The sequence below is a fragment of the Cinclus cinclus genome, chromosome 7 (genome assembly GCF_963662255.1).
Source record: "Cinclus cinclus chromosome 7, bCinCin1.1, whole genome shotgun sequence".
In the NCBI taxonomy this organism is placed as follows: domain Eukaryota; kingdom Metazoa; phylum Chordata; class Aves; order Passeriformes; family Cinclidae; genus Cinclus; species Cinclus cinclus.
Genome location: NC_085052.1, coordinates 33078049 through 33215850, shown reverse-complemented (window position 1 = coordinate 33215850; position 137802 = coordinate 33078049). Strand labels below are relative to the sequence as shown.

Here is a 137802-nt window from a genome sequence, read left to right as displayed (position 1 = left end):
AAGAGGTTGGATTGTTTAATATGGCTAAAAGCACAGGTAAAATGGAATATCTTGCTGTGTATATCTGGTGGAGAGGAAAAGCTGCACTGGGGAGGGAGAGGAGCCATTTGAGTGAGGGGACAGTGGTGGCACAAGAGCAAATGGGTGCAGGTTGGCCCTGAACCAATTTCCATTTTTCTTTGGTCTATCACACAGCCCAGATTAAAAGTGGTTTTCCCACTAATCAAATGAAATTTAAAAATATCAGAATAGCTTGGCTTCTCCTCACAGGTGGCAGGATTAATGTTGAGGCCGTGCCAAAGTGACTGCTTTCCCAGAGAAGGGACTTTTGCCTTTCCCAGGAAAGACCAAGCATCACCTGGCCAACATTGCCCATGCTAAAACAGAGCTCTCATTCCTCATTTAAGGAAGGCTTGGAAGGGGGTTGGAGAGAGAAAAATCCAAACAATTCATGGTTTTGCAGTGCTCCAAGATCCTGTGGGGAGTAGGCGTTACCCTGTGCACTTGGTATTACAGATTACATATTTATGAGTGAAAAACTGTCACAGAGACCAATCCAGCAGGACCAATGGTTTCATGTTCTGGTGCAAAAATTGAGTCTGAAAGCAGTCAGGTTTGAAAAAAATGAGGGTTTTTACCTCTTTCCACAAAGAAAAGGAAGGGAGAATTATAGCTGCTTTCTGAATGGAACAAACCCCATTTTTTCCTTGGCCTTGCTTCTGCTGAGTCCCACTTTGAGCCAGGGGTGTCTGTCTATGAAGGATGGCTCTTTTCCAGAGGGTGGGAAGGGTGTCATTCAAAATGCCTGAGGTGGCCTACAGGAGGCCAAGGCCAGCCAGAGCTGTCACTCTTTTTGTCTGGGAGCAATCCTCCAACATTCCTGGGCTCCCTGAGAGAGTCCTGGGAGGTTCTAAGGCATCCCAGGATGTCCTGGAGGGGTCCGGGGACGGCAGCACCATGAGGGTCCCAGGGGTGTCAGAGGTCCTGAGAGGTCCAAAGTGGGTCCTGGCTGGTCCTGGAATTTCCTGGGGGTTTCCAGAGAGGGTTCCATGGGGACCTTCCAGGACCCAGCCCCAGAACCCCCCATGGAACCCACCCAGAGACTGCCCCGGGACACCCTGGGACCATCTGGGAGTGCCCAGGGAGGGGAGCCATGTTCAGAAGGAGGTGACTTTGGGATGGAGGTAGGTGACTTTGGGATGAAGGGGGGGTAATGTTACTATTACTATTACTATTACTGTTACTGTTACTGTTACTATTACTATTACTTACATGAAGTAAGTCCATCCGAGGAGAGGGATTCCCCCCAGTCACTGGGTCGGTTTCAGGACATCTCCCCTTCTCTCCCCTGGCTTATCAGCAGCAAAAGCGCCAGCGACTTTCTCCTTCCGTGCCTGGATTCCCGCATTCACCGCCCCAACCTGTGTTCCGTCCCCCTCGGCGGGTGCGTGTGCACAGGAATCACCCCTGGCTGGGTTCCAAGAGGTGCCAAGCACCTGCATTCCATGCGGGAAGCAGGTGCAGTTGTAGCCTTCCCGACCCGTTGTAACTCCTGTGGAAGTGCCCATACAACTCCTCGGTTCCTGTCCTTCAGGGTGCCCAGCCATGTCCCCATCGTCCCAGTGACCTCTGGGATCCTTCTGGGACCCCCCGAGCCGCACAGAGACACCCCCGAGTTCTTCCAGGACCCCCACTCATCTCAGGCCATGCCTGCACCCACACGACCCCCTGTCCCCTCGCCCTGCCGGGGTGGTGAGCTCCCCGCAGACCCCGCTCGCCCCATCGGGCTAAGACCGTCCTTGTCCTCCGTGTGCACAGGCTGGGGACACGGGGATGGTGACACTGGGCTAGGGACACCGGGGAAGGGACAGGAAGCCAAAGAATCGCTGCCCGCTGGCGCTGGCCCGGTGTGGTGCGAGGTGGCGGGGGCAGAGGAGTTTCCTGTCCCCACCACAGCCCGACAGCTGCTGGGGGGACCCTCCTGACACCCCGGGGAGGGGACCGAGGGGCTGGGGGCAGTGGGGCGTTGTCTCCAGATGAAGGAAAACCTGCTTCCCACGGGGGAAAGGACAAGGAGCTACCGCGAGAGAAAAAACCCCACCACCACCTCAGCCCCCTAAAATGGTAAAAAACAAAAATATCAAAACGTTCGTCCTGATCTCTGAGAGATGGGAGTCAATAAATTGCCACTGAAAGAGGCATAAAAACGTCAGGGATCGATCCATGAAATGCCAGATGCGTCTGAAAATCGGACCCATCGTTTTGCAGAGCTCACGGCCCGGCTTTCCCAGCCCTGTGCGTGCAGCGGCACAGCCTCGGCGGGAAGCCCGGGAGCCTCGCTTCTCCTACCCGCTAATTAGAAGCCGTTTATTAAGCTAATTAATCGCTGCTTCATTGTCCTTGAGCTGCCCTGGTCCTCTGCCATAGGCCAGCACGGGCTCAGAGGCTGCCGAAGGTGGGTGAATTCCGCCTCCTGAAACTGCGAATATCCGAGGATTGCTCCCAGACAAAAGCTGCCAGGACCGGAGGCTGTGGCCGGCCTTGGATTCCCGGGAGCCGTCTCTAGACCGGGGGACACGAGACGGACGCGGGGAGAGGTGGGGGGACACGGCGGGGAGCACAGGGGACATGGGCAGGGACACTGGGGGCCATCAGTCTCAAGTGCAATTCCCCGAGTTAGCTGTAGGTTTTATTCGGTTTTTTAGATCGATTTTTCTGCTACATGGTCCGCCTCGGGGAGACTTTCACCGGCTGCGGCTCTGCCCATTCCCGCGGGAGCTGCTGGATCCGTGGAAATTGGCGTATTTTTTTTTTCCTGCATTAACCTGGGGTGCAATGGAGGCTCAGATCTCGGCAGGTTCTCTCTGGCAGGTCCACTGCAACCTCGTGTCGCGGTTCTGAGAGACGATCCCATTTCACTTGTGCGCTCCACAGGCTCCAGGTCGCTCCCCGCGGTCCAGCTGGAACCTGCGAGTGGAAGCAGCTCGTGTCCTCCCCGGGGGTCCCTAGGGAAAAAAGGGGTGCCCTCCCCACCCCCAGCGCTCCCCAAGGCGCTCACCGCTCCTGGTCGAGGTCGGAGCCGTTTTCCCACGTCCCGCCCGTCCCGGCCACAGGTACCGATAGGCCGATCTAGAAGTGCCGTGTGGGTTTCTGCAGGCTTTCATCTAGGAATTCCTGGCCCGGGAAAGGAGAAGGGATGACACTGTTTCTGTCACCCCAAAACAAGTTCCGTCCTCATCCCGGAGCTGAGCCCCACCCCTGTCCCCCGCACTCTGTCACAGGCACCCGAGGGGCTTGGAAGCAGCAGGTGGGGCTGAACCCAGGATTTTGGGAACCCTCTCACCCTTCCATGGGTGCCTCCAGACCCCCGGGCGCCGCCCAGATCCATCCCACATCCCCAGCGCCATCATTTCCTTCACCAGCTCATCCCGGTCCCACGGCACCAGCAGCGCGGACCCCCGATTCCCGCAGTTCTCCCGGCTCTTGGTCCAAGGGTTCATCCCGTCGAAAATCCAGTAACACTTGGTCCCGATCAGCCTCCAGCCCATGGCGAAGAGCCGGTATCCATCTCTCTTTGCGGGCACACGGGCAGACCCCGGCGCGCTGAGGCACCGCTGCGGGACCGGAGGGAATCTCCGGCCTCCCTTTGCTGGGGGGAGGCTTTAAGGACCCCCCCCCCCCGAGGGTGCATTACCTCGGGTCGAGCGCAGGATCCTCGGCAGCTCCCTGAGGATGCCATCGCAGCCCGAAGAGCCTATTCCCAACGAGGCGTTCCCGTGACCTGCTGTCCCCTTGTGCTGCCACCGCTGTGCCGCCCACCAGGAGACTGGGAGAGGGAGATTCCGAGCCCGGTCAGGGCGATCGGGGGTGGGGTGGGAAGGGGTGCCCGGAGCCCTCTGCCCCCCCCCCCCAAACTCAAGGCAGAGCACAAGGGACAGCGCCAGGGTGGCCGTCAGGGTCCCGAGGAGGCGGCGGGGACAGCGGAGGAATGCTGCGCGGACCCTCTGGGATCCTTGAAAGACAGATCCTGCTGCTGGGGAAGGGATATGGCAAAAAGAGCGGGCTCAGGAGCACCCGTCGCCTCCCTGAACCCCCAGAACACAGGACAGGAAGTCCTGGGGCAAAGCAACTCAGTGACACCCCTCTGCACAGGAGCACGAGGAGCTGGGTGTCCCCAAAAACCCCCTCTGCTCCATCTTTTGGGGTCACGGCTCGGGAGGATGGAACAGCAGACAAGCCCGGCATCAAGAAAAGCCTCCCAGACCCGCATTGCTCCAGCCGTGCCTCAGTTTCCCTACCCTGGGCAGGTCTTGGCGACTCCTGGGGGGGTTCAGCCCGCACCCGCCCCCCTCCATTCTCTCCCCCGAGGAACGGGGGGCCAGCAGACACGACCCCCCGGTAGCTGCGCCCTGCTGGCGTGGGCACCTCCCCGCGGACCCACGCTTGCCCCATCGGTCTAAGACCACGTAGCCGTCCTCGTTCTCCATGTGACCAGAGACACGGGGATGGTGACACTGGCCTGGGGAAGGGACAGGAAACCAAAGAATCGCTGCCGGCTGGCGCTGGCCCGGTGTGGTGCGAGGTGGCGGGGGCAGAGGAGTTTCCTGTCCCCACCACAGCCCGACAGCTGCTGGGGGGACCCTCCTGACACCCCGGGGAGGGGACCGAGAGGCTGGGGGCAGTGGGGCGTTGTCTGCAGATGAAGGAAAACCTGCTTCCCACGGGGGAAAGGACAAAGAGCTACCGCGAGAGAAAAAAAGCCCTCCTTACACCCGGCAGGGGCAGGAGGAGGACAATGTGGTGCGAAGCACAGCGGAAAGAACCAGCGACAAGGCTGGAGCGGTGGGAAGCGGCGGGGATGGGCAAGGGGCAGGAGGGCATTTTGCTTTCCAGCTCTGTGGGAGGAAACGGCAAACTGTCAAATCCATGCAGGACAAGAGAGGAGAAAGAGCAGGCGCTGGCTACGGCCCACAGCCGGGATTGTAAATGTGAATTGCCCGAGCTGCCAAGGCCGGCACACTCCGAGCACCGCCGCACGCCCGCCCCGCCAGCGCTGCGCTGGGTCTTGCCCTGCCCCTGCCCTGGCTGCAGCCCGCCTGTCGAGACGTGCCCTTGGCACTGAAAGAGCTGCACCGAGGGACAGCTGGGGAGCTGCTGCGGTGACATCCAGAGCATAAAATAAACAGAACAAAAAGCTGCGCTGCCGGCTCTCCTCTGCCCGCTAACACTGAAAGAGCAGGGCCGAGCCACCGTCGGAGCGGCGGTGCTGGTTAAAGAGAGTCACGGCAAAGGCTGGGAAATGGGAAGGGAATAAAGCTCAGACAGTGGTATAAAATACTCTAAAAATACTGCACCAGCAGTGGCCGCTGCCCAAGTGTCACCAAAAAGATCTGCAGCAAGGCAGCGTCAGGACGGTGGAGGTGCTGAAAGAGCAGCGGGAAAGGCTGGCAGGAGTGACGGGAATAGAATAGAGAGGGACTGGTGTAAAATGTTCTAAAAGTGCTGCACCAGCTGTGGTCGCTGCCCCACGACTGCAAGAGCTGCAACGAGACACCGTGGGGTGGCAGTGCTGGTTAAAAGAGAGGCACGGCAAAGGCTGCGAAGGATGAAGGGAATAAAATAGAGAGAACAGTATGAGTACAAATAATAAAAGAACCGCCCCGGGAATGGCCACTGACCGCTGTCACTGAAAGAGCTGCACCGAGGGGACAGCTGGGTGCCCAAGCTGGAAATGGTGTGACCTGACTTTTCCTTTCTTAATAACCACCAGTGGTATTTTCAAGGCCTCTGGTTATACTCAGAGATGTCCAGAATCACCATTACAGTGGGATAACTGGGGTTGGAATCAGCTGTGACTAACATGAGAAAGATCACAGGAGCAGAAATACAGATTTCCCAGCTCCCGCCCAGGTAGAGCAGTATTGGCACAGGGACAGAAAATGCTGATATAACATCCTTTCCCACTGGTCCCCGTGCTCAGCCTTAGGTACTGTTCTTCAGTGGTTTTATCCATGGAAAATATTGCAGAGGGACACAGAAGATTTACTAGCATATCAAAAAGAGGCTGAAAAACCATGAAGGATGAGGTTTGGGAGAGGGACAGAAGCAAATTCTCACATCATATGATAGTTAGATATGGCTGCTGTGAGTATGCAGCATGGAGGACAGCTAGATTAAACTAGAATATATTCCAAAAGTGGAACTCTTTGGCCTTATAACTGCAGGTGAGGTTAATAACCCTCACCAATTAGAAAAAGGGAAATGTAGAACTAATGTAGATTACCATCCCTGCAGCCATTGGGTGTCAGTACTGCTTTTCCCCACCAAACTACAGAGACTTTTCTGGAAATCTCTCCTTTTCTGCTTCCTACCTGGACCAGTGTTCCAGTGACCCAGGGGATTTCTCTGAGTGAACGGAGCTTTACCTTCACAACAGCTTTGCTCTTCCCTTCCCAGCCTCGTAGCCTTGGGAATTCCCATCTGGGAGCGTTGGCCTGCTGAAGGAGAGGCTCCATTCCCAACAGAGATCCACACTTGACAGGAGGAACAGCCCATGGGATGTTCTCGTGCCTGGACTCATCCCTTTGCTCCTGAGCTACAGCTGGAGCCCAGAAACCTGGCAGCTGTTCAGGACACACTTTGCCATGGCATGGCCCAGACAGGCTGATTCCTAGGCTGGAAGCACAGCGGGCACACATTCCTACACCTGCCCCTTGTTTCCAGCCCCTTTCAAGAAGCTGTTCCCGTGGGTTACTGTAAGAATCCAGGCCCAGGTGTCTGTGGGATTTGTGGGGCTCTCTTGGGGGGTTATGTGGGGGTGATCTGTGGGATTTGGGTGGGGGGGTCTGAGGAGTATGTGGATGACTTTGGGACTCCTGTCCTTTTCCACTCATATTTCCTATTCTTTTTCTGCTTATGTTTCACAACCTTTTGTCCTCACCTTTCTAGTGCTTTCCTGCTTCTTAAATGCCACATTTTCACCATTATGCCATCTCCCTTTCTTCACTCTTCCCTGTCTTTTTTCTTTGCCTTTTCCCCATTTTTTACCCCCTTTTTCCTCTCCCTATTTTCCCTCTGCACTTTTTTTGCTGCCTTTTTTCTGCTCTTTTTTTTTCCCCGTTGTCTTTTTTTCCCCCTGTCCTTTTTTTGCTCCTCAGTGGAAATCCCTCAGATGATGGAATTAGTGGGCGTTTCTACCAACTTAAACCCTAAGAAATAAGGCACAACAGAGATTCCCCGTCAATTTAAAGATGATGAAAGTGGAGGGTTTGCTCCTGTTGCAAACTGATAAAATTGCAGCATACAGGGTTTTCCCTCTTCTATTTAAACAAGAAAATGGGGATTCCAATCAATAGTTACCCCTGAAAAAATGGCCAAGGCAGGTTTCTTTCAGTGTATGCCCTGAATATTGCAGGGTGTGAATGGGGACTGCCCCAGTTTAAACACAGACAGTAAAGGAAAATTAACCAGTTTACTTCTGAATAGACTTCAGTAGAAATCTGTTGAAAGGAAACCAAAGCACCCTTGTTTGCCCTAATTAATTCCATCAGGTTTGCTTCACTAGAAATGCTCTCAAAATTAAAAGCAGAGATGCCTCGTGTGTTACTTCAAAGCAGCTGGCTTGGTTTGAAAGACAGGTGCCTGCTAAGAAAGGCAGGAGCCTCCCTTGAAATGGAAAATGCAAACCCCTCCCTCCAAATTATTTTAATTTTGAAATTAAGGGGCTCTCAGGCAAAGATATGGGAATAGGAATAAGAGTTCTTCACTAGGAAAAATTAAACTAGAAATACAGCAGGTGCCCAGTGCCAGCAAAACAGCTCTGTCCCTCTGCTCCTCACCCTGGGGAGGCAACAGAGCACATCAGGAAAGGCTCGAGGTGTTGGGATTTTTGTGGGTTTAAGTCTTCAAAAGAGCTCAGCAGTTGTTAGTTGCTATAAAGTTGTTTCTTCTAAAGGCACTGCAGCCTCAAAAGGCAAAGAGCCCCAAGTGTTCAAGTCCCTGCTAAGAGCTTTCAGCGTGGAGTCCCAAATAGAAGCAAAGTCCCAATTAGAAGCAGAAGCAGTTCTGCAGTGCATGGCCCCGAGAGGGCCAAAGTTGTAGCCACAGCCCCTGTCTTCTTCTGGGCAGTGATGATGGCAGTGAGGAGAAAGAGCAGAGAGAGAGAGAGAGCGAGAAAGAGAGAGGGGAAATCTGCCCCCACTGCACGGATTCCTATTTACAAATTACACAGAGAGCTAAAAACACCAATCTGAAACATTTCTGGGAAACCCATTAGAATATCAGTTTTTCATACAAAGTTTTACAAATAATGTGCACATATTAGCTATCCGTTCTATCTGAAAAATGTAAGCAATATGCTTATTATATATTTATTCTGTCTAAAGTTGTTTTTTGACTTCTCACTGAGACTTGTCTTTGAGCTCTCAATAAAACTTGTCATTCACACTAAATTCTAAGACTTTTCCTCCTTAAGGCATTTCAAAATTAGTCTTACTTACTTAAAGTTTCTTAGTTAAAACTTAACCTTATATCTTTATTTCACATATGAGTGGTGTAATATACTTTAATCCATCCAAATCAATCCATTCAACCCCTGCATTCTGATGTCTCTCTGAAGAATTCAGAGAGGCCTCTGTTTCACACACTCCAACACAGAGGGATGGGAGTTACAGACACGTCAAGTCACTGCTTCTCCCTCAGGGAGAGAAATCCTTGTCCTGCTCCAGCCTCCCACAGCAGGACAGTCAGATCCTCTGGAACAGACAGACAGACAGATAGAGAGACAGAGAGACCATTCTGCACACTCAGATGCCTTATGCCAAAAGTAGGATTCCTCCTCAGCACATCTCAGCTGTTCTTCTTCCTCTTCCAAGGACAGTCCACAATTCTGACCCTCAGACCACTTAGTGATGATTTCCAAGAGCCCAGGGTGATTTGGATTTCCCATGAGAGCTTGTTGTGCAATGAGAGCAATCCCCTCACTCCAGCTAGCATGGCTGGCAGGATGGATTGCAGAGGGTTTTCCTTTGAACAGCCAGCCCAGCGCTGGCAGTGGGGATGAACAGGCACTGAGGTGACCCTGAGAGCAAGTGCAAGGCACAGGGAGCAGCTGAGGAAGGACAGCCCTGGGCTGGGCTAAGAGCTGAAGCTGGGACTGCCCAGTGTGGAGAAGGTCCTTTCTCCAGCCCCTGTTACAGGGGAGCTTGGGCCTTGCTGCAAAGATAGGGCCGAGGATTTGAGCAGCTCTCACTCCTGAATTTCTCCTCAGCCAGGCACACGCACTCTTCACTGCCAAGGACAGGAACCCTGCAAGGAGGAGCAGGGAGAGCGCTGGTTCCCAGGGGAACACGTTGTGCCCCTGTCCCCCCATGCCCTGCCCGGCTCCCCGGCACTCACGAGGAGCTGAAGCTGCTGCCGTCCCCCCACCGCAGGCGCTCGCCCCGTCTGCGCAGCCCGAGCCAGTAATCGACGTTCCCGCGGAGGCGCAAGAGCCAATGCTGCCAAGGAGAGAGCAGTGGGAGCTGCCCCGGCCCCTCGGGGGGACACGGCCCCGGGGCTCCTTCCCTGCAAGGCTCCGGGACAGGGCCGCAGCCCCGGCCCCACGAGCACCGAGCCCGGCCCAGGAGCACCCCCGGGCTGCCCTCAGACACCCCACAGCGCCCGCAGCCCCTCACTCACCATTGCCTCATCCTGGACAATGGCCAGGGAGGCCCCGAGCTCGGAGCACCGCTCTTGGCTCTGCTCCCAGGTTCTGCTGTCCCTTGAGAAGTAGTAGCAAACTCCATTGTATCCAAACCAGCCAGAGGGACAGCCCAGAACCAACGTCGGAGCCGCAGGTGGAGCTGGAACCTGTTGTGCTGCAGGGGGAAGAGGAGAAGGTGTGAGGATCGCCCTCCCCTCTGCAGGGAGCAGGGACCCCGCTCTGCCCCGAGGGGCTGGGCCCAGGCTGCTGCCCCTCCCTTACCTGACCGCACAGCCAAGGCCGCCACCACGGCCAGCAGCAGGAACAGGAGCAGGAGCAGCAGCGAGGTGAGCACGGGATGGCGGCTGGAGCGCTGGCCTGGAGCAGGAAAGAGCTGCTGGCTGCCAGGACCACAGCCGGCCCTCGGATGTGCTGGAACGATGGATGGCCGGGGAGCACAGGAGGGACCTCTCAGCGTGTTTGCTCCTCCCTCAGCTGGCAGCCAGAGAGCCCAGAGCCTGGGCACAGGCAGGGACACAGGTGTGGGGACAGCCAGGGACCCCGGGCTGGGGACAGGCTGCAGCAGGAGAGCTGCACAGGCTCGGGGGCAGCTGCGGCTGCCGCTTCCAGCCACTGCTGGGGCCCAGCGGAGCACGAGGCCTCTTCCAGACATCGGGAAACAGCCACACAGCCGCCAGCCCTGTCCCTGCCGGGTGACACTGTCCCCTCCCGAGAGGGGCCACAGCCGCGGCCCTGCACTCACCCAGGAATCTTCTGAGCAGGTTTTTGAGTACATGGCCGGTGGCCGATGTGCCCTGGGGATCCAGGGGCTCCCTCACTGTGCCCTCGCTGCTGCAGGTTCCATTCTCCACATCTTCTTCCCTCACTGCACGCTCACAAGTGGCGTCCCCCTGCTTCTGACAAGCGGCTTCTTGCGCCCCAGGCAAGTGTGTAAGCCCGGCTGCTGGTCCGTCCCGGAGATGGAGGAGCTCCTGCACGGGCCCGTGAATGGGGCAGAATTCACTCTGCTCCAGCTCACAGCCGGTATCTCTGTGCTGGGAACAGAGCAGAGCCCCTTGCTCCGGACTCTTCAGGAGTGCTGAAAAAGCCTTTCGGAGATGGGCCTCGGGAACAGCTGTGCAGCCACGGGGATGGCCCATTGAAAGGGACACGATGACAGGTCACGGCTGGTCCCGGTCCTGCGGGACACCGAGGCTCAGGGAGGGAACCGGGATTCGCCATGGCTGCTGCGGCACCGGCTCGTCCCCAGGGACCCGAGCGGAGGAGCAGACCGCGGGCAGCCGCTCCCTCCGCCATCTCAGGGCACGGGGGACACGGGGGAAGCCGGCACAAGGAACACGCCAGAACCGCCCCCTTCCCCTCACCGCGGCCCCCTCCGGGCTGGGGCACAACCGAGCGCGGCTCGTACCTGTGCTGGAGCCGCTCCCAGCTCCGGGGGCCGCCCGACACCAAGGCTTCGATCCGGGTCAGACCAAACCGGACCCGTCAGCGGCCGCTGCACTTTCTATCCGAGGTGCGGGCAGAGCGGCTCTTGTCCCTTCTGATTATTCTGCGTGCTGCCAGGAGGCAAGGCAGTCTAAACTAATGTTTCACTGGGGCAAAACAAAGTCCTTGAAATTTCACGTTGCGCAACACTGGAAATTGTTTTTGCAATCCCGGAAACCGGAGCGACCGTAATATCTCTCATCGGGAAATTTGCTTCTGCTCGCTCTCGACAGGCGCGTCCGGCGTTCTGCTGCACTCTGCTCGCATTGGACCCTTAAGAGCAGTAAAATGGAGAGCTTTCCCTCAATCCAAACCCATGAAACAACACCATGAAGGTGTCCTTCTTCTGTTTAAACAAGAAATAAATGGAACACTGTGATTTCCCGCCTAGCGAGACAGCAAAGATCATGACAAAGGTGTGTTTTCCGTCAATTGCGACCCTTCAAATCAGAGGTGAAGGGGGGTTCTTCCCAGTTCTAACGTAATTCCTGAAAATAAGTTTTTATTCTTCATTTTAAAACTCTATTCTTCTCCTTCTTGTAACCCCCCTTGGTTGTTGGTGTTGTTTTGGGTTTTTTTGTTATTTTGGTTGGTTTTGTCTCTTTGTGTTTTTGTGTGGGGTTTTTTTTTGTTTGTTTCTTGATTTCTTGTTTTGTTTTGTTTCGTTTGTTACTTTGGGTTTGTTTTTTTATTATTTAGGGGCATAAGGATGTCCCTGTGGAGTGACTGGGGCACTTCTCGCTCCTCACTGCTCTCACCCGGAGCTGCTGCTCCTTGGAGTGCTGGGCAGTTTCCTCCCAGTTCCCTCGCAGGATCCCTCTTCATGGCAAGCACCGGCAGCGATGGTGAGAGCACTGGGAAGGAACTGGGAGCACTGGGAAGGAACTGGGAGCACTGGACCTTCCCAGTGCTCCTAATCCCCCTCCCACTGCTCCTTCTCGCTCCCTCACGGTGCTTCCACCAGCCCTCCCAGTTCCCTCATAGTATTCCCTGTGCTCCCAGTCTTCCCAGTATTATCTCTTCCAGCGCTCTGCCGCAGGTAAAACACTGTGGGGTGCTGTGGGAAATAGAAAAGGAGGAGAACTCTGAGAAAGCTGTGTGAAAGCAAATTTCAAGATGGAGAAATGCAAGAACGCTGAAGATGCAAGGACGAGAAACAATCGGGCTGTGAGCTGTGGAGAGATAGGCCTCAGGAAAATGTGTTAAGCAAGACAGGAGAAATATGTTAGTTTAATAATGAAGGTTTATCCGTTGTTTCAAGGTATTACAGGCAAGCACTGTTCAAAGCAAGATGTAAGTGAGGCTTTATTAAGTGGCCTGAGCAAACACTTGTCAGCTTTTAATATAATGCTATTGGCCAGAAAGTTGTTGAAAGAATTTGTCACAAAGTGAACTTCCTCTGCTGTGCTAGCAGCTGGAGCTGTTCCGTGTCCCTTGCTTGGTTCTGTGAAATGAGGCTGATGATTGTGATGGAATAAAGCTTCGGGACAGCTGCTCCAGCATTCCCATCCTGTTGTTTGTGAACACAGACATAGGTAAAAAGAAGGTAAGAGAAAATATAGATCCCAGAGAAAGCCAAGAGTGACGGTGCCCCGTGGGGTGCCCTGTTTCATTTCATGGAAGAGCTGTTGGAATGGCCAGAAAGTTGACAGGGACATCTGTGGAATAATCCTTTGGGATTATAAATGGATACTATTCTCGTCTCCTCCTGGCTGCTGGACACCCGAGGATCCAGCCGAGGAAGAAGCCTTGTGGAGCATCAAGCTGAGCTCTGGGGGAAAGAAATCAAGGGACAAGGTTGGTCTGTTGAGAAATGGGACCTTTGTCACTGGCTAAAGACAATTATTACTACTGGACCTCATATTAATATTCAGGATGATGAACTGAAAGACCTTTTATCGTGGCTCAATATGAATAACTTGAGCGCAGACCTTAACTCTGTCTTCACATTCTCTCTTTGGGAGGTTTTCCACTGGAAACTTTATAATCTATTCATTTTTGAATGGGATCAGAGTATGGTTAACATTAATGCTGCTTGTGGAATGATCATCAACAATTATAATTATATTCAACTACCAAACAATCATTATATTTGACAGTTGTATCATTTATTATATAATGATGACGCAGGTGCAGTTTCACCTGATCTAATTCATTCCCAGGGCCTGGTTCCCTTCCCCAGGGCATACCAGACCCAACCTTTCTTACCACCCCCTGAATCTATTGTACACAATTCCCACGATTTTAGAAACCTTTTAACCCTACGCTATCACTTTTCAGGGCACAGGGGGTGATGTCTGCGGCCGCTCTCCAGGATCAGCAGTGCCAGGTTCAAGCGGGCTGGGAGAGGCAGAACGGGGCAGGGGGCCGGCAGCATCCACAGAGAATACAGCCCGAGACTGCTCCTGCTTTTTCGGTGTTTCAAAAATCGCCCTGCAGGCCGGGAGCACACCCATTGCCTGCTCGTGTCCCGTAGTAGCCAGATCAGAGAGCTTAATGCCCACCTTGTCCCTGTAGCTCCTTATGCTTATGTACCATTTTGGGAAGGCTAGTAATTATTTACTACATTCATTGTGTTGAACATCACACAGACGAACTTACACATTTTGCAACATCTCTCCTTGATTCCATGTTCTTCCCTGTCCCCAGTCTCGATGCAATCTTCTTGTTCTGTTTGTTCTTGCCAAGACAGCTTGGTTATCAAACTGCTCATGCTCATTATGTCCACATCCTCTCTGTCTGAGCTCTCACAAAGGGGAATGAGCAGTTCCCACATCATTGTACTGGTGGCACTCAAAATTCTCCAAAATCCCCCAACAGAGAGATTTCCTGGGGCAGTGCTGGCCCAGAGGCCCCAGGTGTGTCCTGAGGAGCACCTGAGGGCCCTAATGAACTTCAATGACCCTAATGAGCCTCACCTGTGCTCTCCACCCACGCCCACGGGCTCGGGAGCTTGTTGAAGCTCAGCCTTGAGTTTGGGTGGACTTTTTCAGGTTCTGTTACAGGCTTGGTTTGTGTTCTGTTTCTGCTGGGTCTGGATGGACCTGAGGCTTCCCAGTGCCCTTGGTGCCCTGGACAGCGTTGATGGAGATTTTTGTGAGGACTCAGCCTCACATCCTTTTAGAGAGTCCCTCTTGCAGAGGGCTGCACTGCCAGTACTGGGCCACCCCAGATCCTCTCCCCACGCCGTGTGCCATTGGGGATCATCCAAGGAGCTGTTCCTATTCCAAAACATCTCCCTCTTCTTCCTGCTTCCCCTTGGCACATGGCTCTGAGGTGGGCAGGATGTGTTCTGTGACTCCTCACTCTGCAATAGTTTTTGTTGAGGAGGTATTTTGAGCACTTGAGGTCTGCCCTTAGAACTCATCACATAAATGTTGTGAGAGAAGGGGAGCAATGCTGTATGGATATCCTGGTTTTCCTACAAGACAAACACCTTAGAAGATGATTTCTATTCCTGCAAAGCAGCCACTCACCTGCTGTGTGAGCAAGGAATGTGTATGACTGAGGCTTGTGTTTAGTGGTTCAAAACCAGATATTTTATGAAGAAAAGACAAATAGCAATTCTGCTTAGTTAATTTTGTGGTTGGAAAGATTTGCAGCTGTATAAACATTTAGTGGTCTGGTTTTGGATCGGACATATGAATGTGTGTGTGTATGTGCATACACATATTTATATATATATGTGTGTGTGTGTATGTATATCTGTATTTTTAAGCCAGCTCATCTAAGCTGGGTCTGTCAGGCAGAAATGCCCCTTCCCCACCTGTTCATTTAGCAGTTGCTTGGGAATTTCCTATGCAAGCCCGTGCCAATGGATTTTTTGGAGGAAAGCAGTCCACACCATTGATGAGACTGTTGTGAGATGCATAAAAAGAGCTATTCCCCACCAGCCCCGTGGTGAGGCTTGTGAGCCCCCCTTGCAAGTTCCTGTGTTAATGCACAATTATACTTCAGAGCTATTTCTGGGAAATAGGGCTGGGATCAACTTGGCAAGGTTGTCTGGCCCAGTTCTCTGACCCCGGCAGGACCATGGGGAGTGCTTGCAGAGAATGCCTGAGCAATGTTGGCAGAGCTGCTACTGATAGGGATCTCTCTATTTCTAGAATGAATTTATCCCAGTACTTTGCTGCTATAAACAAGTCTCCTCTTTTTGCTATTTCCCCCATAACTTTTAAAGCCAGCTGAGTTAGAATTTTGTCCCAGCCTTTTCTTTCCTCCTCTCTCTTCCTCACTTCTTTTCTCTTTTCTTTCCTCTTTTCAGATTTGAAGAGGCCTCAGCTGCCTCCCTATTTCCTTCCTCTCTCACCTTCCAGGTCCTGTTTATCAGACTTGGTTCTTTCCATATAAAACCCCTTACAACCCATTCCCCACTTAAGGCTTTGCTGTCTCCTTGTTTTTCTACCTTCTGGGTGCTGTGGATGAAGGGGTGGCTTTGGGGAGCTCCCTTTGCTCAAGAAACCAGCATTGCCGTTATCCTAATCTCCTGCTGATGAGGGCTTTCTCAGCGTCTTGCTGAAATGAAAACTATCCAGGAGGCTTTTCCTTTCTTGAGATTAGAATGGTTTCTACAAGTCCTTGAGATGTGACCATGATGGTTAAAAACCCACAATGCAAATGAAGATTTCCCCCGTCTTTCCCCCACTCCATGCTCCATCCTCTCCCTTACTTTATCATCTGAGAAACTGCTAAGGAAACCTTTCTCATCTTGTAAATTGGCAATGCAACTGCTTTTAAATTCAGTTTTCGAATAGGTTTTAAACTCAGGCTCAGCCCCTGCAATGGATTGGAAGTTTTAATTAAGTTGTTGGTGCTTTACAAGCTCTGTGCTGCTTTAAAATCTTTCTCCAAGAGTCAAAGAATAACCCTGGCAGGGAGTGAAGGAGCATTGTCCACGAGGTGTTTAGAAACGGAGGGTATTAAACCAGGTTTTGCTGAAAGCCGTTTTGAGTAAGTGAAATGAAGGCAGTTGAATGACTTTGGGAAAGTTTGGGTCCATTTAGGATAGATGCACACTGACAGAAGCTGCTTATGTGATGCTCAGTACATGCTCTGATCAGTGCAGGGCCATCCACTCAAGAAATGCAGGAGCCAAACCCAGCAACTGGAGGAAAAGCTGAGCTAAGAGAGCTGTAAAGATGAAATCGCAGGGATATGCCTGGAGCATGGCCCTCCCCAGCAGCTCTTCATACAGTTCAACTGAAAAAAAGCTAAAAGCTGCTACTCAGTACTTTGGAATCTGGCTCAGAACTGCGGAGGGGGTGAGCTCCCTTACTATAACTCAGGCAGTGCAGTGCCACAAGCATGCAGCCAGATTGCTCATCGTTCAGCTTAATGTGTTTTGGGGGGGTTTTCCTTAAGTATTCTTCAAGATGCTGCAAGTGAAAGTAGACTGGAACAGCAGTGGCACAGTAATGGACATTTTACTGTTCCACTTTTCCTTTTAAAAATATATGTAGATAACAGGAGCGTTTGAAGCGCTCCATTTCACAGCTCTTAAGAATCAAATGCGGGCGGAGTGCAGCAGAGCGCGGACGCGCCTGTGGAGAACGCGCAGAAGCAACTTCGCAGGGGAGAGACGCTCCATAACCTTCGGCTTCTCTCATTGCAACAATAACTTAAGAGTGTTGCGCAACGTGAAGTTTCAAGGACTTTGTTTTGCCCGAGGGAAACACTACTTTAGACTCTCCCGCACCATGAATGCTCCAAAGGGCCGAAAGCCGCTCCTCCCCCGCCTGGGGTATAAAGTGCAGAGGAAGCGGATACGCCGCCGGTGGAACCGAAAATTCATCCGAAACGAAATATCGAGCATCCGGCGGCCCCCGGAGCTGGGAGCGGCTCCAGCACAGGTACGAGCCGCGCTCGGTTGTGCCCCAGCCCGGAGGGGGCCGCGGTGAGGGGAAGGGGGCGGTTCTGGCGAGTTCCTTGTGCCGGCTTCCCCCGTGTCCCCCGTGCCCTGAGACGGCGGAGGGAGCGGCTGCCCGCGGTCTGCTCCTCCGCTCGGGTCCCTGGGGACGAGCCGGTGCCGCAGCAGCCATGGCGAATCCCGGTTCCCTCCCTGAGCCTCGATGTCCCGCAGGACCGGGACCAGCCGTGACCTGTCATCGTGTCCCTTTCAATGGGCCATCCCCGTGGCTGCACAGCTGTTCCCGAGGCCCATCTCCGAAAGGCTTTTTCAGCACTCCTGAAGCGTCCGGAGCAAGGGGCTCTGCTCTGTTCCCAGCACAGAGATGCCGGCTGTGAGCTGGAGCAGAGTGAATTCTGCTCCATTCACGGGCCCGTGCAGGAGCTCCTCCATCTCCGGGACGGACCAGCAGCCGGGCTTACACACTTGCCTGGGGCGCAAGAAGCCGCTTGTCAGAAGCAGGGGGACGCCACTTGTGAGCGTGCAGTGAGGGAAGAAGATGTGGAGAATGGAACCTGCAGCAGCGAGGGCACAGTGAGGGAGCCCCTGGATCCCCAGGGCACATCGGCCACCGGCCATGTGCTCAGAAGGCTGCTCAGAGGATTCCCGGGTGAGTGCAGGGCCGCGGCTGTGGCCCCTCTCAGGAGGGGACAGTGTCACCCGGCAGGGACAGGGCTGGCGGCTGTGTGGCTGTTTCCTGATGTCTGGAAGAGGCCTCGTGCTCCGCTGGGCCCCAGCAGTGGCTGGAAGCGGCAGCCGCAGCTGCCCCCGAGCCTGTGCAGCTCTCCTGCTGCAGCCTGTCCCCAGCCCGGGGTCCCTGGCTGTCCCCACACCTGTGTCCCTGCCTGTGCCCAGGCTCTGGGCTCTCTGGCTGCCAGCTGAGGGAGGAGCAAACACGCTGAGAGGTCCCTCCTGTGCTCCCCGGCCATCCATCGTTCCAGCACATCCGAGGGCCGGCTGTGGTCCTGGCAGCCAGCAGCTCTTTCCTGCTCCAGGCCAGCGCTCCAGCCGCCATCCCGTGCTCACCTTGGTGCTGTTCCTGTTCCTGCTGCTGGCCGTGGTGGCGGCCTTGGCTGTGCGGTCAGGTAAGGGAGGGGCAGCAGCCTGGGCCCAGCCCCTCGGGGCAGAGCGGGGTCCCTGCTCCCTGCAGAGGGGAGGGCGATCCTCACACCTTCTCCTCTTCCCCCTGCAGCTCCACAGGTTCAGGCTCCACCTGCGGCTCCGACGTTGGTTCCGGGCTGTCCCTCTGACTGGGTTGGACACAATGGAGTCTGCTACTACTTCTCAAGGGACAGCAGGAGCTGGCAGCAGAGCCAAGAGCGGTGCTGCGAACTCGGGGCCTCCCTGGCCATTGTCCAGGATGAGGCAATGGTGAGTGAGGGGCTGCGGGCGCTGTGGGGTGTCTGAGGGCAGCCCGGGGGTGCTCCTGGGCCGGGCTCGGTGCTCGTGGGGCCGGGGCTGCGGCCCTGTCCCGGAGCCTTGCAGGGAAGGAGCCCCGGGGCCGTGTCCCCCGAGGGGCCGGGGCAGCTCCCACTGCTCTCTCCTTGGCAGCATTGGCTCTTGCGCCTCCGCGGGAACGTCGATTACTGGCTCGGGCTGCGCAGACGGGGCGAGCGCCTGCGGTGGGGGGACGGCAGCAGCTTCAGCTCCTCGTGAGTGCCGGGGAGCCGGGCAGGGCATGGGGGGACAGGGGCACAACGTGTTCCCCTGGGAACCAGCGCTCTCTCTGCTCCTCCTTGCAGGGTTCCTGTCCTTGGCAGTGAAGAGTGCGTGTGCCTGGCTGAGGAGAAATTCAGGAGTGAGAATTGCTCAAATCCTCAGCCCTATCTCTGCAGCAAGGCCCAAGCTCCCCTGTAACAGGGGCTGGAGAAAGGACCTTCTCCACACTGGGCAGTCCCAGCTTCAGCTCTTAGCCCAGCCCAGGGCTGTCCTTCCTCAGCTGCTCCCTGTGCCTTGCTCTTGCTCTCAGGGTCACCTCAGTGCCTGTTCATCCCCACTGCCAGCGCTGGGCTGGCTGTTCAAAGGAAAACCCTCTGCAATCCATCCTGCCAGCCATGCTAGCTGGAGTGAGGGGATTGCTCTCATTGCACAACAAGCTCTCATGGGAAATCCAAATCACCCTGGGCTCTTGGAAATCATCACCACGTGGTTTGAGGGTGAGACTTTTGGAGTGGCCTTGGAAGAGGAAGAAGAACAGCTGAGACATGATGAGGAGGGATCTGAGTTTTGTCATCAGGCACCTGAGTGTGCAGAATTCTCTCTCTGTCTGTCTCTCTGTCTGTCTCCCTTCTGCAAAGAGTCTCACTGCTCTGCTGTGGGAGGAAAACCAGGCTGCAGCAGGACATGGATTTGTCTTCCTGAAGGAGAAGCAGCCACGTGATGTGTTTTTTACTCCCATCCCTCTGTGCCGCTGGGAGCAGAGGGGGGAGGGAGGGAATCAGGGGTCATGTGAAGCCCAGCAAAGCGATAACAGGGTGGGGAAGTTTCATTTCTAGGCTTTGGCATATTTCTCATTCCCTTGTGCTGATTTGTTTGATAATAAATTCAGTTGATTTCCCCTGTTCTGGCCTGTTCTGCCCATGATGGATGAGAGATCTCTCGCTGCCTTTATTGAGACCCTGGAGCCTTTCCCCACGTGCTCTGTTGCCTGCCCAGGGTGAGGAGGAGAGGGACAGAGCAGTTTTGCTCTGGGTGCCAGGCCCAGCCCACCCCAAGCATCCCTGTGAGAATTGACTCCATCATTTCCCAGTGCCACGGCTGGTCCGGCTTCCCGGGCAGGTGCCCGGAGTGAGAGGAGGCAGCCGGTGCCAGTGGGTGAAATGTCTTTGCTGTGAGCTGGCAGGGAGAGGACGAGGAGAAAGTGGTGCAAGGTGCAGGGGAGAGAAAGAGGGACAAGGCTGGAGCGGTGGGAAGCGGCGGGGATGGGCAAGGGGCAGGAGGGCATTTTGCTTTCCAGCTCTGTGGGAGGAAACGGCAAACTGTCAAATCCATGCCGGACAAGAGGGAAGAAATTCGAGGTGCTGCATATCGCCGAGAATCGGCATTCATTTCTCTTCCGGAAACTGAAAATTTCAGGAAGTCTCCGAGCACCGCCGCACGCCCGCCCCGCCAGCGCTGCGCTGGGTCTTGCCCTGCCCCTGCCCTTGCTGCAGCCCCCCTGTCCGGAACGCCCAGAAGCAGCTTCCCCTTGGGCTGAGGTTTCCTCAAGCCTTTGGATGGTTTCTTATCCGGCTTTGCATCCCGTTTTTTAACGGCTTTTCGGAGGCCATGATCGTCATCACCCGCCCCCAACCTCGCTGGCTGCTCACAACTCCCAAAAGCTGCTCCAGCCCCCACCTTGTTTGTTCGCGCTGTCGGTCAGGGCTGGGCAGCAGCGCTTCTCTCTCGCGGTGTCCCCGGGCTCCGAGCCGCCGGGGCAGGGAATGCGGGGACAATGCTGAGCCCCCCGGGGCCGCTGGTTCTTTCTCCCGGGCGGGCGGACTCCGAGCCGCAGCCGCGCTGTCCCCGCATGCGGCAGCTCCCAGGCGTTGTCACCGCCTGTCCCGGCTCGGAGCTGGGCTGCAGCGGCTGCAGAGCCAGAGGGGCCGGGGCTGCGGGCACCGGAGAGCTCCCGGAGACTGCGCTTGTCTCCGCAGGTGCTGCCGCAGCGTCCGGGCAGCGGGGACATGAATCCCGATTGTAGAGATTTATGATTGGAGCTAAGGGTTAGAGGCAATTCATATTGATCAGGGGGTGAGCTTTGATGGGTTACCGATGATTAGACGCTTTAGCTAGAGACAACAGCTGTGTTGTTGGCCATTATGAGGTGCTTTCAGTTTTGTTTATAGAAGGAGGTGGAGGAAGTGAGTCTTTGTAAGAACAGAGTGAAACCAGTAGAACTATGGCTAAACCCGGGACTTTTTACCAAACATTCACGAAGTAGGGCACCTCGGATTGTGCCAGAGGGTCAGGGAGACCTGATGAAGACTTTCCTTACTTCATCTTTCAAGACCACTGACCCAATTCGAGACCACTGACCCAATTCAAGAGAGGAATCGCGCACACCAAATGGAGTACCGGCCTCCTTTTAATAAAGGGCGGGCGGGGGAGGTGCTGGTGTTCTTCACGGGTAAGGAATAGAAGAGTTCGGGAAATAAATAGAGGGCAAGGAGCCTTGTACGGGCCTGCCAAGTCTCTCTAGGCTTACCCCCGTGCAGCCCTCCGGCTGTTTTAATAAACACAGCACTTAGTAACTTGAACTATCCAGAGAGTCTTTGTCCGTGAACAAATCGCTTTTAGCGCTTCCATTCGCCGACCGCGGCAGGTCGAGGTTCTGCTCGGCTGCGAGAGCAGCTCGGGCGGTTCCCCCTCGAGGCACCGCCGGGATATTCCTGGAAGAGAGGGCTCCGCCGCCCGGACTGCTCATGCAGCAGCAGACAAGGGCTCCTGAGTGCTGAAAGTGCGGCCAAAGCGGAGTGTTGAGAACGGGAACAGTTTGGAACAGTGCCCGGGCACGGAGCAGCCACCTCCGGGCTACCGAGGGCAACCGGGATTCGCCATGGCTGCTGCGGCACCGGCTCGTCCCCAGGGACCCGAGCGGAGGAGCAGACCGCGGGCAGCCGCTCCCTCCGCCATCTCAGGGCACGGGGGACACGGGGGAAGCCGGCACAAGGAACACGCCAGAACCGCCCCCTTCCCCTCACCGCGGCCCCCTCCGGGCTGGGGCACAACCGAGCGCGGCTCGTACCTGTGCTGGAGCCGCTCCCAGCTCCGGGGGCCGCTGGATGCGCTCTGTGGCCCCAGGGCAGCGGCCACCACCGAGGGTTCGGTGCCAACGCTCCCACCGGGGCGCTCTTCTATACCCGAGGTGCGGGCGGAGCGGCTTTCGGCCCTTTGACCATGCGGCGTGCGGGGCTGCAGACGGGGAGGTGCAGTCTAAACTCGTGTTTCACTCTTAAAAACCGAAGTCCTTGAATCGCTACCTGGCGGAACTCTGTAAATTGTTCTTGTATTCCAACAAACCGCAGCGACAGCAGTGTCGCTCATCGGGAAATTTGATTCTGCACGTTTACAACAGGCGCGCGTCCGGCGCTCCGCCGCAGTCTGCCCTCCTTTTTCCCTTTAGATCTGTGAAACGGAGCGCTTTCCCGCAATTGAAACCCACAGAACAGCACCATAAGGGTACTTTCTTTCCCTTTAAACATGAAATTAATGGAAAACCGTGATTTCCCACCTAGTGCGTCACCAAAGGTCATGACAAAGATGTGTTTTCTTTTCAATTGGGACCCTTCAAGTAGTAGGTGAAGGGGGATCCTCCCTAGTTTAAACACAATTGCAGAATAGAAGTTTTTCTTCTTCATTTTAAATCCCTTTTTCTTCTCCTAAACTCCCTGTGGTTTCTTTTTTGTTTGCTTCCTTGTTTGTTTGGGGAGGTTGTTTTTTGTTTCTTTTTCTCGGGTTGGTCACTGCGGAGTCACTGGGGCACTTCTCCCTCCTCACTGCTCTCACCCGGAGCTGCTGCTCCTTGGAGTGCTGGGCAGTTTCCTCCCAGTTCCCTCGCAGGATCCCTCTTCATGGCAAGCACCGGCAGCGATGGTGAGAGCACTGGGAAGGAACTGGGAGCACTGGACCTTCCCAGTGCTCCTAATCCCCCTCCCACTGCTCCTTCTCGCTCCCTCACGGTGCTTCCACCAGCCCTCCCAGTTCCCTCATAGTATTCCCTGTGCTCCCAGTTCCCTCCCAGTCTTCCCAGTATTATCTCTTCCAGCTCTCCGCCGCAGGTAAAACACTGTGGGGTGCTGTGGGAAATAGAAAAGGAGGAGAACTCTGAGAAAGCTGTGTGAAAGCAAATTTCAAGATGGAGAAATGCAAGAACGCTGAAGATGCAAGGACGAGAAACAATCGGGCTGTGAGCTGTGGAGAGATAGGCCTCAGGAAAATGTGTTAAGCAAGACAGGAGAAATATGTTAGTTTAATAATGAAGGTTTATCCGTTGTTTCAAGGTATTACAGGCAAGCACTGTTCAAAGCAAGATGTAAGTGAGGCTTTATTAAGTGGCCTGAGCAAACACTTGTCAGCTTTTAATATAATGCTATTGGCCAGAAAGTTGTTGAAAGAATTTGTCACAAAGTGAACTTCTTCTGCTGTGCTAGCAGCTGGAGCTGTTCCGTGTCCCTTGCTTGGTTCTGTGAAATGAGGCTGATGATTGTGATGGAATAAAGCTTCGGGACAGCTGCTCCAGCATTCCCGTCCTGTTGTTTGTGAACACAGACATAGGTAAAAAGAAGGTAAGAGAAAATATAGATCCCAGAGAAAGCTAAGAGTGACGGTGCCCCGTGGGGTGCCCTGTTTCATTTCATGGAAGAGCTGTTGGAATGGCCAGAAAGTTGACAGGGACATCTGTGGAATAATCCTTTGGGATTATAAATGGATACTATTCTCGTCTCCTCCTGGCTGCTGGACACCCGAGGATCCAGCCGAGGAAGAAGCCTTGTGGAGCATCAAGCTGAGCTCTGGGGGAAAGAAATCAAGGGACAAGGTTGGTCTGTTGAGAAATGGGACCTTTGTCACTGGCTAAAGACAATTATTACTACTGGACCTCATATTAATATTCAGGATGATGAACTGAAAGACCTTTTATCGTGGCTCAATATGAATAACTTGGGCGCAGACCTTAACTCTGTGTTAATTCTCTCTTTGGGAGGTTTTCCACTGGAAATTTTATTCATTTTTGAATGGGATCAGAGCGTGGCTAACATTATTGCTGCTTGTGGAATGATCATGAACATTTTTCAACAGCTGAGCCCACCTTTGCTTTCTCTGTGCACCCCAAAATGAATCCCCAAAACCCTCCACATCCCAGAATGATTGCTTAATTCAAATCGAGCACCTCGCTCCTTTTCTCCCTCGGCGCCACATCTCTCCTCCTGCAGTACTTCCTCGGAATGTTTCAGCCTGTATTCGTGTTTCGGTTATAGTTCCGAACTGGGTAGAAATACTAATTAGTGTAGTGGTTTTGGGGCACCGTGTGCCGCGGGCGGGGGCAGCGGAGCCGCCGGGGCGAGCGGGGCCGAGGCGATTCCCGGGGACGGGAACTGCGCTGGGGCTGGGGCGGGGCAGAGCCGGAGAAAGCGCTCCGGGACCAGGGGAACAGAGGAGTTTGGAGCGGCCTGAGGAAGGCTTTGAGAGGCGGGGGAGGCCAGAGCTGACACGGCGAGAACAGAGGGGTCCCCAGGGGTCCCGGAGTGCCCACCTGGGGTACAGACAGAGAGCTAAGGGGAGGGAGACCCGGCACGGAGCGTGGGAACACGGAGTCGTGGTGGTTTGGAAAGGTGTCCTGGAAGAAAACCTTCTGACACCCGGGCAGCGTCCCTTGTATCTGACAAGGAGCAGTCAGCGCTGGATGTTTAAAACCGACGCATTGCTGTACCGGGAAGAAAGTTTATTCATCTCTGTGAAACACACACGTGAAAACAAAAATCCCCGGAAAAGCTCTCTCATTTCCAGCCTCTCAAAACGTAACGAGCCTGGCTGGGCTCGTGCCAGGGTGACCTGGCCAGCACCGCCTGCCTTGGCCCCTGGGCCGGGGAGGGGGAGGCTGAGCCGACCTTTCCTCCCGAGCCGAATGCAGCCAGGAAATTCATCTCCGCTTTCCTGCCGAACCCTTACAGCCCCAGCCCAGCTGCAGCCTGGCGTTAAACAACTTTGTGTCTTAAAATACCTCCCAGCCTCGGCCCGGAAGAGATCCAAAAGAGAAAATCCCACTGCCTCGGCCATGTATTCATTCTTTCCAAGTCCCGAAGAGAACTTTGCAGATACTTTGCTCTCTCTCCTCAGTAGAAACAAAGAATACGAAGATAATGAGACCCACAAAAACAGTATAAACACACCAAGGCCAAACAAACAAACAAAAAACGTCAAGTCCCAAATTAACAAAAGAGGAAAGTCATAAATCGAAATTGCTCTTTTTCAATGCTGTAGAAAAAAACCGCATAAAATATTATGTAGTGAATATAATTTTCTAACTGTGTATATGAGCAAAGGCATCAGTGTTAAAGTGAGCAGATGTTTAAATTGATGTAAACCCCTAAGTTTAAACAGTAAGAAAACCCCTACTGTTTCCCAGGGAAGAAGAAGAAAGAAAAAAACCCTCTATTTTCAAAAATAGAGCAACCTTTTGTTTAAACTGTTATAATCCTTAAAGTGTGTCTCAGAAGTTAATACAGTCCTCAACAACAATCATGGAAAAAGCTGTTAATCTGAAAAAAGGTTTTTACATAGTGATCAGATTTCCAGTCTCCCGAGCAGCTGATCACTGTGACATCAAAGCCACAAGAAAATTCTTTCTTGTAAAAGAATCTCCATAAACTAAAAAAACCCCAAACATTATCTTTCAAATGAATTAGTAAAAAAACCCCAATTTTAAAGATATTGAACTGAGTTGTTTTTTGTAGCTATTCAGCATGAAAAAAAAGAAGTGTATAAGAAGAAGAAGAAGAAGATTGGTCTAAAATTTTATTCTGAGTTTTTCCTTATAGTTTCTAGTAATAAAGTTTATAGCATTGAGAGCTGAGCCTGTTTCTGCCTTCCCCTAGTCCTATCTCACAACAAGAAAATTTCAAATTAGGAAACGAGAATGACTACATATAATCAGTATTTCTGCCCAGTTTCAAACTGAAACCAAAACAGGAATAGATTCTGTGGAAGGACGGCAGGTGAAGTGAAACTGTGCTGGTGTTCAATATGAATTAGGGGGTCATTCAGGGCTGCAGAAGTTTTGGGGTTTCATTTTGGGGTGCACAGAGAAAGCAAAGGTGGGCTCAGCTGTTGAAAAATGTTCATGATCATTCCACAAGCAGCAATAATGTTAGCCACGCTCTGATCCCATTCAAAAATGAATAAAATTTCCAGTGGAAAACCTCCCAAAGAGAGAATGTGAAGACAGAGTTAAGGTCTGCGCTCAAGTTATTCATATTGAGCCACGATAAAAGGTCTTTCAGTTCATCATCCTGAATATTAATATGAGGTCCAGTAGTAATAATTGTCTTTAGCCAGTGACAAAGGTCCCATTTCTCAACAGACCAACCTTGTCCCTTGATTTCTTTCCCCCAGAGCTCAGCTTGATGCTCCACAAGGCTTCTTCCTCGGCTGGATCCTCGGGTGTCCAGCAGCCAGGAGGAGACGAGAATAGTATCCATTTATAATCCCAAAGGATTATTCCACAGATGTCCCTGTCAACTTTCTGGCCATTCCAACAGCTCTTCCATGAAATGAAACAGGGCACCCCACGGGGCACCGTCACTCTTGGCTTTCTCTGGGATCTATATTTTCTCTTACCTTCTTTTTACCTATGTCTGTGTTCACAAACAACAGGACGGGAATGCTGGAGCAGCTGTCCCGAAGCTTTATTCCATCACAATCATCAGCCTCATTTCACAGAACCAAGCAAGGGACACGGAACAGCTCCAGCTGCTAGCACAGCAGAAGAAGTTCACTTTGTGACAAATTCTTTCAACAACTTTCTGGCCAATAGCATTATATTAAAAGCTGACAAGTGTTTGCTCAGGCCACTTAATAAAGCCTCACTTACATCTTGCTTTGAACAGTGCTTGCCTGTAATACCTTGAAACAACGGATAAACCTTCATTATTAAACTAACATATTTCTCCTGTCTTGCTTAACACATTTTCCTGAGGCCTATCTCTCCACAGCTCACAGCCCGATTGTTTCTCGTCCTTGCATCTTCAGCGTTCTTGCATTTCTCCATCTTGAAATTTGCTTTCACACAGCTTTCTCAGAGTTCTCCTCCTTTTCTATTTCCCACAGCACCCCACAGTGTTTTACCTGCGGCGGAGAGCTGGAAGAGATAATACTGGGAAGACTGGGAGGGAACTGGGAGCACAGGGAATACTATGAGGGAACTGGGAGGGCTGGTGGAAGCACCGTGAGGGAGCGAGAAGGAGCAGTGGGAGGGGGATTAGGAGCACTAGGAAGGTCCAGTGCTCCCAGTTCCTTCCCAGTGCTCTCACCATCGCTGCCGGTGCTTGCCATGAAGAGGGATCCTGCGAGGGAACTGGGAGGAAACTGCCCAGCACTCCAAGGAGCAGCAGCTCCGGGTGAGAGCAGTGAGGAGGGAGAAGTGCCCCAGTGACTCCACAGTGACCAACCCCAGAATAAGAATCAAAAAACAACCTCCCCAAACAAACAAAGAAGCAATCAAAAAAACCACAGGGAGTTTAGGAGACGAAAGGCGATTTAAAATGAAGAAGAAAAACTTCTATTCTGCAATTGTGTTTAAACTAGGGAGGATCCCCCTTCACCTACTACTTGAAGGGTCCCAATTGAAAAGAAAACACATCTTTGTCGTGACCTTTGGTGACGCACTAGGTGGGAAATCACGGATTTCCATTAATTTCATGTCTAAAGGGAAAGGAAGTACCCTTATGGTGCTGTTCAGTGGGTTTGAATTGCGGGAAAGCGCTCCGTTTCACAGATCTTAAGGGACAAAGGAGGGCAGAATGCGGCAGAGCGGCGGACGCCTCCCACCCTGTGTTCCGCTTTCTCCATGCCCTCCCCTCTCCTGACTGCAGCCCCAAGCCGGGGAAACGTCCAGCAGCAGATTCCGGGCGGACGAAATTCCTCGATAACTTCTCCGGCACTGGGCGCTCTTCCTAAGGTGAATCTTTCTGCCAGGAGCGACATCCCCGGCCCTGCCTCGATCCGCTTTGAGCCGTCTCGCTGGTAAAAAGTACCAAAAGTCGGTGCAGCCCCCACCTTGTGCAACCTCCCCGGTGCCGGAGCCGTCCACGATCTTAGCCCCGAGTGGGCTGGAGCGGCTCCCGCTCCCAGATCCTCCGGCCTAGTCCGGAGCTGGGAGCGGCTCCAGCACAGGTACGAGCCGCGCTCGGTTGTGCCCCAGCCCGGAGGGGGCCGCGGTGAGGGGAAGGGGGCGGTTCTGGCGAGTTCCTTGTGCCGGCTTCCCCCGTGTCCCCCGTGCCCTGAGATGGCGGAGGGAGCGGCTGCCCGCGGTCTGCTCCTCCGCTCGGGTCCCTGGGGACGAGCCGGTGCCGCAGCAGCCATGGCGAATCCCGGTTCCCTCCCTGAGCCTCGGTGTCCCGCAGGACCGGGACCAGCCGTGACCTGTGATCGTGTCCCTTTCAATGGGCCATCCCCGTGGGTGCACAGCTGTTCCCGAGGCCCATCTCCGAAAGGCTTTTTCAGCACTCCTGAAGCGTCCGGAGCAAGGGGCTCTGCTCTGTTCCCAGCACAGAGATACCGGCTGTGAGCTGGAGCAGAGTGAATTCTGCTCCATTCACGGGCCCGTGCAGGAGCTCCTCCATCTCCGGGACGGACCAGCAGCCGGGCTTACACACTTGCCTGGGGCGCAAGAAGCCGCTTGTCAGAAGCAGGGGGACGCCACTTGTGAGCGTGCAGTGAGGGAAGAAGATGTGGAGAATGGAACCTGCAGCAGCGAGGGCACAGTGAGGGAGCCCCTGGATCCCCAGGGCACATCGGCCACCGGCCATGTGCTCAGAAGGCTGCTCAGAGGATTCCCGGGTGAGTGCAGGGCCGCGGCTGTGGCCCCTCTCGGGAGGGGACAGTGTCACCCGGCAGGGACAGGGCTGGCGGCTGTGTGGCTGTTTCCCGATGTCTGGAAGAGGCCTCGTGCTCCGCTGGGCCCCAGCAGTGGCTGGAAGCGGCAGCCGCAGCTGCCCCCGAGCCTGTGCAGCTCTCCTGCTGCAGCCTGTCCCCAGCCCGGGGTCCCTGGCTGTCCCCACACCTGTGTCCCTGCCTGTGCCCAGGCTCTGGGCTCTCTGGCTGCCAGCTGAGGGAGGAGCAAACAGGCTGAGAGGTCCCTCCTGTGCTCCCCGGCCATCCATCGTTCCAGCACATCCGAGGGCTGGCTCTGGTCCTGGCAGCCAGCAGCTCTTTCCTGCTCCAGGCCAGCGCTCCAGCCGCCATCCCGTGCTCACCTTGGTGCTGTTCCTGCTCCTGTTCCTGCTGCTGGCCGTGGTGGCGGCCTTGGCTGTGCGGTCAGGTAAGGGAGGGGCAGCAGCCTGGGCCCAGCCCCTCGGGGCAGAGCGGGGTCCCTGCTCCCTGCAGAGGGGAGGGCGATCCTCACACCTTCTCCTCTTCCCCCTGCAGCACAACAGGTTCCAGCTCCACCTGCGGCTCCGACGTTGGTTCTGTGCTGTCCCCCTGGCTGGGTTGGATACAATGGAGTCTGCTACTACTTCTCAAGGGACAGCAGAACCTGGGAGCAGAGCCAAGAGCGGTGCTCCGAGCTCGGGGCCTCCCTGGCCATTGTCCAGGATGAGGCAATGGTGAGTGAGGGGCTGCGGGCGCTGTGGGGTGTCTGAGGGCAGCCCGGGGGGGCTCCTGGGCCGGGCTCGGTGCTCGTGGGGCCGGGGCTGCGGCCCTGTCCCGGAGCCTTGCAGGGAAGGAGCCCCGGGGCCGTGTCCCCCCGAGGGGCCGGGGCAGCTCCCACTGCTCTCTCCTTGGCAGCATTGGCTCTTGCGCCTCCGCGGGAACGTCGATTACTGGCTCGGGCTGCGCAGACGGGGCGAGCGCCTGCGGTGGGGGGACGGCAGCAGCTTCAGCTCCTCGTGAGTGCCGGGGAGCCGGGCAGGGCATGGGGGGACAGGGGCACAACGTGTTCCCCTGGGAACCAGCGCTCTCCCTGCTCCTCCTTGCAGGGTTCCTGTCCTTGGCAGTGAAGAGTGCGTGTGCCTGGCTGAGGAGAAATTCAGGAGTGAGAATTGCTCAAATCCTCGGCCCTACCTCTGCAGCAAGGCCCAAGCTCCCCTGTAACAGGGGCTGGAGAAAGGACCTTCTCCACACTGGGCAGTCCCAGCTTCAGCTCTTAGCCCAGCCCAGGGCTGTCCTTCCTCAGCTGCTCCCTGTGCCTTGCTCTTGCTCTCAGGGTCACCTCAGTGCCTGTTCATCCCCACTGCCAGCGCTGGGCTGGCTGTTCAAAGGAAAACCCTCTGCAATCCATCCTGCCAGCCATGCTAGCTGGAGTGAGGGGATTGCTCTCATTGCACAACAAGCTCTCATGGGAAATCCAAATCGCCCTGGGCTCTTGGAAATCATCACCACGTGGTTTGAGGGTGAGACTTTTGGAGTGGCCTTGGAAGAGGAAGAAGAACAGCTGAGACATGATAAGGAGGGATCTGAGTTTTGTCATCAGGCACCTGAGTGTGCAGAATTCTCTCTCTGTCTGTCTCCCTTCTGCAAAGAGTCTCACTGCTCTGCTGTGGGAGGAAAACCAGGCTGCAGCAGGACATGGATTTGTCTTCCTGAAGGAGAAGCAGCCACGTGATGTGCTTTTTACTCCCATCCCTCTGTGCCGCTGGGAGCAGAGGGGGGAGGGAGGGAATCAGGGGTCATGTGAAGCCCAGCAAAGCGATAACAGGGTGGGGAAGTTTCATTTCTAGGCTTTGGCATATTTCTCATTCCCTTGTGCTGATTTGTTTGATAATAAATTCAGTTGATTTCCCCTGTTCTGGCCTGTTCTGCCCATGATGGATGAGAGATCTCTCGCTGCCTTTATTGAGACCCTGGAGCCTTTCCCCACGTGCTCTGTTGCCTGCCCAGGGTGAGGAGGAGAGGGACAGAGCAGTTTTGCTCCGGGTGCCAGGCCCAGCCCACCCCAAGCATCCCTGTGAGAATTGACTCCATCATTTCCCAGTGCCACGGCTGGTCCGGCTTCCCGGGCAGGTGCCTGGAGTGAGAGGAGGCAGCCGGTGCCAGTGGGTGAAATGTCTTTGCTGTGAGCTGGCAGGGAGAGGACGAGGAGAAAGTGGTGCAAGGTGCAGGGGAGAGAAAGAGGGACAAGGCTGGAGCGGTGGGAAGCGGCGGGGATGGGCAAGGGGCAGGAGGGCATTTTGCTTTCCAGCTTTGTGGGAGGAAACGGCAAACTGACAAATCCATGCAGGACAAGAGGGAAGAAATTCGAGGTGCTGCATATCGCCGAGAATCGGCATTCATTTCTCTTCCGGAAACTGAAAATTTCAGGAAGTCTCCGAGCACCGCCGCACGCCCGCCCCGCCAGCGCTGCGCTGGGTCTTGCCCTGCCCCTGCCCCGGCTGCAGCCCCCCTGTCCGGAACGCCCAGAAGCAGCTTCCCCTTGGGCTGAGGTTTCCTCAAGCCTTTGGATGGTTTCTTATCCGGCTTTGCATCCCGTTTTTTAACGGCTTTTCGGAGGCCATGATCGTCATCACCCGCCCCCAACCTCGCTGGCTGCTCACAACTCCCAAAAGCTGCTCCAGCCCCCACCTTGTTTGTTCGCGCTGTCGGTCAGGGCTGGGCAGCAGCGCTTCTCTCTCGCGGTGTCCTCGGGCTCCGAGCCGCCGGGGCAGGGAATGCGGGGACAATGCTGAGCCCCCCGGGGCCGCTGGTTCTTTCTCCCGGGCGGGCGGACTCCGAGCCGCAGCCGCGCTGTCCCCGCATGCGGCAGCTCCCAGGCGTTGTCACCGCCTGTCCCGGCTCGGAGCTGGGCTGCAGCGGCTGCAGAGCCAGAGGGGCCGGGGCTGCGGGCACCGGAGAGCTCCCGGAGACTGCGCTTGTCTCCGCAGGTGCTGCCGCAGCGTCCGGGCAGCGGGGACATGAATCCCGATTGTAGAGATTTATGATTGGAGCTAAGGGTTAGAGGCAATTCATATTGATCAGGGGGTGAGCTTTGATGGGTTACCGATGATTAGACGCTTTAGCTAGAGACAACAGCTGTGTTGTTGGCCATTATGAGGTGCTTTCAGTTTTGTTTATAGAAGGAGGTGGAGGAAATGAGTCTTTGTAAGAACAGAGTGAAACCAGTAGAACTATGGCTAAACCCGGGACTTTTTACCAAACATTCACGAAGTAGGGCACCTCGGATTGTGCCAGAGGGTCAGGGAGACCTGATGAAGACTTTCCTTACTTCATCTTTCAAGACCACTGACCCAATTCAAGAGAGGAATCGCGCACACCAAATGGAGTACCGGCCTCCTTTTAATAAAGGGCGGGCGGGGGAGGTGCTGGTGTTCTTCACGGGTAAGGAATAGAAGAGTTCGGGAAATAAATAGAGGGCAAGGAGCCTTGTACGGGGCTGCCAAGTCTCTCGAGGCTTACCCCCGTGCAGCCCTCCGGCGTTTTAATAAACACAGCACTTAGTAACTTGAACTATCCAGAGAGTCTTTGTCCGTGAACAAATCGCTTTTAGCGCTTCCATTCGCCGACCGCGGCAGGTCGAGGTTCTGCTCGGCTGCGAGAGCAGCTCGGGCGGTTCCCCCTCGAGGCACCGCCGGGATATTCCTGGAAGAGAGGGCTCCGCCGCCCGGAATGCTCATGCAGCAGCAGACAAGGGCTCCTGAGTGCTGAAAGTGCGGCCAAAGCGGAGTGTTGAGAACGGGAACAGTTTGGAACAGTGACCTGTAAGGCGGACGCGCGCTCGGGAAAGGCCATCGGAAGCCGTGGGACACGTCCCAGCCCCAGCTGTGCCTGTGCCGTGTGCTCGCAGGCTGTCCCTGCTGCCGGCTGTCCGGCACAGAGCTCTGGAGCTGCTGTGCCCGGCCGGGCCGGGCTCGCCCTCCGGTTGCCGGCGGAGGGGATTTGTCCATTTGTTGTGCCGTCAAGGGCTCCGTTTGCCCGCAATTTGGGGCCGGCGGGTTTATGGGCGAACCCTTGTCTGTGGTTATTATGCTGTTGGGAATGTGTCGTGACCGAGAGAGTGGTTGTGAGGAAAAAATAACAAATATCCCCCTCCGTGCTGTGACCGTGGTGTGTGTGTGCGTGTACTTGAGCTGATGTGGAGTACGAAGGGTGAATGCTTTAGTGCAGTGTTTGTGAGGGTTTCCCGCAGGAATAACAAGGCTGTGATGCTGGTGTGCGTGGAAGAGATGTTAGTTTGCGTGTCAGGGAGTGACTGAGACTCGTGTTTCAGAGCTGTAGTGTATTTTTAAAGTAACAATGCCATCTTCTTTCAATAGTTGGTGGGGAGTTTTTGTTTCTTTGTTTGTTTGTTTTTCTGGGTGCTGAGACGTGGACATTTTTGAAGAAAATAAGTAGAGACAAAGGACAGGGCCGGTTTAGCAGAGAAGAGTGAAAGTGTTTAATAAGGGCTTAGCTGTGATTCTGGACACGGAGGTTCTGTTTGTAGATAACGAGGGTAACTTCTGTCTGATAATCCAACCTAGCAGACGGATAGAGAGAGTTTCCTTACCTCAGTGGTTCGGGCTGGACTCGTGCGAGTTTGAGAATTCAGTAAATTGATGGATAGACAGGGAAATGCAGGAATATATTTAGAAGGTTTATATCTAACATCAGCTGGAAAACTGGCGGCTTTAGATTGGGAACAACAGGCTGTAGAGAATTTAGAAGGTCGAGAAGAGGTGAATGGAATAGCTTGTGTTTGTGGGAAGTCTCCTGCAGTTTTTGGTGCATCTAGAGGCTGGCATCGTGCGTGGGTGCTGTTGCAGTGCAAGATTTTGCAGGGACGCTGTCATTGTTCTTCTGCTAAGAGGCACAGGCAGTGTGCTCAGCGCTGACAGCTCCCTGATCGAGCTGGTTTAGAACCAAAGGTTTTAAAGCTGCTGTGCGGAAAGTCACACTTAGTACCTGAGCTGTGGGCTGTGCGAGAAGAAGGTTGGGAAAGGACTCTAAGGCCCTGTGAGCTAGGTTTGGGTGGAAGCGAGACAGGAAGCAAAGGAGGAGATAATAAGAATTAGAGTGCTGGTTTTGTTGAGGGGAGGAGGAGTGGTGGGAACTACCCAAAGTAGAGAGATCCCTAAAACTAGTCCTTGAGGATGTGTTTTGGCACAGTGGAAGGAAGTAGCAGGGTACGGTAGTACAGAGAACAAAAAGGCTCTTGTCCAGTTTTGTACACAGTGGTGGCCACTTTACAGCCTTGGAAAAGGGGTCAGGTGGCCTCCAGCTGGAGCTTTAGATTATGACACTTTGTCACAGCTTACACTTTTCTTGAGATGGGAACAGAAGTGGGAAGAAGTGATGTGTGCTGAAGTGTTTTTCTCCCTCCGGAACCAGCCTGAGTGGCAGAGGGATTGTGGAATTGGAGCCCCCTCTGACCCCTTGGTATTGGCCCTGCAAAAGACAATGAGGCCAGGAGAGGAAGGGTAAAACCATGCTGTAGTTCATGCTCCATAAATCATTGCTGCACACACCCTGACAAGGTGTATCCAGCTAAATCACTGCAGCAAAAGTTGGGGAATTTGTTTAAACCACCCCCTAGGAGGCAAGGAAGGCTGAAAGGAGAAGCAAATTTGAGACAGTTATTAAGCCCAACTCCCACTTTACCCTCTCCTTCTGTACAAAAGCCAACTCCAATCTCTATCTCAACTCCAACTCATGTTCCATCACCCACTCCAATTAAAGCCATTTCTATTTCAACTGCAGCTCCAGTTTCTATTCTATCCCCCACTTCAACAACCCCACTTACTCCTGAATTTCTCCTACTGCCCAACAGTGACAGTGAGGAAGAGGAGCCCTCTCCAAAGGGAGCATCCCATATCCAGAAATAAATTAATAAAGTTCTTCAAACACCTTTGAGAGAGGCAGGAAGTCCTGAAGGGAAAACAATATTAGTTAAAATTCCCTTTTCTACAACTGACTTAGAGGCTTGGGAAGAGATTACAAAACATTATAGAAGTGACCCAATAGTAGTGACAAAGAAGTTAAAATTTCTGATTAAACAATACTGACCTGACTGCTCAGACCTCCAGCTGGTTTTGGATGCCTTAACAGAGACAGAAAAGCAATTGGATTTGAAAGTAGCTGAGAGTTTAGCAGAAAATATTTGTAAAATAGCACAGAGGAAAAGGAGAGATCTCTTTCATCTTCAAAATCCACATTAGCATAATGATAATAATAATGAAAACCTGGAAAAACTAAAGGATGATCAAGACTTTATAGTGAAGGGGTTAGAAAGAGCAATTCCTAAACTATAAACTGGTCGACCCTATATGCAGTCAAGCAAGGTCCCTCTGAAACACCTTCTGAATTTTTAAAACTTTTGCCAGGTGCAATGCATCACCGTACACCTTTGAATCCTGAGTCTGAGGAAGGGGTACAACAACTGGTGGATTTATTTCTAGGGCAATCTACAGGAGACATTGAATGCAAACTTCAGAAGATACGGGGCCTGACAGCACGGGATTCAGAGACTTTGCTTGAGGAGGCACAGGAAGTTTTCAGCAACTGGAAAAAAGGGTGCAAGGAAAGGATGAGAAAATTGGGAGCAGGAGTAAGGGAAGAAGGAAAAAAAGGGAGGCGTGGAGAAGGGTCACCAAGGCAGGCACCACCCTGGGTAGGGAAAGGCCAATGTGCATTCTGCAAGAGAATTGGACACTGGAAGAAGAAGTGCCCAAAAGGAAGAAAAGGTGATGATCAAAGTAGAGAAGATCAAAAAGGGGAGGCAGTGGTTGCTTGTGTTAAGGAAGACTGAGGTAGACGGGAAGATCTTTCTCCAGAAGACTCTCTGGATATAATAAGATGTGCTGGTTTTACCTTGAAGCACCTGAGTTGAGGGGCATACTAGGAAGTTTTCCTCCATGAGAACTTGCTCTGTGAATTACTGGGACAAATTGAAGTCTGGTTTAGTTATTGACAGCCTGAGAAACCAATTGGACAAGTTAGTTTGCTCACTGAATCACATTTGAAGCAAGTAAACCCACGGAGCCAGAGCCTTGGCACCCATTTCTCCCCAGTTTTTGTCCAGCCCTTCCCAGCATGGCCTGAGATCCTGACACAGCCCCAGCATGGCCTGGCCCAGCCCCTGCAACTTCTGTGTGAGATTTTAACTCTTCTGATTGCTCAGATGAGACTTACAGACTTTCCATCCTTCCTTGGGTGAGAGGGAGAAGAACAGAAAGGATACACCAAAGTCAAAGGCTAAGTTTCTAGGTGGAAGGAGAATGAGGAGACACCGTGAAGGTTGGCTGAAAAATCTCTTTGTGAGTTATAGGGGTGGACTGTACTACACTAAAAAATTCCTTTAAACCACAGAAAAAAGACATGGGGGGTTGAGGTGTAAAGTGTTTGGAAAATCCTTTACCCTGAGGGACAAAGGGGGATCTCTGCTCCTGGGAATGAAGTGTGAGCAGAGAGAAGTGAGCTAAAGAGAACTTGTGCCTTTGAGCAGCTCATCCTTAACAGTAATACCCCATGAGTTTGACATGGCCCACAAGCACAGCTCTGGGAAGGCTGTGAGGGTGGGAAGAGTTTCATGATTGCAGATTCTGGGGCGACTGCTACTCATGAAAAAAAGTGAAGTCAGGAGAGAACTGGTTATTTCCTCTCTTGAAAAAAAAAAAAAAATCCCTGTAGCTGGAAAGAAGAGACTCCTCTCCCTAAAGTGAACTGAAAAAGATTATTTAAGCAAGGAACTGACTGAAATGTTTCTGTATGTTGTTAAGATATGGAAAAGGGAGGGAGTGGTCTGAAGATCTGTTCTGAATTTATTACTAAACCTGCTGTGTTTTTACTCTTAATTCTATTTCACAACGAAAGATAAATATATCAAAAATTGGCAAACTCAAACTATATCATGAAACTAAGGAACAAAAAAAATATTTGTAATTGATACAGGGGTAACATAATCAGTGTTAAATAAAGCTTTAATTCCAATCAATAACAGATAATTATGTCATGGTAAAAGGGGTAACTGGCCAGTCTGAAAGAACTCATTTTTTTTTAGGCCACTGAAGTAGAAGCTTTGGAAACTGGGGAATTCACAAGTTTTTATATATGCCCAGTGCTCCCTCAACACTTTTGGGTAGGGATTTGTTGGAACAACTAGAGGCAAAAATAATATTTAAAAATGGGGAGATTATTTTGGAGGGTAAGGACCAACAATATGTAGAATTGTTACACCTGATGTTAATACCCCATGAGATTGAAGTTGAAGGTGAATATGAAATGCAGAGGACAAGAATGGATCAGGTATTTCCTGGGGTGTGGGCTTCTAATATACCAGGGAGAGCAAAAAATGCACCCCCAGTGCAAGTTAAGCTTCAAGAAAGAAAACTGCCAGTTCAAGTTAAACAATACCCCTAAAAAGGGAAGCTAGAGAATAGAATAGCCTAGTAATTGAAATTTTTTTTGCAGATAGGGCTATGAAAAGAATGTCGGTCTGAGTTCAATACTCCTATTTCACCTGTTTAAAAGTCTGATGGATCATACAGAATAGTACAAGATTTAAGAGCTGTCAATAAGACAACTGAGGATTTATTCCCAGTGTTATACCTTTGTTAACACATTTAACACCTGAACTAACATGGTTTCCTGCTCAAGATTTAAAAGATGCATTCTTATGCCTTCCTCTCCATGAGGTTAGCCAGAAAATGTTTGCATTTGAATGGGCAAAGCTCAAAACTGGACACAAACCTCATCTCACATGGTCGGTTCTACCCCAAGGATTTAAGAGCTCACCCACGATATTTGGAGAGCATCTTGCAAAGATCTGGAATCTTGGGAAGCTCCATCAGGAGAAGGACAGTTGTTGCAATATGTGGACGACCTCCTAATAGCTACCAAAACTCAAGGGACGTGTAGAGTGGATGGTAAGCCTCCTAAACATTTTGGGTCCACAGGGGTATCGAGTAACCCAGAAGAAAGCCCAGATGGTGAGGCAAACAGTTCTCTACTTGGGCTACGAGGTGATACGTGGAAAAGACTTTATAACTTGTGAGGAACGAGAGTTATAAAGTAGGTGTGCATTTATTAAGTGTTGAGGTGCATGGGGACAGCTCCTCTTAGAGCACGCACACTGGAACTTCAAACTACTGTTGTATTTATTTTTGACAAGCTTACAACTACACAATGCGCCTAATACATGTTAGTGATATTAAAAACATCACTGTCCCTTTCACATTTCTGAGTCGTGTTTATGTCCTAGCTTGTTTGGGTCTCGATTCCATTACCTTTTGGTGGGTGGGAAGTGCACACTTAGCACGTCGCTTTGCAGTGATGGCAGAGATGCTTCTGTTAGCGACCTGGGTTTGGGTGGCTGGAGTAGGTGGCTCTGATGGTTTTTAGGTAGTTGTGGTGTACTGGTTTCTTCTGGTTTTCACTGAGGAAAGCAGCCGGGTTGACCCTGTTAGTTACTACTATTTCTACATCGCCTTGTTCTGCTCGGATGGATTGGCATTTGGGGGATTTTTGTGGGGAAAGCCAGCGGTCACTTTTGACTTTTAGCGCTGCGGATATTGTGTCAGACACTAGCACAGTCATTTTCTGGCTCAAGGCTTTGTGGAGAAGGAGGCAGAAGAAGGCATCTTGCAAATTTAAAATGGTAAACTAGGTTAGCTCGGGGGTTAAGCACGTTAATAGAGTGTATGGGTTGGCCACTACAGGGTAAAGACCTTTAATTATTTTACTGACAGCTCGTAGATTTTGTACTACTTGACATGAGCCATTAGGTTTTTGAACAGGTAGAATGGGAGTGTTGAAATTAGATTGACACTCATTTTACAATTCTAATTGCAGAAAGTTCTTAATTATTGGGCTAATTCCTTCTCTATTTTCCTTTTTTTGGAGGAAAAATTGGCTTAATATTTTTTCAATATTTTCTCCTTTAGCTTTAATCATTGCTACTATTAAACTTAATACTTCTACGTATTTTTCATCATTTCCTTTCAGAGTAATTTCCCCATGTTTTTTAACATAATGGTTCCTTGTAATTGTGCCCATAAATTTTTCCCTGGGAGTGGATCTGGGGAGTTGGGCATATACGGAAACTTATGAATGCTCCATTGCTCTTCATATTTGTACTTGAAAGGTTTACAGAAATATGCTTTTTTTAGTTTGGCCAGTTGCCTTTTTTGCTACTACATACTTGTTTTTAATAGCTATTAATACTTTATTTAAGACTGAATATGTGTCATTTAAAATTCTACTTCTTTCTCTTTTTTTTCCTAGCTTCCTTTTTATATCTAGTGGATCTGCTGGGGAAAGATTCACTGGTTTTCTTCAGGATCTGTTATTTTTTTATGTGTGCGACCACTACTCCCTTCTTGTTTTGGTTTGCTTTCCCTTGGCACTTTTGTTTTGGGCACTGCTTTTTCTAGTGATTAATTTTTTGCAAATTTTACACTGCTTTTTGCCTAGTTGGGGCGGTCCCTGCTTGCATGGTCTTTGTTTGCTTCTCTCTTTCTTCTCTTTCACAACTGCTACTCGCTTTCTCATTCCTTGCTTATATTCTTCTTTTTGGTTACTAAAACCTCTCCATGCCTTATCTAACAGGGCTTCTAAATTCCTCCCATCCGGTCCTTGGAGCTTTTGAAGTTTCCATGTTGTAGACTGTCCTAAAAACAAATTTACTAGTTGTTATATTCTTACCTCAGACCTGGGGTCTAATGATGCACGGCGACACATCGCGTCCCTTCAGCGATCCGGGAATTTGGATGGAGACTTGGAAGGACCTTGTTTGATTGCATAGAAAGTTGAGTAATTTATTGTTTTAGGAATGGCTCTCTCTGTTCTTCTTACTATCTACTTTTGATAGCTTTTTAGCTTTTTTATTTTTGCCGTTCTATTTGGGTCCTAGTTTGGACCTTGGAGTGGGAAGTGCTCTTTTACCTGTTTGTGTTGAGCCCTGTAGAACTCCTTTGCCAATTTTCTAGCTTTTTAAAAAATTAGCTGTTTCTTTGTTTTAGTTGGAGCATCTAGCAGTAGCTGCATATCACTCCAGTCAGGGTTATGATGTTTCATCACGTATCATGAACGGTTGGCAGTGTTTACTGGACTACTGCAATAATTTTTAACAACTTCTCCCATGCCTTTAGGTCGATAGCTGAGAAGGGTACTTCAACTAACATTTTTCTCCTTTCTGGCCCTCCTGCCTGTCACAGAGGTGCTTGTACTGTTTATTTTCTAGTTCTGGATGAGATTGGGTTATTAGGGAGTGTTTCAGGAGATGTTTTTTTTGCGTTCCCATCCTCGTTTTGTTGCCTAGAGGGAGGTTTGAATAGATCTGTTAGTTCTTGTTCTTTTACTGCTGTGTGATAGACTTGGTTGGATTTTATGCATCTTTGGTCGATGTTGCAGGTGGAGCAGCATTGCTTAAGTTTACCTTTATTAGATGCCTTATCATTCTTCTTTAGGGCTAATACTAGGGCATCAGAGAGGGTTCTAATCCCACAGTCTCTCTGCCATTTAGGGCGATCTCCAAGGGGAAAGAACATTTGCATAGGAAACTTTGTCGTGTTTCCTTTTCCTTCTCAAAAAACAACATTAACTATAACAAGGTGTTATAATCTAAAGCTCTGGTAGGTGGCCATTTTATTTTATTAGTTAATTTATATAGCAGCCACCACTGGCTACTTTAGAAGTGTTTTCTTGTTCTCCATACTTCTTACAGCAGCTACCTCTTCCCAGTGGGTTAAATCACACCCTGTGAACTAGCCTTAGGTATCTTTTACTGTGTCTTGTGCCTGTATCGGGATTCTCAATATTTTCTCAATGTTTTCTTTTTTGAAACCGCTTTTCTGCTCTTATCTAAAGATGGCTCAGGATTTGAATCGATAGGGCACACTCAAACTTGATTATTTTGGAAGGTTTTTCTAAATTATCATTAATCTTGTCTTTTAATATTGCATGTAACCTTTTGCTCCCCTCTTCCAGTTTTTGCTAATGTTTTTATAGCTTTCTTTGTTGTTTTCACCTCTATATCAAAAAACCTTGAACACAGTGAATGTGAGGATAGCCTGTTCTGAAACACGGCACTCTAAGTTCACAGATTTTTAGGAGTCGGGCCCAAACTACTCAAGGAGAGGATTCTTTTTGTTTGCCAAGGCAAAATACAAACACCCACTCAGCGTCCCTCACTCACGCAGCATCTTTCACACCCCAGCCAATTGGCAATCACTTACTCTAGTCATTCTAGTTGTTCAGGAAATGGACAAAATGAGGTGAAGTGATCTAGTGAACTCTCTCTTTCCCTTGACTTTGCACTAGTAATTGCACTGATAATTAATTGATAATTAATACCTTAGGCTCAGTTAGTGAGAACATTTCTTTGGCACATGGGCGTACACAGGCACATTCAGGGAAGCAATCAGTGGTTGCCTCAGGCATTAGGGACAGGGGAAAAGGCATATTCCCTACTGAAATCCATAAAGTTGTGTGGGATAATGCCTGGGATCTAGAGAAGGAGCTCCAGTCCTGGTGGGTGTTAGTTATTTTTACTTATAATCCCACAACAAGTATGGTAACAGCTTTTGTTTTAACTATACACGATACATCTGTGAGTTTGATACACCCAATTGTTGCTTTAGGGCTAAGTCATGAGGGGACCATACTATAGCCTTCTGAACACAGAATGTGGGCAGGGAAAGTTGAAGGAAACTGGCCACCCATTAACTTAGAGCCCTGCTCAGGGAGGGAACAATTGGGGTTTATATGTGAAGGTAATGTAGGTGATGATAAAGATACTTGTTAGGGTACAGAGCAAAGCATTTGTCACTTGGAAATGCATCCCATTAATCAAAGAACCGTGGCTGTGTATACAGGACAAGGTTGTGTCTGCCTCAGGACACGGTGCCCCACTGTAATGGGGGATGAGACTATTGTGAATGGAACTCAATTGAACTTGTGCATTTGGAACTTGGTTAAACTTGAAGGATGTGTTTGTTCCTATCAGGCACCTGTTGAATCACACCAACATATCAAGACAAACTTGACTACTGTTCAAAAAATATCACCTGTGCCTGTAGGGATGAACTGGACTTTGGTTGCACAATTAATGAAACACAGTGAATTAAAAGAAATTCTCCAAGAAATTAGAGATGAAGGAAAGAGAACTTCAATTATAATACATCACGACACAGGGAGGATACGGAGAGTATTTAAAAGGTTATTAGAGGGCCTATCCCATCATTGGTGGGATTTGCTTTTTGGGTGGTCATCAAACGCAACCGGTTTCCTCAATACCTTGGTTCATCCGAATGCTGTGTTGCTTATTTTGGTTGGCACAAGTTTGATTTTGTCTGTTATAATGCTTGTTTGGAATTGGAGAATGCTGAAACAACACTTTATAATTTTAATTATCTAGAGGATCTTTGTCCATGATCATTACGGTTCTTAACGATTCACCTGGGTCTGGATTCTTACAGTAACCCACGGGAACAGCTTCTTGAAAGGGGCTGGAAACAAGGGGCAGGTGTAGGAATGTGTGCCCGCTGTGCTTCCAGCCTAGGAATCAGCCTGTCTGGGCCATGCCATGGCAAAGTGTGTCCTGAACAGCTGCCAGGTTTCTGGGCTCCAGCTGTAGCTCAGGAGCAAAGGGATGAGTCCAGGCACGAGAACATCCCATGGGCTGTTCCTCCTGTCAAGTGTGGATCTCTGTTGGGAATGGAGCCTCTCCTTCAGCAGGCCAACGCTCCCAGATGGGAATTCCCAAGGCTACGAGGCTGGGAAGGGAAGAGCAAAGCTGTTGTGAAGGTAAAGCTCCGTTCACTCAGAGAAATCCCCTGGGTCACTGGAACACTGGTCCAGGTAGGAAGCAGAAAAGGAGAGATTTCCAGAAAAGTCTCTGTAGTTTGGTGGGGAAAAGCAGTACTGACACCCAATGGCTGCAGGGATGGTAATCTACATTAGTTCTACATTTCCCTTTTTCTAATTGGTGAGGGTTATTAACCTCACCTGCAGTTATAAGGCCAAACAGTCCCACTTTTGGAATATATTCTAGTTTAATCTAGCTGTCCTCCATGCTGCATACTCACAGCAGCCATATCTAACTATCATATGATGTGAGAATTTGCTTCTGTCCCTCTCCCAAACCTCATCCTTCATGGTTTTTCAGCCTCTTTTTGATATGCTAGTAAATCTTCTGTGTCCCTCTGCAATATTTTCCATGGATAAAACCACTGAAGAACAGTACCTAAGGCTGAGCACGGGGACCAGTGGGAAAGGATGTTATATCAGCATTTTCTGTCCCTGTGCCAATACTGCTCTACCTGGGCGGGAGCTGGGAAATCTGTATTTCTGCTCCTGTGATCTTTCTCATGTTAGTCACAGCTGATTCCAACCCCAGTTATCCCACTGTAATGGTGATTCTGGACATCTCTGAGTATAACCAGAGGCCTTGAAAATACCACTGGTGGTTATTAAGAAAGGAAAAGCCAGGTCACACCATTTCCAGCTTGGGCACCCAGCTGTCCCCTCGGTGCAGCTCTTTCAGTGACAGCGGTCAGTGGCCATTCCCGGGGCGGTTCTTTTATTATTTGTACTCATACTGTTCCCTCTATTTTATTCCCTTCATCCTTCGCAGCCTTTCCCGTGCCTCTCTTTTAACCAGCACTGCCACCCCACGGTGTCTCGTTGCAGCTCTTGCAGTCGTGGGGCAGCGACCACTGCTGGTGCAGTATTTTTAGAGTATTTTATACCACTGTCTGAGCTTTATTCCCTTCCCATTTCCCAGCCTTTGCCGTGACTCTCTTTAACCAGCACCGCCGCTCCGACGGTGGCTCGGCCCTGCTCTTTCAGTGTTAGCGGGCAGAGGAGAACCGGCAGCGCAGCTTTTTGTTCTGTTTATTTTATGCTCTGGATGTCACCGCAGCAGCTCCCCAGGTGTCCCTCGGTGCAGCTCTTTCAGTGCCAAGGGCACGTCTCGACAGGCGGGCTGCAGCCAGGGCAGGGGCAGGGCAAGACCCAGCGCAGCGCTGGCGGGGCGGGCGTGCGGCGGTGCTCGGAGTGTGCCGGCCTTGGCAGCTCGGGCAATTCACATTTACAATCCCGGCTGTGGGCCGTAGCCAGCGCCTCGTATTTCTCCTCTCTTGTCCGGCATGGATTTGTCAGTTTGCCGTTTCCTCCCACAGAGCTGGAAAGCAAAATGCCCTCCTGCCCCTTGCCCATCCCCGCCGCTTCCCACCGCTCCAGCCTTGTCCCTCTTTCTCTCCCCTTCACCTTGCACCACTTTCTCCTCGTCCTCTCCCTGCCAGCTCACAGCAAAGACATTTCACCCACTGGCACCGGCTGCCTCCTCTCACTCCAGGCACCTGCCCGGGAAGCCGGACCAGCCGTGGCACTGGGAAATGATGGAGTCAATTCTCACAGGGATGCTTGGGGTGGGCTGGGCCTGGCACCCGGAGCAAAACTGCTCTGTCCCTCTCCTCCTCACCCTGGGCAGGCAACAGAGCACGTGGGGAAAGGCTCCAGGGTCTCAATAAAGGCAGCGAGAGATCTCTCATCCATCATGGGCAGAACAGGCCAGAACAGGGGAAATCAATTGACTTCATTTTTGTTATAAATGAGAAACAAAATCTCGATATTAACAAAATTCAGATTGCTTCAGCCTTGAGTTTGGGTGGGCTTTTCAGGCTCTGTTACAGGCTTGTTTTGTGTTCTGTTTCTGCTGGGTCTGGATGGACCTGAGGCTTCCCTGTGCCCTTGGTGCCCTGGAGAGTGTTGATGGAGATTTTTGTGAGGACTCAGCCTCAAATCCTTTTAGAGAGACCCTCTTGCAGAGGGCTGCACTGCCAGTACTCTTAAGTATTCTTAGAGGTGCTGCAAGTGAAAGTAGAGAACAGAAGTAGACTGGAGCACCACTGGTACAGTAATTGATATTTCGCTGCTCCACTTTTCCTTTTAAAGATATGTGTAGGTAACATGAACTTTTTTACTCTGTGATTTGGTGGAAACGCTCTTTGTTCCTTTCTTCCTAAGACGTTTGCAGACCCTGAGGCACTGGGCCAATGCCCAATCGCTGCATTTTATTGACATTTTTACAACAGAACAAGGGGCTGATGAGACTGACAAGGAAGATGCAACTCAGGAGCTCATCAGGCAGCAGCCTCCAAACTCTTGGGGTGATGCAAAGAGCAGTAGGGTATGGAGACTGTTTTCCAGTGCAAGGTTAATCCATAATAACATGCTCACTGACAGCAAAGTCACTTCTTGTAAGCTACTGGTTATTTCCCGAAGTGCAGCAGCTGGAGTGGTTGACAAAGCCTGGGCACAACCATGAAGAATATTCCTGTCCAGATTTCTCCTTCTCTTCCTGTGCCAGCAAGAGCAGCCCATCCTCGCTGAGGGTTTTGTTCTTCTGTGGGTGTGTGTCTTTTGGAGAGAAAACAGTAGCCAGGAGCATTAATTACTGAATCTGCACTGCCCCCTCACACGTGTGAGGTCTGAGTCTTGTGCTAGGAGTGGGGCCAATAACATTTCTGGCATTCTGCCTTGGAGCTTGAACGTTTTGGAGTTCAGGCTGGAGACTCAGCTCTCTCTAGGGTCAGAAGAGGGGCAGACACACCTTCCTCCAGGAGGACCCTCCAGGGAATGCTTTTCCCAAGTCAGGTTTTCTCTCGTAACAGCTCAAGCCTTGCCTCTTCTAGACCAGACCACGCAGTGCCCTGCAGTGTTTGTGCCCTGGAAGAGATACTGGGAACACTGGGAGGGAACAGGAAGGAGCAGTGGGAGGGGGATTAGGAGCACTGGCAAGGTCCAGTGCTCCCAGTTCCTTCCCAGTGCTCCCAGTTCCTTCCCAGTGCTCTCAGTTCCTTCCCAGTGCTCTCACCATCGCTGCCGGTGCTTGCCATGAAGAGGGATCCTGCGAGGGAACTGGGAGGAAACTCCCCAGCACTCCGGGTGAGAGCAGTGAGGAGGGAGAAGTGCCCCAGTGACTCTCCAGTTCACCTCCCTCCCCCCAAAAATGAAAGAAAATAAAGGGGGTTACTAGAAGAAAAGAGATTCAAAAGGAAGGAAAAAAAATAACCTTATTTTCGGGAATTGCGTTTGAACTCGGGAGGACCCCCCTTCAGCTATGATTTGAAGAGTCTCTGTTGAAGGAAAACAGATATTTTTTTCATGATATTTGGTGTCTCCTAAGGTCGGAAATCGCGATGTTTCATTAATTTCATTTTGAGATGGTAAGAAAATGCCTTTATGGTGCTGTTCTCTGGGTTTGAATTGCGCGAAAGCGCTCCATTTTATTGATCTTAAGGGTTAAATCCCATCCGACTCCACCAGACGGCTGGACGGCCCCCGCCCCCCAGAATCAGATTTCCTTCCCCTGGCTGCAGCCCGGCTGGAGAAACGCACAGAAGCGAGGACACATTTCACACAACCCCGGCCATGTCTCAGCGAGGGCGGAGCGTTCCACCCCTTCTGCCGGGAACACGGCCTGTCACATGTACACCTGGCTCCTGCCATTCCCACGTGGCGGTTCTTTCAAATCTCTCTGCCCGGAGCGCGGGCTCGGAGCGAGCCCTCGGAGGTCCCCGCTGCCCCGGTACCGGATCGTTCCTGCACCCCGGAGCTGGGAGCGGCTCCAGCACAGGTACGAGCCGCGCTCGGTTGTGCCCCAGCCCGGAGGGGGCCGCGGTGAGGGGAAGGAGGCGGTTCTGGCGTGTTCCTTGTGCCGGCTTCCCCCGTGTCCCCCGTGCCCTGAGATGGCGGAGGGAGCGGCTGCCCGCGGTCTGCTCCTCCGCTCGGGTCCCTGGGGACGAGCCGGTGCCGCAGCAGCCATGGCGAATCCCGGTTGCCCTCGGTAGCCCGGAGGTGGCTGCTCCGTGCCCGGCAGAGTTCGCCGCCGTGGCGCCCCGGGCTCGGCGCCGCTGCTCAGGCGGGAGGTGTCCCTGTCCGGCTCAGGGCTGGCACGGCATGAACTTGACCGTGCCTCAGAGCCCAGAGCGCTCCGGGCGCCGAGTGGAGGCAGAAAGCGCCGCATCCTGCCCGCTCCGGGCTGCGGGCAAAGGAGAGCTCTCCCTAAAGGCTGCAAACTCTCCGCAGGTGCTGCCGCGGGCCCGACAGGGCGGCACTGAGCCGACAGCACCTCCCTGAGCCTCGGTGTCCCGCAGGACCGGGACCAGCCGTGACCTGTCATCGTGTCCCTTTCAATGGGCCATCCCCGTGGGTGCACAGCTGTTCCCGAGGCCCATCTCCGAAAGGCTTTTTCAGCACTCCTGAAGAGTCCGGAGCAAGGGGCTCTGCTCTGTTCCCAGCACAGAGATACCGGCTGTGAGCTGGAGCAGAGTGAATTCTGCCCCATTCACGGGCCCGTGCAGGAGCTCCTCCATCTCCGGGACGGACCAGCAGCCGGGCTTACACACTTGCCTGGGGCGCAAGAAGCCGCTTGTCAGAAGCAGGGGGACGCCACTTGTGAGCGTGCAGTGAGGGAAGAAGATGTGGAGAATGGAACCTGCAGCAGCGAGGGCACAGTGAGGGAGCCCCTGGATCCCCAGGGCACATCGGCCACCGGCCATGTGCTCAGAAGGCTGCTCAGAAGATTCCCGGGTGAGTGCAGGGCCGCGGCTGTGGCCCCTCTCGGGAGGGGACAGTGTCACCCGGCAGGGACAGGGCTGGCGGCTGTGTGGCTGTTTCCCGATGTCTGGAAGAGGCCTCGTGCTCCGCTGGGCCCCAGCAGTGGCTGGAAGCGGCAGCCGCAGCTGCCCCCGAGCCTGTGCAGCTCTCCTGCTGCAGCCTGTCCCCAGCCCGGGGTCCCTGGCTGTCCCCACACCTGTGTCCCTGCCTGTGCCCAGGCTCTGGGCTCTCTGGCTGCCAGCTGAGGGAGGAGCAAACAGGCTGAGAGGTCCCTCCTGTGCTCCCCGGCCATCCATCGGGCCAGCACATCCGAGGGCCGGCTGTGGTCCTGGCAGCCAGCAGCTCTTTCCTGCTCCAGGCCAGCGCTCCAGCCGCCATCCCGTGCTCACCTGGGTGCTGCTCCTGCTCCTGTTCCTGCTGCTGGCCGTGGTGGCGGCCTTGGCTGTGCGGTCAGGTAAGGGAGGGGCAGCAGCCTGGGCCCAGCCCCTCGGGGCAGAGCGGGGTCCCTGCTCCCTGCAGAGGGGAGGGCGATCCTCACACCTTCTCCTCTTCCCCCTGCAGCACAACAGGTTCCAGCTCCACCTGCGGCTCTGACGTTGGTTCTGGACTGTCCCTCTGGCTGGTTTGGATACAATGGAGTCTGCTACTACTTCTCAAGGGACAGCAGGACCTGGGAGCAGAGCCAAGAGCGGTGCTCCGAGCTCGGGGCCTCCCTGGCCATTGTCCAGGATGAGGCAATGGTGAGTGAGGGGCTGCGGGCGCTGTGGGGTGTCTGAGGGCAGCCCGGGGGTGCTCCTGGGCCGGGCTCGGTGCTCGTGGGGCCGGGGCTGCGGCCCTGTCCCGGAGCCTTGCAGGGAAGGAGCCCCGGGGCCGTGTCCCCCGAGGGGCCGGGGCAGCTCCCACTGCTCTCTCCTTGGCAGCATTGGCTCTTGCGCCTCCGCGGGAACGTCGATTACTGGCTCGGACTGCGCAGACGGGGCGAGCGCCTGCGGTGGGGGGACGGCAGCAGCTTCAGCTCCTCGTGAGTGCCGGGGAGCCGGGCAGGGCATGGGGGGACAGGGGCACAACGTGTTCCCCTGGGAACCAGCGCTCTCTCTGCTCCTCCTTGCAGGGTTCCTGTCCTTGGCAGTGCAGAGTGCGTGTGCCTGGCTGAGGAGAAATTCAGGAGTGAGAGCTGCTCAAATCCTCAGCCCTATCTCTGCAGCAAGGCCCAAGCTCCCCTGTAACAGGGGCTGGAGAAAGGACCTTCTCCACACTGGGCAGTCCCAGCTTCAGCTCTTAGCCCAGCCCAGGGCTGTCCTTCCTCAGCTGCTCCCTGTGCCTTGCACTTGCTCTCAGGGTCACCTCAGTGCCTGTTCATCCCCACTGCCAGTGCTGGGCTGGCTGTTCAAAGGAAAACCCTCTGCAATCCATCCTGCCAGCCATGCTAGCTGGAGTGAGGGGATTGCTCTCATTGCACAACAAGCTCTCATGGGAAATCCAGATCACCCAGGGCTCTTGGAAACCATCTCCAAATGGCTTGAAGATGCTTCTTTTGGAGTGGCCTTGGAAGAGGAAGAAGAACAGCTGAGAGATACCGGCTGAGGAGGAATCCTACTTTTGGCATCAGGCACCTGAGTGTGAAGAACTGTCTCTCTGTTGCTTGTTTATCTGTCTGTCTCTTGTGAAGGATCTCACTGCTGTACTGTGGGTGGAAAGCCAGGCTGGAGCAGGACATGGATTTGTCTCCCTGAGGGAGAAGCAGTGATGTGATATGACTGTAACCTCCATTCCTGTGTGCCACTGTGAGGGGAGGAGGAAGGGAGGGAATAGGAGATAAAGGGAAGCTAAGAAATGAGACAAGAGTGTGGGGAAAGTGCATTTTTAGGCTTTGGCATATTTCTCATTCCCTTTTTCTATTTGCTTGATAATAAACTCAATTGATTTCCCCTGTTCTGGCCTGTTCTGCCCATGATGGATGAGAGATCTCTCGCTGCCTTTATTGAGACCCTGGAGCCTTTCCCCACGTGCTCTGTTGCCTGCCCAGGGTGAGGAGGAGAGGGACAGAGCAGTTTTGCTCTGGGTGCCAGGCCCAGCCCACCCCAAGCATCCCTGTGAGAATTGACTCCATCATTTCCCAGTGCCACGGCTGGTCCGGCTTCCCGGGCAGGTGCCCGGAGTGAGAGGAGGCAGCCGGTGCCAGTGGGTGAAATGTCTTTGCTGTGAGCTGGCAGGGAGAGGACGAGGAGAAAGTGGTGCAAGGTGAAGGGGAGAGAAAGAGGGACAAGGCTGGAGCGGTGGGAAGCGGCGGGGATGGGCAAGGGGCAGGAGGGCATTTTGCTTTCCAGCTCTGTGGGAGGAAACGGCAAACTGTCAAATCCATGCAGGACAAGAGGGGAGAAAGAGCAGGCGCTGGCTACGGCCCACAGCCGGGATTGTAAATGTGAATTGCCCGAGCTGCCAAGGCCGGCAGACTCCGAGCACCGCCGCACGCCCGCCCCGCCAGCGCTGCGCTGGGTCTTGCCCTGCCCCTGCCCTGGCTGCAGCCCGCCTGTCGAGACGTGCCCTTGGCACTGAAAGAGCTGCACCGAGGGACAGCTGGGGAGCTGCTGCGGTGACATCCAGAGCATAAAATAAATAGAACAAAAAGCTGCGCTGCCGGCTCTCCTCTGCCCGCTAACACTGAAAGAGCAGGGCCGAGCCACCGTCGGAGCGGCGGTGCTGGTTAAAGAGAGTCACGGCAAAGGCTGGGAAATGGGAAGGGAATAAAGCTCAGACAGTGGTATAAAATACTCTAAAAATACTGCACCAGCAGTGGCCGCTGCCCAAGTGTCACCAAAAAGATCTGCAGCAAAGCAGCGTCAGGACGGTGGAGGTGCTGAAAGAGCAGCGGGAAAGGCTGGCAGGAGTGACGGGAATAGAATAGAGAGGGACTGGTGTAAAATGTTCTAAAAGTGCTGCAGCAGCAGTGGCCGCTGCCCCACGACTGCAAGAGCTGCAACGAGACACCGTGGGGTGGCAGTGCTGGTTAAAAGAGAGGCACGGCAAAGGCTGCGAAGGGTGAAGGGAATAAAATAGAGAGAACAGTATGAGTACAAATAATAAAAGAACCGCCCCGGGAATGGCCACTGACCGCTGTCACTGAAAGAGCTGCACCGAGGGGACAGCTGGGTGCCCAAGCTGGAAATGGTGTGACCTGGCTTTTCCTTTCTTAATAACCACCAGTGGTATTTTCAAGGCCTCTGGTTATACTCAGAGATGTCCAGAATCACCATTACAGTGGGATAACTGGGGTTGGAATCAGCTGTGACTAACATGAGAAAGATCACAGGAGCAGAAATACAGATTTCCCAGCTCCCGCCCAGGTAGAGCAGTATTGGCACAGGGACAGAAAATGCTGATATAACATCCTTTCCCACTGGTCCCCGTGCTCAGCTTTAGGTACTGTTCTTCAGTGGTTTTATCCATGGAAAATATTGCAGAGGGACACAGAAGATTTACTAGCATATCAAAAAGAGGCTGAAAAACCATGAAGGATGAGGTTTGGGAGAGGGACAGAAGCAAATTCTCACATCATATGATAGTTAGATATGGCTGCTGTGAGTATGCAGCATGGAGGACAGCTAGATTAAACTAGAATATATTCCAAAAGTGGAACTCTTTGGCCTTATAACTGCAGGTGAGGTTAATAACCCTCACCAATTAGAAAAAGGGAAATGTAGAACTAATGTAGATTACCATCCCTGCAGCCATTGGGTGTCAGTACTGCTTTTCCCCACCAAACTACAGAGACTTTTCTGGAAATCTCTCCTTTTCTGCTTCCTACCTGGACCAGTGTTCCAGTGACCCAGGTGATTTCTCTGAGTGAACGGAGCTTTACCTTCACAACAGCTTTGCTCTTCCCTTCCCAGCCTCGTAGCCTTGGGAATTCCCATCTGGGAGCGTTGGCCTGCTGAAGGAGAGGCTCCATTCCCAACAGAGATCCACACTTGACAGGAGGAACAGCCCATGGGATGTTCTCGTGCCTGGACTCATCCCTTTGCTCCTGAGCTACAGCTGGAGCCCAGAAACCTGGCAGCTGTTCAGGACACACTTTGCCATGGCATGGCCCAGACAGGCTGATTCCTAGGCTGGAAGCACAGCGGGCACACATTCCTACACCTGCCCCTTGTTTCCAGCCCCTTTCAAGAAGCTGTTCCCGTGGGTTACTGTAAGAATCCAGGCCCAGGTGTCTGTGGGATTTGTGGGGCTCTCTTGGGGGGTTATGTGAGGGTGATCTGTGGGATTTGGGTGGGGGGGTCTGAGGAGTATGTGGATGACTTTGGGACTCCTGTTCTTTTCCACTCATATTTCCTATTCTTTTTCTGCTTATGTTTCACACCCTTTTGTCCTCACCTTTCTAGTGCTTTCCTGCTTCTTAAATCCCACCTTTTCACATTATGCCATCTCCCTTTCTTCACTCTTCCCTGTCTTTTTTCTTTGCCTTTTCCCCATTTATTGCCCCCTTTTTCCTTTCCCTATTTTCCCTCTGCACTTTTTTTGGCCCTTTTTTCCCTTCTTTTTTTTTCTGTTCTTTTTTTTCCCCTGCTGTCTTTTTTGTCCCCTGTCCTTTTTTTGCTCTTCAGTGGAAATCCCTCAGATGATGGAATTAGTGGGCGTTTCTACCAACTTAAACCCTAAGAAATAAGGCACAACAGAGATTCCCCGTCAATTTAAAGATGATGAAAGTGGAGGGTTTGCTCTCATTGCAAACTGATAAAATTGCAGCATACAGGGTGCTCCCTCTTCTATTTAAACAAGAAAATAGGGATTCCAATCAATTGATACCCCTGAAAAAATGGCCAAGGCAGGTTTCTTTCAGTGTATGCCCTGAATATTGCAGGGTATGAATGGGGACTGACCCAGTTTAAACACAGACAGTAAAGGAAAATTAACCAGTTTACTTCTGAATAGACTTCAGTAGAAATCTGTTGAAAGGGAACCAAAGCACACTTGTCTTCCCTAATTAATTCCATCGGGCTTGCTTCACTAGAAATGCTCTCAAAATTAAAAGCAGAGATGCCTCGTGTGTTACTTCAAAGCAGCTGGCTTGGTTTGAAAGACAGGTGCCTGCAAGAAAGGCAGGAGCCTCCCTTGAAATGGAAAATGCAAACCCCTCCCTCCAAATTATTTTAATTTTGAAATTAAGGGGCTCTCAGGCAAAGATATGGGAATAGGAATAAGAGTTCTTCACTAGGAAAAATTAAACTAGAAATACAGCAGGTGCCCAGTGCCAGCAAAACAGCTCTGTCCCTCTGCTCCTCACCCTGGGGAGGCAACAGAGCACATCAGGAAAGGCTCGAGGTGTTGGGATTTTTGTGGGTTTAAATCTTCAAAAGAGCTCAGCAGTTGTTAGTTGCTATAAAGTTGTTTCTTCTAAAGGCACTGCAGCCTCAAAAGGCAAAGAGCCCCAAGTGTTCAAGTCCCTGCTAAGAGCTTTCAGCGTGGAGTCCCAAATAGAAGCAAAGTCCCAATTAGAAGCAGAAGCAGTTCTGCAGTGCATGGCCCCGAGAGGGCCAAAGTTGTAGCCACAGCCCCTGTCTTCTTCTGGGCAGTGATGATGGCAGTGAGGAGAAAGAGCAGAGAGAGAGAGCGAGAAAGAGAGAAGGGAAATCTGCCCCCACAGCACGGATTCCTATTTACAAATTACACAGAGAGCTAAAAACACCAATCTGAAACATTTCTGGGAAACCCATTAGAATATCAGTTTTTCATACAAAGTTTTACAAATAATGTGCACATATTAGCTATCCGTTCTATCTGAAAAATGTAAGCAATATGCTTATTATATATTTATTCTGTCTAAAGTTGTTTTTTGACTTCTCACCGAGACTTGTCTTTGAGACTTGTTTTTGAGCTCTCAACAAAACTTGTCATTCACACTAAATTCTAAGACTTTTCCTCCTTAAGGCATTTCAAAATTAGTCTTACTTACTTAAAGTTTCTTAGTTAAAACTTAACCTTATATCTTTATTTCACATATGAGTGGTGTAATATACTTTAATCCATCCAAATCAATCCATTCAACCCCTGCATTCTGATGTCTCTCTGAAGAATTCAGAGAGGCCTCTGTTTCACACACTCCAACACAGAGGGATGGGAGTTACAGACAAGTCACTGCTTCTCTACCAGGAAGACAAATCCTTGTCTTGCTCCAGCCTCCCACAGCAGGACAGTCAGATCCTTTGAAACAGACAGACAGACAGATAGACAGACAGAGAGACCATTCTTCACAGTCAGGTGCCTGATGCCTGTCCTGGTTTGAAGGACAGGTGTTTGCTAAGGAAAGCAGAAGCTTCCCTTTGGACTGAAAAAAATGTGATTCTTCCGATTATTATCATTTTGGAATTAAGAGAGCTCTCAGGCAAAGATATGGGGGTAGGAATAACAGTTCTTTACTAGTATATCTAACACGACAAACAAGAACAACAACAGCTATGAAATTACCCACAAACAGAACAGTAACTCAGTCCCAGTGTTTTTCTGGCTGCAGGCACCTTTTCCCTGAGCTGCAGTTCCCGGTGCTGGGGGCGGGCGGGTCCCACAGAGCTGCAGGAGGGCTGGGGGTGATGGCAGAGCTGTCCCAGGGGGAGAGAGAGATGGAGAGAGAGCTCTCCGCTCACGGTGTGGGTCCCGATTCTCAGTAGAGTGCTGGATGGTGGTAGTTCACAGCGAGAAGGCAGCCGGGCAGGGTCCGATAGTGGTTTCCAGACGCTGGGATGGCAGGGATGGGACACAGGCGGCGATCGTCCTTCTCGTCCGAACTCCGCGGGGGAAAATGGGCCGAGACCCAGCCTTCCGCTTCCTCTTCTGGCTGTTTGAATCTCACAGGGCTTACCTCCTCTGTCTCTCTCCTCCCCCCCCCCCCCCCCCGCCCCCCCACCTTCTCACCAGGGCCTAGTCAACAGGTATCTTAGCATGACAATGGGGAAAATTCCACAGAGTGAAAAGGGAGAGAACTAACCCCCAACAATGCCAAAACTCAGATTCTTCCTCAGCATGTCTCATCTATTCTTCTTCCTCTTCCACAGCCACTCCAAAAGAAACATCTTCAAGCCATTTGAAGATGGTTTCCAAGAGCCCAGGGTGATCTGGATTTCCCATGAGAGCTTGTTGTACAATGAGAGCAATCCCCTCACTCCAGCTAGCATGGCTGGCAGGATGGATTGCAGAGGGTTTTCCTTTGAACAGCCAGCCCAGCACTGGCAGTGGGGATGAACAGGCACTGAGGTGACCCTGAGAGCAAGTGCAAGGCACAGGGAGCAGCTGAGGAAGGACAGCCCTGGGCTGGGCTAAGAGCTGAAGCTGGGACTGCCCAGTGTGGAGAAGGTCCTTTCTCCAGCCCCTGTTACAGGGGAGCTTGGGCCTTGCTGCAGAGATAGGGCCGACGGTTTGAGCAGCTCTCACTCCTGAATTTCTCCTCAGCCAGGCACACGCACTCTGCACTGCCAAGGACAGGAACCCTGCAAGGAGGAGCAGGGAGAGCGCTGGTTCCCAGGGGAACACGTTGTGCCCCTGTCCCCCCATGCCCTGCCCGGCTCCCCGGCACTCACGAGGAGCTGAAGCTGCTGCCGTCCCCCCACCGCAGGCGCTCGCCCCGTCTGCGCAGCCCGAGCCAGTAATCGACGTTCCCGCGGAGGCGCAAGAGCCAATGCTGCCAAGGAGAGAGCAGTGGGAGCTGCCCCGGCCCCTCGGGGGGACACGGCCCCGGGGCTCCTTCCCTGCAAGGCTCCGGGACAGGGCCGCAGCCCCGGCCCCACGAGCACCGAGCCCGGCCCAGGAGCACCCCCGGGCTGCCCTCAGACACCCCACAGCGCCCGCAGCCCCTCACTCACCATTGCCTCATCCTGGACAATGGCCAGGGAGGCCCCGAGCTCGGAGCACTGCTCTTGGCTCTGCTCCCAGGTCCTGCTGTCCCTTGAGAAGTAGTAGCAGACTCCATTGTGTCCAACCCAGCCAGAGGGACAGCCCAGAACCAACGTCGGAGCCGCAGGCAGAGCTGGAACCTGTCGAGCTGCAGGGGGAAGAGGAGAAGGTGTGAGGATCGCCCTCCCCTCTGCAGGGAGCAGGGACCCCGCTCTGCCCCGAGGGGCTGGGCCCAGGCTGCTGCCCCTCCCTTACCTGACCGCACAGCCAAGGCCGCCACCACGGCCAGCAGCAGGAACAGGAGCAGGAGCAGCACCAAGGTGAGCACGGGATGGCGGCTGGAGCGCTGGCCTGGAGCAGGAAAGAGCTGCTGGCTGCCAGGACCACAAACACATACATATATGTCTGGTCCAAAACTAAACCACTAAATCGATTTTTATATAGCTCCCAGGATTTTGAACCCCAAAATTAACTAAACAGAATTGATATTTTTTTTCTTAAAGTTATCTGGTTTTTAACCAGTAAACACAAGTATTTGGCATCAGTCATACTTTCCTTGCTCACAAGGCAGGTGAGTGGCTGCTTTGCAGGAATAGAAATCATCTTCTAAGGTATTTGTCTTGTAGGAAAACCAGGATATCCATACAGCATTGCTCCCCTTCTCTCACAACATTTATATGATGAGTTCTAAGGGCAGACCTCAAGTGCTCAAAATACCTCCTCAACAAAAACTATTGCAGAGTGAGGAGTCACAGAACACATCCTGCCCACCTCAGAGCCATGTGCCAAGGGGAAGCAGGAAGAAGAGGGAGATGTTTTGGAATAGGAACAGCTCCTTGGATGATCCCCAATGGCACACAGCGTGGGGAGAGGATCTGGGGTGGCCCAGTACTGGCAGTGCAGCCCTCTGCAAGAGGGACTCTCTAAAAGGATGTGAGGCTGAGTCCTCACAAAAATCTCCATCAACGCTGTCCAGGGCACCAAGGGCACTGGGAAGCCTCAGGTCCATCCAGACCCAGCAGAAACAGAACACAAACCAAGCCTGTAACAGAACCTGAAAAAGTCCACCCAAACTCAAGGCTGAGCTTCAACAAGCTCCCGAGCCCGTGGGCGTGGGTGGAGAGCACAGGTGAGGCTCATTAGGGTCATTGAAGTTCATTAGGGCCCTCAGGTGCTCCTCAGGACACACCTGGGGCCTCTGGACCAGCACTGCCCCAGGAAATCTCTCTGTTGGGGGATTTTGGAGAATTTTGAGTGCCACCAGTACAATGATGTGGGAACTGCTCATTCCCCTGCAGTTTTTCTTAGATCCAAGGATTGGTGGAACTTGTTGGCAACAATGACAAAAAGGGAGGTGACAAAGCAGGAAAAGATACTGGCAGGGGCAGGGGGTACTTTTGGAGCTGAAGGTCATTTAGCAAAGAAGAAAATTGAGGTTTGCAGGCTTTGATGCAACAGGCCCTGTTGCTTTCATCCTGTTTCCATCCAGGAAATTGCAGCCTGGCCACCCTTGGCCAAAGTCCACCTTGATGTCACAGCTCCGTGGCAAGGTCCCTATGTGCCTCTCTGGCCTGGGCATGGTGACCTGGTCACAATGACCGCCCCTGCCCTGCTCTGCCTGTGGGTTTCAGACCAGGCACTGCAGCTGGAATGCCCCATGGTGATCCAGCAGCCAGGTCCCTTCACTGGATAGAAATGGGAGACCATGTTTCCCTTGGGTGATACACAAGGGGCTGGAGGAGCACCCAGGATTCCAGCAGCACTGATTTTAGGACTATACCTCTGTCCATAGGTGTCCAAAGTTCCATAAGGCACATTTCCAAGAGCATGGCAACCCAAGATGGATTTGAGAAGAATGCTTCACAAAGTTTTATAACTCCCTCTGGTTTCTTATTCTTTATTCTTTTTCACATATTCTCTCAGTGGCAGAAGGAAGAATCAGGTTTGGAGAAAGAAAAAGCAGTTTTTCTCCCAGTTTTCCACATCTTAGTCCTGGAAAGTCATGGCAGCCAAGCCTAAATAACCAATCTGCCAAAGTTCAGTGCCCCACTGAGGCCTCTTATCAACAGTTTTTTTCACAGGCTATTTCTGTTTGCCTTTCCTCTCTGGGTATTGCTTTGAGCTGCAGCCAGAAAACATTCTGGGACCTTACCTTCAGGGCTTAGACCCTCCACAACCACTTCACTCTGAAATATTTCCTTTTTCTTCACTCTGGATGAAGAACTAAAACTTTCTGTGTTCAGCAGGACTTTCATCTTCTGGTGTGCTTTGCTCTCACATTGCACTGCAGAACACAAATTCCCCAGAGCCATAAAATGGTTTGTGTTGGAAGAAACCTTAAAAATCATCCAGTTCCAACCCCCCTGCCCTGGACAGGGACATCTTCCACTATCCCAGGGTGCTCCAAGCCCCACCCAGCCTGGTCTTGGACTCTTCTAGGGGTGGAGCAGCCGCAGCTCCTCCATGCATGACAGGAGATTGAAAGAATTTTCAATCTCAAAGGTCCCTTCCAACTCAAACCATTCTATGCTGTTATAAAAGCCAAGTGAAAATACTAAAGAGAAGAATATTTTTCAAGATAAATATGGGGTATTTGTCCATAAAGACAGCCAGAAGACCAAGTGAAGTCATCACTTATGGGAAACCTGTAACTTTAGTTTCTCCAAGTTGCTCTCAGCTGGATCTGCTCTGGTTTTCTGATCACAGCAGTGTCCCAAAAGCCCAGTGGTGATGCAGAGGTGGGAGATGTGCCCTTGAAAATGCCAAAACACCAAAGTCCTGGGGTTTTGATCCCACTGTAATATGCAGATCACTTCCAGAGTGACTTGTGAAGTGCTCCCTTCTTCCACTTCCCCATTTGTTTTAGGAAAAAGCCATCCCAGGACCCTGAGCTGCATCACCACCACTTTGGTGTCTTTGGAAAACAATTAAACTCAGCAATCAGAAAGTTCATGCATTAAAAAAAAAAAAAAAAAAAAAAACCCTCCAACGGTATGGTTAGTGGGCCAAGGGATTTCAAGATGGATTTCAAGATGGATTTCCTAAGCCCTCTCCTGTTTCTTTCTGGGGGTAGCAGTGCTCCCTGTGCCCTTCAGCCTGACCCTTTAAGTAACTTGAGCCTCTGGGCAGCAAATCCCAGTCTCTAAATAAAAGGATGGAAAAATCTGTTTCCCCCCTTCTGGGTCTTTTCTTTTGAAAACAACTATCTTCTATCCCATGATGGGAAGAGAGAGAGATCACCAAAAGACAGAGCAGCTTTCTGAGCGTCCCCCTCCCATATCAGGACAAATGGGCAATTTCTCCACTCCATAATGCTTCTGGCAGCTCTTTTCTTCCAGCTTTCCTCCCCTCCCGCCAGCCTTTGGCAAACCTCAGCTGATTTCCAAACCTTCCGTGGCTGCTGGGGGTTGGCACAAAGGTTTAATTATTTGCCTTTTCTCGGGTAAGGCGGGGATAGGGAGAAGGTCGGGCCCCATCACCTGACACTGCTGATCTTGCCCACTTTTCTTGTCCGGTCCCTCTCTCCCACCCCTTTCCTTCCCTGTCTCCCGCCCAGTTCTCAGAGCCCACCATGAAGCCGCAGGTGCTTTGGGGATGTTTTTGCCTGCTTTGCTTTTCCCTCCTGAGAGCAGCAAAAGGTAAGAGAGACTTTGGGCTGATTTAGGTCCAGGAACTCGGCGGGGTCTGGATGCCCAGAAAGGTGAGATGCTCATCCCTACACTCACCTTCCCGGTCTCCAGCCAAGCAGGGAGCAGGGACTGGCAAACTGCAAACAGCACGAGCATCTCCTGAGGCTGGGAAGTTTTGGGGATTGTGGAAGTCCTTCCTGGGGTGGGCTAGGAAAACCAGAGAGCTGGAGCTTTTTAAACTGCTCACAGTGCAGAACTGTAAAAAACTCTGTCTGTCTGTCTCACAGAGGAAAACCCCAGGGACTGAGCTGGATTTCTATTGATTCATTTGTTTTTAAAAGCAGCAAAGTTATAAAACATTTCGGAAGCCCAGCAAGTGCATCAAATTTGCAAGAGGATTTCAAGTTACTTCAGAAAATAGATTTGACTGGTTTTGTCATGGCAAAGGCAACCCTCCCTCTTTCAATCACCATTGCATATGAGCAAGAGAAGGCACTCCAAATAAGTCTAGAGAAATAAGATTAAAGCAGAGATTTTGATCTAAAGCTGTCCCATCAACTTTATTTTGCCTTAGCACAAAGACAGTGATTTAATTATGAGTTAGAAGTTCTGATGGAAAACTCACAATATGAAGAATTCAGCTTCTGTTCTCCCCAAAAAAAGGCAATAGTGCCCCAGTTAATGCCCAGTGCTGAAAAGGCACTGGAAATATCCCTCCTGTCTGTGGGCATGCTCAGTAAACTTCCCTTCAGGATTAAGGTGTGTTTCTTTGGCATTTCTAAAAATCCTGAAGTCTCCACACAGAGTCCCTGCTCCGGCCATCATTTTTCAGGCAGGGCTAGAAACACAAGCAGGAATCAGCTGTCAGCCTGGAGAACACCCAAATATCCAAACCACAGGCACAAACAATTCCCTATGAAAACCCTCCTGCCAGCTAGACTTCCACTCCCAGGAGGTGGGAGTGATACAGGTCATCAGCATCCCTGCAAATCCAGGTGCCCTTTGGGATGGAGGTTCCCAGGTACAGGAAGTGGAGGTTATCCACGACCACGCACCTTCAACATTTCCATCTTTCCACAGGGGATTTGCAGCTGCTTTCTTTCCAGCCCAGGACCCTGTATCGGTATCGGTACACACTGGATGTCCAGCTGCACCACACATCCACACCGTCCCCGCGGGGAGCCCGGCTGCAGGCTGAGACATTGATCCATCTGCACCGGCTCTGGAGGGACCGAGGCGGGGATGAGCTGCTCCAGGTGAAGGTGTGTGGGGTGGCACAGCCATCACAGCCAGGTATTCCTGCTGGCAATGCCCCAGGAGGTGCAACCCCTCCCATTTCTAGCCCACGCCACCTGAAAAAATGATCTCTGTGACCAAATCCATCGCCTGCAGGTAAAATGCACACCAGCTTTAGAGCAGGCACTTGGTCACTGCTTTCTGCCATCTTCTGCTGTCGTAGATCCATGATGTGAAGGCCCAACGCCACCCAGGAGAGGAGAGGAGCCAGAACAGCGCTGGAGGTTCCCCTGTGGAGATTGCACTGAGCCCAGAGGCACAGGCAGAGCTCCAGCAGCCAGTGTTCATCTCCTGGAACAGTGGGAAGGTCAGCTGGATTAAAGCTCCTGGGCTTGTTCATGCCCTCTGCAGATCACTCCCATCCTCATCCTAAATTTTCTCGGCTATGAAGCCCATAGGAGCTCCTGCTCCCCCTCTGATTTCAGAACAGAAGGAACTGGACAGAGTGGCCAGTGTAGGACTCTACATTGAGTCCTATCCTCCAAAAGGACTCAGATGGAGCTGCAGAATCCCATGTTAATGCTCTTCAGTCCTAAGCATGGGATAAAAGCTTTCTGACCTTCTCCTTTTAGGCTATGGAACTCCAGGGTGGGAAGGAAAGGGAAATTTTGTGGGCTTGCATCCACAGACCTCATGCTATTGAGGGATAAGGTTCTCCTTGAGAGAATTCCTCAGGTGTCTACAAGGGGTTCTTAGGTTCCCTTTTGTCAGGGAAGGCAGCAGAGAGCCCGCAGAGACCCCAGAGACGTCCCCTCAGCCAGTCACCACCTCCTGCCCTCCCAGGTCAAAGCTTTCTATGGGAACGAAGCAGAAAACATCCTGATCTCCAACCTGAAACGAGGCATCATCAGTCTGTTCCAGCTTCAGCCCCATGCCGGCACCACAGTGGAGGTAGGTCCAGAGCTGGGGCCACGTCTGCCCAAAATCCAGGGATGCACCAGGAGATCTGGCCCAGGAGCCCAGGCAGCCCACGAGCATCAACAGAGGGAGCAAAATTCAGGATAAACAACATCGGGTCTGCTGCTCCAACCAGGATGTGAGCAAGGATAACTCTCAGAAAGGTGGAGGTCTTAAAATAAAATAACGTAACTTTCAGCAATAGGCACCCTTACGAAATCATAGCCTTTCCCTGGACAGTAGGGACATCAGAGGAAAAAACTCCACAAGCATTCCTGCCAAGCAGGATTTGCTTTGCCAGCAGCCAGCTAGAATGACCTGTGAACAACATGAAATAACCTAAAAACCCCAAATGCAGTCACTGAGTTGCTGCTGTTGGTGTTAGCCTGAATTTGCAAATATGCCCAGATAGACTAGAAGATATTCAACCACCCCCTGGTTTGCCCCACTTTCTAGATTTTAGATGTTCTCTTCATTAGACTGGACTTTGTGTCAATCCTCCCCACACATGGTTTAATACCCACGGTCACTCCCATTTGTGTTTCAGGAAGATGCCTCTGGAAGCTGCCAGGTCACCTACACTGTGTCAAACCATTCCATCACCAAGACCAAAGATCTCCTCAGCTGCTCAAAGCCAAAGTCTGGATTCACCTCCATAAACAAAGCAAGTCCATTGCTCTCACTATGGGGGGCTCAGCTCATGTTGAGAACAGCAGGGTCATCCCTAAAATCTTTTCACAAGTGGGTTTGGATTCCCATTCCCAGCTGGCTTCAACCTTCTGCACTGACTTGGGATGGGACTCTTAGACCCATCCTCAAAGTGGGATGCACCAGCATCCCTCAGGAGGATCTTGTGGTGTTGAGGTGGGTAGGAGCAGTAAAGGTGCTCTGGGTCACCCCATCCCCACTCTTGTTATAACTTCTGACCTGTCAGCTGATCCCACTTGTGAAGGTGGAGATGCAGGGATGTTTCCTGGCTCTCAGACTCACTGGATTGGGGATTAGTTTGACAGGACTCTGTTTTGCTTAAAACAGCAGCCTGTGTTCAGCTGTGGTATAAACAGGTGAAATCCCATGGGTCTTTATGCAGTTATACCTGCCATAACCAAAATTTATTTTTTTTAATATACAAATTCTACTGAATTCAGTATAAAAATGGACATTGCCATGGAGACCCTGCAGGCCCTGGCAGGGGTCTCAACACCACCTTGTTGTGCAAGTCCCTATGGTGTCACCACTCTGCCTACCTGCATCAGCCATGGGTGAGAGCATGCCCTTGCTGATCCTCACCTGATGTTACCTTCTCTGGAAAGAAGGCAGGCTCTTATCGATTTTCCTCTCCTACATTTTTCAAGTGAAGTAGGTCACTTTGTGGACTAGAAAGTTCTTTTTATGGAAATGTAAAGAGAGAAATTTCCTGGGCAGAGGGCAAGGGAAAAAAAGGCTGCATTTTTTTTCTCCTTGCTTTTCCTTTTCCAAGATATTTGGAGTGGAGTGGCAACCCTCCAGCAGAAGCCAGTACGTGGTGAAAGACAACCTGCTCCAGTCAGTCGTGGCAGAGGAAAGCCACGAGGTGGCTCCAGCCCTGAGATCCCGCTCCAGCATCAAAATCAGTTCAAGGTGAGCAATGATCCCAACCACGGAGGGTGGAAATCACAAAACTTTCCATTGACTGTTTCTCCCTTCACAGGCAGCAGCTCCAGCTGGTGTCTCCTGCAAAGCCTGGGCCAGCAGAGGTGTCTGGACAAAGCCTTAAGGATGTGTTGGCTGGCACAGAGGCACAGCCCCAGCCCCTGGGCATGGCCAGCCTGCCCTTCAGGAGGGTCTGCACCCACTGCCCATCGGTCAGTGATGCTACCAACCCCCAAAACTCACCGGGGGCTCTCCCTCAAGCTGGACACTTGTAGGGTGTGGTGTTAAATCACAGTGGTGCTTTTGGAGGGGCTGGTTACTGCTGCTTTGGTGTAAATGTTATCCCATGATGACATGGGAAAAGAGGCTGAATCCCACCTAACAAACCTCAACTTTGCAGCTGAGAGCCTTCCTGAAGGCTTTTGACAGACAGAGAGTCCAAACAGACACTTCAAAGGTGGCAGCAACTTGGCAGTTCCAGAGGTTCATCCAGATGCTGCGCAGTGCCAAGAAGAGGGACATCCTGCAGCTGCTGAGGAGAGCACCCGAGGAGACACGGTGAGAATCCCTGGAACCCTCTTTCAAAAATTCCCAGCGCTGGACAAGACAAGCAGGGACAGTTGGTGCTGCTCCCTGCGCCATCCCTGGTCCAGGCAGCCATCCTGACTAGTGGCAGGGTTCTCTGGCTTTTCCTAATGCCTGTCCTGTCCAAGCACTGCATGGTTTTTGTGGGCCATGCCACCGATGACTTCCCTCTTCCTGCTCCAGCCCCTTCCTCGTGGAGGCAGCAGTGGCCACACAGTCGGTGGCTTCCTTGGCAGCTCTCTCAGACTTCCTGGATTTCAGCAAGGAGCCCAGGTCCCTCCTGGAGAAGTTTCTCTATGCAGCAGCTTTCTCTCCCCGGCCTTCAGGACAGCTTCTCCACCTTGTCTTAGTGAGTATGGACATCTCTCTCCCTTCCCCAAGGGTCTTGCATCTGGGATGGATCCACATACCATGGAACAAGGAAAACGTTTCTGTAGAAATTGATTTTCCTGCTCATGGGATAAAACATTATGTGTATTTAATGGGATGGGAGTAGATGCTCCTCAGAGGAAAAGAATTCAGCAGAGAATGCTTTGTATCAGTGCATTAGAAATAATAAAATCTTAATTTAGAGCCACAGCATTTTATCCAATTAAATAATTCACTGCCTCTTTCGAGGCAGGTAAGAACTAGTTTTTCCTTACTTGATTAGGAAACACTTAGAGATAAGAGGTGAAGCATACTCCTTCTATTTCCCCCCCCCCCCATTTCCTTTTTCTTGCTTCTTATTACCCCTTTCCTAATGCTCAGGACAAGCTGGATGGGAAGCATCTGGCACCTGAGATCTGGGAGACAGGGATAGTTGCTGTGGGCTCTCTGGTGGGCAAGCTGTGCCAGCAGAAGCTCTGTGGGCTGCAGGTGGGTCCTCTGCAATCCTTTGGGACATCCCCCCAAATTCCAGGAGAGCCCAGAAAATCTTCCGTCCCTCACCTCCCTCTCCTCCTGCAAATCCCGAGCAGGTGGTGGAGCGTGGGGTGGAAACCATCCTCAGGGGGCTCAGAGGTGCCAAGGAGGAGCCCGAGGTGCTTATTTACCTGCTGGCCCTGGGGAACACGAGGCTCCCTGAGATCATCCCCACCCTCCTGGACCACGCTGAGGATGGTCCCACAGCTGTCACAGCCGCGGCCACCACTGCCCTGCAGCGATTCCCTGCTCCCCACGTCTCCAGCAAGGTAGGAGAGGAGGTTGCCAAGGCTTCCCCACTCAAAGCCGAGCTGCTGGGGTGCATTTGCACTCTTAGTTACCCCTTCTCCTCAGGTGAAGCGAGTGATGAGGAGGATTTTCCACCAGAAGAGGAAGAACTATGACAAAACCTGTCGCCTGGCCGCTGCAGAAATCCTCCTGGATAACCACCCCTTGCCCATGGATGTCATCAACATCCTGCTGGCCACCAGTGAGATGGAGACCGAGATGGCCACGTTCCTGCTGCTGAAAGTCCAGAACAGCCTGCGTGACCACCACCACCACCTGGCAAAGTGGGGATTCAGGGGACGGGTGCATTTTTCCCTCTTCTCTACATCACCTTTTTCACCTTCTCCTCCTCTACAATCCAGCTGTGGGGTTTGGACCAATATGTGTTTAAAATGTGCTAGCATCACTTCATGGGGGCTGCCTGGACATTCCTGGAGTAACAGAAAGGATGTAGATGCCACACGGCCAGGAGAAACCTGACATTCCTTGTCATCCTGCCCCATGGCAGCAGGACCCAGGCTTGTGGTTTCAACAGAGCCCTGGCTCCCAGGGCAGTGCACAATTTGTCCTTGCATTAATCTTCCTGTCTGCACGGAACAAACCAAGCACTCACATTTTTCAGAGCTAAGCACAAAATTATCTGCCTGGTTTATCCTAATAAGCCAGAGGAAAGGGAAATTCCAGGGTAGCCCAGGTCTAATGGTCCAATTTTTTACTCACACTGCTCTGAGCAGTCATCAACCATGAGAAATACTCTGGCAAATTATATTTTCCTCTGTAGTGAGCACTGGCCTTTTCCCTCCCCTCCCTCCCAGTGGTGACATGTCCTTTCCCTCTACTTTCCAGGAAGATAATGAAAGACATCATGGGAGACCCACGGATAAATAACTACAACTTCTTCTCTAAAGTCGGCATCTCCTCTTCTTTCTCAGGACCTCTGACAGGTGACAGAGCAGAGGACACTGACCCCATGGCCCCCTCAGAGGGTTAGAGGAGGGAGTTGGTGGGAAAAGGCAGCTTCCAGTGGAGGATTCAGGTCTATAGAATGCCCCAAAATCTTGGGGGGGGGGGTTCTGAAAAGGTCCCTCAGCACCAGTTGGCTGCCAGCACCTGAGATATAAACATACCCTTTTCTAACACAAACTTTGCCCAAATCCTGCTGGTTTGAAAGAGGAGCTTCAGCTGGAGATGAAACCAATAGGAGATTGCTGGTGGGAGTTTCTGTGCTTCCCCTGACAAGTCAAGATATTTCACTCCATTCCTCAGTTCCTTTAGTGTTTTTAAGAAAATCTTCAAAGAGGAGGATTCTTGTACTGAGATTTAAAATAAAGAATCAAACTTCAGAGACTGCAGAAATAGCACTTACTAAATATCTGCTGAATTCTTCATCCCTCAGCTCTCATTTCTGTCCCTTTTCAAATTAGCTCAGACTGGCCTTGCAGAGGGTCAGTGGAGGTGGAATGGTCAGGGAGAAAACAACCTTGCAATGCTAAATCATTTGAGTACTGCAAGAATAAAAGGAGGAGATGCAGAATGGTACCACAGGTTTGGGTTGGAAGGGACCTCATCCTGTTACCACCCCCCTTCCACCAGGCACCCAGGGGTGCTCACGGGCACCTCTCTGCCTTCCAGTCACCCAGGACCTGGCTTCCACTTTTGGGCTGGACCTGCTGTTTTTGGAGGGTGGATTCCTGAGGAAGAGTGTTTCTGACTTCTCCCTGCTCAGCCACGGTCAGCGGCTTCGTGCAGCTCAGGTGGGAGAGGGGCTGGGGGCTGGAGGGGGGTGACAACACCAACCCAGCGGTGCCACTGCTGTCCCTGTGTCCCCTCTGAGCTTCCTTGTGTGCGTCACCTCTGCACTCTGCATGTCCTGTATGAGAAACAGGCAAATCCCAAATCACCAGCATGAAACTCCTGCTCTGGAGAAGGGAGCCCCGCTGCTACCCCAAAAAACAAAGGGTGCAACACTGATACCTCAGGGTGCTCAGGGATGGCTCAGATCCCTCATCCCAATCACTCCATCATCAGTGTTCTGCTCCAACGGGTCCCTCCACTTCTGTCTTCCAGGTCACCTTTGAAGCACAAGGGATGGAATCAATGATGGGAGAAAACCTCTCGGAAGGGGAAGAGGAGCCAGAGCTCATGGCTGGGATGTCAGCCACCTTCTTTGATGTCCAGCTGCGGCCAGTCATCTTCTTCCAGGGATACACAGACCTAATGGCCAAGGTCCTGCTGAACAGTGGAGGGCCCACCAGTGTGGTCAAAGGGAACCTCCTGCTGATGGACCATCACCAGGTACAGGATGGGGAGGAAGCAGTGACCTGTCTCCACACCACATCCCAGTGAATCCAGTGAAATGAACCTGTGGATGTTACTGACCACAGACAGAGATCTAAGAGCAAGGTGGCACTGCCAGGTGTGTCTTGGGGGTTGGTAAAACAGTGGCTTTACCGTGGCTCTGCTGTGGGAGCCCCATGGCAGCCCAGCTGTAGTGTTGGGACAGACATTCCCAGCAGCCACAATGCCCTGCCAGTGCCAGCCACTCATCCAAGAGCAGTGCCTGGTCACAAGAAGTTCTCCCTTTTCCATCTTCCAGGTCATTCCTCTGCAGTCTGGCCTTCAAGTGACTGTCAAACTGCAGGGTGGGCTGGGGCTGGACATTTCAGCTGACATGGACGTGAGCATTTGGGAGCAGGAGCTGAAAACCAGCGTCAGTGCAAGGTCAGGGAAGGAGCTTGGCTCTGGGAATAGGAATACCTGGGGGGTGAGGGTGGATTTCCACTGCTGCCTGCTCTTCTCCTGGTGGCTCCAGCCTTTCCTGGTGGTTGCACATACATTTTCCACGGCCAGACCTCTAATTAAAGCATTTATGGAGTTGTTTAATGCCCAGTGCAGGCCGCTGCTCTGAGACTAAACCCTACACACTTCTCTCTCACAGGGGAAGTCTTGCCATGGATTTCCAGGCAGAACTAGATTCCCCTTTCCTCCAAGCCACCCTGAGGAGCCAGACAGAGGTGGAGACCTCGATCCACTTTGACACCAAGCTGAGGTTTTCCAGCAGCCCCGTGCTCATGTGCCTGCAGCTGAGAGAGGAACAGGTCCCATACAGGTACTCCCTGGGCACAGCCAGGTCCTGTACAAACATCCAGGTGGGCTTGAGGTAGAGGACTTCTTGGGAAGAGGAGAGAATTAATTGCTGCACTTATTGGGTCAGAATTGGTAGGGATGAGGCAAGGGCACCACAGGTTCCTGATGTGGGTGGAAACACCATCCATGAGACTGTCAGGAGATGGGGGTTGGGCTGGTCTGGGAGGAGAAGGATGAGATCCACCACAGCCTCCCGACCATCCTGCTGTCCCTTTGGCCCACAGAGAAGTCTTCACAGTTTCCCAGTCTGCCGGGAGCCAGAGCAGCACCGCTCGGAAGGGCCGGCGTGGCTCCGTGCCTGCGAGGGAATTTGCCTTGCACCAAACCAATTCTAAGGTCTGCAACCTCCTGCTGACTGCAGAAAAAGAATAAGGAGTCAGAGCACTTTAGGATTCTCCCCCACAACCACCTTTGAATTAGAAAAAAATACTGCAGTAAGGACATCAGAAGGGAGCACAGGAGGAACTACTGAAGAACAGACACATCCCTTGCCTCCAAACCTGCCCTCACACCCCAAAGGCTGAGATTTCCCCCTCCTGGGCTCCTCCCTTTCATGGGGAAGGGCCTTGCTGGAAGCCAAGCTTTTCCCCCGTGGAAAACAGCCTTATTTTGCAAGTCAATGAGTTTCTGAGAGCCCAAGAAACCCTCCTGGAAGGAATGCTGTGTTCTCTCCCCATTTATCAAAGCTGCCAGGAGGGGACACATCTGCAGGCAGCTGACAGTCCTCAGTGGAAGGAATAAATGACCTTCCTTGGTTGGGAGGTTGAATGGTTATCATCCACCACCACCCAACACCTCCAGTACTAGAGGGAAACTGGTGAGGAATGAGCAGCATTTCTCTGTTCCTTCCTGATAATAATGTGCCTTGGAAGTGCTTTTGGCCCTTTTTTTGTGTGTGTGTGTATTACAAAACAACCTTTTTAGGAAAGCAAAGAGGGATATGGAATATATTTTATTTTAATTATGAGCTTGAAATGCTAGCACTGAGTCTCCTGGTTCAGTGGAGGAAAGTTTCTTCGTTTTCCATCTGGAGATACCAATCAGAAGCACTTCAGTTACGTGCAGAAATAAATTCTGTGTATTTTTATATTGTCTCTGTTTGACTCTTACCTTTCCTGGACACATGGATGGGAAGAAAGGAGAGGCACTTCCAGGAAGAACCTGCTTTCTAGGTCTGTATTTAGGGTGCTCCCTTTCTTCCTTCTTATCCTCTAGAGATTGACAAAGGCAGATTTTCCATTCAGCTGCTATTTTCTCCAAATCAGCTGAACTTCTAGCCCCAAAGGATACTTGTCCTGCCAGAGGGGACCAGGTTGTGTAGCTGGGATTGGAGTTGGGAATGTGTTTCCAGGCCCTTTGGAAGGGTTGAGGACATCTGAATAGGGATTTTACCAGTTTGCATTGCTTCTGGAAGCTTTGCTGTCCTGCTGAGCCACTGAATCCTGAAGTTTTCCAAGCCCTTCCAATGAATTCTCTTCCCCAGTCCAGGTTAGATGCTCAAGCAGCAAAACAAATGAAGTAACATGGGCCTTTTAGCAAAGTCATTAATTTCCTTGGCAATGGCTCCAAACCCTCCCAGAAGGGACCTTTCAGCCCCAGATCCCCAGGAAAGGTGACACTGTGCCTAGGAAAGGTGGCATTGTGCCCATCTGGAATGGAGTCGCCTCGTTCAAGTGGGCAGAAAGGGACCTGGATGTATTTTATCCTTGCAGGGATGGGGACTTCACCACTGCCCTGAGCAGCCTGTTCCAGTGCTTGAGAGTGCTTGAGTGAAGCACTTCATCTCCGTGAAAGATTTTTTTTCCCCATTTCCAATCTCCCCTGGCACAGCTTGAGGCCGTTTCCCCTTGTCCTGTCCCTGTTCCCTGGAGCAGATCCCAAATCCCCCCAGCTGTCCCCTCCTGTCAGGGAGTTGTGCAGAGCCACAAGGTCCTCCCTGAGCCTCCTTTTGTCCAGGCTGAGCTCCTTTCCCAGCTCCCTCATCCTCCCAAAGACTCATTTCATCCAGCAGCAAGGGAAAGGGACAGTCAGGCAGGATTGGAGTGCCAGCTGTGACACCAGATGTGACTGTTGGTGAAGATCCCCCACTATCCATCTCCCAGGAATCTTGCAAGTGATCCCAGGAGCAGCTTTCCACATGGAGCTGCAGATCAGCAGTGACTTCCAGCAGCTGCAGATCCGACTGAGATCTCAGGATCAAACCCCTGTGCTCTGGCTCCCCAGGGATGTCCCACAAGCAGCACACAAGGTCGAGGATTTCTGCCATGGACCAAGGCTGACCCTTGGCAGCCCCTCACCCTTCTGACCCGGGTTTTGGTGGCAGTGCCGTCCCCTCCTGGCCTCCAGGCTTCCCAGCACAAACAGTTTCCCATGTTTTTGTTCCCCCTGCAGGTCACTATTATATTATATATATTGCCAGGACATCCCATGCAGCCCTCAAGAGAGCACATGGACAGTACTCACCAAATGGGGCAATAAAAAATTATCTGCCTGTCTATTCCAGCTGGCTGAGACAAAACTACCATGAGAAAGAGTGCACAGAGTGAGGGAATGTGTCTGAAAGAATGGCAAGGATCAGCTGTCCTTGGGAATTTAATGTAGAGGCAGCTCTGAAGTGCTGGGACACAGCTCTGATCAGCCACTGCTCCCTCCTTCCTAGGCAGCCTGCAATACAAAGAATTGTGTTTCCTGACTGCCTGGCACCAGAGACCCCCCAGATTCCACGAAGAAAACAAACAAAAAAAAAAAAAAAAACAAACGAAACAACCAGTTTATAATTTACCAAAGCAGCGGTGAAAATCCCAGCACTGAACTGTGGCAACAGCAAATCTCACAAAGAGCTGCAGCTGCACATCCCAAACCTTCACTGCAGAGCTGGAAGCTGCCTTGGGACATGCCCATCACACCAGGATCCCTGCAAGACTTTCCTGGGACATGCACACTCTCTTATCTGAGGGCCATAGTGCTCTGGAATTGGTCTGGAGCATCCGAGGAGCAGCTACTGGCAGGGTTGCTGTTATAACCTGCCCAGCAATCAGGAATGCAGGGAGAAAGCTGGGAAGCTGCAATGTGGGCAAACCACAGCAGCTGTGCCATGAGTGGATCCCTGCAGGAAAAGCTGGGGAGGAAAGCTCAGGGCCAGGGCTGGTGAGTCAGGCAGGGAGCCTGGGAGCCAATAAAGCTCCAGGGCTGAGATAAAACCCTTTGGCAAAAGCCATGGGAAAGAAAGCCAAAGTTTTCCTAGAAAACTGTTCCACCCCCTCCACCCTGGCCAAGAGTGCGAGTACTGAAGGGATGCAATACTTACCGTAGGAAAATTAGCAGTGAAGAAGGTGTTTGGAGACACAGCCATAATCCCAGTTCCCATGGGGACAATGGGGACAAGCACCTGCTCTGCCCCATCTCAAAGGACCATGGAATCCCTGACTGGGTTGGGTTAGAAGGGACTTTAGAGCTCATCTCATTCCACCCCCTGCCATGGGTAGGGGGTATCCTCCTCCAGACCAAGACCCATCCAACCTGGTCTTGATGGTCATCCCATCAAGAAAAGCCACAACCACACCAGCTGCAAGCCTTGAAATCTCTCCTATCCCTTATAAACCCAAAAATCCCTCCTTGCCCAAATATTGTGGCTGCTGCAGCCTAAAAATTTGAAGGTGTGATGAGCTGCAGTGATGCCATGTGGAAGGGAACATCCAATGGACAGGTGGAAGAGTTTTTCCATGGTAAAATCTAAGCAGACTTTTCAAAGCACTTGAAAAAGCAGGCAGTGCAAAGATCCAGAGGAATCCAGTGTGGCTGGATTGTAAGGAATGACCCGGTAGGGTTTAGGTTTCACCTTTTAAGAGGAGCCATTAAAAACACAAGGGGAAGGACTGAGCGACTCCATGCCAAAAGACAGAGAGGTTTCACCACCACTCTGAGAACCAGAGGTCTGCAGGAGACATTTATAAGGGTGTACAGCAGGGAAGAGAAAAATAAAACCTTTTTTGAGGGTTTACAGCAGCACCAATCACCACCACAACACCCATGAGGTTTCCACAGGAAGCACCACTTGGTGTGAGCGTGGCTTTAGAGCAGCTCCCACACACCTTGAGGGCAAAGCCACGCAAGTGCCACCAGTTTGCCACTGCTGCCATGGTCCTTGATAAAACGTGGCACTGGGGACCACGCCAGCGTCCCCTCCCAGCCATGCCCTGCTGTGCAAAGGGCAGGAAACAAGGCAGGGAGTGGTCCTTGAGAGGGAACCTGCTGCTTTGAGGATGGAGTGGAACATCCATAAGCTGGGACAACTGAGGCAGCACCAAACCTTGTATGAGAGATTGCCAGTGTGAAATTCTGGCTGATAAAGAGGAAGGACTGAGTTGAAATAACACAAAGTAAAGCCATTTCAACAACCACGCATGGGTCACGCTCATATTTCCCCCCTCCACACACACATCCCCAAAACAGATCAACAGCAAGAGATTTTCTCGTAGATTTTTTTTTTCTTTACATTGTGTTAGAGTTCAAAAAAAAAAAAAAAAGAACCCAACAGAATTAATAAATATTAAAAGTTAAAAAGCTCTGAATCTCGTATGTACAAAACTTTATACATCATGGTAACACTGGACAAGGTTACAGCACAGGAACAACTCCATGCATCCACCTGGCTTAGGAGGGTGCAGGGGATCAGAGTCATTCTCTTCTCCTGGAGACAGGACCAGAGACAGGACAAAGCCACCCGAGCTCAGCCTGCCTTCAGCTGGAATAAATTGCCCATCTCTGGAAGTGTTCAAGGCCAGGATGGGGCTTGAAGCAACCTGGTCTAGTGGAAGGTGTCCCTGCCCGTGGCAGGAGGGCTGGAACTGGATGAGCTTTAGTTTCTTCCCACCAAAACCATTCCAGGATTCCATGAAACAGGCGGTGCCGGGTGCCAGGCCTGCAGCATCCCCACCCCAGAGCACCCACAGCTGGTGGGGGAGAGGTTATCACACCCTGCTTTCCATCTCCCCCCCACCCCTCAGCTTGAGGTCAGGATCAGCACCTGCAATGCAGCCCCCATGCCCAAACACCCCCAGGGACCCTGGCTGTGGGTGCAAGGAGCTGGGTCACCCCTAATCCACAGCTCTGCCCCGAGGTGCAGCGAGGAGCCACTGCAAATATTCCTTTAGCTATAAAGCACCAAAGCCTAGGCCAGCAGGGAAGGCAGGGGTGCAGCTGGGAATTTCAGAGGAAGGATGTCACAGCCCATTTTTGAGGGGAAAGGACTTTTCGTTATGCTCCTTGGAGAGCAAACAAAACGTTCTCTTTGGCACAATAAATAAATGCTGGCGCTCCCATGGAGGGGCTGGCAGGGGGCATGGTGGTGGTTGCAGCATTCTAAGGAGTGAATGCCACTCTGGTATCCCCACAGGATCCCCTGTGGGTAGGAATACCTGCATGCCCTGGATCTGGGCACTCCACAGGCACCCTCCATGTGCCCACTCCCACGAGGTGTGCCAGCTGTGTGGCTCAGACAGACTGGGGGGCTTTCTTCCACATTTTGGGATGCCCACCTAATGCCAAAGGGCAGCACCCGGGAGCCCAGGGACCTCCAGCCTCAGGTGCTTTCAGAGGAGTTGGAAAAATGTTCGTCCAGCCGTGACTCAGCAGCTGGAGGAGGGTGTTGGGAAGCTCCAGGGGAGCAATTCAGAGTCCAATGCTAAAAACGTCAGGAATGCAGAGGGGTCTCCATCCATTTGAGTCAAAGCAAGTACCTCAACCCTGTCACAATCCATGCCAGACAGGGAAAATCACCCCAGGCCACCTCACCAGCAAGCCCTGGATACCTGCAGAGTTTACAAACACTGTCCCTAGGGATGCCACATCCTACTTGTTGGATACTGGGGAAGCAGGACCCTCACCATGCATGTGCTCCCAAGAACATCCCAATTAGCAATGCCAAACCGGTCTACCTGCCGAGCCTTGCCTTCCTGGGACTCCACCTCCCCCTCCCCAAAATTTCTTCCCTCACAGGTGCCCACCTTCCCTGCCACTGTACCCAGAGGTGCCCTAAATACCACAACCATGGAAGCCCCCTCAGGAACACCTTTGTCAGGAAGTTTTTGGGGACTGAAACTCACGAAGGCAAACCCTGTGCCCAGAGCTGGCCCAAAACCCAGCAAGGAGAGGGCAGCCCAAGGCTCCTAAAGTGCTGTGCAAACATTTAGTACTTGGCACAATAGTTTGTAATGGTATTAATCACCCCCCTTCCACCCATTCCCAAGCAATGAGACATGCAGATGAATCTTTGTCTCTCTCCCTGTCTCCTTATAGCTGCCTCTGAAATCCATTCCTGGCTTCCCAGTCACTCCCAGTTCCCCCTGCAAGCTTTTGCTGCCCCACAGGCACTGGGTCCAAGGGTGTAGGGATGAGGCTGGTGATCCTGGGGAGGCTGGGCATTGGTATCAGCTCAAGGCTGGCCAAGGGCATATTGGCTAAAAAACCAAGTCACTCCCAGGTGACGGGCATTTTTGACATCAACTTTTGGTCTTTGACCCGTGGTTCTTATTGCTCACTTTGGAATCCCCTGGACCACTTCCTGCCTTCAGGACAGAAGCAGCTCTATGCTTGTCACGTTCCACCTTCCCCCAGACATGTTTCCCAAACTCTCTACCCCAACAGGGACAGCCCAGAGCAGCAATTTGGGATTTCCCCACATTTCCCCTCTCCTCACCTCACCATCTCCCTCCAGTTTCCCTGCCCACCCCAGATTCCCATGATCTTCTCATTGCTATCCCCAAGCTCCAGGGCTGAATCACCAAGCCAGGACTCTCCTGTTTTGCTGCTTGGAGCAGGAGGAAGGAAGATGCAACACTAAAGCCATCCCCCTCCCACATCTTTTTAGCACCCTGGGAGGAAGCAGCCTGTCTACACACAACTTTTTTTGCTCTTTTCCACCTTTTTTTCCCACAGTGCTGTCAAAAAGCGCCATGGCACGGCTGGGAGGCCGTGTGGGATCATGAGAAATGAGTGGTTTTCCCAGGAATTCCTGGGTGCTAAGCCAGGTCGTTCCCAAACCTGGCAGTGACACCCATGAAAACCATTGCTGGAAGTTGGGGGAAAGGAAAAAGATGAGGAGAAAGGGAGGGAAGAGGGAGAAAGGCTTTCCCTGCCTCACAGTGAGGTGGTCCTGAGCAGGTTACCTGGCCCCCTGGCCCCTTCCTGGCTCCCTCGGCGCTGGCAGCTCCCCTGGGAAAGCACCACTGCTGGATATCCCAGGTGCTGGAGTGGGGTCCCCACCAGGCTGCCCCCGAGCCAGGGTAGTGGGGTAGGGGAAGAGCGCCAGAGCAGGGCTGGGAGTGGTGGTTCCCGGGGGAATGCTGGTGACGGGGGGTGAGCCAGTGGTGGAGGAGGCTTTCTTCCCACAGGATTCGCAGCAGAGCTTGTTGTATCCAGGGATGGAGCAGTAGCGAGCCAGGACCTCCATCTGGCAGAAGATGGACTTGTCCCCGAGGCAAGGCTCCCCTGGAGAGGGACAGAGCAGCACAAAATAAGGTGGCACTGAGCTCCCAGCCCGGCACCTCTCCAGCAGGATTCCCAGAGGGAACAAGGTGCCCTTTCAGAGCACTGCCTACCCACATAGGAAGAGGGCAAGAGGGACCTGGGAAATGATGCCGAAGAATTGAAGGATTCTGTGCATGGAGAAAAAACAGAGAGCAAGAGATGCTCCAAACCAAGATGCACTGAGCCCCAGCTATGAAGGACTTTAAACCAAAAGCCATCTCCTTACTTTAAAAAATTCCAACGTCAAAAAAGGAAAGAGTATAAAAACCGGGATGCGGAAGGAACGCAACAGGGAAACCGCAGGACCTCATCCACCACACGATGGCAATGGAGCACCGGGCTTTGGAGCAGCAGCGGAGGGTAAAACTCCCCAGGAGCGCTGCTGGATGAGCTCCCACCTCCGAACTTCCCGCAGGGAGGTGCAGAAGTCCTGGGGAGGGTTATCCCAGGAAGCACCACCCGTACACGAGCGCGGGCACTTACTGGAGGAGATCTTGCTCACGGGGTTCTTGGCACTGTCCTGGGGCAGCCGCTGCCCTTTGGTCGTGCCGTGGTCACCGGCATCGGCGCTGGTGGTGATGCCGGAGAGCTTCCCTGCAGAGAGAGCACCACGATGTCCAGCAGCCACGGGGGTGCTGAGAGCACTCAGCATGCCTCGGGAGGGTGTTAGTTTTGTTTTTAGGGATCTCCTTAAAAATCAAATCCCTTAAGCACCCAGCATTTCAGCCGCTCAAAACCCTCCCGAGATAAACTCGAGGGTGCCCATCTCCACCAGCTCATCACACGTTCAACCTGCCAGAAAACCCAAAACCAGACAACACCAGGGCTAAGAGAAGGGAAATACTTTGCCTGGCTTTTAACTCCTTTTTTACAGCCAGCAGCATTAAGGACGTTCAACCCAACCTGCTGGCAACTCCTGAAGCCACAACGGGCTGGAGGCATTCATGAGGGTTGATCCCCACCACCACATGCCCCATCCCAGTGCCACCTCCTCCTCCTCTCACCTGGGCAGAGGGCCACGTGGCAGCCCTGGATGGCCTCCGGCTTGTCACCCTCGCAGCGCGCGCCGCTCTCGCTGCCCTTGCACACCACCTGCCGCTGCTGGACGCCTTCCCCGCAGGTCACCGAGCACTGCACCCAGACAGACAGACAGACAGAAAGTGACAGCGTGGGGATAGCCCCCACACTCCCTAGCATGTGCTGATGGCTATTTCTCAGGTGGATATTGCTTTCTGATATGGGGGTTCCCTCCCTGTCTCCCAAACCCCCACGCTCTCCGCACAGGGATGCTCTTCTCCTCTCGTTTTTACTTGTACCCTTATCTCCGGAAGTATTCAAAGCCACGAAAGCAACCTGGTCTAGTGGAAGAGGACCTGACCAAGGCAAGGAGGTATAATGAGGCTTTAAGGTCCCTTCCGACCCAAACCATTCCAGGATTCTGTGAAAACATCACAGTCTGTTGTACCCTTATCTCCAACAAAGCCAGGCTGGATGGGACTCTGAGCAACCTGGTCTAATGGAAAGTGTCCCCATCCATGGGCAGGGGGGCCAGACTAGATGACCTTTACAGCTCCCTCTTAACCAAACCATCCCAGGATTCTACTCCACGACCCCTATAAGCACCTGACCTCCACACCCACCTCCCATACCCTCCTTGTGGGGGTTTCCTCACCTCAGACCAGGCTCCTGTCCTCCACTGCACGGGGCAGGGCAGGCGGCCGCAGGGCCGGCGGGTCTCGGGGCGCTGCCCGGGGCAGTATTTGGTGTGCAGGGTGCGGTTGGTGCCGTCCTGCAGGCGCTGCACGCACTGCACCGCCCGCGCCTGCACCCCCAGCTTCCCGCAGGAGCGGCTGCAGGCGCCCCACTCCTCAGCCACCCACCTGCCAGGGAGGGAAGATGGACATGGAGAAGGCATTTGAGGCGATGCTTGTGCTGGGAAGAGGCTGGAAACGCTCCCAACGCAGCCCTGAACCTCCCGCCGGAGAGGGATGGGAGCACCTCGGGCCATACATGGACTTACATGGGCTGGGAGCATTCCTGGAGGTTACAGCGCCTCCGGATTGGCTTCGGTTTCTTGCCGTTGTCACAGAAGTTCCTGTGCACCATCCGGTTGTCGCTTTTCCGACGGCAGCCGTACTTGGTGTACTGGATGCCTGAAGGGGGCAGAGAGTGGCCAGTGAGGTGATGGGTGTGGGAGTCCCTCCAGGTTCCCCCAGGCCACTCTCCTGCATCCCTGCTGGGATATGTGCTCTCAGATGCCACCCAAGGTTTGCTGAGGATGCCCAGTTAACCCTGATGTGGCTGCAGGACCCTCCACCCTCCCCGCTCGGCGTCCCCCAGGCTGCTGTGGAGTGCACAGAGCTGGTGTTTGATGTCCCAGCCCATGGCAGGGGTTTGGACCAGGTGATCTTTAAAGGTTCCTTCCAACCCAAACCACTGTGATTCCCAGAGCACCAGGTGCTCCCTATGATCGGAGGGTCACATCCCAGTGGCAGCATGGAAACGGGCTTTCACCAGCAAACCTCACGCCTACTTCTGTGCAAACTTTAGTAGTGGTCATCTTCCAAATCACTGTTTCTTGGGTCAAATCCAGTTCAAAACAGCCAAGGAATTCAAAAATCATAGCAGGTCCACGGATGGACAGACAAAGGTACGCACACACAGTCACGCAAGCCCTGTTTCCATAAGAAATCTGGCTAAAATGCTCACTCAAACTGCTTTGCAATAATTTTTCCTTGCCAGAGATGCCCCAAGGGGTTCACATACCCTCTACCATATCCAAGCATCCCCCCGTGCATGCCCTGTAGGCTGCTATGAAGAGGAAGCTACCTCCTCCACACGCCTTGGAGCACTGGGACCAGCTCTTGAGGGCCCACTCGTAGGAATCCATCTCCTCCAGCAGGACATTGTTATTTCCAATCATGGGCAGCAGGTCTTCGTGGATGATGTACCTGTACATGAGGCTGCTCCTCACTTCCTCCTCCTGAGGGATGACCTGCAGGCACAGAGGGAGCAGTCAGAGAGGGGGAAGAATGATGGAAGAATGAAGATGGGAAAGGGACCACATGGCAAGGCGGCTCACGCCCAAAACTGGGGACGAACACAGAGATGAATGGGAGCCCAGATCTGCCATTCCCTGCATGTCCAGGGAATCCAACCTGTTATTCCCCACATACCAGCATAACTGAAATGGGATTTGGAATCAGAAGCAATTGCTGCAGAGCAATGTGCAGCTGGACTCAAAGGCAAGTGCCCGAGCCACTCATCCTTGTGCCATTCCCTCAAGCAGCTCGTCACCTCTTGCTTCTGGTTGGCTCATTTCCTGGATTTAATGACATGCCCCATACTCTTCCTCTACCCACATCCTTCCATCACCTGCTATATCACACCTCAGACCACCTCCCCTGTCTGTGACAGTCGTCCCCAAGCCTGTGCCAGCCAGGCTTACCAAAACACTGATGGCCTCGTGCAGGGGACCACTGGTTTTCAGGCTCTCCTTGCCTTGCTCCACAGTGTATTCCCACTCCAAGCCCATCTCAATGAACACTTGGCTTTTGGTTTCTTTGGCCTTGGCATTCAGGATGAAGTTCCCCGTGGCTTGATTCTTAACAGCTGGAGGAGAAATGAGATAGTTTCAGTATCATTCTCTCTGGTCACTCACTTTGGAGGATGGGAATGACCTAAACAAGACCCTCTTTGGTGGGAATTATGAGAAAAGGGCTGAAAAAGGGTGAAGGGAGAGGTGGACTAGTGTTGGAACCCAGAAGCCTGGGAGTTCTGAGCTTTCTGACACTGATCCCCAGAAGAACATTGCTTTTGACTCGAGGCCTTGGAGAAGGCTTCCAAATTTGAGTGATGGAGTTAGAATCACTGGTGTGTAGTTGAATAGAGGTGTGTGGTGTCTCATGGTGAAGGATTTGGAATTTAGGATTTTTAGAATATAGTAATAGGTACAGGACAAGAGGGACATTCTTGGGCATTCTCTCTTTCTGTCTCCTTCCTCCCTCCCTCTTTCTAGTTTCAGGTAGTAGTTTTTGGTTGGATAGTTAGTGCTGTACTGAGGGTCATGGGTGTTTGGTTATTGGGTCAAAAGTATAAATAATATAGGTGTTAGCTCTTTATTGGACTGTATGGCTTTAAAAGACCTTGTAACTAGCTAGATTCAGGTACATTTTGCTCACTTTTAGCTGGTACCTAGGAGTGTTGCAGAATGCTCTGTACTTTAGGTAAGATTTAATGAACAACCAAGCCCAAACACAAGAAAATTTGTCTCCTTCACGTTTTTAATCCTGACTCTGAGTGAAGATAGAAGAAAATGAAGACAAGCCACGAATTAAGTGGTGCAGTTAACCCATTTACAGATTAGGGCATGCTCACCGATGCTGTGGGATGCTGGCTCCATCTCTTCTATCTGAAGGTGCCTTGCTCCAGCTGGGATCTCAAACATCTTCAAAACACCTGAAAGGGAGGGATGAAGGAGGGAGGGAGGAGAAAGAGCAGGTTTCCTCCAACTGGACACACGAATCCAGCTTGTGAATCCACTTCCAAACCCAGCCAGGCCTCTCACCTGGCTGCTTGGGGGTCTTGGCCAACGTGCCCTTCACCGTCCGGCAGTGGGAATTGTCCCCCCCGCAGACCCCACACTTGTCATCCTGCTTCAGGGAGCCAACCTCCTTGTCACAGCCCACGTGCTGGCACCCGGGGGAGGAGAGGACAAGCCTGGGGTTACACGGGGTTACAGCCCTGCAGCCCAGCCCATCGCTCCGTCATCCCCTTTGCTGCACGTGGGCTCGGTCCCCAGGGGCAAAACACGTGTCCCCAAGGGGCTGAGCTCTCTCCTGGCCAGGGAAAGGACAGGGACAGCCCCACAAGAACTCCTCACCACGCACTCTCCCCGGACACAGACGCTGTAGGGGTCTCTGTAGCTGCAGCGGGTCCCGTCGTGAACAACCTGGTTCATGAACACCACATCTCCCGTGCCCTCGGACTGGCAGATCAACTCACACTTCTGAGCATCTGCGGCAAAGGAAAAGGGGAATGGGAGAAAAAGGGAGGTGGGGGGAAAAGGGGGTTGTGGAAATTCGTTAGGGTGAGTGAAGGCAGAAACCCATCTCAGCCCCTACCCCTGAGCACAGCCACAATTCCACAAAGCCCAGGATATTCATGTGGCTGATCTCCCAAGCCCATTTGCTGCTCAAGAGCCCGCACTTTTGCCCAGTACACTCAGGAAATTAAGGGAAGGACAGGACACACCACATGAGGCTGCAATGCAAGTAGGCAGCTCTGCTCTGGAAACAGGCTGGGAGAGGTGGGGGTGTTCAGCCTGGAGAACAGAAGGCTCCAGGGAGAACTTAGAGCCCCTTCCAGTGCCTGAAGGGGCACCAAGAAAGCTGGAGAGGAACTTTGGACAAGGAGAAAGGCTCAGAGTGACAGGACAAAGGGGAATAGTTTCAAACTGACAGAAGGCAGGAATAGATGGGGTATTGGGAAGAAATTCTATATTGTGAGGGTGGTGAGGCCCTGGCACAGGTCACCCAGAGAAGCTGCGGCTGCCCCTGGGTCCCTGGAAATGTTCTTCCAACTGTGAGTAACCTGGTCTAGCAGAAGGTGTCCCTGGCCATGGCTGCAGGGTTGGAATGAGATCATCTTTAAGGTCCCTTCCAACCCAAACCGTTCTGCGATTCCGTGATTTTAAAAAGCTGGCTGCTCGATGTCGGCTTATTACACAACAGTTTCCAGCTCAGGAGCTTCCCACCACCCAACATCTGTGCAGCCAGCACAATCTCCATCCCAAGGTGATGGCCACGAGGGCAGAGTCCTCTGAAGGAATTTGGCCGCTGCTCCTTTGCTAGCACCCGCCACCACTCACCGTCATGATGCTCGTAGGGAAGCCAGGAATGCTTGCTGTTCTGGTGGGTGTAGTAGGAGTTGCGCTTGGAGCACTGCTGGGCACGGAAATCCTGGTAGGGCCCCGGGCACTCCTCGGCATTGCACACCTGGTACTCGTAGGTGGCTCCTGGGCACTGGCGCCCTCCGTATGCCGGGCTGGAAAATAATGTAAGAGTGCTGGAGAGGGGATGGTGTTCAACCCCAGCACAGCTCAGTGCCCGAATACACGGCACGGCTCTCGCAGGAACAGATGTTCCCATCCCTGCCAATGAGGGGAAGAGCCAGGAACCTCTGGCTCGTGGCCACTTCCAGCTGGGAAAAGGGAGGGAGGCAAAGCCCAGACGTACGGCGGGTTGTCGCAGCTCCGGCTGCGGGATCGCACGCCTCCCCCGCAGGTCCGGGAGCACGAGCCGAACTTGGACCACGAGCTCCAGCTGCCATCCTGGCTGTAAGGCTGCTCCGACATCTTCCAGATGCAGTGGCCCTTGAAGCACCACTGGAAGGGAGGAGAAGGAATGAGTTCCAGACCTCTTCCAAAGCGCCCAGCACCAGTGGAGAGCTCTCCTGCACCCACAGCACTACAGAAATGGTAAAGCAAGGGAGGAAGGTGCTCTTCACCGTGCCCTCGCACACATCCCTCCTGTAGGAAGCAAGACCAGCCCCTACCTTTCCAGGAGAGCACTCGGTCCCATCCAAGGGCGGCCCCTTCTTGGTCTTGCAGAAGTAGGGGTTGTCCGGGTGGCTGCACCACAGCTGCTTGCAGGGGTCGAAGGTGCGGAACTGGGGAGCACAGAGGAGCTGGGCTGGGACAGCAGCGGCCAGGAGCAGCAGGATGGTGGCAGCCAGGCTTGCTGGGGATGCCAGGGAGGGGGGACAGCGTGGCCATGCAGCCCGTACTCACGGCCGTGCACGTCTTGTACCCCACGCCGAAGTCGAAGCGGCACTGCTCGTCCATGGAATAATTAATTCCAGGCAGCTCAGGCAATGTGGGCCACTGGTGCTCAAAGGGGTCATCCAGGAGGCAGTCGTAGGAGCTGCAGAGTCAGACAGAGGATTTCCTTCCATCAGCCCATCGCTCAGCTCCAGGCCACTCTCCAAATTCAGCTACTGAGTAATTTGAATTATCATGGAACCCCAGAATGGTTTGAGTCGGAATGGTCTTTAAGGCCATAGAGTTCCAGCCCCTGCCATGGGCAGGGACACTTTCCACTAGCCCAGGCTGCTCCAAGCCCCAGCCAACCTGGCCTCAGACACTTCCAGGGATCCACTGGCAGCCACAGCTTCTCTGGGTAACGTGTGCCAGGGCCTCACCTCCCTCACAGGAAAGAATTTTTTCCTATTATCCCATCTAACCCTACTCTCAGTCAGAGGGAAGCCCCTTGCCCTCTTAGAGCCCCCAGCTCTCTTAGAGCCCCTTTAGGCACTGGAAGAGGCTCCAAGATCTCCCTGGAGCCTTCTGCTCTCCAAGCCAAACACCCCCAGTTCTTCCAGCCTGTCTCCAGAGGCACTCCATCCCTGGGAGCATCCTTGGCTACCAAAAGCCACCAGCCACCAGTCCAAAGGGAGAACATCCCCTCCCCAGCTGGAAGGGGCGTACTGGATGTAGCGGTTGAGCTCCTGTTTGCTGCAGCGGGACCAGTGGTAGCGGTGGAAGGCGGCCTGGACCAGCGGTGCCATGATGCTCCCCATGCTGGTCTCATCGGCGCAGCGGTTGCCCTGGCCGTCGTGCTCCATGCCCAACCTGGCGGGAAGATCCCAAGGGATTCACACCTGCAGCAGCAGCAGCAGCAGCAGCAGCGAGCCCCCTCTGCAAAGAGAGGGGCACCACCACAGCCAGCTCTGTCCCCACGACTTACACGTGCCCGGTCTCGTGGGCGACGACGAAGGCGGAGGAGAAGCCGTCCTCGTGGTTGAGGGTGCAGCTGCGGAGAGGGTGGCACATCCCCGTCACCGGAGCGTAGCCTGGGGGCAAAGAGAGCAGGGAAGGACAGAGAGGAGGAGAGGAGAGAGAAAACCTTTGAGAGAGGAGGGGCAAAAATGAAAAATTAAGAAAAAAAACCACCCCGCAAATACATAACCTGGCTTCGCCGCAACAGAAGAGAAAACAGAGGGAAGGTGCTGAAGAGGAGGTCACTTGGATGGCAGCCCAAAGGCTCGCTCACCAGTGTGATCACCCCGGTGCCAAAAGCCAGCAGAGGTTGCTCTGGGGCTTGATGGCACCACTGTGCCCTTGTGCCAACACACCTGGGCAGGCAGGAGGCAGAAACAGCACCCACGACACCCTGTCAGTGTGGGTGGCCATCGCCTCCCAGCCCAGGAATGGCATCCCCCACATTCTTCTTCGTTTAAAACAAATAAAGAAGTGAAAAGAGAGAGAAGGGAAGGCATGAGGAGCTCCCCAGAGCCCTGCCAAAACCACAGCCCTGCTCCCCACGGGGCGCACCCGCACATGCACCCGCCCCAGCCCAGCACCCCAGCCCTCGATCAAGTGCAGTGCAGTGGGGCAGCTGAGGGCAGAGGAACCTTCCCCCGCCCAGGCAGCAACACATCGCCTCCATTTTGGTCACTTTTCTTTTACTTTTCACCATATTTCTGCCCAATTCAATTAACTTGTTGGCACACTCCAGAATTTACTCCTCAAAGGCTTTTACGTGTGTTGGCTTTTTTTTTAAGGCTGACCCTTTTTGGCATCAAGGGAATTAGTGAAGGAAGGACTTAGAGGTCAGAGAGGCAAAAGCAGGGCAGGACCATGCTGGATAACCATGCCCTGGGGACTGGGATGCTGGAAGAGGAGTGGGCAGCAGCAGGAGAGGGGTGCTGATGAGCCAAGGGAGATGCACATCCCTACACCCACCCTGGCTAAACCACGGGGTCCACAGATCTCCCCATCCTTGTGGGATACTTGATCCATACCAAGTCACTCCCAAAACAGGGTTTAAGCACAGAGTAATAAATCAAACCCCGGATAAATAATTTGAAAAGACATTTTTTTTCCCCCTGTGAAACTTTCCACAGGAAAGAACAAAGTTGTGGGAAGCTTTCTCTACAAGGGAAGGGTAAAATTATTTTGTCTAGGATGAAAATTGGATAAATTCCCAACCAAAGAAGTTGTGGATGGGAGATGAGACAAAGGAATATGAAATGGTGGATGCTTACAAAAGCAGTTTTTTGCAGTGAAGACTCCAGTAAGAACTGGAAGGAGTATAAAAGGTTCTCCACAGGAGAACGATGATGAGAAGCAACTACCTGAAAAATACTAAATTCTGAGCATCCTTTAGCCCAGGCCAGAAAACCCTCCTGTGCCATCCACTGCAGAGGGACACGGAAACTCTCTGGGTGTTGACAAGACCCCTACAGCAGCAATTAATAATTTACAACCCATCTGTCCACTGTTTTTCTCTTCAAAGGGCAGGGATAATTTGGTGCCACTCTCTGGTCCTTCATTCTACGCATCCCCGAGCTTAATGGGGTGTCGGGGATCTCCAAGAACTTTGTTTTGGGGGAAAAGAGGCAAGAGCAAGCATAGTGTTACTATTCCAGCAGCCCAAGCAGAGGGAAATTCCCAGTGGATGAGGAGCTCCTTGTGCCATGCAGCACAGCCAGGCTAGGACACGGCAACCACGGGGACTTCCACAGAAAGTCCTGGAGATGTGTGACAAGCAGAGAGCCAGACCCTCAGGGAAAAGGGGAAGGAGCTGCTGGAAGGAGCACCTCTAGAGCAGGGCTGCTCCATCGAACTCACAACTCCTTCCCACCAAGGGGCAGCCTAGGGAGTCTCCCCCTTCTGCCAAAAAAGGTCCTCCCACGAAAGAATGTCTTTGGACACAGTCACTTTGCCAGGAAGGGTCTAGAAAAATGAAACAAAAGCTGGTATTTCACCCGTGTGACTCTGGACAAGGAGACCAGGGCAGGTCACCTGCTTGGCACAAGCCAAAGTCTGCTGTTTGGTGGCCACAGCACACTCAGGAGGGTTTCCAGCTGGATATTTCGTGAGGTTCATCTCCTGCTGAGGGACATCCTTTTCATGGAGGTAATCCAAGTTAGGACAGGTTTCCTTCTCCACCTTTGCTTCCTCCAGTGCACACCAGGAGGACCTGTGCTGCAGATGAGGGTGACAATACCCACCCCATTCACGGCATCAAACGGAGCCTCCTGATGGAAATCCAGACCTGGCCACCAGCGTGGAAATGAGGAGATGGGAATTTGGAAGCGGCAGGCTCAGAACTGGGAAAAGTCACCTCTCGTGATAACACCAAAGCACCTGTTTTCCTAATGGAGCCATGCAACATCAGAAGGTTTTCCTGAAAATTTTTATTAGCAAGGCCTCCAACTTGTCAGCCCACACCAGCGCAATCTCTGCACCAAGAAGGTGAGAGATTCCTGAAGTGAAACTTCCTCTTTGGCCCAGGGTTTATAGAATGCTCCCACGTCCAAGATATAAACCCATATAAAAACAAGTTTTAAAGGTCCTCCAGAGAACAGAATAAATTGATTGCCCCCATGGGGCTCCCTGTGGCATTTCATTTTTTTTTTAATCTTATTTTTATATTTTTAAGGCATTTTGGGCCAAGGGGAGGACTGGTAGATGAAATCAAGGAGCAGGAGACTAAATAAACAGAGATATTTTTATCCATTCAGGTTGATGCTCTGGATTAATTCCCTGTCTCTCTCTTCTGTCTCTCTTTTCTTCACGTGAAAGAAAAAAAATACCGATTTTTATAACCTTTTTCTGGACCTTGCTGGCCAAGTAACAGACTGTGCTGGCAGGAAATCCTCTCACCCCTGGCTGGCTTTTCCCCCCGGCAAACTGCACATACCTGATCGAGACAAATACAGTACCTTGCATACCTGCAGGCCCAAAATCTTGCCTGGTGAGGAAGACGGCGTGGTCGTGGTACTCGGCGTGCTCGGGGTCGGAGCGCTGCTGCGAGTGCGCCCAGCGGCACACCTGCTCCAAGCTCCGCGACGGATTCCCCCGCTCGATCAGGCTGACCGACTGCGGAAAGAACGGAAAATCCACTGCTGGGGAGGACAGGGAAGAGGTGTCGCCCTCCCCCTGGAAGCCAAAGAGGTTTTATCCCAATCGGGAGGCAGGAAGAGCAGAGCTCCGTGAGTTGAGCTCGCTCCTGGATTCAAACATCTGCTCCTTATTTCCTACATCGTCCCCTGAACCTGAGAAGTGATGTAGCTGGACAAAGCAGCTGCCTCCAGATCAGCTTTGGGGAAGATAAATCATCCCTAACAGAGCCTGGCAGCTCCCATCCCGCTGCATCACCACAGCTCCAAATCTCCTCCCCTCCACGGATCAACCTCCAGCCCAGAGCACAAACGTCGCCGGGAGGGAGCCAGACAGATTGTTGGCTTCCTCAGCTAGAGATGATGTTCCTGGTCCCATGGAAGCCTCCAAAAATGGGCCAGCCTCCATCCTTATCCCAGCTCCTCAAGACCATCCCTGGATCTCCAGGACATGTTGGGTTTCTGCCAGCCAAGCATATTTCTATTATAAGGAAGTTTTTTTCCAATACCTAACCGGTCTTATTTGTGGATCACACACACACAGAGACATCACTGTGTCGAGTCATTAACACCCTTGCTGGAACACTTCCTGTGGGACAGGGGCATGCCCCAAAAAAGTACAGAAACTCACATTGTTTTACAGAAAAATCTGGCTGCTGTGCTCGAACAAGCCTTAAAAAGTAAGTGCAGCCTGAGAAACCACATGAAAACCTCTCAGGAAACCTTCCCACGCTTTTCCTGGCCATGCCCAAGCCACACCAGGGCTACAGGACAGCCAGGGAGCAGGGTCAAGGAGTTCCCGACCATGGCTTCTCCTCACTGATGTCCAGCTCCTCTCAGTGTGGGGAGCCACCTTTATCCCATCATCTACGTTTTCCCAAGCCTGGGCTTACCTAAGTGCTAAATAAATATTAGAGCATCTCCTGCTCGCCACACTGGATTTACCTGGCGATATCCCACCATGATCATCCTGACCAGCACGATGTTGATGTGAACACCCAGGGACTCGTCGTGATAAATTTCATCCACCTGAAGAAGGGAGGGAAATCCAACAGGGAAGAAGTTAAGGCCATCCCAGCTCTCAAGCCCCTCCTGTCCTCCACGCTCCCACGCTCCACACCCTTCCAGGCTTTCCAAGACCAGGTGCAAAGATCTCATCCCCTTCCTCCCACTGTGGGAAGGTTGGATTATTTTTTTTTCCATTTTCCCACGTGTAACAAGCACAAAGTTAAAAAGCCAAGCTGGAATAAGCCAAAATTTCCCCAGGAATGGCTCAGATGGTCAATGACATCACCCATCTCCATCAAGGGCTGCATTTCCTCCACTGCATTTCTCAATGAGCCATTGCCCCTTTGGAATATGAATCCCTCAGAGGGATGGAAATGCTCCAGACTCCAGCATCCAAAGGAAAAATGGCTTTCTGACACAATCCTTCGCCTCTCCCCAAAGCCAGGGCTCTCCTCAGTCGCATCAGTGAGTCAAACCTGACCTATGGCTTCAGAAATCCCAGGAGAAGGCAACACAATGAAGAGAACAGGGAGGGCTCATGAGTCAATGAGATTTGTACCATCCTCACCTATTAAAAATGACCTTGCAAAGGAAAGAACCAGCCATAACCTTTTCCTTCTGCGTTTCCAGGAAGAATAAACAAATTCTGCTCCTAAATGCAACCAAGAGAGCAGGACATCCAGATGGGAAATGTCTCTGAGAGCTGAGCACAGTGACATGGAGAGAGGCACGGAGTGGCCAGCCACAAACCCACGTGAGACCCTGCACCTCCTGCACAGCACGTGGGAAAACATAGCCCAGGGAAGAAAAGCACCCTGATTTTTTGAGAATGGGACTTGCTTTTCCCCAAAAAGCCTCACAAAGGAACAGTTCCACAAATGGGGGTTCACTGCACAAGTCGAGGAGACCGAATTAATACCATTTTTAGTATTGACTAGAATTCATGTTTTAATTAAAATCTACTTTTTCAGCTTTGTCCAACGGGAGACTAATTTGCTTCAGCTCTGCCATAGCTTTCTGGACTAGATGAAGGTTATAAAGACAGATTTATGGATCTTTTCTATTTTTTTCCACCATTCCTTTGGGGTTTTTCAATCTTTCATCAAGCGCTGGGTGACAACTACCCTTTTACTGCTGCCCAAGTCCAAGTTAGCCATTCCCCAGTGTTTTACAAGCCCTCCACTTTCCAGCCTGGGATTCCATTTGAAATATCCACTCAAGCCAGTTTTAAACACAAAAACCCAGTGTTAACCTTTTCCCCATGACAACCAATACTCCCGTGGGGTGCCTACGAGCCACGCAGAGAGGTAATGCAGCTCCTGAGCCTTGAATGCAGAAAAGTCGATTATAAAAAATTAAAATCAATCAATAAACTGCCAGTCCATCCCCATTAACGCATCCCTTTGGATGCAGAAGCTGCAAGAGCTGCAGGGTATTTTATCAATCAGTGTGGAAAGACAGTGCTGGTCAGCCCACCCTCAGCTCATCCCTACTTTCTGTGGGTGGGATGCTCCTTCACCCTCCCCCTTTTGTAAGAATAATGAGAATATGATGGGTTTTTTTCTGAGCCCAGCCCATTATTTTGGGGGGACGTGCACAGAAGGGTGGAAGGTCATGCAGAGCTGCAGCTGCAAACATTACTCAGGCCTACAGACCCACTGAGGTATGAAGGATCCAACCCAGCAAGGAGCTGCAACTCCCCAGGGATGTCAGGCTCAGCCCTGGGTTTTAGAATGTAGGAGGCTTTGGGATCCCAGAGAAATCCCACGTCCTAAGTTTGACCCCTTACAATAATATTGGTAATATGGCAGGTTGGGAAACTGGGGAGGGAATGAGAAATTAAAACCATGCTTGAAGAGATGTACAGCTGGACCTGGGGGGTGGTTTGGGGAGCAAAACAGGAAACACAACCATTTTCACTTTCCCAAATCTTCACCCCCAGCACTAGTCAGGAGCTGGAGCTTCAAACTGACAGAGGGTAGGGTCAGATGGGATATTGGGAAGGAACTGAGGGAAGTGAGGCCCTGACAGAGGCTGCCCAGGGGAAGCTCTGGCTGCCCCTGGATCCCTGGAAGTGTTCAAGGTCAGGTTTGATGGGGCTTGGAACAACCTGGGATGGTGGAATGTGCCCCTGCCCACAGCAGGGGGTTGGAATGGGGTGAGCTTTCATCTCCCTTCCAACCCTTTCCATGATTTTAGGATTCTATGGTCATCCACCAGCACTCTGTTGCTTGCTGCCTGCTCCTGAGGACCCCTCAATCCACCAGGATGAGCCACGTTCCTGCCTTAGGGACTTCTCTACCAGCCACGACCTGACCTTGCTGTGACTGGGAGTATCAAGCAGAGCAGCACAAACCTCTCCCTTCCCAGCTGCACAGGATATTTTGGCAGGATGCTCAGCAGACCCTGCTGTATTATTCCAAGTTGGGATTTAATTCCATAAATCTTCCTTATAAAGAAGGAACTCTCCTTCCACTCTCCTCCAGCTCACGGGGACCTGGTACTCCTTGTCTCCAGCCTCTGAAATGAAGAGTTAACCTAAAGCCCAGCCCATGTTTGGTCCAGGGTTTAGGCAGGGATCTGCACTTAACTGACACCAGCTCTGCAGCGACGTTTAGGGTTAATTCAGAAAGCAGATGTGGAACCAGACTGCCCAAGGCTACAGACTTCCCTTCACAGCCAGAAATCAATTATTGATTGAGGGGGGAAAAAGAATCATATCAAAAGGGCTTGGCACTGGTGCTGCGAGGGCTGCAACCCTGCGGGCCCCCGAGTTTTGGGACAGGGGGAACATCAGCAGGGTCAGCTTCTCCCAAGCATTCCAGTGCCTGTGGAAGAAGTGGGGATGGAGCTGGAGGGGCTGAGCATCACCCTGGACATGGAAATTCACCTGGAGAGCAGATTGCAGGCTGCCCTCTGCAGATGCCATTAAGCAAGTCAGTGTCTTCAGAGAAACTTCTTCCCCCAAAAATACCTGTTCAGCAAAGGGCTCCAGTAAAGGGACCCACATCCCTGAAGCCAGGGGATAAAGATCTTATCCCTCTCATCCATGCTCAGCCTTTTTCACGCCATCACCTGGCAAGAAATGCTCTCCTCTTTCATTTAAAATTGAATTTTCCCACCCATAAACAGCCCAGCCCTTAAGGCTTGCTGTGAGTTAAGGGCAAACCAGCAGGAACGACCACCCCAAAGGACCACCCCCAGCCCAGATAATGGCAATGCTTTACAAGGAAAGGAACATTACAGCCTGGGAGCAGGGCAGGCTGTCTCCCTAAATCCCTGCAAACCTCCTGGCCAGCCCCGAGTCTGCAGCCCCAGACGTGAGATCCCGACAGCAAAACCGCACTGGCAAGGTCTAGACCTCGCTGTTCTTCAGGGAAGGAAAACAAAGGGAGAGACACGAGAAGAATTTGCCAAAGCAGCAGAATAGCTGACATTTCAAAACGCCAGGATCGCTCACTTGGAACAGCCAAGTCATCTTCAAACTCCTTTCTTTTATTCCCTCACTCGGTTTTCATGCTGGTGGATTCACCTTGAGCCTCTTTGCCAGGGCTGGGGGGTTAGGAAAGGAGGGGAAAGTTCCCCTTACCACATTTTTGGGCTTGCATAAAGCATAAAATGTCACCTCTGTGAGGGCTGACCCACATTATCTGTGGGGAGGAACAGAGGAAGGGGAGAATTGTTCTGCAGGGCAAGACTAGATTTGATCAGAGCTCTCTACAGAGCAAGGCATGTTGGCCCAAAAAAAATATCAACGAACACGTAAGCCTATACAGAGGGGAGGGAAAAGTGCATGTACACATGACAGACATCAGAAGTATTTTTGTTATTATCAGTTATCAAGGAAGTGGCTCATAAGCTCTTCACTTAAGGAAAGAATATACACGGGTTAAAATCAAAGCTGAAGGTTAATTTTTGTCCCCAAACCTTCTCTTCTGTGGGGTCTCAGTAGCACTCTTCGTTGCTCTGCCCTTGGGAACAATAATTTCAGCTGGAGCCAGGCAAGTCCCAGCCTGGAGAGGGCTCTGACTCATGGGGTTTCCCTAGTAACCCAAAACAATGGGAAAACACCAAGTACCTTTGCATCCTTAACCAAATCATGGGCAATATCCCACAAGAGCCCAGGGAACCAGCTGAGGCCAGGGCCAGGTTTAACACAGCCACAGCTTGGCTTCTCCCCTACAAGTGGAGCCATCCCCAGACTTGAAAGGATCAGGGACAAGCAGTGGGAAGTCTGGCAGAGAAAACCAAGAAGCCCAACTCCCTGAATGCAAGAGAAGGGAAAGCAGAGCAAAGCACTGAATATTTCCAGTCCCCTTCCTTTTCCAGGGTGCTGGATTCCCTCCTGGTTCCCAGCCCTTGATCTCAGCAGTCACCATGGCTGGGGGAATCCTAATTTTCTTTCTGTAACATCACGATTCCTGCCCCCGGCAGCAAGCTAGAGAGGGGAGTGGCTTTCCAGAGCCACCACATCACCAAATGCTCATCCCAAGAGCCCAACAGACCAGTTTTGGTTAGGTGAAAGGAAAGCTCAGCTCGGAGCTGAGATAAGCTCAGCGGCTGATGGCAGAAGGGGAGTTGAGCCTTTCCCACTGACTCCAACCTGACCCCAAATTCCTGGGCAGCATCCGAGCCAGGAAGGGAAGGGTAGGCTGGGAATGCGGGCTGGGAGCTAGCAGGGAAGGCAGCCTGCCTGCAGGGAAGCTCTTAGGTGCACAAAAGGAGCAGTCATCCTCATGTCAACCTCCCGGGATGGACACAGCGCCCTTCACTGAAAAGCATCCACATTTCTGGCAATGAAATAAGGGCTGTGGGGTTTGTTTCTTTAAATAAAATTTAAAAAGAGCCTTCTCCGTGACAAATCATTTATCACCAAGCTTCAGCCGACACAGAGTTCCTAATAAAGGGTTTTGTGTCTTGGGATGAGCCCCGGGACCCTACCTACAGCAGCGCTGGGAAGGGAAGCATGTCCCACTGCTCCCTGGGCACTCAGGGGAGACCTCAGAAAAAGCCAGGAAAGTTTATCATTACTTCAAACTCGTTGCCCCCTTTCCTCGGGATTGAGAGGAATGACGGATTTGTCTTTACAAACGAGTTGTGGGTCTGCTGGTAGATAAGACTAGCACTGAGAGATAAAAGAAACAATGGGATGGAGTCCAGTGATTGATGAATGTCAAAGAAAGATATTTGCCTTTACAAACAAACTGTACAGTTTGCTGATAAAAATTGAAAGATGAAAGAAGCAATTGGGGAAAAACCGTGAATTCCACAAGAATTAAAAATTACAAGGGAGGGTTATACATCAGAGGGGAATCTCAGGTATCAGGTGTCCTGGGAAGTCTGTGCCTCTGAAGTACTTCAGCCCATGGGGAAAGAGAGAGGGAAATGTGGCCGGGAAAATAGGATAAAAAGGGAGGCTGAGTCCTCCAAAAAACTGAGAGATCCCAGGGGAATGCCCCCTGGCTTCTCCCTTTATTCGAATAAAGTAAAAGAACTCCTCTGTCTCCTTTTGGGACATAAACCTCTGGTCTTAGTGGATTAATTTTCCTGACAGGATGTATCTCGATAGGAGAGCTCCTAGACAGGAAAACTTTCCCAGTTACGTCCCTGATTTACTCCAGCCCAGCTCGTTAAGTCCTTTTCTCGTCCGAGGGCTGGCCAAGCCTCTTATCCTTCTTCCCTTCTTCTCCAGCTAATGGGATTAATGTTCAGCTGTGTGGTCCCAGCAGGCTCCTCCCCACCAGCCCCCCGGCATCCTCCTCTCTCCCTCCCTCTGCCACCCAGGCCAGAAAGCAGGACTCTCTTTTTTTTCTTTTCTTTTCTTTTTTTTTTTTTTTCCTTTTTTTTTTTTTTTTCTGCTGAATCGGGTGTTTTAAGGCAATCTGAGCCGGTAAGGAAACGAGGCGGCGCCAAGGGAAGAGGAGGCGGACGGAGGTCACGGCAACGCTGGAAAGAAAACGCACTAAAAACCAGAAAGAACGAAGGGGAAAGGGGTGAGGGGAGAACATATAGAAGGAAATAATACTTGCGGGGAAGCATTTGTTGCCTGTGTTAACCCCGGGGTTTTCCCCTCCTTATTAAAGTCGCCGGCGCCGCCTTTAATTGAATAGGCAGCGGGTTCTCCCTTCTCCCAGCGCAGCATCCCGCGCATTCGCTCCTTGAAAAGTCCTGCCCGCGGGGTAGGAACCATGAAATGCGCCTGAAAACCGAGCTTTTGATTAGAGCTGACAATCCCCGGGCGCTAAGACTTGGCCATCCCGCCCCCATGTCCTTCCCCCCTCCGTCGGGATGGGAAAGGAAAAATGACATCATCTCCGACCCCCGAAACGTGGGAAGAGCCAGAGGGCAGAGCAGGGAGCCCTGTGGCTTCCCCCTGGCCAGGAGGATTTAAGAGTCAAGGGGAGAAACGCTCAGAGAGTGAATTTAAGTGATGCTGAGAGCATCGGACCAAAGGCAGCGGGATAACATGCCAGGGAATAAAACACTGTGATGAAGGCGTTTGCTTCTTCAACATTTTCCCTATTCGGGACCAGCCACTTCACTCATCCTCCACCCCATCAACCCTCTAATCCCACAGATCCGCCCCCCACCTCCCCCTTTTGATAATTTCCCCTTTGTTTCCAGCCATATGGCAGAAATAATGATGCCCAAACCAACAACCAAGCACCCAAAAGCATCTTTACAACTTGGCCATTCCAGAGCTGGTTGAGCCTTCTGAACATTTTCCACCACTGTGTAAAAGAACACTTAAAAAAATAATAAATAGAGGTGTGGATAAAGCATGGAAAACAAAACAAAACTGGGAGAGAGAAAGAGATCCTTGAGCATAGACCATATTTGCAGACATTCAGGTGCTGGAGGAGCAAATCTCCCTCAGGATGACTGGATGAATAAATATTGATCCTTCCACATCTCTCAGGACCCAGGGAATATGGATGTTTTTATCTTAAAAAGGAATGTAAAGGGATGTATGGAATCAGCATAGGCTGCCCCGTGCCTCTGAATGCGGAGAGGTGCAGGAACTGTAAAGCTGCACTAAACTTTTCAAACACATCCTGAATGGCTATCCAGGTGCACAGGTTTCCAAAAAGCTTCTGAAAAGCTATAAAAATATTTCCTCTACCAACAAACAGTATTTAGAATAAATCACGGACATCATCATTGCAAAACAAATTACAAATACCATAATTTCGAACTAAGTAAGCCACGACCATTCTCTTTTCCTAGCATTTGCTGGGACTTCAGTGATGAGGAGGAAATGGTCTCAGCCAGGAGAAACTTTTGGACTTAGGTGACAGAAAGTGACAGCACCACCAACACCAGACCCTGCCATTGGCAAGGGGAAGGTGATGGAGATGAACATCAAAGGGCTCTGCTTTCCATCCCTCCAATTCCCACAGCTATTAAATGCCAGAGCCGGCTGTGTGAAGGCACAGCCCTTCCTGCAGCACTGCTCCCCCTCCCAAACCCATTTCTTTTCCTAGGATAACAGATTTGCAGCATCTAAAACCGGGGGAGGGTGGGATCCACACCCCCCCAGAGCCGAGCCTTACTATGTTCATGAGGGTGAGGACATAGTTCTGGACGTGCTCCTTGCCATGGAAGCGCACGACTGAGTCATCCACGGCCAGCAGCACCTCGATGTTGTAGTCATCCTTCCTGGCGTGGCGCCGCTTGCGCTCCGCGTCCCCCAGCCGCTCCGCCATCAGCTCCAGGGAATTCGGGAGCTCACCCACCTGCACGCTGGGCACTGGGTGGGAAAAAGAGCCTTTGAAGTAACCTCATACCACGGTGACGCTCCACAAAAGTAGAAATTCGGTAGGGAAAATAGATAAGGGGTTTAAGTTCGACAGGATATTGAGCTCCGGCGGGGTTGCCGGTCCAGCTCGCTCTGTGGCGGGGAAATGGCTCTGGACTGTGAAGACCAGCACAAAAAGACATGTTAATGATTGGATTTGAGAACCTTAAATGATCCTTGTGATCTCTTAAAAAGTCAAATCGAGGCCACATTTCCTAGAATCATCACAGAATGGTTTGGGTTGGAAGGGACTTCAGAGATTATCCTGTTTCACCCCCTGCCATAGGCGGGGACACCTTCCACTATCCCAGGTTGCTCCAAGCCCCATCCAACCTGGCCTTGGACACTGTCAGGGACAGAGCAGCCACAGCTTCTCTGGGCAGCAACTTCCAGTGCCTCACCACTCTCACAACACAGAGGTGATCAAAGCAGCACCTCCAGCCCAGCATTTCCTTTCCTTCTTCTTCACTTTAGCAGTTAAACTGAGCCTAAAGCCACAGGGCGAGATGTACACAGGCTCATGGAAGGAGAAATCCACTCCCTCACCTGAAATAGTTATTGCTAATTTCTGGGAAAGACTGGATTCCAGCAGGCCCTACCTTGGGGATGGAGGTCGTGGCGTGGCTCGGGTCCATGCTGCCGGATGGCCGAGCGCCGATAGACCACGTGGGCCCTCCCGTGCTCCTCCGTGTCCTGCTGGCCCCTCTCCAGGGGCTCGATGAAAAACTCGTTGCTGTCTGTCCGAATCAGGCCAGCCTGGACTCCACAAAGAAATAAGGAAAAGAGGGGGAAAAAAAACCAGTGTGGTTTTATATAAGTGTAGGGGGACGTACATACTCAATGTACTCGTTAAAGATTGATGCAGAGCAAGCACAAAGGGGAAAGGCATCCCAAATGATCTTGATCCTACTCCATGACACCAGGATGATTCTAATACCATGCTCATCTATATCTACGACAACCCTTAATTTCTCCCGTAGATGGGGGGGAAAAAAGTAAAAAAGGAAGGAAAAGCCAACAACAACAAAAAAAACCTGGCTGCAATTCAAGTCGTGTCTTTATATGGCCACAAAATTCTGTTCTGTCTCATCCATGAGTTGTGCTGGACCCTGAACTCAGGGATACAAGGCTGAAGGGGCTCCCCAGACACCCCTGAGCCTCCCTGAACCCTCCCCATTCCATTCCCGTGGTGCTGTTAGCACATCTGCCATTTCACTGACCCTACAAGCTGCAACAAGAAGGAAAGAAACCATTCTCTCTGCCCCATGAAGTACTCGGGAATTAACACAGGCGAATCCCATTGGAGCAGAAGCTGGAAAGCATTACAGCTCCACCTCCCAAACACAGGGAAGATGAATGACAGGGCAAACATTGCTGGAAATGTTGTCCTGGCTACCAACCTGTTCCTAATTAACACCGAGCTTCCATCAAATCCCCCTTACATCAGCCTGAGCGCTCACACCCCACAGCGCCGGCCAGCTCAGACCTTGGGCAAGGAAAAGGATCACCAAGGGATTTGGCTTCCATCCCATGGGCAGCCCCCCCCAGCTCGGCACATTTCCCAGCTCCCTCCATGGTGCACGTGTGCGTTCCTTCCTACGGCACTGCCCGCTGTTGAAGAGCTGCCTGGAAAGCACCAGCAGAGCACATGGATCTGATCTTGGAGCAAAGCCTTCAGCAGCATGGACCTACTGGAGTCCTCATAAGGCTCTTGGGATGGTTCTCCATCAAATAAAATAAAAGTAAAATATATACACAGAGGTATTTTGAACAGAGGCTGGGGCTCTTCTAAACACACCTGGCTCTTTGGGTCCCCTTCGTGTTCACATCCCTTTGGATTCATCAGGTAATGGCCAACCTGGCTCTGTTGGATTCCTCAAATTTCCTGCTCCACTTGGGTTTTATTAACTGCTTAACCGCGCTGCAAAGCGGGGTTCTGGCTTTGCTTTGGTTTTGTTTTACTTCCTTCCTGAGGAATCCAAGTCCCCGCCTGACACACCTATCTCAGGCTCTTCCCACAGGAGACATCCAGGCCAAACTGGGGCAGCCAGGGATTGTGCCCCCACCCTCAGCCAAGGAGATGAAGAACACAGCCAGGTTTAACCAGGGGCTCCAGGCAGGGTGGTGGTGATGAGGCAGAGAACAAGCAAGAGGGTCAAACCACCAGTCAGGTTTAGTGATGGTTGGGTGAGGCCATGATGATGGGGCAGGGCACAGAATCACAGGATCCTTTCGGTTGGAAAAGCTCTCCAAGACCATCAGGTCCAACCATTGACCCAGCACTGCCAAGGCCACCACTAAACCACATCCCCCAAGTGCCACATTCATACATCCTTTCAATCCCTCCAGGGATGGGGAATAGAAGCCTGTGCCAGGGCCTGACAACACCTTCCATGAAGAAATTCTCCTAATTTCCAGTTCCAAAACATCGCTCTTTATTATACAGTAAGAGAAGGAGCAGAAGCAGCCCCTGCCCCAGGTGGAGCTCTTCTGGGACACCACTACCCCCTCCCAGCCCTGCCACGGGGCGTTTCATTCGGGACCAGGCACCCCAAAGCCGGTTTATGGGTTTAGGGCCAAAGCCTGGACTTGCTGAGTCAGGCGGCTGGAGGAAAGCCGTGCTGCCGCGCCGGGACACGGCTGGATTAAAAATGTGAAAGAGCCTGGTCCCAAGCCACAGCCCACTTGGGTTTGAGCTGCCCTACAGCTCGTGACTAATTATATCAGGCTCAAGGAATAAAGCAGCCCAGACTCTCTCCCAAAGGCGGGATGCAACGCGCTGCCGGCTCCGGGGATGACCGACGGCAAAGGGGATGGAAAACGCAGGGATTTTTGTGTCCCTCTGGACAGAACAGCCCAAAAAATGAAACAGAAGCTGCAGCGGTCACTCTGGCATTCACAAAAATAAATGTAAAAAACCGAAACAACCCAGAAAATACCATTGCAAGAGGCACGCACCAACCCGCTCGCTCGCTCACAAAGAGGAGCAGCTCAGGTCGTGTTTTCAGCATTTTGGGAGGGTTGTAACAGCAGAGAGGCAGCAGAAAAGGTCAGATGCCACCCAAAAACTCCCACTCAATTTTTCTTGGGCTTTTTCCAAGAGCTCAATCCCATCCTCAGTGATCAATTAGCTATGTGCTTCCAGCCCTTGATTTTAATTTAATAGCAAATTGATTTGGTTCAATAATACCGAACCAAATTAAATCAATTGGTGGGACTATTATCACTGTTTTTTCTAGCATGAGATGCTGTCTGCAGCTCTCAGTGGAGATATTCCCAAACTAGAAAATGGCCCTTTAAAGACAATTCCACTGGAAAGGGGGAAAACATACACCAAACTCACTAACAGAGGGTGAAACCTCTTCTCCAGCTCTCCTGTGCCTCTCCAGGATAAGGGAGAGATGAGCTCCAGTTTCACTAAGAGGGTCCCCCCAAGACCCTGAGTAAGGAACTCTTCCTCCACTGCTGGATAAAAAGCTTCAACTCCCACAGGAATTCAGGAGATTCTGACACTGAACACAGCTGAGATGTGGAAAAATTAATAAAGCTGCTGCACTCGTCCAGGGAAGCTAACAGGAGGGGGGAATCCAGCTGCGTGCGTAGTATGTATTTTTTCCTATAAGATTCACACATAATTTGGACAAGAAGTCCTAGAAAGCCAGGCAGTGTGAACACAGACACCACGGATAACAGTGCTCCCCTTCCACCCAGAGGGCATCAGGCGTGGTCCAGAGGTGCTCCATCACTATTTTCATGCCTCTCTGCAGCACGGGATTTGCAGCCCATCAAACACAGCACTTTGCCTCCTTTGACTCATTTTCCCTCCTCTTTTTGCCAAGCTGCGAGGTTTTTGGGGTGGCTACAGGCCAGGCTTTGCCAGGTGACCCAAGCCAGGCCTCACACGTAGCTGCTGGTGGACTGAGGACATGGAGACACTCTCAGCACTAATGAATTAATTGGGTTTTTGGCCCAAACAGGGCCCGGTTTGCATCTCACTGCCAAAACTTGGGATTATGACCCGGGAGAAAAGCCCTCATACCCATGTAATACCCACACCAGCTGAGGCCAGCGGGACCTACATGACCAAAGGGACATCTCACACCCTTTTCCTCCCCAAAATTAACCCTACAACTCAGGAACTGCAAGGAAAAGCCTGGAAGACCAAGCCACGCTTTTTTTCAGTGGGGCATCCTTCTGGGGGGCTGTTTCTCCCTCCACTCCCAATTAATTACTGTTCCTGAGGGCTTTTGTGTTCTGCTTATCTGCTGCCACCCATGTGAATCAAGCCAGGGCCACGGGGATGGAAAACGCTGGCTCTACAGTTTGCAGAGCTACGGCAAATCACCCCAGGGAAAAACCAGGCACACAAACATGGTGTCTGTGGATGATAATCCTTCACCCATCCCTGCAAACAGCAGAGCAGGAAGGAAGCAAGGTTGACCACACGCTGCTAAAGCCAGAGGGGGGAAATCTGGGATGCCTCCACTGCAGCGAGATGTGTCCGCCGGCGGAGATTTCTGCGGAACGCTACTTTGCCAGTCAGGAATTCGGTGGCTTAGATCAGCTTTGAAATTACGTTATGGGCGACAGCATCTTCCCAGCCTGGTACCGAGACACCCTTGCAAAAAAAAAAAAAATGAAAGGCCAGAGATTCTCACGCGTGGATGCCCGCAGCGAATGATGACAGCTGTGGAAGGTGCCACGGCTTTGGCATCTGGGAAAAGCATCGCCTTGCTTACATGGCTAAATATGGATCTAGCAAAGACTTCGGGTGGACTCGCTTTTTTCAAGAGCTGGGTTCTGGTTTTGTCTTTTTTTTTTTTTCCTTTCCTCCCCTCCACTCCTCCCCACCCTGTTATTTATAATCTCGGTCTCCGTTTATACACGGCCTAATCTCTTTGTGTACACAGCCCTCATCCGCAGCACCCCGGAGCTCTTCCTCTGGCCAGGATCCGGTGGCCAAGCGCGGCCCCGCGCCTCCCACGCGCACTATACCGGGATGCAAAAGCCACAGTCCCTTTCCAAAGCTCGTGGACAACTTCCAGCAAAAGTCCACAGGAATTCCAGGGTCCTTGCTGATGGAAGAGTTCCCTCCGGCCCATTAGCAACGCTCCCGACCACGTACAGCCGTCCCAGATGCTCTGCTGCTTCTCCCACAGGTCATAAACATCATCCTCCCATCCCACCCACATCTAGAACCAGGTCTGGGTTCTGTTTCTTGCTCTGTTTCCTAAATCAAGCTCTTTTCACCGCTTTTTGGGAATCCTCTTGATCTCCCCACTCCTCCAAAGCGGGGGGATCCTGAGCAGATGGAAGGTGTTGGACTCACTCAAGCCAGAGGGCCCTACAGCCAGAAAATCCATGGAAAAGAGAAACCAACTGCAGCGTTGGATGTACCACAAGGGCAAGGGGGCCGAGCACCTGCTTGTCCCTTCAGCCTCGTGTCCTTCATCATGGGAAATTCCTGGTTGAAACCAGGATATTGGTTTGTTGGCCATGGAGCAATAAATTTATTATGGGAAATAGGGGGGGAGGAAAAAAAGTCCTTATTCTGGGGGAAAAACAACTTCTTCCTTTACATGGGCTTAAAAAGATGTGCTTGGGGTTCCACGGGTGGCAGGATAAGGCTCCATAAATCCACATGGAAAAGCATCCTGCAGTACAAGCTACATCCTAACCCAGCAGGAGCACGGGCAAAAAGAAGGATAACCAACAACGTGTGCAAGGGGCTGAGATGGGAAAACTTGGGGCTAAAGCCAAGGAAAGCCTGGAAAAGTTAAATTAAAGCCTGCTTGTGATTGACACTAACAAGGGAGTGGGCTCTGGGGAAGAAAATTCCCCAAAGCTGTGCCACAGCAGGACACGGATCAGCTGCCAATCGCCTCCAGCATCCTTTTGCTGGGATGAGATCTGCCACGGAACCTGCATGCTTCAAAGCCTGGTCTCTGTTCCAGACTCAGCACTATTTGCTGGAAATATAGGAAATGCCTTTAAAGCTTCCAAGCCTGCCCACATTTGCCAGCCCCAGCACAATCCGTGTCCCAGAGAAATGTCTGCAAGTCCACAGCCTCAGCCCATTCCCGAAAGGATGCTTCAAAAGGTGTGGATTACGTGCTAAAAAAATTTAATTTCTATATGTAGGCGAAATATGTATTTCTAGCTGTGCTGCTCTATCATTTCTGCTTGTACAGTAGCACCAGGCGCTGTATAAAAAGAAAGGAATGCCAAATTGTTTGTGCTGGTGGCCAAAATTGGCTTGAGGAACTCCCAGAATAAAGCAACTAAAAAAGAAATACATTAATTTTTCTTTTTTTTTTTTTTAAAAAAGGCACAAAATAAGACATTTCTTCCAACCCTGCAGTAACTTTAAGTGGTACCAGGAGAAAACAGCAAACTCTGGCCCCTAAAACAAGATTTAAATTGGCTCAAAGGAAATCTGAAGGGCAATGGGCCAAGGGTATTAAAAAATAAGAGCTTCCCCAAGCGCATCAAAGGTAGGGAACCCACAGGCAGAGCAGATGCCAGGGATAAGGAGGTAACAGAGCCATTTAAAGGAATTAAAGCATTGTGGCAGCAAGTTACTGATGCTGAACTGTGCTCAGAAAGCCAAGAGCCTCTGAGCCCTTGAGTGATTGGGGGAAAAAAAAAGACAAAAAAAAACAAAGAAAGACATCCTCCTGCAAAAAAAAATGCTTGGTGGGAGCCAGACTGCAGCTAACAGTGACTTCAGGAGGTACTCGAGCTCACACAGCATCATTTAAGAGGTGGGAAAATGCAGAGGAAAAGTTGCCGGTGCAGTCCCGAGGTAAAACACGGGTGGGGCAAGGATGGAACAGCATCACCAGGAGTGTGGATCCCTGTCCCAGAGGCTGGGCACTGCTCACGGACGTAGCAGCATCTGGGGCGGGAGGCAGTTCAGGCACAGAACTGGCAATTTTTCCGAGCCTTTTAAATAAATATTGGTGCACAGACCGCCCCGACGGAGTAGGCGGCTAACACCCCGGGCCACCTGGGGAAAGGAGACCTGCTGCTGTCAAGGGCTGAAGGGCAACACGTAGCACAGGCACCTAAAGCACCCACCAAAAAACCTGGGTTTCAGGAAACCACGCCAAAACACAGGCAGCACACACAGAGCGCCCCACCAGCCTCCAGCTTACCAGCCCGTCGCAGTTACTGATGGCCACGGCAGCTCCAGGCATCCCGGAGATGTCACCGGTGAAAAGGCACCGCTGCTGCAGGGGCTCCCGGAAAAGCACCTCAAAATCCTCCTGCCACTCTGCCACGGCTCCCGGTGGCAGCAGCCGGCGGTTGGGCCTCAGCCGGAGGTGCAGCTCCTTCCCAAAAACCGTGACGTTGAAGTAGAGCAAGCGGCGCTGGGGGGACTCATCCGGGGGGCTGCGGGGGACGCGGCGGCGGGACCGGGACCGGGACCGGGACCGGGACCGGGACGGGGACGGGTCCGGGGGACAGGCGGGCTGGCCGAGCCCCGCCGCCGCCTCTCCGGACACCACGTGCGACAGGAAACGGCCCCGGCAGTCGGTGCTGAACGGGACGATCACTCCATACTCGCTGAGCTTGCCGGACAGGAGGAGCTCTGCGGAGACAGCACCGAGGGCAAGGGCGGTGGGCACGGAGCATCCCGCTCGGGCGCCGGGACCGCGGGGGCCAAGCGGACCGGGGGAGCCCCGCAAACCCGACAGCCGCTTTTCCGTCCCGCCGCAGCTCCGCTTTGTAGTTTTAAGCGGGCGCGTCCAACGTAGCAGAAGGAACTCGGGCTGACGTCCCCTCGTACGCCAAGCACGCCAACTATTTCTCGCCCAGCCTCCATCTCCCTCGGTTCCTATTGAAACCTAAGCCCCTCACCAGCGGATTCCCGCTCCCTTCTCCCCATCCTCCTGTCAGCCCCCCCCCACCTCACCCCCTCCACCCCGGACCCCCGGTCCGCGGGGCAGGGACCGTACCTGGGGCGCTGCCGGCGGCCAGGCAGCCGTGCAGGGGGACGAGACAGGAGAGCACCAGCCGCAGATAATCCATCTGGGGCCGGCGGCGGGATGCGGGATGCGGGGCCGGCGGGATGCGGGATGCGGGATGCGGGATGCGGGATGCGGGATGCGGGATGCGGGATGCGGGATGCGGGGCGGGCGGCGCCCGGCGACCGCCTCCCCCCGCCGCCGCCGGGGCCGCCGGCGCTCCCGCCGCCGCCGCCGCCGCTTCTGCCGCCTCCCGGGCGGCGTGGGGCGGGCCGGGGGCCGGATCTGGGCCAGGGGGTGGGAGGGTCGGGCTCGTTTTAATTAAATTTATTTGAATTTTTTTTTTTTTTTTAAATTTTGACATAGTTTTCGCATTAAAGACGCGCGCGGGAAAAAAAAAAAAAAGTTCTCGCGTTGCCTGCGGATCGTTCTTTTCTTGGAGATTTAAAAAAAAAAAATAAAAAAAAAAAAAGAAAGAAAGAAAAGCCCTTTCGGGGAGCCCTCCCTCCTTCCTCTCCTCCCTCCCACCATCCCGCCTCCCCATCCCTCTCCGCCCCGCGGCCGCCCGGCTCCAGCGCTGCCCGAACAAAGACGAGACGCGCCGGGAGCCAGGGGGCTCCCCCAGCTCTGCCTCTCTCCCCAAATCCCACCTCCCGGCCCCTCGCTGCAGTGAGACCTCGCTCGGAGATGCTCCACGGGGAAAGCCAAATCGTCTCCCAGCTTAGAGCGCTGCCGCCGCGTGAGCTGCAGGCAAACATCCTGTTTGGAAACATCTGGGATGTTTTCCAGATGTGGAATTGAAGATGCCCCATCCCTGGCAGTGTCCGAGGCCAGGTTGGATGGGGTTTGGAGCGACCTGCGATAGTGGAAGGTGTCCCTGCCCATGGCAGGAGGTTGAATTTAAAAAAAGTGTTTTAAGGTCCCTTCCAACCCAAACAATTCCATGATCCCATTTAATTTTTACTTCTTCCCTCTCCTCCTGTATTTAGGGGGAAACAGATGTGGGGAGGCACTGGCCTTGCCCCTGGATCCCATCTTGCTGGCTCTCCAAGGAAAGCACACACGCCTTGGGTTTTCCAAAGGACATCACCACAGCTCCTGTGCTGGGACCCCACAGTTCCACATGTGCTGTGCTTCCTCAGGCTCCTCCTCCTCACCACCCTGACAAAGGGCAAATAAATCTAGTGCTCCCCGAAAAAAACTCAGCAGAACTCGACAAATCCAGCACTGTGGTAAAAGGGCTTCCCACAGCATAGAATGGTTTGGGTTGGAAGTGACTTTCAAGATCATCTTGATCCATGCCTTTGCCACGGCCAGGGACACCTTCCACTATCCCAGGCTGCTCCAAGCCCCGTAGAACGTGGCCCTGGACAGTTCCAGGGATGGGGCATCCACCACACAGAGGAACAAACCTCCTGGTGTTGTTTGCATTTGCTGCGTCCAGCTATTTTGTAATTCTGGCCAGGACTCCATGGCCAGCTCCAGGGAGGGGGCTGTGCTGCACCACCAGTAACACCAGTTGTGCTGGTTGTGCTGGGATTATCCTGCTGTGGGGCCCAGCAGCTGTTCAGGTTACACTGAGTAACCCAAAACCTTTCCCAAGAGGTAATTCCTGCCTTGAGGCACTTGTCATCCAAGCTGCCACAGAGGCCAGAGCATGGTGGAAAAGGCAGGCAGGGAAAGCAGCGTGCCAGCCTGCAAGCTTCCCATCAGGAATTAGGATTCTGGTTTTGGATTACTTTGGTAGGGCCTCAGTTGGAGCTTCGTTCCCAACCCATCAGCACAGCAATGCCTGGAATAGTAGGAAAGGATCAGCACTTGGGAAAAAGCCCTGCTTACCTCCACTGCAGGCGTGGGAGGGTGGTGGGGCTGCTGGGTGCCAGGAGAGGGATCCAGAGGTGGAGATGGGAAACCCCTTGGAAATGGTCCTGCTGCAGCCATTTCTGGTGAGGTGCCACTCTCCTGTGTTATTCAGGAAGAATGCTGCCAGAGCACCCTTCCAGAGGAGGGTGGAGAGCCTCACCTTCCAGCTGTGTGATTGGGTTGGGTTTTGGGGCAAAGAGAAGAAGCTGAGGCCGTGGTGATCAAAATCCAGTCCAAAATTCCCTGTAGCTAAATCCACAGGATGCCTCCAAAAGGAGAGAGGAATACACTTACTACAAGTAGAGAATTTCAAGCTGGAAGAGAAACAGATTTTAATTCCCAATTTAAGCCTTTTCATGCTTCTGTTGCTTAGTGCAATCTATAATTAAAGGGGAGAAATGATCTGCAAGAATTTCTTTGCAGAAGAGATAGAAAAAGAATTCGTGCTCCGAGCATTTTGGATGATTTCGGAAGATATGCACCCACTGGAGCATCAAAGCTGGAATGAGCCCTTATTTTGACTGGATAGATTTATGAGGAAACATGTAATAAAGGGCATACTTTACTAGTGAAGAACAGCTCTGGAAAACACAATTTAATTGCTGTTTTTCAGAGACAAAAACTATTTCTTCATCCACAAGATCTGAGAATTCATCCAGTCCCCTCTAGACCTCTATGCCTCCCTTGATGTTACCAAATCTCTGGCTTTGGCAGCATAAATTTGGCTGATTGACAATGGCAGTCACTTCACACACAACTTGCCTCATTTATTACCTTCTAAAGGTAATAATTAAACATGTTTTGGCACATATGACATGCTGGACACGGTGAGAAGACAACTTCCAAGAGGATCTCTTGGCCTCCCAGGTGACAAGATGTTTGTTTGTCACCCATGCAGTGACACCAGCCCTACCTGTTGGTCTTACCTGCCTGAAATATTAAATGATTTGTGTGGATTTTGGTGTTGTCCCTATCAATACACCGTTATTTAAGTCAGAAAAATGTATTAATTCCAGCCTTTTTTCTTCCCAGCCCTTGTCATAGAGGAGGGAAAGAGAAGCAGCAAGGCAACTTCCCCTTGTCCTTTCCCTCCTGTCCTTCCCCTCTGCTTTGGCCCCTCCATTCTCCTCTTTGTCTCCTGGCTTTGCCTTTCCCAGCCTTTAACTGTCCCACCCTTCTCCTTGACTTTAGGCTTAACCTTTTCCTTTCCGTTTTGGAGTCCAAATGGATCGTTTTCCTGCTTCTTTTTTCCCCCTCTTTGGGTGCTATTTTATCTCTTGCCCCCATTTCCTCTGTGGATAATGCACTCTGGAATTCATCATGATACCCTTCCCTCTGCAGCCTGGAGATTTACCAGTGACATGGGTTTGGGACTTTCCCATTTATTAGGCAGCCTCTAGGCTGGGGAGGAGCAGGTTTTCTTTCCAGCTCCCAGAGAAGAAAGCTGACAATAGCTGCTGGTTTTAAAACCCCAAATCAGGCTCCTTTTTCTGCAGGACACTCCAGCCTGATTTTTCATCTGGCAGTGCCAATTCCTGACCATCCTGGAGTGCTGAAATTTCCAAGCCCTGCCCATCTCACCAGGTACCACTCAGATTCAGAGCCCAGGTGACATGTTCCAAATCCCCTCCGCCAGCAGTAGATGCAGCTATTGGCCCCCAAATAAAATTAATCTTGATTTTTGAAGGCTGGAAAAAAAACTCACAAAAGGGTGAAAGTATTTCTTACAAGAACAAACAAAATGAAACAAAATTTTAAAAATAAATTTAAAAAAAGAAAATTCACTTAATTGGGTCTATTTTTGTGCCTTTATGGGCACTGATTGTTTTGCTCAGCTGCCCAAACCCCCTGGAGGGGAGGGCATTAAGGCTAATAAAATTGTAACAATCTTCACCAATTACCTAAACGGGATTTTCTGCCCATAGTATCATGACTGTGGGAGCCAGGAGCTCGGGATCTACCAGAGCAACAAGACAGGGCTGTATTTCCAGCCCTAGCTCACCACATTTCTTCTTCCCAGAGATGTAAACCTTCTGTCTGTTAATCCCAAAGGCACTGGAACAGCTGCCCCTGTACTCAGGTTGCACAACCACCTCCTCACCACGGGCTGACTTCTGGCAAGAAGTGGTCAAAATCACAAAAAAAAAAAAAAAAAAAAAAAAGAGGAGAAGGGGAGGAAAGTGTTTTGCAGCTGTTTGGGCTAGTCTGAGGTTTTAAAAGCAGCTGGAAGAAGGAAAGAAAAGCGCTAGGAAGGATGGCTCAGAATCCTAGGCACAGGTAAAATGGGCAGGGATTTTACCTGGCGCTTATCCCCATCCAAGTGCAGCGCATCCATGCTCAGAACAAGGCAAAGCTTGCTCAGGGAAGCATCCCAAACCCACCGTAGGGGGACCTGGAGCCTCAGCAGGCTCCAGTCCCACGCTGCTCTCCAAAGGGAGGGATGGGAGCAGACAGAGGGCTGTGGGTGAGCGAGCAGGACCTCACCCCTCAGACACGGGGAGCTGCCCCGGGATCACACCAGGGAGCAGCCGCTGCTGGAGCACCGGGGCAGGAGGGGAGAGAAACCCCCCTGAGCATCTTCCTCTCCCTCTCTACAGCAGCCGAAAACCACCCCTTTTCCAGGATTTCAGCTCTTTTCGGGGGCATTTTTAGGAGCCCTGCTGGAAGAGCATCAAGGAGAATCATGAAGATGCGCTCGTCCAGGAGAGGAGCAGGAGAAGCTCGAGCCCGGCTTTTGGAGGCAGGGAGGGAGGGAGATGACAGACGCATCATCTGGTCTCCGGCTGCCCCGAGGCACGATCATTCCTGGCAGATCTCTCCCTAATTCCTACTTTAAGACCTCCAAAGATGGAGGGAGCCTCCACAAGCCCTCAGGAGATTTTTATTTTTTTTCCTTTGTCTTGCTTTTCTTACCCTGGAATGTTTTTCCTCCCGGTTAATCTATACATCTGCAAGTTTGGCCGGGGTAAAACACTAATCCTGATATATCCTGCCACCAAACTCTTCCTGCCAGCATCCCAAAGATTCTGTCACATAAACAAAGATGCTGTCACAAAACCAAGTGGCGACAGCAGCCACTGGCACTGTTCTTCCACGAGGCCCCAAACACATTGGAACCAGCACATTTTAAAGGTGAGGCTTCGCTGGAGCTGGAAAATGAAGGGGTTTGTATGGATTTAGCACACAATGCTGTGGATTTCTGAGATGACCCAAGTTCCCAAAGCCTTTTTCCAGGACCCAAAAGAGAGAGCTGGGTGAGCAAAGCTGATCCAGCCAGGGTGGGAAACCACCTCTTCCTACTCTCTCCCCATGGCCATATCCCCACATCCCACATCTCCAAAGGCTGCCATCCTCCCTGCTTCCTCAGTGAGCCCAGCATCCCCCACAAGCTGAAACATGAGGCCATTCCCCTGCAGCCAAACCCCGGGAAGCAAGGGGACAGCAAAGATGACATCAAGTTACCACAGGAGATTGAAAGGGTGACAGCAAGAAACCTCAACAACAAACTCCTGTATAGGCAAATCATGGCAGGAACAGAGCTCACATCTTACCAAGGCTCATCTGATGGCACCTGGGCAGTGTTTTTTGGGATCAGAGCCCTGTATTCAACCCAGTCCAAACAGAAGCATCTTTCCCTCATCCTACCAAACTGCACGGCGCTGCACCTTGGAGCATCGTTTCTCCTCAGCTACAGCTGCATCTGCAAATTCCTGCAAGATGTTTGCCTTGGCAGCCTTGCTGGGAGGTTTTCTAGGGGCTGGGAGTCCCCCCCTCACTGCCTTGCCCACCCAGGGATGAGCAGACAAGCTCAGGAACCCAAACTGTAAAGCTGGAAAAGGGATAAATGAGCCAGAAAGTGGAAGCCGACGCCGGTCCCGGCTGAGCTGCAAGTTAAGGGATGGTGAAACAAGGTCAGTGAGATTTATACCGACAGCCTTGGATGGCTTCCAGCCCCTACTGTCAGCGGCAGAGGCTTGGAAAAGAGGAGGGAAAAACTTGCTCTCCTTCTAGGAACGGCGCCGCAGAGAGAGCTCCGCCGGCGTGGCCGTGTCCCGGTGAAAAATAACCCCCAAAGCAGAAAATAACCCCAAAAATCCCCGTTCCTCCAAACACAGCTGCAGCAGAGGTTGAACTCCAGGTCGGCAGCACCTCAGTGGGACTGAGGCAGGTGCCAGGGTGAGAGGCTCCTGCTGTCATGGGTGGAAAGCCAGGGAACCCTCCTTCCCAAAACCACAGAGCCTTACAGCTCCCCGATGGCCGTGGCACCCAAGAGAAATGTGTGTACCCTATCCATGGGATCCAGGGGGGTGTTCAAGCCTCTCCAAGGCAGAGCTTTAGGACTAAAATCCCACCAGCATCACTTCAGCTCTGGGGCTTGGCACAGTCTGGCCACAGGCCTGGCTTGGTGGGGACATTCATCCCTGCAACCTCAGCATTCCCAGCCCTGCCCTGCCTCTTTTCCCTGCTGATGCACAACACAAACTAGGTTAACCTTGCCCAGCATCTCCCCCAGATGAGCCTTTCCCTCTGCACACATTGACCGCCTAATTAAATTTTTATTATCTCTCTGCTAAAATTAAGCTTACAGCTATGTAAACCCCAATTTTTATTTTTTTTTAACCTCTTAAATCAACCTCCTGAGCATTTCCCAGTCTCTAGGGCCTTGCTCATCCCCTCAGCCCATGGATATTTTCCAGCATGACCCCCACCAGGCAGTGAGTGCTTTCGAGTGAATCACATTGAGCCCCATCTTCTCTTGCAGCTCGAGCTGGGGAAAATTAATTTTTCATTTGCTTGGGGCCAGAAGCACCCTGAGGTGATGGAGGGCTGGAAAACAGCTGCTGTTTTTTTTTTTTTTTTCCCTTCCCCTGCAATATTCACGGAATAAAAGTGAGAAATAGAGGGAGAAAATCATTCCAAGCCTGGGGTCAGTGGTTTATATGCATTTTGCTGCAATAAAAAAAGCCAAGCCTGATTCTTTGCATGATGATGTCCGTAGGTTTTGGAGCTTTGGAAAACCTCCCCTTGCAGCCACCTTCTACACAGGTTAGCATTTCCACTGCTCTTCTGTGTTTAGCCAAAAATTCCCACTTCTCTGCACCATCCCCTTTCAATCCCCTTTCAGCCCACAATTTATTCCTGCCTCTGCTCCCCAAAACAACAGGGGGCTTGGCCATGCCCAGGGGTCCAGTGGAGCTGGGAGGGTGAAAACGGGGGGGAAAAGGGAGTTTTTGGTGCTTGGAGGTCTGGTATTGTGCCTATATGGCTTTTATTTTTAATTTTTCAAGCCCTGGCTCTGCAAAAGATTCTTAATTACTATTCTTCAGCTGTAAAATGAAACCCAGATGTGCTCCCTTTGCAGAGGTTTCATCGGGGGATTCTGCCTGAGGGGGACATCCCAGCAAGGAAAACATGGAAATTATTATTATTATTAAAATTATTTTAAGACCTCTCGTGTCCAGAGCTATTTGTGGTGGCCCTGAGCCAGCACATGCCTCTTCCTTGCTGCTGTAAATAGAAATTATATCACCCCCAGCCCCAAACACCCTTAATTTTCACCAAAATTAAAGGGAAGCACTCCTGAGCTGGGCCTTGAAAAGCTGATGGCTGTGGGACTTGAGAACAGTTGGCAGAGCTGCCACAGCTGGGCAGAAAAATAGGGGGAAAGGGGATTTTTGGGGAAAAACAGAGCCTGAAGCCTCTGATAGCTGCAGTGATTTGGCTGGGGCTGTGGCAGGTTTCCCCTTGCAGCCCCATGTGCCAGTGGAATATTGGCTCCCCAGCACATTTTCCCTTTTGGATGGATAAAAAACATAAAGACACGTGAAGTTCAGCTTCCAAGGATTTCTACTCGCCCGTAAGAGGAGGAATAAAATCCCTGGCTGAGGTCAGAGCAGCCCAGTTCCTTTTACCTCTGTGAAACCCAAAGAGGGGTCCCTTTGCCAGGGCCCCTGTCTGATGCAAAGGTGCAGGAAGGGAGAATCTGGCCAAGACCAGCTGTATTTTTGCACTTGCTGGAATTAAAAAAAAAAAAAAATATATATATATATAATCTTGAAATAAAGGAGGTCTCCCAGGCCAATTTATCACAGAGAGATGGTGGGGTCGGGATAAAGTTTTTTGCCACCTTGTCACCACCCACGCAGCAGATTTGTATCTTTATTTTATTTCTTATCTATGTTATTGTTCTCCCGGGGGAAAAAAAAAAAGTTTTCTGGCAGAAAGCTTTGCTTTCTCTGGAAGGAGGCAGCTGGTCCATGAGTACACGTGGTGCAAAGCTCCACCGAAATATTCCTCATGCCAAAAAAGCTCCATCCAAAGGCAAAGGCTGAGCAGTGAGAAAGTACCTCTGTACCCACATCCTCACAAGGGGAAGAAATAAGGGGACACCTCCACCTCCAAGGCAGATTTTGACCTTGGATTGAGTCCCCATGGATTGAGTCACAGGGGTTTTATTCAGTTCCAAAAAGCTCTTCTTCTATTTTTAAGGAAGTGTTTTATATTAAAATACATTTTAATGGGGATTTAAAAGGCAGGTTTTGTCCCTGTATGACTAGCAAATACCATTCAGCCAATGGTTACAGGTAAATCATGCCTCAATTTATAAAATGTTTTAATTGCACCATTAAACACGACCTTTGCTACGAGACAAGAACATGAGTGCAGCACATCTGCTGCAGAGAAAAACCTGGAAAGGACCTATCAGCATACCCCAAACCCTCAGGGATGGGGAAGGCAAGTAGAAGCATTACTAATCCATTAATTAATTATCCGTGTCAAATATAATCTCGTTAGGCAGCAGCACAGCTACAAACAGCCCCACTGCCACGTTACCCCCAGACTGCAACCAGAAATAAAAAAGGGGGGGAAAGTCATTAAACCACTCACTGCTGCTGTGACAATGGAGCCAGGCTCCCAAACTGGCCAGGAAATCCTCTCTTGATGATGTTCCAGGGTATTTTGGTGTGGAGGAAGGAGCATCCCTCCTTTGCCATGGGCAAGGCAAGGTACACAAACATTTCAATAAAGTCTCTCTCCTTTTCTCTGCCACAGGTAAAAAAAAGCCACTTACACCATTTACTAAGGCAGCTGTGAGCCCCCTTTCAATGCTCTCCATATTTCACCTCTTCTAATCTCCAGCAGCACCAATGCCACAAATAACTTCTCCCATAGGTGGAATAAGGGGTGGTTTGTTTTTTTTTTTTTTAAGGGATGTTAACAGAGTTTACCTGACCCACCCCAGCCTATGTGCAAAACCAAGGGTGCAGTGGGGTTGATTTTTGAGAGTGTTGGGGTGCAAGACAGAGCCTGGCTCTTTCCCGTTTTCCTGTGAGCCTGCAGGTTTGGGGAAAAAAGGGTTTGTAAGTAAAACAAAGCCCCAAAAATGGGTGATGGCACCCAGAGCTGTAGGGTGTCCCCTCTGCCCTCATGGAAATGAGATGCAGATCTGGGATCAACACCCACAGAACAGACAACCAGCCACAGATCCGCGTGTCCTGTCCTGAAATCAATCCATTAGCACTGCTGGCTTGGATTTTAAATATTTAATTCCCTACCCCAAAATAACCTCAGGTCCCCTCGGCTGTATTGCCACACTGCAAGCCCTGAACAAGGTGAGGAAAGTGGAGAATTAGGAATTAACTGAGGGTCAGAAACGTGGGAAAAAAACAAAACAAAAAAAACCAGTTTTGATGAAAATCAATAAAATACATCAAGGAGCTCTTGATTTTTTTAATGTAAAAACACACTTTGAGTTTCTTTTTTTGTAGATATTTTAGTCCACGCACCCCCTTGCTGGTGCTTCCCTGGGAAGAGCTGCTGCTCCTCCAGGGAATTTACCCCAGTGAGACTAGAGGTCAGCTCATTAACCCCATCCAATTAATAGCTGCTTTTTACCCTCCTGCCATGGGACACCTTCCACCAGCCCAGGTTGCTCCTGGGTTGTTATTATATGGAATTTTACAATATTTAATGTATTTAATATTTCTAGAATTTACACTGCATAGAATAACTCCAGAATGTGTATTTTCTACCATTATATATAAAATCTCTATGTAATGTATACACTGTACATATAATAAAATGTATGCTATAGACATAATATATAGCATTTAAAATACATAATACGCACTCAGTAATGATTCTATACTTTAGATATACAATATATGATATTATAACCCCTTGTTTGCTTTGTCTCTGGCTGAATCCTTTCAGAACTGCCAATTCTTTTCCCTCAGAGCAGAAAATCCAGGCCATTCAGAGCCAGGTTTTAACTTCTCAACTAAGAGAGGGATCTGGGTTTCTGCCTCCCCAGCCTGGGGAAAAGAAGGAATAAACACAGCACGGTTGATTTTTCACATTCAAACACATTCCCATCTCCCAGGATTTTTTATTTTCCCAGGCAATTGCTGTAGCCTTGCTTTGGAAATCACTTGTTAGGGTGGTGGGAAAGCAGAAAGGAGCCTTTGAGCCCCTCAGACCAGGTGATGCAAAGCTCCAGCCTTCATTACCAAGATTAAAAGAGGCTGGGGTTTCCTAAGCAATTAAAAACTCTGCCTAATTAAGACAGGGCTAATAGGCAGGACTTCCAATGAGAAGGGGGTGGATTTGCAGCAAAAGAGCCTGCAGGTAATTGCTTCAGTAAGGCAAAATAAATGAGGATGTGAGGATAGAGAGGATGTGCTCCATTAAAAACTAAAATAAGAGGGGGGAAAAAAGAGGAAAATAGCATCATCAGCCTCTTGAAATCACTCAGTCAACTGTGTGACTGCATCAGCAGCAAGTTATCCAAACACTGCAACACTCAGCAAGGGGCAAAACATTCAGGCAGGTATTTCTGCCTGAGGAAAGAAAAAAAAAAAAAAAAACCAACTAAAAAGCACATCCCAAATGTATGGCTAAGCCAAAAAAAAAAGGGAAAATGAGGGACCCCTTGGGACCTGGGTCTGTCACAGCCAAGACTAAAGAAAAAGCAGAGCTTCGCTATTTTAAAACCTTGTTTTTCTTTCCAGCCTCCACCTTTGAATTTCTGCCACCTCCTGCCACTGGCAGTGGATGAAAGCGGCTGCTGGGACAGATGGAGCGTGTGCTCCTGCTTCTGTGCCTCCCATCCTATTCTCTCCTCCCTCCAAGAGACTTCCCCCTGCCCCCCCTGAGCTCCTCTCACCCCACTGTGAGGCCAGGGGGGCACTGGGACCCCTCATTTATATCATCTCCTTTGGATCGACTTCATTTTTCACTCTTTACTTAAAAAACAAACAAACAAACAAACAAACAAAAAAACCCCTGGCATTTCTTTTTGCTGAGCAGCTCAGCCCCCTCAGCACCACCCTGGCTCTCAATTTGATCAGGGGGGGAAAATGGGACACCAAGACTGGGTATCACAGCTGCCATTCCCCCAGCTGCACCTAGGACTAAAAAGAGTTGGGAAGAACTAACAAATATGCCCAAGTCTTAAAAATACCCTGGTTTGAAGTGACTGGGATTTCTCTGAGTCCTAATTCTGGCTGCAAGTGTTTATGGCTCCATATATACATGGAGCCATAAATATATAACCATATATATTTATGTGTATATAGACATGTACATTTGTGTGTTTATGCACATTAATACACCTCTGTGTGTATAAATAGATAAATCTGTGCCAATGCTGCATTTGCCTCAGGGAGAAAGTGAGGAAGGTCTCGATTTTTAATTTACAATCTTTTTTTTTTTATTGCAACCAAAAGAACCCCAGAAATCCTCCCAACCTAAGGCAGCTTTGAGGCTCACCCCTCCCTCCCCACACCCTCAGATTTGGGGAAAACAGTCTTTTTTTAATTTTTTTTTTTACTTTTTTGCTCTTCCCCACCCCAGAGAAAGCAGCAGGGGTCACGCCCCGTGCCTTGCCCTACACGAAGTCCCCACGGAAGGGACGGGACCCAGCCCCCTGCGCCTGCCAGCGGCCCCGCAGTGTGCACAGGGCTTTGCCCTCCAGGCTCTCCAGCTCTGGGAACCCCAGTTGGTTCAGCACCTCGTAGACCCCAGCCACTGCTGCCACCTGGAAACAGAGAGAGAAGGGAGACTGAATTTCCCTCCCACCCCAGGGATGCTTTTGCCACCTCTGGGGTGAAGATCCCTGGCATCACCCCCATCCCAGTACCACCCCCTTCAGCTACCCCAGCCTCTTCCCAGCCCCAGTTTATCCATTTTCTAAGCCTCTTCCTTGCTGCTGGGGTCAGCCATCACAGGGTTTGTTGGCTTTGGCACCTTCCTGCCAAAAAGCTACAATGGTGCCTTGTTTTTGCTAAAAACTCAGGGATTATGCAGCGGGAAGGGGGGCTCCAGGGGTCAAAGGCTCCTTGTATCCACAGGTTAGGTGTTTTTCCTTCCCCTCCAACAGACAGAGGGGAGTTGGGAAGGAAGGGATGTAAACCCCACATCTGGGAGATGTGGCATTAAAAGGGGCAGCACCTTTTGGGGCTGCACTCTGAAGATGCAGCGACCGAAAGATGCTGCATTAAAAGATGCTCCAGCAAACCCAGGGACAGAGGGCAGATGTAAATCCATGCACTGGAAACGCAGCCCCAAAAGGTGCTGCTTTAAAAGGTGCAGTCCCAAAAGGTGTAGTTCCAAAAGGTGCTGCTTTAAAGGGTGCAGCCCCAAAAGGTGCTGCTTTAAAAGGTGCAGCCCCAAAAGATGCAGCAATAAATGGTGCAGCCCTAAAAGTGCAGCAATAAAGGGTGCAACCCCAAAAGGTGTAGTTCCAAAAGATGCAGCAATAAAGGGTGCAGCCCCAAAAGGTGCAGCCCCAAAAGGTGCAGCCCCAAAAGATGCAGCAATAAATGGTGCAGCCCTAAAAGTGCAGCAATAAAGGGTGCAGCCCCGAAAGATGCAGCAATAAAGGGTGCAGCTCCAAAAGATGCAGCAATAAAGGGTGCAGCCCCAAAAGATGCAGCAATAAAGGGTGCAGCTCCAAAAGATGCAGCAATAAAGGGTGCAGCCCCAAAAGATGCAGCAATAAAGGGTGCAGCCCCAAAAGATGCAGCAATAAAGGGTGCAGCCCCGAAAGATGCAGCAATAAAGGGTGCAGCCCCAAAAGATGCAGCAATAAAGGGTGCAGCTCCAAAAGATGCAGCAATAAAGGGTGCAGCTCCAAAAGATGCAGCAATAAAGGGTGCAGCCCCAAAAGATGCAGCAATAAAGGGTGCAGCCCTAAAAGTGCAGCAATAAAGGGTGCAGCCCCGAAAGATGCAGTAATAAAGGGTGCAGCCCCAAAAGATGCAGCAATAAAGGGTGCAGCCCCAAAAGATGCAGCAATAAAGGGTGCAGCCCCCAAAGATGCAGCAATAAAGGGTGCAGCCCCGAAAGATGCAGCAATAAAGGGTGCAGCCCCGAAAGATGCAGCAATAAAGGGTGCAGCTCCAAAAGATGCAGCAATAAAGGGTGCAGCTCCAAAAGATGCAGCAATAAATGGTGCAGCCCCAAAAGATGCAGCAATAAAGGGTGCAGCCCCAAAAGATGCAGCAATAAAGGGTGCAGCCCTAAAAGATGCAGCAATAAAGGGTGCAGCTCCAAAAGATGCAGCAATAAAGGGTGCAGCTCCAAAAGATGCAGCAATAAAGGGTGCAGCTCCAAAAGATGCAGCAATAAAGGGTGCAGCCTTAAAGATGCAGCAATAAAGGGTGCAGCTCCAAAAGATGCAGCAATAAAGGGTGCAGCCCCAAAAGATGCAGCAATAAAGGGTGCAGCTCCAAAAGATGCAGCAATAAAGGGTGCAGCCCCAAAAGATGCAGCAATAAAGGGTGCAGCCCTAAAAGATGCAGCAATAAAGGGTGCAGCTCCAAAAGATGCAGCAATAAAGGGTGCAGCCCTAAAAGATGCAGCAATAAAGGGTGCAGCCCTAAAAGTGCAGCAATAAAGGGTGCAGCCCCAAAAGGTGCAGCCCCAAAAGATGCAGCAATAAAGGGTGCAGCTCCAAAAGATGCAGCAATAAATGGTGCAGCCCCAAAAGATGCAGCAATAAAGGGTGCAGCCCCAAAAGATGCAGCAATAAAGGGTGCAGCCCTAAAAGATGCAGCAATAAAGGGTGCAGCCCCAAAAGATGCAGCAATAAAGGGTGCAGCCCCAAAAGATGCAGCAATAAAGGGTGCAGCCCCGAAAGATGCAGCAATAAAGGGTGCAGCCCCAAAAGATGCAGCAATAAAGGGTGCAGCTCCAAAAGATGCAGCAATAAAGGGTGCAGCTCCAAAAGATGCAGCAATAAATGGTGCAGCCCCAAAAGATGCAGCAATAAAGGGTGCAGCCCCAAAAGATGCAGCAATAAAGGGTGCAGCCCTAAAAGATGCAGCAATAAAGGGTGCAGCTCCAAAATATGCAGCAATAAAGGGTGCAGCCCTAAAAGATGCAGCAATAAAGGGTGCAGCTCCAAAAGATGCAGCAATAAAGGGTGCAGCCCCAAAAGATGCAGCAATAAAGGGTGCAGCTCCAAAAGATGCAGCAATAAAGGGTGCAGCCCCAAAAGATGCAGCAATAAAGGGTGCAGCCCCAAAAGATGCAGCAATAAAGGGTGCAGCCCCGAAAGATGCAGCAATAAAGGGTGCAGCCCCAAAAGATGCAGCAATAAAGGGTGCAGCTCCAAAAGATGCAGCAATAAAGGGTGCAGCTCCAAAAGATGCAGCAATAAAGGGTGCAGCCCTAAAAGATGCAGCAATAAAGGGTGCAGCCCTAAAAGATGCAGCAATAAAGGGTGCAGCCCCAAAAGATGCAGCAATAAAGGGTGCAGCTCCAAAAGATGCAGCAATAAATAGTGCAGCCCTAAAAGATGCAGCAATAAAGGGTGCAGCCCCAAAAGATGCAGCAATAAAGGGTGCAGCTCCAAAAGATGCAGCAATAAAGGGTGCAGCCCCAAAAGGTACAGCCCCAAAATATGCAGCCCTAAAAGTGCAGCACTAAGGGGTGCAGCCCCAAAAAGCTCCGCTCTCAAAACTGCTGCGTTCGGCCGCACGCCTCCCGCACCCAGCCGAGAGCAAACATCCCAAATCTCCAAAAAAAAGCTGCTCCAGCCCCAGCGGCGGCCGCCGGGCAATGCAAACACCGGCATAACCGGGATGCCAGGGTGGGGCGAGCACCGGCGGCCCCGCTCCGGCTCCAGCTCCGCCCTTTCATCTCCCGCCCGGCGGATCAAAGATGCCAATAGGAATTAGCAGAGCTGGAAGAGGAGAGAGAAGGGATGTGGATTTTTCCCACAACAGCAAATCCGGGTAGGGGGCGGGGAGAGAAAAATTCTTTGCATCGTAATAGAAGTAAAAGATGAAAATTACAAAATGAATTTTAAAAGGGGGAAAGAAAAAGAAAAAAAAGTGAAGTTGTAGAGTGAGTCAATAGAAGTAATGCAATGAAATAACAACAATTAAGATTGAAAATAATACGATGCAGTCGTGCAATAATAAAATTTAAATAAATACAAATAATGAAAATGTAATTATTATTATTATTATTATTATTATTATTATTATTAACATGTCCCCAGCTTCCCCTTCTCCCCTCTGACTCTCCTTTCATGCAGAAGAACTCCCCAGGCACCAGCACACAGCCCTGTGCCCCCCACACCAGTTATGCCACCTCCAAAGTCCCTTTTCCAGAGAAATTTACAGCCCCCCCAAAAAATTCCCATTCAAATCAATGTGTCCCATATAAATCCAGCACCTACATCCCCCCCCGAGCCAGAAATATGGGTCATTTAGGGTCTCTTACCCAGCCTTCCCCCATTCCATAAGGATCATTTAGGGTCTGTCACTGGCCTCCCATTCCACTTTTCCTGCTGGTTCCCAATCCCCTTGGATGTGCAATGCCACATCCCATCCTCCCAGACCTCCCATCCCCTGTGCCACCTGTCCTGGCCAGGCAGGTTTGGCTGGTGGCCACCCAACAAAACCCCTGGGAAGCTCAAACCAGGGGGGAAAAAGCAGGTTTGGGGTGGGAGAGCTCCCCCTCCATGTGGTGGGATTCCATCCATCTCCAGTGGCTTTCCATGAGAGCCACCGACCCAGGGAGCAAACAGAGCACAAACGATGCCCCAGAAATCAGATACAAGTGAAGGATGGGCGCCTGCTTCCCAGGAAATTCCTGCATTCCCATGCAAACACGAGGCTGAGTGAGCTGGCAGCCAGGGGAAGCCTCACCTCACGCATCCAGAGGCTGAAGGGCCTCTGCCAGGAGTCCTTTTTCTCCAGGTGCAGGTAGGAGTTGAAGAGGATGAGGAAGATGTAGCGCTCCAGGTACTGCAGGCTCCTCAGCTGCAGCGTCCGCGTCTCCCGCTCATCCTTGCTTGACTTTCCCTGGAAGGAACACCAGCCTGGCTGAGGCACCTGTGCTGGGAGAGCATCCCAGAGGAGCTCCCGCATCCCACCCTCAGCCACAGCCCTGGGAGAAAACGTGGGAAGGGCATGGGAAGAGGGAGGAAGACTGTGGGGACAAAAATGAGCGCGTCTGTCCAGCCCACTCCTGCCAGGCTCTCATTTCCTTGTGGTTTCCAGCAGGTAACAACATTCCCAGAGCTCAAAAATAACTAAACGTGGGGGGGCAGGAGCAGGAATAGACAGCCAAGTGCCAACTGTACCCCAAACCACGAGTTCCTGGACTGTGAAGCACTTTCCCCATGGAAAAACACCTCCCTGGATGGCATTCCCACCTGGATTCAGCCTCTGTTTCCAGAGGAAGAGAAGCTCTGAGGTTGGTGGCCATCACATCTCCCAACACTATTTTACATACAGAAATTACAATTATCTCTTGTATATGCTTTACATATACTATAATGTTCATGCATTCATTATTTATATTTGTTGCTTTATTAGACGACATATGTAATTACACAGTAATGATTATTATTATTATTATTATTATTATTGCCATTATTTTAAGCCCTGCACACTGCCCATTCTAGGAATTAATAAATAATAATAAATCAGAGCCCTGAACCCACAAAGCCATCCCAAAAAGCAGCAATTCCTCACTGCAGCTCTCCCCTTGGGAAAAGGTGTCTCCTCCACCTGTGTGTGCCAGTATTTGTAGAGAGCAAATCCTATTACCCATTATTTATCCTGGTACTGTATTACCCTATTTATTTTTCATTCTATTATCCTATTATTTACCACGTTTTGCATTATCCTATTTATTTCTTATCCTATTATTTATTGTTTTATTCTATTATTTATTTTTCTTATGTTACTTATCATTTCATTCTATTATCCCATTTCTTTTTATTCTATTATCTTATTATTTACCTCTTATACATCCTATCACTTATCTTTTATCCCATTATTTACATTTTCCTACATTTTCCTATTTCTCCTCCCAGCTAGGGGTGGGAAGAGGTCAAAACAAACCAAACCAAGCCCCCAAAACACCTTCTCCTTCCCTTCTGTTTGCCCTAACCCTGAAAAGCATCTTCCAGCAGACTCCCAAAACCCCAACAATTCCCATCATTCTCTTTTCCAAGCTGCCCATCACTGAGGAAAAAGCAAAAAATAAATTAAAATGACAGCATTTGCTCAGGGCCAAGCCAAATCAAATGGGATGGACGGAGCAGCCAAGAGGGAAGTACAAGCTCCAGTGACAAGAGGCTCTTCCTTGAACAGAGGGAGTGGATGAATCCCTTCCCATCCACCAGGATGCCAGCCTGGAAATAGGATACAGCCCAGGATCACCCCTATGCTAGTCCTGACAGGCAGGTAGATGAAAATCCCCACATGGCCACATCCCCATAGCCAAGGAGGGAAAGCCAAGATTAAATTAAAGTACTTATCCTGAATAAAAATAAATTAATACAAATTTATGTGACTGTAAATTAATTAATAATCGCTACATCTGCAAATAGTTAGGTCTCCAGAGATTTCGTCTCCCAGCTCCCCAAAAAATGCAGAGGATTTCAGGAACCAGGAGGCAAACCCCTAAGAAGTTGCAGATGTTCCTGGATGATTGAACATTTTGGTTTTTCTTCCCTCCACAATCGTTGGTGGCCATTAATTGAAAACACAGATCGATGGCAGCTGGAGCAAGAGCTGAAGTCAGGAATTGCCAGTGGGATGTGGCACAAACCATCCCAGGAATAACACCAGGCCCTGGGCTCTGCCCTTCCAATGATACAGATGCACAGGTTTAAAATATTCTAAATCTCATTAAAATAATCCTTTTTTCTTCTTCATCAGCTCCACGGAGGCTGCCAAATAAAGCAGGGCTGCGGATCTGCTTTGGACGAGTCCAGCTCCCCTTCCCAAAACTGAATCTGCTTCCCAAACTCTGAGGAGCCAGAGGAAGGAGCCTTTGGGGCTGGAAGTGGAGTGGGACAGACCAGTCCTGCCCTCTGCCGGCTGCACCTCACTGGATGGAAATGAAGGGATGCTGGAGGAGAGGAATGCTGGATGGGATGCGGGAGGAGAGGAATGCTGGATGGGATGCAGGCAGGATGGAATGTGGGATGCAGGCAGGATAGCGGGTGGGATGTGGGACAGGCAAGATCCGGTTGACCGTGACCACAAGAGCCCTGGCACCTCTCTGGTGACACCCCAGAGAGCTTCACCTCCAGAAACGATGCAGCTTGGGCAGGGCTGGTCCCAGAGCCCAGCTGCCCCCTCTGGAATTTGCCATGGAGCTCACCTGGCGGTAGGTGCAGATGATGATTTCCCGCAGGTGGTAGTGCATGGGGGTCATGGTCTCACTGACCGTGTCCAGGGCCATGTCCACCTCCTTCTTCATCCGGTGACCATCAGGCAGGAGCTGCACCACCTTCATCACCACCTGGAGAACAGGCAGGAGCAGCAGGGCTTCACCACCCTGCCTCGTCCCACTGATCCAGCCCCTCCAAACAAGCAGCTGTGGCTTAAGGTAGCAGAGGGAGGGCCCCCAGACCTCTTCAGGACCCACCCTGAAGCCCCAGGACTCACCTCGAACTCTCCCTTGGTGTACTTGGCATCAGGCACACTCACGATTTCCTCCTCACTCATCTCAGGGATGCCCTGGGGTGGCCAAAGGGGACTGGGTCATTATGGGCTGCACAAAAATGTGGAGCCTGTGCCCAGTCCTCCAGGACCCTCAGCATCCCCCACCCTGCCTCTGCCACACACAGAACATGAAAATTTTACCCCTGCCCAAGGAGGGAGCCACATGTTTGGACAGCCAGAGGACTGTTCCAGGCACTGGCCCAGGGTGCCCAGAGAAGCTGTGGCTGCCCCTGGATCCCTGGAAGTGTCCAAGGCCAGGCTGGACAGAGCTTGGAGCAGCCTGGGATAGTGGAAGGTGTCCCAGCCCACAGCAGAGGGGTGGAAAGAGATGAGCCAAATCAATTCCATGATTCCATGATCTCCCCCGCCCTTAACCCTTCACCCTTGGGTGGGAGATCTTGGGAAGAAGGTAAAGGCTCACCAGGGATACACCAGACTACTGGAGCTCACTGGGAGTTAGGCACAGCAAATGACAACATACAGATGTCCACCCTGGCCCTGCCCACGCTCCTTCCAACCCTCTGGCTGTGACAGAGCCACCACAGGCTCTCCAGAGCTTCCCCAGGAACCCCACCAGCGGCTGTTGCAGCCCCCTGTACTCACATTGAAGTGCCAGAGGGTGAGGACAGCGATGACCATGGCCGTGGTGGTCCTGCCCCGGCCACTGGAGCAGTTGAACACGAATGCTGCCCGCGAGTCCTCGGCCAGGGCGCTCTTCATGGCCTCCAGCAGCCGGTCAAAGTCCTGCCAGGATGAAGCCAGTGGGTTTTTAGGGATGCAGGACTTCCTCAACTTGGGGTCCCCTTTGTCCCACAGCCTCCAGGTTGAAATCCCTGTTTCCTTGCTGCCAGGTCCATCCTTACCCACCTGAAGGCAAACAGCCACTGCATGCAGCACCTCCTGGGGATCCCCCCCTGCCCTGGCAAGCACCCCACCAGCACTGAGCGCCCAAGTGACATTCCTGCACAGCCTCAGGGCTGGCTTGGGATGGAGGCAGCAGCACCATCCCCTCCCTGGGGTACCTGCTCCTTGGGAGCACAGAAGTCAGGGATGGGGATGCGGCGGTAGGTGAGTCCCTGGCAGGAACTCTTCTGCTGGCTGAATATCTCCTGCGTGGTCAGGCAGCTCTTGAACATCTTCATCTGCTTCTCTGCCTCCAGGTACACCTCCAGCCACTTCTGGCACTTCAGCAGGTCCCCTTTCAGGGCAGCCTCCAGTTTCTGCAGAGGATGGAGAAACCCTCAATGTAACACCGCCCCTCGTAATTTTAGCAGGATCTTAATCAGTGTGTTTATATGCAGGTGAACACCCCAAACCCCACACCAGGTTCTGGTCACCAGTTCTGCCCAGGTCCCTCTGTGCTTTGATGGGAGCCCCAGGAGCATCATTTCCCACCATGCCGGGCAGCTCCTCCATGCAGCCATTCTGCTGCTGGCAGCCAAGATCCTCCACTGCCTGTCTCCTCTAGAAATCCAGCTGGCAACATCCACTCCCCTTTCCCCAGATGTCTTTTACCCTTGCTCTCAAGGCATGCTATAAATTCTTCCAGGGTAGATCTCTGCTTTGCTCCCTTGTTCCCAAAGGAAAACAAAACCAGCAGCTCCAGAGGGTGAGGAACTATCAAAGCCTGTGGAAATCACCCATGAGAGTTCCCGGGAACCTCCACAACATCCAGCACCTCCCAGAGCTCACCTCCAGCTGCTGGGGCGAGGCAGCAGGCACGGGGATCAGCTCCTCCAGGAGTCCAGGCTCCCGCAGCGTATAGATCTGCTCGTTCCCTTCCAGGACAGCTTCCTCCCGGAGGTTGATCCAGACAATGCGGGAGTGTTTCCTCTTGGCATCCGTCAGGTACCGCAGGACGCTGCCCAGGGTCTGAGGAAAGGGTGGGCGAGGGTGATGGCAGGGCTGGGAGCCCGACGTGGGGTCCCTGCCCGAAGTGGGATCGTGTTCCTCACCTTGGAGCTGGGCTGTGCTGTCCCGTAGACGGGCATTTTGGGCACCCTTCGGAAGTTGGCCACGTTCATCTCCTTCGCAGTGCTCAGCACATCCGGGCAGAAGCGCTCATCCGCCACCTGGAACAGAGAGGTGTCCAGGCAGGGGATGCCCCTTCCCACCCTCAGGTTTGCAGCACTCCACAACCCATAGACCCTGCTCAGGGCATGCCCCCAGACCTTTCCAACAGCAGCATCCAGGGCTCAAATCCCCATGGCTGCGTTTCCAAGGTGGGACATGCTCTTCTTGCAGCACAAGGCACCAACGGCCCCAGCCTCCTTCACCCCACCCAGAAACCATGGAGCTGCTGCCCAGGATGGATGGGCAGACATCCAGGTGGATGCTTGTCCTAGGCTACAGTGTAAAGGTGTGCCCAAAAATACCTATTCTATCATCATCTGTTGAAACCAGGTGGGGCAGTGATCCTTTTCTCTGTGAGAGATTGCCTCTGCTAATGGGCCATCTGCTAAAAACCAGGAGCGGCAGTGTTCTTTATCTGTCCCAGGACCCATCCTTCCTCCAGGATGATATCTTCTGTTAATGGGCCATTGAGTCCTACTGCACGACTGATAAAATTACATCATCCCATTGGGAGATGCTCCACCCAGGGGGAGGAGCCAAACATTTCCCACCTGGATAAATTCTGAGATTTGGAACACCAAGGCAGCCCCTACCCACTGGTTTCCAGAAGACAAGAGCTACCAGACCTTTCTACAGGATCAATACTTCAACAAGACCACTTCATCTGGACTGCTAGCGCCACCCTAACTAGCAGGGTGTCAGGTTGTATTCTGACTCTGCCAGTGGTTTTCTTTTGTACTAGTGCATATATTGTTTTTTTCTCATTGTTTCCTATTAAATTGTATTTGTGACTTGGAGTCTCTCACTGATTTTGCTTTCAAACCATTACAACGCTCCAGACACATCCACGTGCACAGGCATCTCTGGCCACACATTTATCCTCACCTGGGTTGGGTTGGAAGGGACTTTAAACCCATCTAGTCCCACCCTCGCTGAGGCTGCCAGCAGGACCCAGACCCAAGACCCCACGACAAGAGGGAAACCCTCAGCTTCTCCCACCCCTCCACGCCTCTGTGAAGGTGCCACTCCCACCTCACTCACCAGCACTCGGGTGCCCTTGGTGACGAGCTCGGCGGTGACGGTGAGCTCCGAGCAGTTCATGTCTGCCTGCAGCCTGTACAGCTCCGGGTGCCGGCACATCCACCTGCTGAAGCTGAGGGCAAAGCCCAGGGGGTACTGCCGGCGGGGGGACGCACCATCAGCCTGGGCTCTGCTCCCCCTGCCCGCCACCCCACTGAGAAAACCTGCTGGGAAAACTCCACAAGGGGGAAGCCCCTGCCCACCCGCCACAAGACAGAGCGGGGAAAAAAAGAGGGCAGGGAAGGTGGTTTTGGGTTGTTCTGGTGGTTTTTACCTGCTCGTGAAGGTAGTAGTTGAAAGCAATCAAGTAGAAATAGCGTTCGAGGCTCTGCAGAGTCCTCTGGAGGAAATACTCTTTGGTGCTGCTCCCCTGGAAGCAAAGGACAGGGAATCTGTGATGCTCAATCCTGCAGCCCCCGGCTGACCAGGAGGCTAGGAAAAGCCCTACAGATACTTTGGACAAATTTGTATTTTTAATGAGACATTTCCAGTTTCCCATATTAAATGATGCTCAAAGGTATCAATTCACATTTCAGCTCAAAACAACAGCTTCCTTCCCCTTAGCACAAGCACACACTGGGAGCACTTCCAACCAGTCCATGCTGTCACATGGACACAGCTGTCCAGCTGGGAGATTCAAACCAAGGGGATGGGTCTGGAAAATGCAAGGTCCTGCCCCCATTCCAGCTATCTCCACGGATTTTGGATGAAATGTTCAGGCAGTGGCATCCCTGGGGAGAGAGGTCCCCGTGCCAGCCACAAACCCTGCAATACCCTTCCTTTCCAAGTGTCTCCCCTTTCCATGTCCAGAAGCATCCTGATGCCTATGTTTCCACCAAGCTCTCCTCCTCCTCCTCCTCCTCCTCCTCCCCTTTTATCATAACCTCCACATTCCAGGCATATTCTCCACCACAGCTATCCCCTCTCAGGGAAGAAACTCAAACCCTCACAACTTTCCATAATTCAGAAACCTCAGGGTGGGGGGTTTGTACGTCTGAGCATCCCATCCAACAAATTAACCTGGCACCAGCTAAGGAACACCCAGCATGGCATCCACAAACATCCCCGGAGAGCCTGTTGGAACCCACTTCCCAGGCTAGGATGGAAAACCCTCTAAGATGATGGGGCTGTGTTCGGGGTCAGCTCAGTGAGCAGGGTTTGCTCATCCCTGACATTACACGGCTGACTCATGGATATTTACTTGTTCTCCACAAGAGAAATCCGGCCTGCAGTCATTTATCAAGAGGAAAGGCAGTGGGATTTGCTCTGGAAATACAAAACAAAGCCTGTGGGGATGGAGCTGTGCCAGGTTTGCCAGCAGCACCGACAGCAGAGCGGTGCTGCTTCCCGAGCACTTGGATTCCTGCAATAAAATCCACCCCAGTGCTCTCACCCAAGGCAAACCTCTGCCTTAACAGGGAACATCCCCCTTTTAAATAGGCTATGGGTGGAAAGGGGAATGATCTGCTCATGTTTCAGCTGTGGAAAGCCAAGTATTGTGGGAGTGTGGCAGCTCAGCATCCCACACCAGGATTCACCTGCACCTCCATCTCTTGAGGGCTTAAATCTCCATTTGTGCACCCCAAACCCAGGCAGAAACCCACAGACATCATTCCTCCATGCCCAGAAAAGTCCCTCCACCCCCCAGAACCACCCAGCTCAACCACTCCACTCCAGCACAAAGAAGCCCAGGCTGGTTTTCCAATGACTGAGCATTATCTCCTCTCCCCTCCTCACCCGCCATGTGCCCCCAGCACATTTTCCTGGCCCCTTGCCACTGTTTAAACCTGCTCTTGCTCCACAAAGTCTTCAAATAAACACTCCTTGAGGCTTATTTACGGCAGTCCCCCAGCCGTTTGTTTTCCAAGAGTCCAGGATGACACAGAGCAGCTTTCCCCAGCAGAGAAAAGTCAGGGAAAGGGAAATTCAAGGCAATGGGAAAATCCCCTGTCCCGTGCCCAGTCTTCCCCTGCTATGCAAGAGGACCTGCCAGCACATGAGCAGCACCAAATCCACCCGAAAAGGGAACAGGGGAATATGAAATTTGGAATTTGCCACCAAACATCAAAAAAGTGATAGTAAATGCCTTCTTTTCCTGTTGCTTAATCATTTTCATGGCTTTATTTTTTTTTCCCCACAGGGCACCTGGTTTGAGACTGCCCTTCACAACCAGCTCCAGCAGTTCCACACCACGTTCAATATTTAAATGGGAAAATTAATCTCCAAAGAAACTGGGATCAGGGCAGCATTTCCAACTGAGCATCCAACCTCCTTCCATCACCTGGTAAGGAACCCCCTGGCTGGGCAGGGAAGACCACAGCTTTATAGCATGGAAAGCCACCCTGATGGCTCTTCAAAACAGCAGCAAAAAACATAAATCAACAACTAGATAAGCCTGACCTTGGGGTGACTATATTTGCTATGATTCCTCCCAGCTCCCAGGGATTTTTACCATCCAGGATGATATCGATTTTCCAATTTTAGAGCTGATGAAATCAGGGCACAGGATATTATTTGCCCCTGAGGTCATCTAGCAGAAGCAGTAGCAAAGCCCAAACCAGTCTGTTTTTCCCCCAACCCCAGCCTGCTCCATTTTATGGCCTTTAAAACAACTGGGGGAGAAAAAAAGAAAGAGACACTCCACAACCTTTCAGGTTTCATAATGCTGGGAAATCTCCAGCTCACAGGAAGCTTTGGCTTTCCAGAATTTACATTCTTCTCATCCCGACGCAAAAAACAGCTCAATAAATTTCCCGGTGCTGATGGCTCGCATCCGAGCAATCCTCTAATTACCTGGATCTGATAATCCTCCCCAATCCCTTCCAGCTTCTTCTTGTACTCATAGATGGCTTCCTTCATGTCGTGCATCTCCGAGCAGGAGGCGATGGCACCGTCCACCTCGGGAGGAGCAAAAAGGAAATTGCTCCATAAGCCTTGAGTCTGGGGAGGAAACTCCATTCCTCCCTCCCAGCTACCCTGCTGGAAGGTTCACCAGCACCCCCTTACCTCCTCCACTATCTGCTGGCCTTTGGGGACCATCTCCATGAAGCTCTGGATGACCCGTAGCCTGTCCCTAGGAGATGTCTTAGGCAAGTGGGAGAAGCTGCGGTGGGGGAGAAGGAGGAAATCAAACCAGCCCCAGGGGGCATGGGCATCTCCCCAGTCCCACCCTGGGGGATGCTCTGCTTACTCAGGCTTCTGGGCAGCTCCTCGGTGGTGGTGGAGGACCAGGGTGCCCATGGCCATGGCCAGGTTGGTCCTGCCCACGCCAGTCTGGCAGCCGAAGAGCAGCGCGGGCGGGGGTCTGCTGGGGTCCCGCAGCAGCAGGCTGGGGCTTTCCTAGGAGGGAGGGACACAGGGATGGATGGATGGATGGATGGATGGATGGATGGATGGATGGATGGATGGGGACCCCAGGGGCTTTCAGGAGAGCCAGATCTGCCCCATCAGTGGCTGGGATGGAGAAGATGGCTATGCCCAGGCATGGAGGGGTGGATGGCATCTTCCTTTTGCTCAGGGGATGGGATGGAGGGATCAGGACATGACAATGGGTGGCCCACCCACTGCATTCCCCTGGCCAGTGCCCTCTCCACCCACCAGCCCGCCCACCCCACTGGAGACGCTCCCACCACTCATCCCCTACGCACTGAGATTTCATCTTCCAGAACGTTAAAAAAAAGAAAAAGAAAACCCAAAAACCAGCTCTGACAGCTCTGACGTGGAAAACCTTTGCACCAAAGGCAGATAATTCCTGCCAAAGCCAGGGCAGAGCTCTAAGGGGAAATGCTTCTCTTAGGGAAGAGCTGCCTAGAGGTGGCCAGGGATGGTCATTTCTAGCCAGGGGTAGGGATGAACTGCTGGACAACATGGGCTTCTCCATCAGGATCCTACAGCAAGGGGAGTGGGATGTGCAGGCACAGGCATCCTCTAACAGGCAGAGTTCAGGAAAACCAGAAGATGCTCCCAGGCAGTCACGGACTCTGACACAGCACAGGAGCAAATCCCACCCCGAGGAGGCCCCATGGATCAGGTGCTTTCCCTCGGCTCACCCTGAGGAAGCGGATGAAAGCATCAAACTGCTCCTCCAAAGGGGCTCCCTCGGCGGGCAGGGGCAGCCGGTGGTACCTGCCGGGATGGGAACACCCCTCATTAGGATGGGACCACGGAGGGGCTTCACCTCCACCACCACGGTGGCCTAAGGGGTGCCAAGAGCCCCGACAACACAAGGAGGAGGAGGAGGGAAGGACCTGTAGGAGGGCTGGAGGAAGACAGGTCTGCGATAGACCTCGTCGGTGACCTGGATGTCCTCGTCGCACTGCACCCGCACGGCGTGCGGCTCGTCCCGCAGCCGCTCGATGTCGTTGTACACGTAGTAGACGCTCTCGCTCAGCTGTGCGAAGTCGCGGATCTACGGGAGGCGGGAAAAGCCCGGTCACAACCCGTCCACTCGCCCCTCACCCGGAGGGATGTGCGCCCTTTCCTGTCCCAGCTCACCTCCTTGCGGATGGCCAGCTCCAGGCTCTCCGCCCGCACGCCCCGCTGCAGGCGCTGCAGGTTCTCGTGGAGGTTCTCCTTGCCCCGGGGGGTGTAGGACACAAAGTCCCCCTCCAGCCGCAGGAAGACCACGGGCTCCTCACGGACACAGAAGAAAACACATTCCTGCAAATAGCCGGGGAGAGGATGTCTAAAAGCTCTCCTGGCTTTTTTCCACCCCAATTCCCCACGCTCCCACCAACCTTGTGGCCTTCTCTTTGCAGCTTCTGCAGCACGAGCTTGAAGCCGTTGAGGCTGGGCTGCCCCATCCCGAACACGGCGTAACCTCCTTTGGCCTGCCGGAAGTTGGGAGCGCCGCAGCTGCCAGTAGTGTTCAAAACATCTAATTTTCCATATACGTCCCTGACCATGAAGTACTTCCCCTGCAAAATATAAGAAAAGAGAAGGTGGGACATAAGTGGATTTCAGCAAGGTGGGACTTGAACACAGCTGAGTGTAAAAGGGGCTTTTTTCTACGTGATCTTCAAAATCCCCCCAAAAAACTCCTGAGGTCCCCAAAGCCCAGGCTGAAATAAGCTGGGTGATGAAATCGGTGGCAGAGATGCTCACCTGCACCAGGTAGTGCTCCAGCGTGGCCTCAGAAATGCGTCCCACCGTGTAGTTGGCCTTCAGCAGGTCATCGTGGATCTGGAACTCCTCCCTGCAGTTGTACCTGCAAGAGACACACACAGGTGGAGAAATTAAAAAAATAATGGCAGAGGTCAAGACTGAAACAAACCCCAACATTTAGAGGAGAGGGTGAAGAAACTCGGAATTTTGGAGGACTTACGTGATGACCACGGGAGCCACTTTGTTGGTGATGATGGACTTGGCCTTGCTGTTGTGGAGCCCCAGGGTCTGGAAGGAGTGGATGCTGAGGGAGTGCTGGTCCTCCATGCTGCCGTCTCCTGGCGCCCGGCTCTCCAGCGGGGATGCCGAGACCGCCTGCTGTGCCGCGCTGGCCGTGGTACCCATCATCCGTGGGCAGCTGTGCCGGGATGGGCAGGCAGCAGCAGGGAGGAAAAGGGGAAAAACAAAACCAAACCAAACCAAACCAAACAAAAAAAAAAAATATAGAGAAGAGGAATTTATTTTTCCCGATTTAGGATGGGGAAAACCCCAGGCAGGCACTGGGCAACCCCCTGCTGACAGCCCGCCAGCGAAGGAACGCTAAGCCAGCCCTTTCCCTCCCCGCTCCCACAAAAGGCTTTCTTCCTGCCTGCCATGCAGCTTGCTCCATGGGGAGATGAAAATAAGGCTGAGGAGCAGGGAAGCGGGGGGGGGGGGAGAATAATGGGCGAAATGCTGGATCCGGTCCCTAAAAATCTGCTGAGTCAGCACGCGGCACTGCGCAGCCTGAGCCTCGTCCCAGCGCTTTCCCAGCACCCACAAACCACTCCCGAGTACCTCCCCGCACGGAAAACTCTTGAACAGAGAGCACATGTTGCTGGATATTTGGTAATTGCGGGTGCAGGAAGCACGCCTGGAACAGGTCTGTGCGTGCCAGTCTGGAAGCTGCCTCTAGAGCAGCCGGGGACCCCAGAAGCAGCCCCCGCTTTGTGCCCAGGGAGCTCATCCCTGAACGAGGATGGAATCAAAAGGAGCAGGCCTGGCGGTGGCCAGGAGCATCCCGCCACACTCGAGCAAGCCAGGACAATGAGCCGACTGTCTGAGCCAGCCAGGGCCGGATCCTGGCTTCCCAGCCAAGACAGAGATGGCAAAAGGGTAGCCTGCAAAAGACAAAAACTCTGCCCATTCCTAACGAGATGGTCCCCAGTAAAACTCCCTTTGTGCCTCATGGGAATAACCCTGGCAGCATGACGGTACCTGCTCCGAATAGCGCTGGGAATACCGGGAATGGCTTGAACCCAGCTCTACAAATCCTTCTGCAGCTGCTCCTGCTGCCTTACAGGCAGCACGGGATCAATCCCTTACTGCAATCCCAGCGAATGTGATGCCCCTCAGCAGCTGCAAATGCTTCGAGTGGGGGAAAAAGCCTGCGGGAAATGTGCTATTTCTAGATGACTGTGCCCAGGCACACATTTTCCCCTCCTCCCCATCTTCTTCCTTCCCTGCTCCGCGGAAAACTTGTTGCTCTACTGTGAATTTTCTGCACCATTAGGCAGCCTGGTTTCTTTTACACACAAGAGCAGGGGGGTGGGGGGGAAACAAAAACAGCTGTTTCAGGCCAGTGCCTTTTCTCCAAGTCCTCTTGAGTGCTTCTTTCACGTAAACATTGTGAGGGCAAAAATAAAGCAGGGAAAAAGAATATATAGGGAGGTTTTGAGTGTTTCAGAGCAAGCACTTGTGGCTTTGGAGAGCCCAGGCAGCAAGAAGGAATGGGGCATCTGGCCAAGATGCTTTTTTTCTCTAATTTTGCTTAGAATGGGTGCATCTTTTCAACAGTGGGCTGGATCAATCCCTCTGGATTTGCTCCAGCCGTCTTCATGTTGGAGGATGGATATTCCTTCCCCCAATTTCAAGGCAGGCAGCTTCTGTATTTCCTTTGTCTTTTCTCCCCTCCCCACAAACACCCACCTTTACCCTAAAACCCCCAGGGATATTTTCTTTTCCCGACAAACCACACCAAGAAATAACAGGCATAAAAGATGCCAGGCAGATTTGGAAATTGTCTTTCAAACCACAAAATGAATGGAGAGAGGAAATCACATTTCAGCTTCTTCCCCCACACCCTGCTTAGGCTGGGCAGGCAAAAACAAGTGAGAAAAGTACCGAAATTACCCAAAGTGAGTGCTCAGGGAAGCCATGGGAACCACTCTAAAAAGCCACAGGAAGAGGGAAGTGCTGGTGTTGTCCATGTGGGAGCAGCTGTTTACTGGTATTGCTGCATCTGATGGCAACAGGAGGATTTACACCCCTCCAAGAGCCCACTCTGCAAGCAGAGACACAAACTGGGATGGGTAAGGAAGCAAAACCTTACCCCAGGAAAACAGATGAAATTAGCTTGGCTGAAAAGTTTACCAAATATTGCTGGTGGCTACAACGGGAAGAGATGCAATGAAGCCACCGTCACAGGCCAGCCGAGGGAAGCAGGAGCCCAGGGCCCAGCCTGGCCAGGACCAGCCCACCAAAGGGCCCTGGCTTAGCCCACATAATCTTTTCCCCATCACTGGCCACAGCTAGCAAACACCGTGAGACATTCCTGCACTGGAACAGGATGCCCAGAGGATCTGTCCATGCCTTGGCCCTCAATGTGTTCGAGGCTGGATGGAGCTTGGAACAACCTGGTCTAGTGGAAGGTGTCCCTGCTCATGGCAGGGGGGTGGAACAAGATGATCTCCAAGGTCCTTCACACCCCAAACCACTCTGGGATTCTATGGTTCCTGTTTAGGAGGCTGGGAAGCAAGCCACACAGATTTTATGTTGGCATTAGCCATCAGCTGGGGTGGGTTGGTTTTGAGCATCCCTTCCCTTTCACCATGCAATATTTGGGGGTTTCCTTCCCAGGAGAGAGAGGATGCAGAGACAACATCCCCCTGCACAGCGTCCTACCTTTTTCAGGGACAAACCTGAGAAATATTCCCCCAGCTGGCAGCTCATCGCTTCACAGACCCCAAAGCCAAGCCTGAGATCAAATGTGGCCAAAGTTCCTGAACAAAGAGCCCATTTTCTCCCCAGCTGCCAAAGGAACCAACACCCTGCACGAGGGCATCCCACCGAACAAACCAGCAGTGTTCCTGTCCAGGTGTTCCGCCTAAACTCAAAGCACTGCCGATTAATTATTCTTGCTGCCTAATGAGAAAGCGGAGCCTCCGGGTGGGCAAGGCAGAAGTTCTTCCCATCCCCTCCAGACTCTCTTTCAGCTCTGCCAAGCCTGGACAAGGGAATGCCAGGAGGAGCCACCGGCAGCACCGGGAGCCTCCCAAGAATTCCACTTGTGCATCCCAACAGATCCCGTGCCGATGCCGCGGCCTCTCCCGCAGAATTCACGATGCTGTAACGCTCAGCCCTCTACCTCCTCACCTCTCCTCTCCCCCTCCACCCGGCAGAGGGGTTATTCCCACACCCAGGGACCTGGCGAGGACTCAAAGCTGGAGCAAACAATGGACTAAATATAGTGGGAAGCGGCCGGGCTGCAGCTGCAGGATGCATCTGCCCCGGCCACCGCGCCGAGGAGGAAGCGTGCACTTGCCTGGCCGCCTCATTGTCAGCAGGAAATAAATCAAATAAATCTCCTTCCGTGCATCCTTGAGACATTTTATAGCTTTTAAAGCTCTCCTAAACGAAAAGCAAATCCCTTTGGGGAGAAGCAGCAGCAATGGCAGCATCCTCCTAATGCATCCATCCTTCCTCGGTGTGGGGCAGCCCCTGTGGCTTTTCAGCATGGATGCATCCCCGAGGGACCCAGGAGCACCCCTGGAGCACTGCTGAGCCAAGCAGGGAGGCAGGAAACACGGCAGGTCAGCAGGAAGCTCCAGTGCAGCTGGAGGGGCATCACCGAAGCCTGAAGGAAACGCTGGAGCTGAGCCCCCCGCCCCGGCGTGCTCTTTAACCCTCTTTTCCAAAAAAACAGTGAAAATTAAACAACACACAAACGTCTTCTCTGGGGCAGCCTGTCTGCACCAGGAGATATCCCAGAGCAAAGGCTGCATGGGAACCAGGCTCCTGTTGTTCCAGGTGATGCCGGAAGGAAGCGCTTCGGCTTCTTAAAAACACATAATAAAACAAAAAATAAAGGTGAGAAATAACACATTAAGCTGTGGATGTTTTGGAACGTGACATCCACCCACTGAGCTGTGAGGGTAAAATAAGGCAAAGAACCAAAATGCCCCAGATCAACCTAAAAGCACTTTGCCACGGGCAGGAAAAGGCCCTGGAAAGGCAACTTTGCAGCAGACAGTTCTGCTTTTACAAGCCTTGACTGATTTATTAATATCTTTAAAGGAGCAAAAGCTCCTCGCGAGCTCGGAGAGATGGTGGTGATGGCCAAAAACACAACTAAATAAGCAGCATTTCCTAGAAAGTCAGGAGGTATTTCCCAATCAGGCCGGGATTGCCAGCACCAGCATCTGCCGAGCACCACAGGGAAGCATCGGCGGGATGCCTGCCCCCAAATCCAAGCGGGAGCATCCAGAATAACGAGGATCAGACATTTCACACCCCCTCCCCAACATGCTCCTGTCTTTTGGCAGAAAAGCGAGTGCCACATCCCCATCCTCCATGTGACCAACCTGCCTTTAGTTACTTCGTTTAAAACTCCTCAGCCTGAAGCCAGGGAAAGCTGTTTGAGACAGGGGATGGAGGAGGAAAGAAGTCACCCCAAAAATGGGGATGCCAATCTGCTCCCCACCATGAGGAGGATGCTAGTATCCATTGGGAATGGTACCCAGGCTGCAGCCCTCCTTCACAAACCTGGCTTGCATTATTAATCAGTGTTATTAATCTGCCTCGCTAAGCACAGCCTGGGAGGAATTACATTCCTGGAAGTGTTGGATGGGGTTTGGTAGCAACCTGGGCTGGTGGAAGGTGCCCCTGCCCGTGGCAGGGGGTAGAATGAGGTGACCCCTAAGGTCCGTTCCAAACCATTCAGTGATTCCAGGGTTTTGCAAAGAGCCCACCTGTAACTGCTGCCTCACCCCCTCCCCCCCCAAAACCCAAGGCTCACCAGCAGGTTCCCTCACCCATCCCTGGGGTGCTGCTTTTTTGGGCAGGCAGATGTTTGAGCTGCTTGCTGTTGAGGTGAGGGGTTTTATCAATGAGCAGCAGTGGAAAGAGGAACAAAGCCCTGACTCGGCAGCACCGGCGCTGCCGGTTCTGCCGTCACCTCGCTGCCCGCGCTTTCAAGGTCTGTGAGCACGCTCGCCTGAAGGGCTTCCTTTCAGCAGCACAAAGGGAAAAAAAAAATAAAATAAAAAGCCATAAAACGTGAAGATTAAGGCTGGGAGCATCTCCAAAGAGAGCAGCGGCCTGTGGGCAAAGCTTTTGTCACACGCCAAGCAGTCCCCAGGCTGCCAGGAAGCACCACAGCCCCACACCCAAACCAGACCTGCCAAGCTGCTCCCGCCGGAGGTTCTGCGGTGTGACCCCGCTCCGGATGCCGGAGGGACCAGGGTGTCCCCAAGGATGGGGAACTGGGGCTGGCCACCCCAGAACAACCCCCCGATCACAAGCCCGGGATGGCCAGCGCCACGCGGAGCGTTTTGGGAAGGCGAGAGCTATGATTTTGTGCTATTCATAGCTAACCACGTCTCCCCTCCCAACGGGGGGAAGGCTGCCGGAGCAACGGGACGGCTCCTTTTACACGGGGCCGCTTTTCCACGCCGGGAAGCGCTGCAGACCACACCTTTCCCAGGACAAGCAGCACCTTATGCACGCCAGCACCGTGGTTTGGGATGCAGAAGGACTCGGAGCTCTCAGATCTCCTCTCCCCCGCCCCGTTCTCTTAACGAATAAAGCAAAAATCAAGGAAATCCCAGGGGAGTTTTGCTCACAACAGAGACCTGCCCGTTATTTTTAGGCTCCCTGCAAAGACATAAATCACTTCCTGCCTTCCAGGAAGGAAATGTCCCACCACCGCTGCCTGTCTGCCTCCTCCTCCGGCAATGCCTGCCTGCTCCCAGCCCAGCCACCCCAAAACCCGCTGTTTTCCCCCATCCAGGGGAGAAAAGCAACCGGAGGAGAGCTCGGGATGTGAGGGGTGCCGCGGCCAGGAGCGCTGCGGGAAGACGAGGGCGTGCTCGCTGCCGCAGCGCTAAGAGGATGCACCGTGTAAAGGGCAGGGAAGCAGGTCCGGAAAAGTCCGGCAGCCATCGGAAACGCAGCCTGGATGAGATTTCTGGAAGTTTTCAACCCCGAGGGGCTGGGCAGGAGCTCAGCCTTGCTCCCAGGACATCCTCTCCGGCAGCGAGGGTGCCTCGGTCCCGCACGGGGGGCGGGAGCCCACGGGGCTCTGCGCCATCCCCCGCACGTGCCAGCGGGAAACGCATCCCGGGCTTCCCGCTCCTCTCCTGCTCCCTAAGCGGGAGGCTGCCGAGCCTAAACCCCAGACCTCGGCTACATCTGCTCCTCTTCCTCCTCCATCTTCATCTTCCAGCCATCCCGCACCTCCCGCTTCCAGAGCCTGCTTCCCAGGCGGATTTTGGGGGTGCAAGAGAGGCACAGCTAAGAGACGCGAATCCCAAAACTAGTGATCCATCTATATTTTCCAGAGGTTTGAAGCCCAGCGTCGGCTCCGGATAAACCCTCCCCGGCACGCCTGGGGCACCTCATGGCCACGCTGCGGAGTCTGCGCTCCAGGGGCAAAACAAACCTTCCCCCCATTGTCCCGCCTGCCCTGGCTTGGGGGGCACACACCCCCGCCCAAGAAGCCCCCCGGGTGCCCATCCCAAATTCCCCCGGCGGGTGGGGGGGCCACCCTCGAGGGCTGCTCCTGCTCCCTCCATCCCCTTCCCAGCGCACCGGGCCGGGAATCAAATCCCCACCACCCCCGGGGAGGGGATGAGAGGGGTAGCCGGTCCCGGGGGGGCGGATGCGCTGTCCGGGGTTCGGGTAATGCCCGGCCCCGGGATGGCGGGGGGATGCCCGGGACCGGGAATGAGGCGCGGAGCGGGGCAGGATGCACGGTCCCGGGGGCTGGAAGGGGAAGAACGCCCACTCCCGGGGTTCGAGTGGGAGGGGGGAGGAATTCCCGGCAGGGATCGGTACCTGGGGGGCTCCGGGCTCAGCTCCGGCGCCGGGCCGGCCGCGCCGTCGGGCGCCCCATGGGGGCGGTGGGAGCGGGAGCGCAGCCCCGCGGCCGCGCCGACCGCCGGCGCCTCGGCGGGGGGAAGGACCGGGGCGGGCACCGGGACGGGGCCGAGGGGCGTCCGGGACCGCCCCCGGCTCCTGGGCACGCCCCCTGCACCGCCCCCGGCACCGCCGGGACGCCCCCGGGCCGGGGCACCGGCACCTCGGGGACACCCGGCACTCAGCAACCCCCACCCGCAGCATCCCCCAAACACCGCCGCTGTCCCCTAGGGACCCCTGACACGCTGCCCACGTCGTGTCGGGGACCCCCAGCATCTCCTGGTGACAAACCAGAGAGGGGTTGGGACAGAGAGGGGACTGTCAGATGCCAGGTTTGCTGTTTTGGGGGTATCAAGGCACTGCCGGCACCTTTCAAAGCCAAAAAGCGCTTTTTCTTCCCCGAAATGGGAGACTGGGATGTGTGTGATGGAAGCTGGAAACCATACCCCCTTGCCCTGGCACTCCATGCCCTTGTCCGAAATCCCTCTCCAGCTCTCTTGGAGCCCCTTTAGGCACTGATACAGGCTCTAAGGTCTCCCTGCAGCCTTCTCCACATGAACACCCCCTGCTCTTCCAGCCTGCCCCCGTCGGAAACATCAGGGCAGCTGCAGCTCCCCAGGTGCCAGAGCCATCCTTCCTTGCTCAGGCCACTCAGACTCCTGGGAAATAAGGCTGCTGCCCACTTGGCTGCTTCCCAGCACCCTACAGGCACCGTGATGGGCTCTTGCCATGGCTTCA

At 52.1% G+C, this 137802-nt stretch overlaps 7 protein-coding genes across 8 annotated transcripts; 3 read left to right on the top strand and 4 right to left on the bottom strand.

Moving 5' to 3' along the window:
* Positions 1–8971: 8971 nt before the first annotated feature.
* LOC134046340 (C-type lectin domain family 2 member D-like) lies at positions 8972–10878 on the bottom strand. The gene is made up of 5 exons (XM_062496713.1): positions 10446–10878; positions 9965–10060; positions 9679–9857; positions 9397–9497; positions 8972–9306 (listed from the first exon to the last, which is right to left on the bottom strand). The coding sequence occupies exons 1-5, from the start codon at positions 10840–10842 to the stop codon at positions 9192–9194; spliced, it is 888 nt and encodes a 295-aa protein (XP_062352697.1). The 5' UTR covers positions 10843–10878; the 3' UTR covers positions 8972–9191.
* A 6096-nt stretch (positions 10879–16974) lies between these two features.
* LOC134046223 (early activation antigen CD69-like) lies at positions 16975–19582 on the top strand. The gene is made up of 6 exons (XM_062496548.1): positions 16975–17037; positions 17268–17703; positions 18089–18178; positions 18286–18464; positions 18645–18745; positions 18836–19582. The coding sequence occupies exons 2-6, from the start codon at positions 17307–17309 to the stop codon at positions 18948–18950; spliced, it is 882 nt and encodes a 293-aa protein (XP_062352532.1). The 5' UTR covers positions 16975–17037; positions 17268–17306; the 3' UTR covers positions 18951–19582.
* Positions 19583–28228: 8646 nt separating this feature from the next.
* Positions 28229–30502, top strand: LOC134046238 (C-type lectin domain family 2 member D-like). The gene is made up of 5 exons (XM_062496565.1): positions 28229–28628; positions 29014–29109; positions 29217–29395; positions 29577–29677; positions 29768–30502. Exons 1-5 carry the CDS (start codon positions 28232–28234, stop codon positions 29880–29882), a joined length of 888 nt encoding a protein of 295 aa, XP_062352549.1. The 5' UTR covers positions 28229–28231; the 3' UTR covers positions 29883–30502.
* A 19474-nt stretch (positions 30503–49976) lies between these two features.
* LOC134046449 (C-type lectin domain family 2 member D-like) lies at positions 49977–57460 on the bottom strand. The gene is made up of 6 exons (XM_062496914.1): positions 57358–57460; positions 55461–55556; positions 55175–55353; positions 54893–54993; positions 54747–54802; positions 49977–50047 (listed from the first exon to the last, which is right to left on the bottom strand). The coding sequence occupies exons 1-6, from the start codon at positions 57458–57460 to the stop codon at positions 49977–49979; spliced, it is 606 nt and encodes a 201-aa protein (XP_062352898.1).
* A 1316-nt stretch (positions 57461–58776) lies between these two features.
* Positions 58777–67954, top strand: LOC134046297 (microsomal triglyceride transfer protein-like). Its single transcript, XM_062496634.1, has 18 exons — positions 58777–58843; positions 59915–60096; positions 60294–60437; positions 60914–61021; positions 61575–61691; positions 62508–62647; positions 62718–62871; positions 63060–63217; positions 63428–63593; positions 63995–64102; positions 64204–64416; positions 64502–64719; positions 65282–65379; positions 66068–66189; positions 66503–66730; positions 67032–67156; positions 67374–67544; positions 67807–67954. The coding sequence occupies exons 1-18, from the start codon at positions 58777–58779 to the stop codon at positions 67952–67954; spliced, it is 2667 nt and encodes an 888-aa protein (XP_062352618.1).
* Positions 67955–74744: 6790 nt separating this feature from the next.
* ADAMTS14 (ADAM metallopeptidase with thrombospondin type 1 motif 14) lies at positions 74745–102854 on the bottom strand. The gene is made up of 22 exons (XM_062496237.1): positions 102782–102854; positions 101978–102414; positions 95420–95576; positions 94576–94772; positions 86960–87043; positions 85838–85994; positions 82855–82960; positions 82596–82739; positions 81900–82032; positions 81665–81778; positions 81346–81494; positions 80979–81154; positions 79992–80125; positions 79677–79800; positions 79487–79567; positions 78558–78721; positions 77939–78104; positions 77130–77262; positions 76782–76989; positions 76114–76240; positions 75593–75703; positions 74745–75070 (listed from the first exon to the last, which is right to left on the bottom strand). The coding sequence occupies exons 1-22, from the start codon at positions 102852–102854 to the stop codon at positions 74745–74747; spliced, it is 3501 nt and encodes a 1166-aa protein (XP_062352221.1).
* Positions 102855–114249: 11395 nt separating this feature from the next.
* On the bottom strand, positions 114250–130520 carry PALD1 (phosphatase domain containing paladin 1). Of its 2 annotated transcripts, none has more exons than XM_062496429.1 (19): positions 130109–130520; positions 129889–129991; positions 129522–129701; positions 129280–129444; positions 129033–129193; positions 128835–128910; positions 127976–128124; positions 127792–127888; positions 127579–127683; positions 125060–125155; positions 124747–124881; positions 123588–123704; positions 123325–123504; positions 122655–122852; positions 122236–122376; positions 121576–121647; positions 121289–121429; positions 118816–118971; positions 114250–114692 (listed from the first exon to the last, which is right to left on the bottom strand). In XM_062496429.1, the coding sequence occupies exons 1-19, from the start codon at positions 130294–130296 to the stop codon at positions 114543–114545; spliced, it is 2610 nt and encodes an 869-aa protein (XP_062352413.1). In that variant the 5' UTR covers positions 130297–130520; the 3' UTR covers positions 114250–114542. The 2 variants fall into 2 exon arrangements, with proteins under 2 accessions (XP_062352413.1, XP_062352414.1); XM_062496430.1 differs by having other exon boundaries at positions 124753–124881.
* Between the last annotated feature and the right edge of the window lie 7282 nt (positions 130521–137802).

Coding starts and splice junctions, on each gene's coding strand:
- ADAMTS14 (XM_062496237.1), bottom strand. CDS start 102,854: ATGGATTATCTGCGGCTGGTGCTCTCCTGTCTCGTCCCCCTGCACGGC. Junction 82,740..82,854: donor GCCCACGAGACCGGGCACGT/GTAAGTCGTGGG, acceptor TCTTCCCGCCAG/GTTGGGCATGGAGCACGACG. Junction 78,105..78,557: donor ACGAGGCCATCAGTGTTTTG/GTAAGCCTGGCT, acceptor CTGTGCCTGCAG/GTCATCCCTCAGGAGGAGGA.
- LOC134046449 (XM_062496914.1), bottom strand. CDS start 57,460: ATGAAAGTCCTGCTGAACACAGAAAGTTTTAGTTCTTCATCCAGAGTG. Junction 54,803..54,892: donor GGCAGCAGCTTCAGCTCCTC/GTGAGTGCCGGG, acceptor TCCTCCTTGCAG/GGTTCCTGTCCTTGGCAGTG. Junction 50,048..54,746: donor GGCTGAGGAGAAATTCAGGA/GTGAGAGCTGCT, acceptor CCCATTTCCCAG/CCTTTGCCGTGACTCTCTTT.
- LOC134046340 (XM_062496713.1), bottom strand. CDS start 10,842: ATGGGCCATCCCCGTGGCTGCACAGCTGTTCCCGAGGCCCATCTCCGA. Junction 9,858..9,964: donor GGCCTTGGCTGTGCGGTCAG/GTAAGGGAGGGG, acceptor TTCCCCCTGCAG/CACAACAGGTTCCAGCTCCA. Junction 9,307..9,396: donor GGCAGCAGCTTCAGCTCCTC/GTGAGTGCCGGG, acceptor TCCTCCTTGCAG/GGTTCCTGTCCTTGGCAGTG.
- LOC134046223 (XM_062496548.1), top strand. CDS start 17,307: ATGGGCCATCCCCGTGGCTGCACAGCTGTTCCCGAGGCCCATCTCCGA. Junction 18,465..18,644: donor TTGTCCAGGATGAGGCAATG/GTGAGTGAGGGG, acceptor TCTCCTTGGCAG/CATTGGCTCTTGCGCCTCCG. Junction 18,746..18,835: donor GGCAGCAGCTTCAGCTCCTC/GTGAGTGCCGGG, acceptor TCCTCCTTGCAG/GGTTCCTGTCCTTGGCAGTG.
- LOC134046238 (XM_062496565.1), top strand. CDS start 28,232: ATGGGCCATCCCCGTGGGTGCACAGCTGTTCCCGAGGCCCATCTCCGA. Junction 29,110..29,216: donor GGCCTTGGCTGTGCGGTCAG/GTAAGGGAGGGG, acceptor TTCCCCCTGCAG/CACAACAGGTTCCAGCTCCA. Junction 29,678..29,767: donor GGCAGCAGCTTCAGCTCCTC/GTGAGTGCCGGG, acceptor TCCTCCTTGCAG/GGTTCCTGTCCTTGGCAGTG.
- PALD1 (XM_062496429.1), bottom strand. CDS start 130,296: ATGATGGGTACCACGGCCAGCGCGGCACAGCAGGCGGTCTCGGCATCC. Junction 128,911..129,032: donor TTCCTCCAGCCCTCCTACAG/GTCCTTCCCTCC, acceptor CCATCCCGGCAG/GTACCACCGGCTGCCCCTGC. Junction 122,377..122,654: donor TCTGTGCTCCCAAGGAGCAG/GTACCCCAGGGA, acceptor TCATCCTGGCAG/GACTTTGACCGGCTGCTGGA.
- LOC134046297 (XM_062496634.1), top strand. CDS start 58,777: ATGAAGCCGCAGGTGCTTTGGGGATGTTTTTGCCTGCTTTGCTTTTCC. Junction 60,097..60,293: donor ATGAGCTGCTCCAGGTGAAG/GTGTGTGGGGTG, acceptor CTGCTGTCGTAG/ATCCATGATGTGAAGGCCCA. Junction 62,648..62,717: donor AGCATCAAAATCAGTTCAAG/GTGAGCAATGAT, acceptor CTCCCTTCACAG/GCAGCAGCTCCAGCTGGTGT.